Raw genomic sequence first — 126,387 nt, forward strand, 5'->3', positions numbered from 1 at the left:
TGACAAAAAATCTTAATCTGTATTTTAGCTACACCCCACCATTGTTGAAGAGAAATGTATTCATTTTTCCTCAAACTAAAAACATTCCAAAAGAAAGCAAAGGATTCTTTAAAATTTGCATCATCTAAAAGTACAGTATTAAAATGCCAGTACGAACTCTGTGGCTTTACATTACATCTCCTCACTGTACACTCTACTGTAGAGTGATCAGAAAAAACAACTGGGGAAATGGAACAGCTGGTAAATGCAGAACTCTGATAACTAAACCCATAAGAACGATCTAACCTCGCCAGGGAGTGCATTATCCCTTGAATGAGCCCATGTGTATTGCCTCTGTCTGCTGTAAAGATTCCTCCAAATATCACACAAATCATGGGCCTCCAGCATCTCACACAATCGCTTACGTGAAGCAGCATGCGGTTCCTGTCCATACTGTCTGCAGTGCAGTTCAAATCCCCCCTAATACTAAAAAAACAAAAACATCATTTTCAAAACACGCCGACACTTAAAAGCCTTCCCTTTATAACCTCTTCCACAGTGTAAGAGTAGGGATTAAAATTACGTGTTAAAAGAACAGCAACCCCACCGCTAAGAGAGGAACCATGGCTCAAAAAAGCCACCCCTCCCCATTCTCTCCCCCAATCAGCTGCATTACCAGCGTCACTGTGAGTTTCTTTAAAAAATAACATCAACTTTCAGTTTCAATAACTCATACAGCTCTGTTCTCTTAACACAGTCTTTCACCCCATTAATATTCACAGTGGCAATTCTAACCTCAGCCATCAAGAAAGGAAATAAAACAAAACTCAACACAGACATCATTATAACCCCCAGGAAAGAGAAACATTCAGGCATTGTCTTCAATGTGTGCTCTATTAAGTTTGGTCAGTAATTTCTTCAGTCTAAATATCTCTAACGCAGTGAAAGCCCCCTCCCTCCTACAATGTTTAACATCATGAATAAACTGTGTGCTGTCTGGAAAGTGCTCTTCAACTCAGACACCTTTCTCTCCCTTAGTGACCCTCAGAAACTTTCTAATGTCATCTACTGAGTAAAGCACAGACATAGTTTCCTCCTGTGAACACACAGACCAGCCCGAATCAGACAGAGAGCCATCACTCTCGGACTCCACCTCATTCACTGCACTGACGTCAGTTTTGACCTGTTTAACCCCTTTCCTTAACACCTTTTTTTTCTTTTGTTAGGAACTTTAGAAACGATGTCTTCCTCCATTTCTACCTCCACGCTCGCTTCCATTACTACATCAGCTGTAATCTGTCCCCCATTTTACCAGAAAGCCCCTGCTCCGCACCATCAGCCTCTACCTCAGCGGCTTCTCCCTCGTTCTGAATCACCGAGACATTCTCGCGGCCAGCCGGCGCAGCCCCGGCAGACACCTCCAAGACAGGCTCGGCCGCAGCCTGCTCCTCCACCACAGGCCCCGTCACTCCTGGCTCGACCACGTCAGGATCCGGCCGTGCCACACTCCCGGTCTCATTAGTTTTAACAGTAGGCCCCTCAGGGCATGCACGGACAAGGTGCCCAAACTTACAGCACCTGAAACATTCATATTATTGTCAGAAGACACAAACACAGAGTACTCAAACCCCTCCACCCTAAGCTTCAAAACCAGGTCCAGCTCAAGCTTGCCCTCCCTGAGAACCATGTAAACCATCCTCCTGAATGACACCAAGTGCTTCATTAAAGGAGATTTACAGCCAGGAGGGATCTTTTTTTATAGGGGAGACAAGTTTTCCAAAACGGGATAGCTCCTGGGCCACTCACAAACTCACCCAGTCATTCACCCGGTCACTCACACATTCACCGGGTCACTCACACAGTCACTCACTCACCCAGTCACTCTCACACTCACACAGTCACTCACACTCTCACCCAGTCACTCACACTCTCACCCAGTCACTCACACACTCACCCAGTCACTCACAAACTCACCCAGTCATTCAAAAACTTACACAGTCACACAGTTACTCACACACTCACTCAGTCACTCACAAACTCACCCAGTCACTCACCCGGTCACTCACACATTCACCGGGTCACTCACACAGTCACTCACTCACCCAGTCACTCTCACAGTCACTCACACACTCACCCAGTCACTCACACACTCACCCAGTCACTCACTCACTCACACACTCACCCAGTCACTCATTCACTCACTCACCCAGTCACTCACTCACTCACCCAGTCACTCACTCACTCACCCAGTCATTCACACACTCACCCAGTCACTCACCCAGTCACTCACTCACCCAGTCACTCACACACTCACCCAGTCACTCACTCACTCACTCACCCAGTCACTCACACACTCACCCAGTCACTCACTCACTCACCCAGTCACTCACACAGTCACTCACACACTCACCCAGTCACTCACACACCCAGTCACTCACACACTCACCCAGTCACTCATACACTCACCCAGTCACTCACTCACTCACTCACCCAGTCACTCACCCAGTCACTCACACACTCACCCAGTCACTCACTCACTCACTCACCCAGTCACTCACTCACTCACTCACCCAGTCACTCACTCACTCACCCAGTCACTCACCCAGTCACTCACACACTCACCCAGTCACTCACTCACTCACTCACCCAGTCACTCACACACTCACCCAGTCACTCACTCACTCACCCAGTCACTCACACACTCACCCAGTCACTCACACACTCACCCACTGCGGACAGTTCCACACATTCACCCACTTACTCTCTCTCTCTCTCTCTCTCTCTCTCTCTCATACACACACACTCTTTCTTTCTCTCTCTCTCTCTCTCTCTCACACACACACAGTGTTGTAACTTGATATGTGAAAGGACTAAATTCACATTCTCATGTCTGATCTTGTTCTTTCCCTTGATATTATCAGTAAGTGCTCTCACACTTTAAAAATTAGATAAATACTCCCTCTCACACTCACTATCTCTGTGTTATAAATGATTATTGTTACTAATGACTAATGACTGTTAGCGAATGTGTTTACAACCTAATTAATAACCATGTAATAAACAAACCTGTAAACAATTTATATGCCTTTATAAGAGGAGTCTTATTTTAAAGTGGTGCAAAAAGTGTGTTGTAGCATTGCAGTTACCAGTGAGCTGGGAATGAACTTCTTGAAGTCTATCAGTGACATAAAAACTTAAAAACACATTTATAAAGCTTTATTATTACTTCAAATTGTCAATACTTCCACCGTTGCTTTCCTCTTCAATAAAACATTCAGCCTCTGGTAGTAATCATAATCATACACAGGATAAAATGTAAAATATCCTGTGTCAATCCATTAGAGCTTCACACAGGGCCCACCACACGCTCTTCCTACCTGCAGTCACCAAAATTCCAGTTGAATCCTACACTTCAACACTAGTTTCTCAGTACAATGTCATGGGAGAACAGAATAGATTCATATTCAGTCATATTTCAGCACACACCCCTGAAGGGGCATTCAAACCCCGTCTAGCCAGGTTAGCTTCAGCGTCTGTCTGTGGGCTTGGGACTGCAAAATCATTGGTTCAATTCCTATGAATGGAAAGTAAGTTGGGGGCTGTGGGAGTGAAGGAACAGTGCTGTCCTCCTGCCTCAATCCATAGTTGAAGTAAATATATATATAAAGAAGAACCTATTTCCAGACTCCATGGACATTTAGTTCCATCTGAATCAGACCTGAGTTTCTAAGAGGAGTTATAAGTTCCCCTCATTTTTCCCCTCTAAGACTGAGCTCTGGGGTGATGGGGTCCATGGAAATAACCTCTCTGTTATACTGTTATTAGGATAAATCTGTTCTTCAAAATAAAGTGGTGATAGACAAAGTGTGATCAGACACATCAACACACAGGGTCCCAGATGACCTTCATTAAATGTAATCATGAATAGATCTGCACAGTTTCCATTCATACATTCGTTGTCTGTAAGTGCTTCTCCAGTTCAGGGTCACAGTGGGAGCCTGCCCAAAATCACTGGGCACAAGGCAGGAACACACTGGAGGGAGCACCAGTCCTTCACAAGGCATCACACACACTCACACCTTCACTCTCACACATACATCCATGCATCTATGGACACTATTTCAGCAGAAATTAGAGCACCTGGCGTAAACCCACACAGGCACAGAGAGAACACACCACGCTCCTGACAGAGAGAGGCCAGAGGCCCTCTAGGACCCTGCAGCTGTGTGAGAGTGACACTAGTGTAAGATTTTGAAGTAGAACATCTGACCTGAGATCAGGAAGAAGGTGAAGATGAGGAGGGTCTTCATCCTGAACTTAGCTCCAGCTTCACTGATGTTCACCCAAACTACAGTCCACTGTCTTTAAGATTGTGTGAGTGTTGTTCTCCTCAGTTCAACCTCTCTTTGAAATGTTTTGTCGTCTCTATGTCCTCTGCTCTCTCTGAGCCTCCTTCCTCTGAAATATATCAGAGTTGATCAAAATGAACAGTTCCTTTTAGTTTCACTGACCACACACCAGCTTCATCACAGAGGATGTGAAGCCATCTCCCTTTGTGGTGTAGCTCTACTGCCACAGGACCATATTAAGCAGTGCATTGAAACCCCAGAGATGTACACATCACAAATGTGGCCCTGTCCTGATTGGTGTAGAGGTGTGATATCTGAATCTGATTGGTTGGTGTTGGAGTTTACATTGTAGCTGATTGGACAGATCCTCTTGTTGGGTCTGAAGTATGAGCAACAAACAAAAAGAAAATTGATCTGATAATGTAGACAAACCTTCCACAATCTACAGTTCATACAACTACGTGCCTTATACATTTCCAACATGGACATATTCTGTATCAGACTGGATGATGTCTGATCTATAGATCAGAGCTCAGACTCTCAGAAAATCATGAAAAGAAAATATTAATTTGGGCATTGTGCATTAACTGTGATAAACATTGTTTAAGTAATGAATCTCTCTACTGTACACACTGTAATCTGATTTGTATTAAATTTCCCTTTTTATTTTGTACAATTCTTTCTTTAACTTCATCACCCCTCTTCACTTACACTTTCCTTTGTTCCTGATGGGCGTCTGATAGAAGCTGAGCATAGATGATACTGGAGAACTGCTATGCTGAAACGACTGTTGCTGAAATGTTCAATAAACGGTTTTATATGATATTCACAGAAAAGTATATATATGACGTGTTTTGCAATATGTACAGTTTGTGTCTCATTGCTGAAGTCCTGACTGAAAATGCCATGTTAACTGTCTTCAGTGTGGTAGGATACCTGGTTAGATTTTCATAGGAAAACTATATTGTTTTACAGGTAACATCTGTAGATTTACCTGTCAAGAAAAGTCATGAATTACATTGTTACAATAGTATTCATTCATTCATTCATTCATTATCTGTAACCATCCATCCATTCCATCCATTATCTGTAACCGCTTATCCAATTCAGGGTCGCGGTGAGTCCAGAGCCTACCTGGAATCATTGGGCGCAAGGCGGGAATACACCCTGGAGGGGGCTGTTACAATAGTATGATTAAGGGTTTCACATTATTTAGCTGTACATTTTTACCACAGTAGCATATCATTAATTTGACAGCAACCAATTCTTATTTTAGGTGAAAATTTTACAGTGTGGAGCAGGACTAGGACAGCATTCTGCCACTGAATGAGCTCCTCTGCCTGACGATGGAACTGTGCAGAGGATAGTCAGCATTGTCCATGATGGTCAGCAGTTTACTGAGGACCCTTCTCTCTGTCGCTGATGTAAGAGACTCCAGCTCTGTTTCCAGAATAGAAGCAGCTTTCCTCACCAGTCTGTCGAGTCACCTGGCATTCCTCTTCTTAATGCTGCTTCCCCAACATACTACTGCACAGAAGATAACACAGGCTACCACAGACTGGTAGAACATCTGCAGGAGTTTCTGGTAGATTCTGAAGGACCTGAGTCTCCTCAGGAAGTGAAGCCTGCTCTGTCCCTTCCTGTAGAGGAAGTCAGTATTCACTGACAAGTCCAACTTTTCATTCAAATGTACTCTGAGATATTTGAAGGTCCTGACCACCTCCACATCAAGTCTCAGTTTGATGCATAAGCGCATTCATTCGTCTCAGCTTGCATCATAAAGCAAAAAATCGACAGAGCGACGACTCTTATCTTTGTGTCTTTGTGGAAAATTTGTAAGTTTATTTTGTTTTCGTTGCTCCTCTCCTGCGCCTGCTCCTGGGGGTTCTAGGTTTCCGCACCCCGGGAGTTGCGCGTCTAGGAGTGGGCATCTGTCACGCCCTGGCCTTGTCTTGTCTGTTGTTTCCACCATGTGCTTACATAGCACATGGCTCTTTGTTGTTGTCGTGTCTCTGCCCTAGTCCCACCTTTGTTCCTCCTCCTCGTTAGTGTCTCATTTGTAATCCTGTCCTCTCGTTATCTGTCCCAGGTGTTCCTTGTCTGTGGTGTGCATTTAATTTCCCTTGTCTCTGTGTGTGTTTATTGGACATTCCATGTTTGCGTGTCTGTTTTTCGATTTGATTCACATCCCTGTGTAACTGTCTGGTTTGTCGGTTTCTTCCATGTGCTTTGTGAGCTTGTTTGGTTTGTCTATTTGCATTACTCTGTTTAGTTCTAGTTTAGTTTGTTTAGCTCCCTCTGTCTGTTTAGCTCTCACTGTCCAGTTCCCTGTTTGTCCAGTTCTCTCTCTTTCTGTCCATGTCTCTCTGTCATTTTTTCAAAGTCTCTCTCTGTCTAGGTCTTTCTTTATCTAAGCTTCCTGTCATGTTGTCCTAGTTTGTCTATCTGTTTTGTAATCTGTTGTTTAAATAAAAAGTCTGTGTTATTGCATTTGCGTCCGCCCCACAGTCCTGACATTATGTAATATTAAAGTAGTCATTGTTTCTACTGTAAAATGTATGCAATCAGCTTCCTGATATGACACACCTGTGAGGTGGATGGATTATCTCAGAAAAGGAGAAGTGCTCACCAACACAGATTTAGACAAATATGTGAACAATATTCGAGGGAAAAAAGGCCTGTTGTGAACATAGAGAAAGTCTAAAATCTTTAAGGTGAGCTCATGAAAAATGGGAGCAAAACAAAAGTGCTGTGTTTATATGTTTGTTCAGTATATTTGGTGTCCCTGTGTGACTGTTTGTGTTTGGGTCTTTAGAACTTGTTACAGCGTGCTGGACCCACAGCTGGACTTTCAAGTTCTGATTGATGTGGCCACACATCTGGGGAACATAAAATACAGAGTGTGGGAAAGGATCATAGTAATAGATAAGGCCAAAATGACCAAAAATTGTAAAAAAAAAATTGTTTGTTTTAAACCAATTATAAAATGTTTATTAAACTGTAGTCTGAAGGACTGGCACCCCCGCCAAGGTGTGTTCCCGCCTTGCGCCCAGTGATTCGGGTAGGCTCCAGACCCACCGCGATCCTGAATTGGCTAAAGCTTACAGAGAATGAATGAATGAAACTGTAGTCTTATTTTAAAGTGGTATCATTTTATTTAGTTATATTTTTTATATGATTCAAATGTGAAGATACAAGCTTTTACCAATAGGAATGAAAATCAGGGCTACACAGTAAAATGTTATTACAATTTTATTACAAATAAATGTAATTTAAATAATAATACATTTTATTACAATCGTATGATGTGGATAATTCTTTCTCTTTTTATAATACAATCTGGAATATGTAGTGTTTATTTCTGGAAGAAACAATCCACACTGGGCTTTGGGAGTCTGCAATAGACCAGTTAAAAACATAAGTCACTTTCACAGTTTAAATTTGTACCATTCATTATATATACCTCCAGCCCCGCTCCGGGTGACTGTGAGGAGTTGGTGTGTTCTCCCCGTGTCCGGGTGGGTTTCCTCCGGGTGCTCCGGTTTCCTCCCATGTTCCAAACACACATCGGTAGGTGGATTGGCGACTCAAAAGTGTCCATAGGTGTGTGTGTGTGTGTGTGTGAGAGTGAATGTGTGAGTGTGTGTTGCCCTGTGAAGGACTGGCTCCCCCTCCAGGGTGTGTTCCCGCCTTGTGCGCAATGATTCCAGGTAGACTCCAGACTTAATTCAATCCTGAATCCTGAATGAATGTAAATAATATAATGACAGAATTACAACCTAGTGTCATTATTGAGGAACATTGCTGACAATAACCAATGATCAGGGATATTAATCAAGAATGTTTGTCACGCCCTCGTCTTGTCACCTCTGTTTTTCCGGCCATGTGCTGAGAGAGAGCACATGGCTATGTTTGTTTATGTTCGAGTCTCCGCCTTTGTTCCGCCTCCTCGTCCGTGTCATATCTTAACCCGTCCTCCTTGTTATCTGTCCAGGTGTGTCTCGTTTGTGTCAGTATTTAAGCCCTCTTGTTTCACGTCCTGTTTGTCGTTCATTTCACATTTCACTTCACTTCGTATGGTATTGTTGCCCCGTCATGTCGTGTTTATACTATGTTCCGAGTCCTGTCGTGTTGTCTCTTTCCCTCTCCTATTCCAGTCGTTTTGTTTTCTAAGTCATGTTGTTTTGTTTCCTTTCTAACCATAGTCTAGTCTTTGTTATTTCCCAGTTAAGTCGTTTCGTTTTGCTTCCTGTTCTTGTTGTGTGGTCTTTGTTTTGTTATAATAAACCCTCCGTGTTTTAGCAAGTGCGTCCGCCTCCTTCAGTCCGCCAAGTGATCCGTGACAATGTTGTGCAGAAGATAAGAGTCATTATAGGATTATTAAATGTCCTTCCTTCATCCACATCCACATCCACATCCATATCTCTTTGAATATATTTCCAATTAATTAAATTTGTTAATAAGCTCACACACACCTTTTTAAAACAGTAAAAGGAGAATCACTTTATTGGCCACTGTGCTTGCACACGGAGGATGCATATTTAGTTATTTTTTTAAGAAAACAATGACTTTTGTAATTCTAAATGATTTGTGCTGATTTTAATTAGAATTTTAATATTTATTACATGGAATGCGCAGTTTGTTCTGAGTGATGGCCTCATGTGACACAATAAAAAAGACTTGACCAAATAATGTAATATGAATTGTCTGTGTTCTATTTTTCTTGAAACAAGTGAGAAGAGTAATAAAATAAAAATGTATTAAACAAACAAATCATAACAAAAAAAAATCATATGTGCAATCACAATGCAAACATATAATTGATTTATTTATTCCATTACAGTAAAACATTTGCAACAATATATTTTACATAAATTAATATTTAATCGATTTCTTATTGAATCAATAACTAAACATGTGAAACAGAACCATCATATCATGACATCTAAATAGTTAATGCACAGCTGAAAACATCAGTACTACTTGATTTGTGCTTTGCCTGAGCAGGTAAATAAACCCACAGGTGTGTGTGTGTGTGTGAGTGACTGGATGAGTGTGAAATTGTCCACAGGTAAGAATGAATTGGTGAGTGTATGAAACAGTCCACAGGTGTGTGTATGAGTGTCTGGATGAGTGTGTGAAACAGGTATAAAGAAGATAAAGAATATTACTGCTCAGGAAGAGGAAAAGAAGGAGAAGAATCTGAGGATAGCAGAGAAGACAAGTAAACTGAATTTGGAGAATGCATACGTTCAATCCAGAGTCTGCAATATAACTGATAACTTCAACATGAGTGATGCTTCCTTTCTACAGGTAAGGGGTTTAAGGCACAGGTGAGTTCAAAAGCCTTTGCTTATCGATTAAGGAATCTACTGCTTTTGTATTCTGTGTGTTGTCAGAATTTAAAGAAAGCAAAGCAGAGGTAAATTTTAAAATGTCAAAATTTGTTTGCACTGGTTGCTGCAGCTTTTTGCTCATCAAACCCAAGCACACTTCTTTCCAGTTGGTCTTTGTCTAAACACCTGATCAGCTGAGCTCTTTCTGTGTTGCAATGAAGACCTGCAGCTGCACTGTCCCTTTGTGGATAAAGCTGGACACCTGTGCATTAGAAAAGTAATAACTCACTGCAGTATGTTTCAGGGTGAGATTGACTGGTTTGGTGAGCTGTGTGATGTTGGTTCTCAGCAGTGTGACAGAAACCACAGGGGACATCATGGTTTTGTTTGTTGCTTTATCGGTGTTAAAGAGTGTGGAGTCTTGCATGGTTGTGAATTTGAGAGAAACAGCTGCTGATAATAAACAAATACAGAATAATTGAAAGCTTAGACATAGCTGTTCAAGGACTCCCAGGCTCCTATTTGATGAGATTCTTGTGAATGATATTCTGTAGCTCCTCCTTTGGTTCTGATCTCAGGTGGTCTAGACACTGCTCCACACACTCACTCTCCCCTCCGACTGCTCAGCTTTGTTCTTGCTCTCTCTCTGTGGTCAAAGCATGTTTATGTGGAATGACTGATATCCTACAGTTTTTATAGTGTCCAACAGTTCATGAGTGGTCTAGTTGATTTGGTACAAGACCTTGTATGGTCCATGCCAATTCACCAGCAAGCTTGTTTCTGTCATGGGCAAAATGACTATCACCTGTTTTAAGCATTCTTTTCTTTTCATACCAGATATTTGGAAGATTTTTCTGTGCGTGCTCATCATCTTCTTTGACATCTTTATGATGTGCACGAGGACAATGAGCCTCTAAACTGTGTTTTCTCCATCACAGGTTTCTTTGAATATTTCAAAAAGTCCCCGGATCTCCTGTCCATAGCAGCTGGAATGGTGAGAATATGGCCATCTTTTAAGGCACTTTGTTGTATGCAAATCTATCTTAGCCAGTCCCAGTCTGACCCCATTTAGCAAACCCTAATAATTAAAGAACTTAGTAAGCTCTTGAAATATACCATAGTAAAAACCTTAAAAGCCATCCCGGGCGCCTCATCAACCATTAAGTGACAGCAGCTTAAAAATCTAAAATTCAACCATTCAACCAAACCCTTGCAATGATTTAAAACATCCATGAAATTCTTTTATCAACATCCCAGAAACCAGTTAACAACCACATATTAGTATCCACCTATCAATGATTTTACTACAGTTTTGTATGTTATAATTTTCTTCAAATATAAACTACATTTAACTCCATGAAATCCAAAATTTTCAAGAAATATAACCACTGCCTTCTGCTGACAAGTTTTATTTGGCCAGCGATGACATTTTCTGTCCATCATTTGTCATAATGTGGCAGTCACAAGCTCCAGACTACAGTTTCATGATCAGCTGCCTCTTATTTCTTGTCAGCTGCAGGCACATCCAAACCTAGACTAGACTCAGGTGAGACAGCATGGGTCAGCTCATGTTTTTTCCAGAAGCCACAGTAAATCATTCATTGCTGTAGTGATATGGTTAACACTTACCCTAGGACTATAAAATGGCAGGTAAATCACTATGACACCATTTACCTCTGCCAGGATAGGAAATTATGGTGAGGATTAGATGCTTGAAAGTGTTTTAAAATTTGATTTAAATCATAGAAAAATGTGGTCTAATTCAAAACCGTTTTTTTTATTCAAAAGATTTCAGCAGTTAAAACAGTTTATGAATTATAATGATTAAAAATTGCACCCAGTGATTCCAGGTAGGCTCTGGACCCAACGCGACCCTGAATGGGATAAGCGGTCACAGACAATGAAACATTATGAATTTACTCTGATATAAAAATAGTAAGATTCTCAATAATCCAATTACACTGAAATAAACAAATGGTTAAACCTGAATATGCTCAATAAATCTATAACTGTGATGTTGTGGTATCAGGGTCTTCAGTTTTTGGAGTACGGGTTGCACAGAGAGTTCGCCACCACTTCACATACAATAGCCTCACCTGGAAGTAGAAGAAAACAGAGAGGCATCAGAGTGAGAATGAGAAAAAATATTGATAATTTTAAAATTGATCATGAAGGAAAAATTTGATCTTTTGTGACCTCAGGTGTATTAGGGACACAACTATAGTCTTTTGCTAGGTTCTATAACGTAAATGGGATATGAATATAATATTGATAAATGTAACATTACATAATGTTGGAGGCTTTTAGGAAGTGTTTAAATGAATTCATTTCATTCCTTCGCTATAATGTTTGTGACTGTTGGATGAATTATTACTCTACATTCCTCATTCATCATCCTAACACACAGATGGTAACAGGGTAATGCTGGTGTTTGTTGGGAAATGGTGGGTCAGTGGGATTGACCCTAAGGTGGAGCAGATAAAGACAGACCTCTTGGTTCAAAACACAGTGGATGAGGAAGATGAATGTTCCCTGATGGGAGTTGAGGAGCAGGAAGATCATCTCCAACATCTTACTGCCGTCCGTGAAGAGACCCAGGACCCAGGGGCAGCCGAAGATGATGAACTGGAGCATGGTTTTCAGCAACACACTTTTACACAGTTGCTGGTCACGCTCAGTGGGTCTGGTTTTCAGACTTTCACTCGTCACTTTTTTCAGAGTTGAGGTCATGATGATCAAGATGCTCAGGAAGAGAAGTGTGTTGGCCTGACAAGGAGAAAAATATCACAAACACATTTCAAACAAAGGGCTATGAGACCCTTGTGAATCAATGGAAAGATGGTAGTGCAAGTGACCAAAGAAACCATTTTCTCCTTTTCTCTTTTATAAACTACCAACCAGTGTATTACCTTAGTTTAATGTGCTTGTTACATAGGGGAGGATTGTTATCACTTCATCTTTTAACTACTATATAAGGGGCAAGGTGAAAACAAAAGGTAGGTGTAAAACTAAGAAATGGGATTAACCCTAAAGTTCTCACCCCAGCACTTATTATTCTGGGATAGCTATCTGTCTAGTCGAGTTTTCCTTTTCACACGTTGGACAATGAAATAAGGAGAAGAATAACAATGCTGAGTGTCCCCTGCAAAAAAGACTTAAAGCACTAAATCACTTTGTCACTCATGTCACTCATCTTCCTCTAGCCACACCCAGTAACTGTCTCCAGGTGTTCCCTGTCTGTGTTCATGATTTTATACACCTCTACTTTTTGTCATTTGAATTTTTGTTATGCACTTGCCATTGTGATCTGTGTACTTGCTTCTTTCATGAAAATGATTCAGAAAGTCAGTTTTGATTTGACACATATGCCTTTACACATGGCTGATTCATTATAGACCCCTGCTCTCAAAAACCAAAAGAGAATCTTAAAATGTTTAGATATGATTTACTTACAGTGAGAATGACACAAACAGGCCCCAGGAAACTCCACACAAAGCCTTCATCTGTCTTAAGCCAGCACCTACAATGAAAAGAAAAAAAAAAACACATTCACAGATGTGATACCCATTTTATTTCAGTCATTTTGATGAAGTCTTTCTCAGAATTAACCCGAATTTGAACCCGAATCCCGCATTTTGCGGGGTAGAAACACACCTTATATAATCAGCTTTGTAAGTCTTGAATGTCTGAATGCTTCTGTGAGCTCTGTATACCGTTAGAAAGCGCAGATCCTACCGTTTCTAAAAATAGCGCTCTCATCGCGGTGCTGTGAAGCCTCTGGGAGTAATCCAGTGTGAAAAACCACCTAAAAATCAAGGCGCTCCTTCAAAATTTTGGTCTTATGTCCTTGTCATGAAAGACTAATGATAGGCGCTAAAATCAGAAAAAAAACCGCTGAAAAAGGGACAAGAAAGACGCTGTTTACTTTCAGTTTCGTTTTGACTCACATAACGTCAACCCACGCTGTCTCTGGGCAGAAAAATATGAGTCATCAGCAAAAACATATTTCTATTATTGATTTATAGTTTTTCAAGGTTTTTTTTTAGGTTTCACATCAAATAACACTGCATTAGATCAACAAATATAAACTAAAAAGCTTAAATAATTATTTATTGTGTGTTTTCTAAATAAACAAGTATTATTTCATCATTTTTTAAAAAGATTATAATAATAATAATAACTGTAAACATTATCAGCATCTGAGAAAACTGCCAAAGTACCAAAATGTTTTTATTTGTTGGGATATTGTCCATATTTGCCCTGAACTAAATTCCTGAAAGTCTGGGCCTGCTGTGACTGTCAGAACTTTATCAGTCATACATCCCAGAGCTTAGAATATCAAGAAAAATATGTCCGTCTGATGCTAAAAATTTATTTTGTCACAGTAATATGACATGTAATAAATTAGCATCAAAAATGCTTATGTTTTCAACTAAAATACACCTCACTAACAATCTGTGTGAAGATATCCACTGTGGGAATATTATTTCAAGGCTGTACATTGAGAAATATGAAAAAAAAAAGCAGGCGCTAGGTAAAATTTTTGGTCAAAACATGACAAATTTATAGAAAAATTGATTTATCGGTCAGCATGAAAACCTCAAGTGATTATATATTTGAGTAGCTAAGGTTCTTTAGAAAATAAAACAACATAGCCATATTCAATATGTCACATAATTACTGTTTAAATGCAACTGAAAGAGGCACTGACAAATAAACGGAATAGCAAAATAGCTATATATATAGGGTCCATCGAGTTAAACTCCATTAACTGAGCTTCATCCCTGATAGAAGAGAACCCTACCCAGTCCACACTTACTGTTCACTGCCGTATCCTTTAGGAACCAGTCCAGCAGACACACCCACCACAATCAGAGGAATAATGTATCCAATCAGAACCAGGTATTTCCAGTTAAGCCCCTCCTTCTTTGATCTTAACTTAGCGAGGTTCTTCACAAGAAGGAAGAGCAGCACAGCTTCAATGAACATCCACACAAAAGCAGAGAGGAAGAGGAAGTGTAGAACACCTGCCAGCACTGCACACAACACCTGGAGAGAGAGAGAGAGGAGAGAGACATGCAGCAGAAAAGAGTTAGTGGCAAGAACCTAACAGAGCACCTAAGCAGGTAATTTAAAGTAAGTCTAATGGAACAGCTGGTGACAGTCGATGTCGGCCCAGCAGCCTGTGGTACGACCTGATATGATGTCATCGTACAAAAATGACAGGCAATATTCAAAATACAAATTTTTGTCTGGCGTGAGAACTTGAGGAAAGACATTAACCGAGTTTTTCTTTGGAGATCACCCTCCTCCAAAATTTACATAGTGCAGTTTCTGCAGTGCTGAAACCAGAGAAGAAATAAGTGAGACTCTATTCTCGCTATTACAGGTCAGTGGAGTCGCGGGGGGTCCAGAGCCTACCTGGAATCATCGGGCGCAAGGCGGGAATACACCCTGGAGGGGACGCCAGTCCTTCACAGAGCAACACAGACACACACACATTCACTCACACACTCACACCTACGGACACTTTCGAGTCGCCAATCCACCTGCAACGTGTGTTTTTGGACTGTGGGAGGAAACCCACGCGGACACGGGGAGAACACACCAACTCCTCACAGACAGTCACCCGGAGCGGGAATCGAACCCACAACCTCCAGGCCCCTGGAGCTGTGTGACTGCGACACTACCTGCTGCGCCACCATGCCGCCCTCTTTCACTCTATTTTCATGTTATTTAAATATGTAAATATATATGTAATATATAAATTTTTGTCTGGCGTGAGAACTTGAGGAAAGACATTAACCGAGTTTTTCTTTGGAAATCACCCTCCTTCAAAATTTGCATAGTGCAGTTTCTGCAGTGCTGAACGCAGAGTAGAAATAAGTGAGACTCTATTCTGGCTATTACAGGTCAGTGGAGCATCACCATCATTTTGAAACTATAATTTTAAAGTAAAAAATATTACATAATGTTCCTTTAAATGTAGGGGTCGACCTCTGCACTTTTAGGCCTGATACTGATAATTACTGACTATTAATAATAAAGCACAGTGAAATTGGGGCCAATATTTATTTACTATGAGCTTGATATACTGCCTGGTAAATTTAGAAGAATGCAGGTCTTAGAGCTTACAGTAAATGAACATAATGTTTATGGCTGGTTGCTGGTAAGTGAGGATTAGCAACAGTGAGGTTTGTTCTTAGCCTTCAGCCTCTCTTTGTGTTGCTGTATACAGAGTGTCTCCAAAAAGGCAGGTCTTGTGGGGTGTTCTTTGTCTACAGTGGTTAGTATCTATCAAAAGTATGACAGCTTACTTCATATGGCACTGTGTACCATTCCTTCCCTCCAGCAGCCCAAACATTTTTGGAAAGCTGCCCCTGCCCCTAAAAGGTAATTTCACTCACCTGCAGAGGTTTTATGTAACGCAGGAATATCTGTGTGAGCAGAAAGAGGAGGTGAGCCAGCAGCAGGGTTAAACACAGGTTGATCAGAGCGGTGTTGGTCAGTCTTGGGCTCCGTTGATAATTAACAAAGGTCACCAGGGATAAGGTTAGGAACACCATCCCCACTGATACAGCTAGGATCCCAATCACCATCATCACGGTATTGTTCTGAAGAAACAACACTCAGGAAACTGTTATAACAGACGAGAACCTCCTCATGTGGATTACTGCTGGTGGTGAAGATTGTTTTTTACAAATTAACTGAAGGAATCTTTATCTGAGAATGTGTGTGTGTGTGTCTGTGTTGCCCTGTGAAGGACTGGCGCCCCCTCCAGGGTGTATTCCTGCCTTGCGCCCAATGATTCCAGGTAGGCTCTGGACCCACTGCGACCCTGAACTCGATAAGCAGTTACAGATAATGAATGAATGAATCTTTATCTGAGAGATTTTTAATGGTGAGTATTATTACTACTACTACTAATAATAATAATAATAATAATAATGATGATGATGATGATGATAAATCATTTATTTTATAGCCCTAACTCTCCTCGTCAGAGCTTAAGGCTGATTTACATGAAAATTAAAGCACAGGAGCTAATTAACTGCTAAAACTTCATAACTTAAGATATTCTGTAAATGTCATATTTGTAAAATAAAAATAAATAAATAATAATAAAAAACAACAAAAAACAGTGTACAATCCAAAACACAACTAATACAGTGTGCTTTAAAAGTAAAAAGGTGATTGTTATAAAACGCATAAGTCACTTTCAGATAAATACAGAACTCTTGTCTAATATATTGCACTTAACCAACAAATAGATCATATTTTTAAATACAAAATAAAGCATGGTATACATATATTTATTTGTATGCCGTGTTGGTACACGTGTTCATCCTCGTTTGCAAACATTGGTACAGCTTTATTCGCCACAAGCTTGTGTCAAGATTTACAACCAAACCAAACTTATTAACAAATATGGGTTCATTTCACCTGATGGAGAATATAAAGTGTGGTCAGTATTCAGCGAGATCTGAGGTTTAACTGTAGACTGATGTGGGTTCACTATTTGGCAAAGAGCAGGTCACTGTTACCCTTCCCTTCTGTGTGTTATAACTGATTACTAATGACATGTGACTTTTTCAATAGAACTGTATACATTTGTTCACATTATTTAGTTGTCATACGTTTATCTTGCACTATTGTCTACTCTGCCTTGTACATCCAGTATCCCACCTCCAAATCAGGTTATTGTCTCCAGTCAGTGTCCCATTGTCTCATGTATGTCTATCAGTGAGCTGTTGGTATCGTATGTCCTGCACTTGTCTTCTGTTTATTTATATACTTAGCTTAGTTGAATTTAGTCTATTTTTTGTTAAATGTTACTGCATCTTGGAGAGGAAAGTAATGTAATTTCCATCCTTTGTATGTCCTGTACATATGCAGAATTGACAATAAAACTCTCTTGATCTTGACATTTAATGTATTTACAACCTAACGAACCACATTAATAATTAGATTTTAAATCATGAATAAACATATATAAGTGTAGTCTTATTCAGATGTGACACCTTTTTCTGCTCATGTATTCACTCAAGCCCAAACCAATCTCAGATGTTTTAGATTTGACTAATTCACTATGTCTCTGAGGAAAATTCCTGATGAAATGTTGGGTTCTGTGGTAATATCACTTTGGTCCCAGAAGGGTTGATGTATCAGAACTAGTCAGCTGAATTGTAGCAGGTAGAGTGAGATTTATTTTGGCCCTCAGCTGAAGGATTGTGTTTTAAAATATTGTGAATATCTTATCCACAAAAATACAGGGAAACATAACCAAACCCTCTTCCTGGCTCCTGTGGGTCCTGTTACAATTATTGATGAGCCATTCAAGCATGTGCTGGTTGACTGAGTAAATGCAGCTGTGTTCACCCTGACAGCAAGGAGATGGAGGACCAATGTTGACCCACTGAGGGCAAAGTTGGAGGTCCACTAGTGTTTTGTACAGTGTTTTCTGGGCGGACCGCTGGTGATTAAACAGAATTTTAGACAAAATGCCTTTTGTTATTCTTTATAAATAAGATTAGTAAATAATTTTGATCCAGGTCAGTGTTAAACTTTTTATCATAATCATTTCATATCAGGCTTATTCTCAATATTACATCTCTCAATGTTGTTGGTAATATTTGTATTAGTTTATTTTCCAGAATAAAAGTCTCTGTGAATGTAAAATCTGTTTGAGCAGATTAATAATGAGTTATATCATGTACAGGACAGTAATCTGAGTGGTCCGATGATGGTCTACAGTCAGTGGTGTGCCAGCCTTTTTATGCCAGTGGACTGATATATGCTCCCTGTCTGGGAATATTTATATTATTTTTATTTATTATTATTCCATCCATCCATCCATTATCTGTAACCGCTTATCCAATTTAGGGTCGCGGGGGGTCCAGAGCCTACCTGGAATCATCAGGCGCAAGGCGGGAATACACCCTGGAGGGGACGCCAGTCCTTCACAGGGCAACACAGACACACACACACTCACACCTATGGACACTTTCGAGTCGCCAATCCACCTGCAACTTGTGTTTTTTTTTGGACTGTGGGAGGAAACCGGAGCACCCGGAGGAAACCCACGCGGACACGGGGAGAACACACCAACTCCTCACAGACAGTCACCCAGAGCGGGAATCGAACCCACAACCTCCAGGTTCCTGGAGCTGTGTGACTGCGACACTACCTGCTGCATCACCATGCCGCCCCATTTATTATTATTATTACCGCATTGGCTTAGAAGAGGCATTTGCACGTACTGACTGACTCCTAATGTTGAAAGGAGTAGAGTAGGAGCTGTTAATTCGGCCGTATTTCACAGCGAGAAATTAAGATGGCGCCAGTACACCGTCTGCTGTTAGTTCAGTCTTATTTCACATTGCTGTTCGTGAACTAAATTTGGAACCATTCGGCGGAGAGCAGAGGTCCTCTTTTCCCTGCACAAGTCTTCTTCTTGAGACCTAAAATGTGTGTGTTCCAGTGGTCAGTGTTGAGAGCTGAACTGGGACACACTCGCGGTGTTTCAGCGCTCCTCCGTGTTTTACTGGAGCCACGAACTGAAATGTGGTGGACGTTGTTGAGGTATTATTTATCCGTCTCTTCTTTATGTTTGACACGAGCGAGATTACAGTCAGAATTCTGAGAATATTCTCTGATTAATGCGCTGCACTGTAATGGAGCAGACACAGTGTAACTGTAAAATGCAGTGTGTTGCTGAAGTCGTGCTATTGTGTAGATTTCAGGAATAAACACTCAGTTCTCTTCCACATCAGGACCACAGTGTGATTAGTGTTTAACCCTGAATCGGTGCACGAACCCATGGCATGTAGTTTCACATGATACAATTAATGATCACGAAAATGCTGGATCCAGAGCGAGTGGATCTGTGACGTGCCCTCGAGGCTCCATCGGGTTACGGCTCGGACTCGTACAATAGACTACAGCCGTATGCATCGCAGTCAGGGGCTGCACTGACGGGGTCATGTCGTGTGGATGCGTTTAATAAATAACTGTTACTTCACTGACTGCTTCTTTCACAACTCACTCATGTCTGTCTGTCTACACATTATAATCAATAATAACCCAAAGAGTGTTTCTCTACATATTCTGATTATATTCTCGGAATTATACAGATCTTTTTACTCAATTATTCAGAGATTTTTTCTCTGAATTCTGACTTTAATCTCGGAATCTTTATTTTTTTCAACGCCGTGGCCCTAAAACTCCGTCGTAGTTTGGAGAATGTTTCTGTGACACAGCCTTTTGTTTTCTAAAATATATTTAACAAACAGAAAGTGTTCTCCACACACCACTTAAATAACACATGAAAACATGCCATGTATCAGAACTCTGGAGAGGGGCAGTGTAGTCTAAGTCCCTGATTGGTGCAGGAACTCTCACTCCAGTCCTCCTGACTCCCCGGAGCATCCTGGGAGATAGACTCCGTGTTACACTCAGAGACAGAGTGAGAGGGTGGCGTGACATTCTCAAAGATTAAACACATTTTTGATAAAAGCTGTTTTGTAGTTTTAATCCAGCATTTGATTCCTACTCAGTCTCTTAATTATGGAGAAAGATTAGTTTTTGATTCATTTAGTTGCTGCCTCTCTGTCTTTGTCTCTCTGTGTTTCACCAGTGTAGAGTGCACCTTTACATTTCTAAACATTAACCCAACATCTGTACAGACAGAACATGCTCCACCTGCTGTACTTTTTGGGAGCTTAGGCTGGTGATGCAGGGTAGCTCTAAGGTTCTTATAATTTAATGCTCAGAAGTCAACACTGGTGACATTTACCTTCAGTGTGTGTTGAGGCACACTTCAGCTTCCTGTAAAGTATGTTATTATCTTTATCTTAAATATATTCCTGTACGTACAACTACAGTTGCTCTTACTTCAACATCTGGACGTGGTCTTGTCTGCATGATGAGAGTGAAGGTGGACAGGTGAACACAGGAGCACACACTGTGACTGATGTTGGACTGGAGCAGGTCACAGCCATCTTTAGTCCATTTAGTGTTGCTCCAGGACACACAGGAGGGTTTACTCTCAGAGACAACTTCCTACACAGAAGAGAACAGTCATGAGTTTGAGACTCTTATACCATGCAGTGTTACTACAGATGTTTCAGAATTCTTGTAGCAGCTGTAAGTCGAGGAATCAGTGTCCAATTGTGTTTGTGGATCACACGGACCAAGCTGATCTTGAGAGACGGGAGGAGAACTGAGAGAAACCTGGGGTGGGGTTCAGTAAGACAGGCACCAAAAGAACTCCAGAGTACAATGACATCAGCCACTCAGAGGCTTATTGGAGATGCTGAATTTCTGAATATTGTTATGTTATTCTTGGTAAGACCAATGTCTGAGGAGCTGAATGTTGTGGTCAGGGAGGAGAGCAGAATGCTTCACCAATTCTAATCCATGACCTGGTTTTAGAGAGAGTATGTGTAGCAGGTCAATGTGGAACCAGTGATGTGGGTTATTCTGCACTGTGGAGGCTGTAGAGGGAAATGTTCTCACTGAGCTGAGCCTGTATTGGTTTATCTCATGAGATCTGTCTCATTTATGGTGACATCAGATATGCAAATAATACAAAGCTGGGCTAGAGGCATAGGCTTTAATTTAAAATTGCAGGTAGAAGCAGCTGTGGAGTCTTTGTGGATAATGGAGGTATTTAGTAAAGGTCTGTGCTGAATCAGTCCCATCAAATATCCAGGACCTGCTGCATAAGGACGACAGGAGCCACAGATGGGAAGTGAACAAAGCATGTGAGGAGAAACATGGTGTGTAGGGTGATGGGGATGGTAAGCTTTTGGCAACCAGTGCAGAGTAATACATGTAACACCAGGCTGAGGACAGGATGGAAACATAGGGCTTAAAAATCCAAGACAAGAGACAGAAACACCTGAGAGTGATTAGAAACATGACAAATTACTGCTCTCAGGTGAAATGGGGAGGAGGTAGAAACCAAAACAAAACAAAAGCACATGGACAAAGCATTTGCTAATTCTATGAAAACAAGAGCATTAAAAAAGAATGAGTACAAACAGAAACAGTCACTGAGGACACAGGAAAAATAATTCCATCATTGTCTGTAACCCTTATCCAGTTCAGGGTCGCTGTGGGTCCGGAGCTTAGCCAGAATCATTGGGTGCAAGGCATGAACACACCCTGCCAGTCCTTCACAGGGCAACAATCCACCTACCAACGTCTGTTTTTGGACTGTGGGAGGAAACCGGAGCACCCAGAGGAAACCCACGCGGACACAGGGAGAACCACACTCCTCACAGACAGTCACCCGGAGCGGGACTCGAACCCACAACCTCCAGGTCCCTGGAGCTGTGTGACTGTGACACTACCTGCTGCATCACCATGCCACCCCTGGACAGATCCGTCTATGGAAATCACTTTTAATCATGACTGATTAGTTAATTACAGAGACATAAAGCACAGCCTGTTAAAAGTCTGGGTACACTTATCATTTGTCTAATTCAACAAACCTGTTCTCTGTTATACTTTTAGTTACAAGAATATTTAAATTTAAATAATAAATAATTAAATAAATAACATGCAAATGTGTGTGAGGGTGTGTGTGTGTACCCTGTGTAGCTGCGAGAAGTGTAGCTGTGTGTGTGTGTGTGTGTGTATTACCCAGTGTAGGTGTGAGTAGTGTAGCTGTGTGTGTGTGTGTGTGTGTGTGTTTATGTGTGTGTATTACCTGGTGTAGCTGTGTGTGTGTGTATGTGTGTAAGTGTATTACTCGGTGTAGCTGTGTGTGTGTGTGTGTGTGAGAGAGAGATAGAGTGTGTGTGAGGGTGTGTGTGTTTACCTGCTTGTGTTTGAAGGTGAGGGTAATGGGCTCAGACAAGTGTTCTGTCTTTTTGTTGCTGACACAGACTGTCACCACTGGAGAGTTGAGGTAGTACTCAGCGGTTCTGCTCTCAGTGTTCGGTTCCTCCACAACTGAGGTGTTGGTGGAGTTCAGAGCTTTATAACTGACCAAACCCACGTAGGCAAAACCTGAGGAGAGCGTCCGGACAAAGGGATTAACTCTGTTTCTGTTCTTTGCATTTGTCCTACAGTGAATTAAAAAGAACGTGTGTGTGTGTGTGTGTGTTTTACCTGGATACTGTTCCCCCACTATAGTTTTCCAGCTGATGTTCAGATGGACATCATCGGTGCCCAGAGTCACACTGCCAGTGGGCGGAGTCACATTCTTTTTCACCACAAGCCACGCCTCTGTGTAACAATCACATGACAACTAGGTGTTACATGCTTCACAGACAACAGAAAACCCCACCCCACCAAATCAGAAGCAGCAGAGCAAAGATGTGTGTGTGTGTGTGTGTGTGTGTGTGTGTGTGTGTGAGTGTGAGTGTGTGTGTACCTGAGATGTTGTTTTCCACTCTGGTAACAGACTCGTTGAGCTGGGGTCCGATGAGATGGAGGGTGTCCTCCATTGCTCCGAGGAACACACTCAGCGTGGAGCTGTCATTGATATTTCCACTGGACACAACCTCACCACTGACCTTCATCAGGTCCTGAATCACACCACACACAGTGGTCCACTAAGTTACGATTCTGTCCTGCAAATTTCTGTGATTTCCTGGTTTATCACAACTACTTCAGCTCAGACAGCAGCAGGTAATGGGATGGTGAGTTTGATCGTGTGTGTTCATGAACATGAGGAACACAAAACACATAGGTATTCTATAAAAATGGCCTTCGTCTGTAGTAAATAATGAGACTCATTACCTGCAGTAAAGACTCTCCTGAGAGCTGTGGAGAAGTGTGATTTCTCAGAGACTCACAACTCGACATAAACAGACTCAACACTTTACCCACTCCAGACTGAGAGAGAGAGAGATCACATTTTTGAGTGAAACGGGTTTGAATATATTGACTTTTCTAAGAGTAATTAAAGACAGGTGATGACTTACCAGCATGTGTATGGTGTTGGCTTCATCACATTTCAGCTCTACATGAACACACACACAAATTTTCTTTATTAGGTATACATACGCTTTTGAGCATTTTGTTTATGTGGACCATGCTCATGAAGTCTGAAATCAGGAAGCAAGCTCAGACGTGATTGTAGAGCAGGAGTAGATGAAGTGTTTGATGGGTAGAGATTAAAAATCAAACAGAAAGGAGAAAGAAGTGGGAGAGAGAACAGTGAGTGCAGAGTCGAGACACAGGAGAATGTGATATCATTGTAGTGCAGGATGTCTGTGCATCAGTGGTGGAGATGAGAAATGAAGAGTATGTTTCTCTTGTAGCAGGACTAGTGAAAGGGCTGCTGTGGTCCTGGAGCACATTCTGGAGGCCTGTTCAGCTAGAGATGGCGTAAAGGAGAGTCAAAGGTTCAATCTGCACATCTGTCACAGCAGGAGGACTGCAGCCAGAAAGAAGAGAAGCTGAAAAGTGGTGGATGTGCACAGATCTGGTGGTACAGGAAAAATGAGTTGAAGAACTTGGAGCAGCCAGAGTGGCAGGGGAAGCAGGGAGGACAAGGATCAAAGCACAAGGAAGAGGATTGGCGGACCCAAGGCCAAAAGAGGAAGCTTACTATCTGAAGCAACCAGGTCAAGGATCTTTCTGTAATATTCTCTGTGCTCCAGAGTCTTCTGCCACTTCTCTTACCCGTGCATTTGCTCTGGTTGTTTCCGTAGTTAGTGTATCCAGTTTCACATTTACAGCTGTAGCTGCCTTGTGAGTTCATACAGGATCCATATTTTCCACAGATTAGTTCCTTACTGTCACACGCATCAGTGTCTGAGAGAGAGAGAGAGAGAAACAGAGAACACAAAGTAAATACAATAACACTGTGTTTAAATAATGTAGAAAACAAAAACCATAATCAGAGGGATAATATTTTTGATGGATCTTTAGGAGAATGACTCTAAGCCTGGTTTTGTGAAGGTGAAACATTTCAGAACCTGGTCTAAATTTATCCCAGTTTTCTGAGACAGACCCCAACTTACGGACACTATAAAGACTGAGCTGGAACACAGAGGGTTAATGAAGGTGTGTGGATGTGTCATGGACAAACTCGTTCTCACCTCTGTCCTGTCTTCACAATGGGGGGTTGGGGGGAGGGGAGGCTTATAAACTGATATAAGCCGAGGGGGGGCTTTATATATAAAACAAGTTAAATCTTGTTACAGTATCTCACCACAGTCTCACAGTGAGAACTATTAGAGACATTTATTTATATAGAATATAAGATGATTTAACTTCACAGGACATCACTCCTGCAGTGTGTTAGTGTTAAACTCCAGCCATACAGCCCCTCACCGATGCACACACACTGATTAACACACACACACACACACACTGATTAAAATGCAAAATTCTTCTGTATTCCAACATCTTTCTGTAGTAGAACTGCAATGAGAAACTTTCACTGAATAAAACCAATTAAAACAAATAGAAGTGTATCCGTGAGCTGCAGTCACAGTGTCTGGTTTCAGAGCACAGTCCTAAAGTAAACAGAGAGGAAACAATGATCTCATACACAGTTCCTCTCCCTGCACTGGAGAGAGTCTCACAGCACTCAGAATCACAGGGGCCCACTGCCTCTTTGTGTCAGGGGCGTAAAGGATCCCACAGTGTAGTAAAACAGTTAGCCATATTAGCATTTTCATCATAGGATCTAATGGAAAACTGTTAGCGTCAGACTCTAATGTGTTTCTCTGCTCTTCTGTTTGAATCTGAGTGAGTTATTCATACTCAGATCATCATCTTATTGTGATCTTATTTCACTCCTGTGTTGTTGTGGTGTGTAAGAGATGACAGACACAAGCGCTGTATTCCTCTGTCTCAGTCTTTTCCCTGTTACAGCTGCAAGCCATGGATAGAAGCAAGCTGAATAGTGTTACTGTATTTGACAACAATCTCACAATGTGAAATATTAGAGACATGAATGTAATTTAAATTGATTAAATTCCACAGCTATCACAGTGTGTGCATTTTAAACTCCAGTCCTACAGCCCCTCACCGGTGCAGGGGGCACTCTGGTTGCCTTGGTTCTGGTAGCCCTGGGGGCAAATGCAGGTGTAACTCCCAGGTGTGTTTTTGCATGAACCAAAGGAACCACAGACAGAGGAATTCCTCAAACACTCATTAATATCTGAAATGGACAAACACACACACACACACACTGTTTAAATGGCAAAAATCTCCTCTAGTCCAAAGCCATGAAGCGATATTCTATTGAACATTTGTTGTGTGTATCATTAAACACTCAGTGTGTTGCTAGTTTGAGTTTTGTTTGTTTCTGAATGAAGTGTGAATGTCTAAGATATTTTTACAAAATGTAAAACAAATAAAAACATATTCCAGTATTTCCACAGACATAACAATAACGTCTGATAACATTAAAATAACCCCAATGATAAATTACTACTATAACAATAAAAATATCAATTCAGTATTCAATAGTATTTCAATATTACAATAAAATAAATAATGAAATAAATAAATCATCATCACTGTAACCGTCAGAATGCAGCTTATATCTGCACTGTGTTAAAAATGTGTTGAAGTGACATTATGACAAACTTGAACCTGTATTACATCATGAATCTGGTCTAACTGATGGAGTAGTGCCCCCTCCAGGGTGTGTGCTCCTGCCTCACGTTCAGTGATTCCATGTAGGACCCACTGCGGTCCTGAACTGGTTAAATAGATTCAGATAATGGGGTCATTCGTTTGTTCTGGCCTTTTTCAGCTCAAAAAAACAACAACGAGAACCGCTTCCTCATGGGGCTACTTTTCTTCATCTGAATCAGATTCCTGTGAAATTCTGCAATCTCTCGGTTCTACAGTGTTTCTGTCTGAAGAGAAAACAAATAGCTCCAGAATGGACCGTTTAAAAGAGTTGTAAAATGTTTTTAAAAATCTCTAAAATGCTTTTCATTTTTAATTCATTGTTGGACAGTGATGTGGAAGTCTCTTTCTAAGAAGTTAAATGGTATTCTTACCTGAACAGGTATTGTTTTCTTCTTTCTGGAAACCAGGTAAACACACACACTTATATGATCCCACAGTGTTTACACACTTGCTGTTGGAGACGTTGGAACAAGCCTCACCTCTCAAACACTCGTTTAAATCTGAAAGGTGGAAGAGAGGAATCAGGGAGAGAGGAAGCCTTAGACATTTACAGTGTCAGGAGAACACTGTTCTTCTTCTTCTGTCTGACCCTCACTGTGTTCATTTTACACCATTCATGACTGAAGAAGTACACAGCTCTTTCATTTAAAACTGTCCCAAAGAAATCATCATCATCATCATCATTATTCCATATACAGAGTATTGGACTGGAGGAGGTCTCTACTGATGGTGGAGAGGAAATTAAATGCTGGGTTTGTTCTGTAGAAATGAGGACGTCTGGTTCCATTCACCACCACAGTAACTTCTGAAACACACTGACTTACAGGAGGACTTTAAAAACAACGGTGGGATTCCTCTTTAAGTGTGTCCTTGTGTGTATCACCATTACACGCGCCAGTCCCTGATGTAAAGTTGGTCGTGGTTCTGGACTCATATCCCTCCTCACAGGTGCAATAGTAGCTGCCGAATGTGTTGTGACAGATCGAATATTTCTCACACAGACCTTTATCCTCACACTCATCCTCATCTGAGAGAGAGAGAGAGAAAAAAACAGAGAGAGAGAGACAGAGAGAGAAAGGAAGAGAGAGAGAGACGCGAGAAAGAGAGAAAGGGAGAGAGAGAACGAGACAGTGAGAAAGAGAGAGTGAGAGAGAGACAGTGAGAGAGAGAGAGAGAGAGAGAGAGAGAGAAAGGGAGAGAGAGAGAGAGACGCGAGAAAGAGAGTGAGAGAGAGAGAGATTGAAGAGATGAGCATGGATACACGCTCTGGAATAGCTGCCCATGAGCTTAATTTGATTACCAAGCTTAGGTCGGAGGTCTATAAAGCCCCCAGCATTGGGCAGTGGAGCAGTGGAACTGTGTTCTCAGGAGTGACACAGCACCACCCCATGGATGTGGAATGATCTGGGGCTCCATCTCTCCAGAAAAAGTATTTCCTCTTTTCCACAGCTCAGTGCTGGGGGCTTTATAACATTACAGTGAGGAGGGAGAGACTCACCTTCACAATTTGTTCCATTTTTTATGAACCCAGGGGAACAAGCCTGTACAGAGACCTCAAACTGGACCAGACCTGAAAGAATACAGAGAGAATATGTTACCTTTGGAAATGAGCAGGTGTGGATCTGTCTTTTCAGTTACATTAAAGGTTTCTACTCATTTTGCAATGAAGGTAGTGAGTAAGAGTGAGTGAGGAAATCTGGTCTTTGTCTTTATACTGCCTGACACACTCACACCTGCGGACAGTTCCACACATTCACCCATTTACTCTCTCTCTGTCTCTCTCACACTCTCTCTCTCTCTCTCTCTCTCTCTCTCTCTCTCTCTCTCACTCTCTCAATTCAATTCAATTCAATTCAAATGTGCTTTATTTGCATGACAAATATTGACACTTGTTTTGCCAAAGCTATGTTCAATGTCAGTGGAACACAAAAGACATTTAAACATTTAAAGTAAATACACTGTAAATGTAACAGGTAAGAACCAGATACTAATAACAACAGACACATTAATACACACAGTAATAACAGTACTGAATAAACAGATGTGTGGGGTCGGGGCGGGGGGTCACTCACTGTCCCTCAGAGCATTGCAGGCGTGGACGTACTGCGCTGCCAGGGTGCAGCACTCTTTATTCTCCCCGAGAAGGAGGGGCAGCTTCTCAGAGTCGGGGAGGTGTGTAAAGGCTGGGATTCTGAGGGAGATTTTGGTGAAGAACTCTGCTCTGATCTGGTGGTATTTCGTGCACTCAGTGAGGAAGTGCAGCTCTGTCTCGGGTCTGTTCAGAGGGCAGTGCTGACACACTCTCCGCTCTCTGGGCAGCCAGGTCTTCCTGTGTCTGCCCGTCTCTATGGCCAGGCCGTGGGCACTGAGTCTGTATTTGGTGAGGGTGGATCTCAGTTTGGCGTCAGTCAGCGTGGTCAGGTAATCTGCCACTCTGTACTGACGGGTCAGGGCCGAATAACACTGCAGTTTACTCCGGGATCTGCACTGAGTCTCCCAGTAGTGGATGTAGTTCTGCTGTAGATGCGTTTTAATTTGGTTTGTTCTGATTGGTTTAGGTGTGTACTGGTCCTGAGCGTGTGGGGTGTTAGTGTGTTTTAGGGGTGTGTTAGTGTAGAACTGTAGCTCAGGACCAGTTGAGTGAGGGGACTGTGGTGGTCGTTGACCTCTTGGTGCTGCAGAGCTTTGTAAAGGAACGAGTGGGGGTCGCTGTGCTGTAAATGTGTCCAGAATTTGATCGCCCTCTCTTGTATTTTTAGAATCAATGGATATTGGCCTAATTCTGCCCTGCATGCGTTGTTCGTGGTGCTCCTGTGCACCTTTAGAATACTTTTACAGAACTCTGCATGCAGGGTCTCAATCGGGTGTTTGTCCCATTTGTTAAAGTCTTGGTTTATGAGCGGACCCCACACTTCACTGCCATAAAGGGCGATGGGTTCAATTACAGAATCAAATATTTTAAGCCAAATTCTAATTGGAATTTCTACAGGAATGTGTTGTTTTATGGCGTAGAAAGCTCTGCATGCTTTTCCTCTCAGTTCATTCACCGCCAAGTTAAAACTTCCAGATGAAGTGAGATTTCCTAAATAATTATAATTATTGGAGTGTTGGATCATGTGTGTACCCAGACTAAACATGTGTGTGTTTCCCTGAGATCTGGATCTCTTCTGAAATATCACCGTGTTTGTCTTTTTAAGGTTGACTGTCAGGGCCCAGTTCTGACAGTACTGCTCCAGTAAGTCCAGGTTCTGCTGTAGACCCTGCTCTGTGGGGTACAGCAGAACCAGGTCGTCTGCGTAGAGCAGGAGTTTAATCTCTGAGTTGTGCAGAGTGAGACCGGGCGCTGCAGAACGCTCCAGAATCGTGGCCAATTCGTTTATATAAATGTTAAATAGAGTTAGGCTTAAGCAGCAGCCCTGTCTCACTCCGCGTTCCTGAGAGAAGGAGTTTGTTTGTTTGTGGCCAATTTTTATACCGCATTTGTTTGATGTATACATTGATTTAATCAGATCATAGGCTTTACCCCCTACACCACTTTGTAAAAGTTTATAAAATAATCCTTGGTGCCAAATGGAATCAAATGCCTTTTTAAAGTCAATGAAACATACGAATATTTTGGATTTATTTTGAACAACGTATTTATCAATCAGGGTGTGTAGGGTGTAAATGTGATCAGATGTGCGGTGATTTGGTAAAAATCCAATCTGACCCTTACTCAGGACACTGTGCTTCATAAGGAAGTGTAATAATCTAGAGTTTAAAACACTACACAGTAACTTCCCCAGATTACTGTTCACACAGATGCCTCGGTAGTTATTGGGGTCGAATTTGTCTCCAGATTTAAAGATGGGTGTTATCAGTCCACGGCTCCAGATCTCAGGGAAGTGACCTACACTCAGAACCAGATTAAACAGCTTCAGAATCGCCAGCTGGAGTTTAGGACTTGAATTTTTAATCATTTCGTTCAGGACTCCGTCAGCTCCGCTGGCTTTCTTTAGTTTTAGTTTGTTAAATTTGTCTTTGAGTTCCTGCTCAGTAATGGAGAAGTCTAAAGGGTTTTGATTATCTTTAATTACCAATTCGAGTACTTTGAGTGTCCTGTTGATATGGTTTTGTTGTGGATTTGAGACTGTCTCTGTGTTTTTGAACAATGTTTGGAAGTGTTTGGTCCAGATTTCACCGTCGTTTATTGCCAATTCTTCACGGTGCTTTTTGTTGAGGTTGTTCCACTTTTCCCAGAACTGGTTTGTTTTGACTGACTCCTCGATTAGTGTCAGTTGTTTGTGAGTGTACTGTGCCTTTTTGGTTCTGAGTGTACGTTTATATAGTTTTAGTGTCTCACAGTAAAGAAGGCGTATGTTGGTGTTGCTTGGATCACGGTGTTTCTGATTTGATAATTTTCTTAGTTATTTTCGTATATTTTGGCATTCCTGGTCAAACCAGTTGTCTTCCTTTTTGAGTTTAGTGTTTAATGTTTTCCTAGTTTTCAGTTGAGCTTTTTCTGATGATTTTTTAAAGATTGTATTTAGATTATTTACAGCCAGATTGACGCCTTCGTTACTGTGAGTGTAGGTGGCGTCCAGAAAGTTGTCTAAAAGTGTTTGAATTTCCTGGTGCCCGATTGCTTTCTGGAACTCTTGGGTGCTGTTTGGGGCCCATATGTAATGTCTCCAGATGGTGTACAGCTCACTGGGCCGTGTGTGTGCAGTGCTGTTAGTCTCTGTCCGTTTAATGAACACAGTGATTTGGCTGTGGTCAGACAGAGGGTTTAGTGGTTTGACGGTGAACGCACTGAGAGAGAAAGGGTCTAAATCTCAACCAAGAGGTGAACAAAACGTGTATCGTCCTAAAGAGTCCCCTCGTGTCCTACCGTTCACAATATACAGACCCAGGCTCTGACAGAGCTGCAGGAGGGCTTTTCCGTTTTTGTTTATAATGAGGTCGTGATTGTTTCTGTGGGGATAAAGGACATTGTTGTTAGTAAAGGGCATTTTCTTTGTAATGAAGTGGTCGTTGTGTGTGTGTATGAGGTCAGGTTGTGTCCCTGTTCTCGCGTTCAGGTCCCCACAGAGGAGCACATTTCCCTGGGCCTGGAAACGGCACGTCTCTTTCTCTAACTCAGAAAACACGTCTTCTGAGTTGTAGGGGGACTCTGTGGGGGGGATGTAAATGGCACAGAGGAAAATGTCCCTCTGTGATTTTAAGCCAAATGGAATTGTTCCCTGTTTTTAGAATGTCTATATACTGATGAAGACTAGATTTGTACCAGATTATTATTCCCCCTGAGCATCTACCCTGCCGTACTGTGCTCAGCTTCTGGGGCTGTATTATGACTTCTCTGTAGTCTTTGGGGCAGTGAGTGGCCACCTCCGCCTTGGACCACGTCTCCTGGGGGATGATGATGTCCAGGTTTTTTATACAGTTCTGGAAATCACAATTTAAACTTTTTAGGCCAAAGGCAGAAGACTTCAGGCCTTGGATATTCCACATGCAGATGGAAAGTGATGACATTTTTTTGTTTTGTTTTTTCTGTTTTTCTATTAAAGTGAGATAGACTAAGAAAATAGATAACATTAATTTGTACATTTATATATAGCATAATATAGAATGTTTACAAGTTTTCAACTGTTATATATATAACTCAATTACAAACAATATCTAATTTCAATAGAATGTATTTATTTATTTATTTATTTTTTAATCTGAAGTGCATCTTTATATGAGTCTGTTGCAGATGTACTGCAGTAATTGTCTGATCTCACCCATGTCTGTAGTGCAGTGGGCTCCTCTGAGAGCATCGGCGTAGCTGCGCTGCTGCTGTGGGCTGCGGTTCTGTGGCAGTGGGGTTTCTGTAGCTCTTCTGTCCGATTGGGTCTGGGGAGCTGGTGGAACCTCTGGGTGGTGCCGCTTTGCTCTGGGTGGTGGAGGCTGAGGTGCAGGTCTGACAGGTGGGGTGTGCTGAGGTGACTGAGGCAGGTTGCGGTGGTATAGCTGGTGTCCTGGCCGTGGTCTTCGGGGGAGTGTGTGTGTCGGCGGGCTCCTGGTGGGTGTGTAAAAGCTCTGTGTTGCTGGGTGCTCTCCTCCTCTGTACGTGGGGTTATGAGCTGTGTTCATGTGTCGACCCAGTGCCACGTCCTTCAGCTTTTTAGCAAACGTTTTGATAGTTTGTCTATTTACGTGCACGTGATCATGTAGGTGGTGGGGGGTGATGCTGGGGTGGTGGGCCAGGTGCACGTTGGGGATCAGGGCACATCCTCTAGAGATCTCTGCGTTGACTCTCTGGATGGTGGCTGGATGAAAGTCCTTGCGGGGCAGGAGTGTGGAGATCACGATCTTAGCTTTGGGAAAAGCCTCTGCTGCTCTCTGTGCTACTCCACAGACCAGTCCACTGACTTTCTCCTGCTCGGCTCGCAGGTCGTTGGTACCCGTGTGGATGACGATACAGGACGGGTTGCAGAGGATGTGGTTAGAGAGGATTCTATGAGCATCCCTCGTTCTTGGACACCATATTTTTGATGTGCTCCTGTCTGGGAAGAGTTTCTCTTCTTTTAAGAACTTTCCATTTGAGTCTATAAGGATAGCAACATCAGCGTCTCTGTCTCTGTGTGGCCCACCTGATCTGCTGGGCTTGGGGTCTTGGGGTGGGGTAGAAGGAGTTTTCTCTGGCAGGAGGGTTTTGGCCTGAGTGTGGGGGGCTGTGGCAGTGTCTGAGACTGTCTCAGTGTGGTTTTTCTGTGTGGGGGGCGGTGTCTGGGTGTTGGTTGGCTTTGTGGGGCTGGGGGCAGTCCCTGTGATGTTAGGGGTAGGTTGTATGTGTTCGGTCTGGGTAGCATTTGTGGGGGGTGACTGGGACTGCAGCTGGGCTGTGAGGGATTGTATGACAGTGTCTCGCTGGTGTAGTTCCTGCCTGAGCCCTGATAATTCTTTTTTCAGCTCCTGTTGGAGAACCTCTAACTCCCTCTTAGCACTGTCCTTATACTCTGCTAGCTCTTTCCTCAGAGCATCTCTGTCGTCCAGCAGACTGTGTATGTCTCTCCTCAGCTCCTGCACTGTAACCTTCAGCTGGTGGTGGCCCTGGCTGAGCTGGTCTCTGAGGGCTCTGGAGTCTAAACTGGAGGAGCTGTGGGTTTGTATTTGCTCCTTCAGTCCTATCAGCTCTACCTCTAACAGAGAGACACTGTCTCTGAGCTGAGTTACGGTGGTGTGGAGGTGTGGGTTTAGGAAAGACTCAGTGCTGGCTGTGGGGGCTGTTTGGTCACGTGTTTATAGTGTTGACAGATAGCTGTGTGCCACACGTCTGTGTGTTGGGTGTGGAACAGCAGGTTGGTGGTAATGGTTTTCCCTTTAATTAAGCTACAGTCTTTAAATAAGATTTCTGGGTTTTCTCTTTGTGTTTTTAGCTTGTGCTGCTGTTTGCTGCTCTCAGAGAGTGTGTCTGTGGGGAAGTGGAACTGCAGGGCTGGGTTGTGGTCTCGGGGCGGGGCTTGGGTTGGGGCTGGGGGCGGGGCTTCTGCCGCTGCTCCAGCCATTCTCGCACAATGTATCGTTTTTTGAAAAATGCCAGAAGCCTAACTGTCGGTCGGGGGAAGGGCTGCACTGCCCTTTACAGTGAAATATTGGTTTTGTTTATAATTTCTCTTGTTTAAATCAGTTAAAGTGCAGTAATAAAACTGGTCCACGGTATTTAACTACGACAGGTTCTTCTTACCCTTGATGTGGAGGAGGGAATGGAGCTGTCTGCTGTTTTAGTGAACCCAGTCCCTATGTCTTTCCTGTTTGGATCCCAGATTTCTTTTAGTAATTTTCCTGAAATGTCCCTGTAGCTGTTTTCTTTCTTATGTTTTCCAGCAGGTTTGATTTTCCTCTTCTTATCACTTCTTTTCTTTCTTCTGTTTCGGATGTTGTCCTCTGTTTTGCTGTGGTCTGGTAGATTAGCTATGATCTGCTATATATAAGATCTTTTATTGCTTTCTTGCCAAATTTAAATGATCAAATAATGACCAATGTATGTTTATTGTTAAAGTATGAATTGATTTCTAAGTATTTTCTAGGTTCTATCTCATTTTAAAATAGGAAAATAGAAGAAAAATCAGGAGCTCATCTGATGCATGACTTCTCTCTCTCTCACTCTCTCTCTCTTTATCTCTCTCTCTCACTCTCTCTCTCTCTCTCTCTCTCACACACACACACACACACTTGTGAACAGTTTCACACACTCACCCTGTCACACACACACACACACACACACTCACTGTTGTAATTTAACATGTGAAAGGACTAAATTCACATTCTCAGGTCTAAGCTTGTTCTTTCCCTTGATATTATCAGTAAGTGCTCTCACACTTTAAAAATTGGATAAAAAAAACTCACTCTCACACTATATCTGTTACAAATGATTATTGCCTTTTTGCAAATGTGTTTACAACCTAATTAATACCCATGTAATAAACAAACCTGTAAACAATTTATAAGCCTTTATAAGAGGAGTCTTATTTTAAAGTGGTGCAAAAAATGTGTTGTAGCATTGCAGTTACCAGTGAGCTGGGAACGAACTTGTTGAAGTCTATCAATGACATACAATAACACCTTAAAACACATTTATAAAGCTTTATTATTACCTCAAATTGTCAATACTTCCACCATTGCTTTCCTCTTCAATAAAACATTCAGCCTCTGGTAGTAATCATAATCATACACAGGATAAAATGTCAAATATCCTGTGTCAATCCATTAGAACTTCACACAGGGCCCACCACACGCTCTTCCTACCTGCAGCCACCAAAATTCCCATTGAATCCTACACCTCAACACTGAAGGTTGCTGTGGCCGTTTATGATCCGACCAGTAACCAGCTATCATTAACAACTACGGTTACTCACTGAGCCCATCACATGAGTACCCAAACCACCCACTGTATCACTAGCTCTTCACAGGGGTCATCAAGTTGGCACCTCCTCTCATTGGTGTTTTGATGAATTAAGCTCACAACACCTCCAGAAGACTCAACAGTGAAGTCTGGCTTCCCAGACCAACCCCACTCCCCCCTCCAAGCCAGCTTTACAGTCCTACCTTACCCTTTACCATCAACAACTGTAAATCCACACTGGCCTCCCTGGTGACTAAGGCTGTTCCTAGCCCCACTGGCACTGTTAATGCATGCTCAGTGTCACCAGTTCCATGTGAACATTACATGCTACATCACCAACAATCACAATAGCATCTCTACAGCGCATTTCCCCAAGTAGTCTGTGTTCTTCTTATCCACAACCACTGACTAGACCTTTCAGCTGTTTCTGATAACTCCTTCACAGCTGCCCTTAGTTTCCGGCCACTAATGCCAAACTGCTCAAGCAGGGATGTGGCCAATTTGGCTACAAATCCCCTAACACCTATCTCCACTTGTCTTACACGTGCCTGCCACCTGCATTCTCTCACCTCAGCCACTAAGTCAGCACACTTCAACTTCTTCCTTTTGCTTCAGCTACTGCATTCTCAAATGGAACCGTTAACTCTATGAAATAAACTCAATTTAATTTCAGAGAAGAGCACCATGTCTGACCTCAGTGTAGTTAACGCAGTTCCCTCTGAGACCTGCAGTTTTTTTTACCTACGTCCACCAGCAATTTCCAATCTCGTGCTTCACCCATCTACCAATATTTGTAGCCTGCGCACATTCTCGAAAACATTCCCCCTCATGCACAAACCTAACTATTTTATTACTACAGCCACTCGTCAATGAATTAACCTCTAGCTGCTTGCTGTCCAACAAATATGCTAAAAACCCTGATTATGTCTCCATGAATACCGACCCTGTGACAAATTAACCTTACATGTACATTTTTACTTTAAAATTACAACTTCGGTATCATTATGATGTTCCACTGAGCTGTAACAGAGAAAATAGAGCCTCTGTCAGTGCTACTCCAGGCTCAGCACTGCAGAAACTGCACATGTAACCTTTGGAATAGGGTAGGAATCCTCCCCCTCCTCCTTGATTTCAGGAAAGTGTTATAAAGTGAATTACACTTTCAAACTCTAGGGGTAGTCTTACGAAATAAACCAAATACCTATGTGGTGTTCCTTTAAATCAAGAAACTGAATATTAGCAGTAGTTTACTGTGTACATTTAGTCACTGTTATTCTGCTTAATGAAATACCACAAAATGTTTTGGAACAACCCCACTCCCAATTTACCTCAAGTACCTCACCAACATTCATGCCCCCTGATGTGACCTGTTGGTTTATACTAGGCTCTGATTGGTCTCTTTTGACCAGTGATGATATCTCTTTGCACCCAACATGCTGTCGTATTGTTAAAGACTTTGAGTTTCAGGTGAGTACAGAATATTTTCATATCCAACTAATTTCAGAACACATACCCCTGAAGGGGCATCCAAACCCAGTCTAGCCAGGCCAACTTCAGGGTCTGCCTACAGGCTTGGGACTGCAAATTCACTGGTTCAATTCCCATGACCGGCAAGAAGATTGAGGGTTGTGGGAGTGAAGGTACAGTGCTGTCCTCCTACCTCAGTCCATGGCTGAAGTAAAGGTCCTGTATATAAAGAACTTGGACATTCAGTTCCATCTGAATCAGGCCTGAGTTTCTAAAAGGTGAGTTAAAAGTACCAGGTAATAACCACTGATTTTCCCCTCTATGACTTAGCTCATTAAATGTACACACGAATACATCTGCATGTTTTCAATTCATTTATTCATGGTCTTTAAACGCTTATCTAGTTAAGGGTCGCAGTGGGTCCAGTGCTTAACAGGAATCAGTGGGCACAAGGAGTGGACACACCCTAGAGGGGGTACCAGTCTATCACAGGGCAACACACCTATGAACTATGAATTATGTCTAATCCAGCTACCACCATGTGTTTCTGGACTTTGGAAGGAAATTGGAGCACCTGGAAGAAACCCACTCAGGCACAGAGAGAACACACCACACTCCTCACAGAGAGAGACGTGAGGCAGGGCTTAAACACACGACCCTGCAGCTGTGTGAGAGTGACACTAGTGTAAGATTTTTAATCTGAAGTAGAACAACTGACCTGAGATCAGGAAGAAGGTGAAGATGAGGAGGGTCTTCATCCTGAACTGAGCTCCAGCTTCACTGTTGTTCACCCAAACTCCAGTCCATTGTCTTTAAGATTGTGTGAGTGTTGTTCTCCTCAGTTCTACTTCTCTTTTGAAATGTCTCTTCCTCTCTGTGTCTTTTTCTCCTCTGCTCTACTTTCTTTCTCTGAACTATCAGAGTTGATCAAAATAAAGATTGAGTATCAATGACCATACACCAATTTTAACACAGAGGATGTGAGGTAATTTCCCTTTGTGGTGTAGCTCTACTGCCACAGGACCATAGTAAGCACTACATTGAAACTCCAGAGATGAATACATCACAAATGTGGCCCTGTGCTGATATGGAGGTATAGAGGTGTAATTGGTGTAGAGATTAAAATCATCATCTCTTTGAGCAACATGTAACATCGGGTTTCTGATGACCAATGTAAGACTTCCAGGAGAGTCCTATAGAGAAGGACTGCATGAACCATTGTGCTCTGTGTGTATAATGAATAAAAACATGATTTATTCTGCCACTAAAGGTGGTAAATACAAGGTCACTTAGGCACTTTCATCCTGGACAGCCAATCACATCAAAGCAACTGGGCCTGCCACTCAAATAGAGTGTTTGCCATCTACATACACTTAGTCACAATGATTACAGACCCCACTCCTTTTCTATTATGGACAGAGAGGTTCAGGTTTTCTCTGTCTCAACACAAACAAGAAATATATGTGTTTATTTGGCTCTGTTACCCAAAGCCTTGTGGTAATTGATTTATTTAGTGATTAATAATTCTAACGGGTGTGGCACGGTGGCGCAGCAGGTAGGTGTCGCAGTCACACTGCTCCAGAAACTTGGAGGTTTTGGGTTCAATTCCCACTCCATGTGACTGTCTGTGAGGAGTGTGGTGTGTTCTCCCCGTGTCTGCTTGGGTTTTCTCCGGGTGCTCCAGTTTCGGTTTCCTCCCACAGTCCAATCCATTTTGGTAGGGGGATTGGCGACTCAAAAAGTGTCCGTGGGTGAGTGATTGTGTGTGTGTGTGTGTGTGTGTGTATTGCCTTATGAAGGACTGGCGCCCCCTCCTGGGTATATTACCGCCTTGCGCCCAATGATTCCAGGTAGGCTCTGGACCCACCGTGACCCTGAACTGGATAAGCGCTTACAGATAATGAATGAATTCTAACAGAAATAATGCAATGCTAATGTTTGTCTGTTTATATCATGGATGTTTGTCTGTTTATAGATGTGCAAAACATTGTGCTTGGTTTTGTGTTTAATGTAGGGCCATACTGACTCAGCCTGCTTATCTAAAAACTACAAGGCACCCAGTCTGCAAGTATTTTGACACACACAAGGAATTAGTTTCTGGACGTTGGTGTCTCTCTAGTACTCCAGGAAACGTACAATGTACATTATGTAAAGTGTGGCCCATGCCCTATGTTAGCTGGGGCCACAAGGGGGACCTCTGAGGGTATTGGGCTGGAGTTCTGGGCGTCGTCTGCTGGTGAGACTTGAAGTCGCACCCCCTTCCCCTTTTAAAGATATTGAGGCAATATATAAATGGACAATTTTTATTTGTAGAACAGATATCCAGTTTAAATCCACCACACCAACAGTGCTGAAGTTCTCCTAAACCACTTCAGAGGACGAGAGAGGAGGAATTTCATTCAGCAATAACTGAAGATGACACAAGAAACTGGTCTGAAGGTTTTTGCTTTACTAGATCCTTATCTGGAGGAAACAGAGATGATGTCAGAGAGCATTTCCCTGGAAAAACACAAAACTACTGTCTCTTTGGCAAAAATGAAACTCAGAGAGAAAAAGCAATGTGACTCATAGACACTACACCTATAGGTGTGGCTTAATTCTGTAATAAAACAGGAAATGTTACACATCTCTAAACCAGACCAGAACCAGAATATTCTTTTGTGCTGTAGTGTTTGCTGTATGCATCAGAAAGCGTGTTCATAACTACTTACAGGGCTAAAGATTAGTTTCATTTTGTGAAACTGAAAGCTGTAAAAGATTTTCCAGATGAAACATTCTTCTGACTTGGTGTGGATCCAGTTCAGTAGAAATGGCTTCATTTCACCTCAAGTGTTCCATCTGCCTAGAAATCTTCAAGGAACCAGTCATTCTTTGCTGCAGTCATAGTTTCTGTAAGGATTGTCTGGACAGAAGCTGGAGCAAGAAAGTAGTGAAGAAGTGTCCACTGTGTAGAAAAATATGCAGGACTTCTTTCATTAAAAATCTGTCTCTGAATGACGCCTGTGAATATTTTGTGGCAGAGAAGAGACGCCGGATTTCAGCAGAAAGCCCAGGTGTGGTGTGTCTGGAGCACGCTGAGAAACAGCAGCTGTTCTGTGAGGACGACCAAAAGCTGGTGTGTATGCTGTGTGTGACGCTTGATCATCGAGATCACAGCTTTTGCTCCATTGAAAAAGCCGCCAGTGACCACAAGGTAAATATGATTTTTTTATACATTACTTTCTGGAACTCTAAAGCTCTGTGTCAAAACATTCCACTTTCTCAGCTCCAGTTACAACATAGCAACACTTGTACACTGCACACACTCCGTTGCATTGTGTACTCCTGTACAGTCAGTGGAGGTGATCAAGTGTAGAGTATAATGCATGTAGGAACACACACACATACATGTTTAAATACAAACACACACACACACACATATATATATAAAGATAAGATCAGATAAGATAACCCTTTATTAGTCTCAGTGGAGTGGAGTGGAGAAATTCAGTATTTACTTAGTTTCCAAAAGTTTCACCCATCTAAATAATTGAATTCACGAATTCCAATCACTTCCATGTTCACAGGTTTATAAAACCTTAGGCGTGCAGAGAGTGAAAGAATGGGTGACTCTCAGGAGCTCAGTGAATTACAGCGTGGTACTGTGATAGGTTGCTACCTGTGCAACATGTCCAGTCATGAAACTCCCTCACTACTAAATATTTCACAGTCAACTGTCAGTGGTTTTATAACAAAACGACAACAACTCAGCCACAAAGTGCTAGGCCACATAAAATTACAGACAGAGTGGGGTCAGCGGATGCTAAGGGGCATAGTGCACAGAGGTCACCAACTGCAGAGTCAATAGCTACACAGCTCCAAATTGCATGTGGCCTTCAGATTCACTCTAGAACAGTGCATAGTGAGCTTCATGGAATGGGTTTCCATGGCCGAGCAGCTGCATCCAAGCCTTACTTCATCAAGCACAATGTGAAGCATCAGATGCAGTGGTGTAAAGCACACAGCTACTGGAATATAGCACTAGAATGACTAAATTTTATCTTTTATTTTGTTTTTTTTTTTGTTTGTTTTGTTTTGTTTCATTGATTGTCCAGTTTAAAATAAAAAAAAATATTGACTAAAAGCCCAAATGTCTAATTCATAAGTGTTTACCCTAAAAAGGTATTGCTATATTGAACCAAGACCAAGATAAAAGCCAAATATTGCAAGTTTTATTTATTTATTTACTTACTTTTTAAAACAAATAAACTATAGTCAAAAAGAAATTAATCTAGACATAGACTGATTAATCTCTCTCATTCTCGTATACTGTATAAGATGTTGCAGATGATGGAATCCTTAACATCTTTACTTTCAGGGGAAGCTTCAAGGGCCGCTGCAGGAACTGAAGAGCAAATTGGAAAACCTAACATCCAAAATACCTTCTATTGATTTAACTAAACAAAAGCTCCAGGTACTACTGTATTTTATCAACTTTTACATAAATTAATTTCACAATAAATTCCAATAGCTAATGACTCACAAGTATTTACTCTCAGTCTAAGGCTAAGGAAACAGAGAGACGAATAAAAAAGGAGTTTGAGAAGCTTCACCAGTTTCTCAGAGAGAAAGAACAGACCAGGATCAGTGCCCTGAGAGAAGAAGAGAAGGAGAAAATAAAGAGGAGAGATGAAGAGATTAAAGTTATCAGAGATTTGTGTTCTGATCTCTCTGAACGAATCCAAAAGATTGAGAAGGACTTTAAATCTAATGATGGTCTTTTTTTACATGTAAGCAATTTGCCTTTGCTCTACCATGATCATAAAAGTTATAATTGGTGAAAGAGAAGGACTGCCACTCTGACTGATACATTTATTTTTTGTTGTTTTTCAGAACATCAGAGATATAGAGATGAGGTAAATTAATTGTTATAATGAGTTCTTTCACTGTGAATTTAAGTGAGGCCTACCATATTAAAGTAGCTTAATTTATTTTAGACTTCACATACAGATAACAGGATTTGTGTTAAAAGAAATACAACATAGGCAATGCACACAAGAGTTCATTACATCTGCAAGTTACCATCCCCCAACTTTTTTTCCAGAGAGGGAACCCAAATCCCAGTATTTTACATAATGAAAAGTTACATTTAAAATGAAATTGTCCTCTCTCCTAGTTTTTATTTATTTCAATTCAACTTAATCAACTTAATACCATTTCCCCCAAAAAAATATGTTCTCGTAAATGTATGATTGTCTTTAAAACATCTTGGTGGTTCTTGGAGGTTTTGGTTTGATAAAGGGTGGAACAAGATCTGGAGGTTGTGGGTTCTAGTCCTACTCCAGGTGACTGTTTCTGAGGAGTGTGGTGTGTTCTCTCCGTGTCTGCATAGGTTTCCTCCGGGTGCTCCGTTTTTGTCCCATGTGCCAAAAACACACGTTGGTAGGTGGATTGGAGACTCAAAACTGTCTGAGGTGTGAGTTTGTCAGTGAGTGTGTGTCTCCCTATGAAGGACTGGAGCCCCCTCCAGGGTGTGTTCCCACCTTGCATCCACCTTGCACCCTGAACTGAATAAGGGTTACAGACAATGAATGAATGAATTGTATTCTGTGTGCCATTTGTTTCAATGTCTTTAGAGCTCAGTACACAGCACAGGATCCACAGGTGGATTCAGCATCTGTCATTGATGAAGCCAAACATCTGGGGAACCTGAGATTCAGAGTGTGGGAAACAATGAAGGACATCTGTCATTACTGTGAGTGGATGTCCATAATAATACGTACTCCTTATATAGTGTATATAGTATACACTCATTTTACAAAGTGCTATGAGAACTATGAGTTAAGTTTACATATGGGTTTCTAACTTATGTAAAAAAAAAAAATATATATATATATATATATATATATATATATATATATATATATATATATATATATATATATAGTGTAAAATGCAGTAACAGCAAGAATTTGTGATTTATTAGTACTTTGAAGATTTATTTTACTCCAATTGAAAAAATTCCAATGCTTTCACTGAACAACTTGGTTGTATTTTGTAAATATAAACACATTATGAATGTTATGCCTGCAACACACTCCAAACACGCTGTTTAAATATTTGGGATCTGAGGACACAAGTTTTTTACATTTTGCAAGTGGAAATTTTACCCACTGAGGCTTGATACAGGACTTCAGTTGTTCAAACATCTGTGGTCACCATTTCCTGATTCTCCTTTTCATGATGCACCATAGGAGAGATCTGGATGGCAGGAAGGCCTTCTCATATGTGCAAGTCACTCATGCCATGAATACTGATGCAATCCCCCATACCATGAGAGATTCTTTTGCACATATTATTGATAACAGTCTGGATGATTCCTTTCATTGTTAGCACAGAAACTAAGAACTTAGAGTCCAACCATTTCCTCACATAATTGATGTGTGGCGTCCTCCTTTTGCAGTAGAGTTCATGTGATGTTTCTTGATGTATCAGTGAAAACAATGGAAATCTCTTCTTTGAGATTTTTCAGTTTTAAAAATGTTTAATTTAATTTTATATTATATCCCAACTTTTCTGAAAGTGGTGTTTGTAATACTGCCCATTTACTAAAAGCATTTTTTATTCTCTCTCTCTTTTTTTTTATTTAAAAAGATCCAGTAATTTTGGATCCTGCCACCACAAACCATAAGGCTAAACTGTCTGAGGATTTAAGTAGCATTTCACTTGATACTGCAATGGCTGGTCCAAACTCCCCAGAGAAGTTTATGTTTTTTATACTGGGCTCTGAAGGACTTACCTCAGGAAGACACAGCTGGGAAGTAGAAGTTGGAAACAATCCTCATTGGGGTTTTGGAGTCACTAAAGAATCAGCGATTAGAACCAGGGATTATTTGAATGAATCATTATTAATATGCCAGCTCAAAGGTAAAACCTCATGGGCTTCAACAGCTCCCAAGTTTACAAAAGTCCGTGTGGATCTGGACATGGAGCAAGGCCGTGTGAATTTCACTGATCCAGACACTAACACCATATTACAAACACACACACATGAATTTACTGAGAAAATATTCCCTTGTTTTTTTACACTTAGCCAGGTCCCACTGAGGATTCTACCAGCCAAGGTTTCAGTCTCTGTTTAGATGACTTTATTAATCCTGTGGAAAACTGCATTTCTGCAGAAACAGCAACTAGGTTTTTGTGATTATCAGATACAGTTAAAATATTAAATTGAATAAAGCACCTAGCCAAATATATGGCTTGGATTGCACATTGTCATATAATGTGGCAAAAAAAGCCAGTTAGCCACATTAGCATTTTCCTCACAGGAAACTCAACTGTTAGCACGTCAAACTCTAATGTGGTTCTATGTTCTTCTGTCTGAATCTGAGTGAGTTATTCACACATAGATCATACACAAGCTTCAGTAATCATCTTATTTCACTCCAGTGGTTTAGTGTGTAAGTGACTACAGACACTAGCCACATATTCCTCAGTCGTTTTCTTGTTACAGGCAGTGGTGGACAAAGTACATAAATAATGTATTTGAATGTATTAAAGTACAGATACCCAAGGTACACGTTTAATGTCCTATAATCATTTTTGTAACAAGACTCTTGATTAATCGACTCATTTTAGGTAAAAATCCTAAGTCACTCTTGGTTCACCATTATTTCAATACAATGTCATTAATTATTTAGTCACTGATATCTATTCAAAGTATCAAAGCAATAAACACTGAAGCAAACTCTGTCCAATAGGTGAACCCGACTGCGGTGATTATGCCGTTTTGGTTTTTGGTTTACTGGCAACTTAGTTACAAGTTTAAGTTTAATAATAATAAAAATCACTTAAGCATTGTAGGCATTTATTCATAAACACACTGGCCAAAACATGGAAAGACTTTGTATTATTTGACAAAAAAAAGATGCGTAATGATGTCAGGGCTGCTGCGGCACGTTTGGATTTTCCTCCGTCCTTTTGGCACACACACTCTTGCTGGCACTCAGCGCTGCTGCACTGATGCTGACTCTATTTAACAAAGTATGTGCTGTAACCTGACTGGTGTGAACTTTCCTTTTGAAAGTTACAATGTTTATATGCACCACATGAGACAAAAGTAATGAAAGATTTCTCATAATGTAATGGAGTAAAAAGTGAGATATTTGAATCTGAAATTAAAATAAAACTTTTTGAATAAGAAAATAAAAAAAATCACCCAAAATAATATAACCCAAAATACTGGAGGATAATGTTTTATCACGACTGTCACCCTTAATTATTTCTCTGGTTTGGATTAAAGTTTAAAAATTTGTTCTTTTTCTTGTCTGAAAGTGTTAGTGATTACCGATAGACATTTCCGTGCCCCCCTGAAGCCAAGACCGAAACCCAAGAAACTCACCCTCCGTAGGGCACAGTCGATCATAAAAAGATGGTTTGTGCTGTCACATATTACATTGTATGTTGACAGTAATTTTTAGTGAGCTACAAGTTTCAAATTTCCTTGTCGAATTACTGTCTTATTGTTAGTTTTGTTATGTGTTTATGTATTTAGTATGGAGGCCCCTGGAGCTGTGTGACTGCGACACTACCTGCTGCGCCACCATGCCGCTGTTTACAAACATGACACTGATAAATGGGTCAGAGATCCATACTTATATTTATTAAATGTATATGTAAATGTGGACTAACACTAAATTAATTTAAATATGACAGTTTTTTGAGTTGTGTGTTTGAGTTATGAGTTTATCCCCAATATGGCTGCTACTCTTTACTGTGACCAATTACCAATACTCTTTACTGTAAGTTACCAATAGATGGTGCTGTTTGACCAGAATCTTGAACAGAGACTAAGGGTCAGGCATTAGCCTTGCCTTGCAGTAGTGGAAATCACTGTATGGGCTTAGGAACCACTGTCCAAAATCACTGTCTGTGAAGAAGAGATCCTAACTGCATCTACAATTGTAAAGTATAAATTTTCATGCAAACCCCAAGCCATATGTAAATAGGATCCACAACAAAGTTTGTGGTCTGACAAATAAAATAAATGAAATTATTTTTGGAAATCATTGATGATTCTCCAGTTTTCCTTGCAGATACATTAACCTGGCAATGCATTTCCATGTAAGTGCTATTTTTATGAAATTAAATTATCCTGGATTAATAACATTTCAACCACAAAACAGTAGAACACAAACTCAGAGCAAGTTGCAACAAACCAAGTGTCTGCCTCTACCAAATATAGATACAAATACACTGATGTCTCAAATATCCAACAAATAGTTATACTAGCATTATTTCAGGCATTACAGGCTTGACCAAAACTAAAATAATGAGTCAATCCCACAGAATCCCAACAAGATCCAAAAACATCATTTATCATATTGAAGTCACCTTGAGTATGGCACACTCTATTTCTGTCCAAAATGCCCACAGAACCCAAACATCCACCTTCAACTCAGTCATAGAACAGCACTGTCCCCTCCCTCAGCTGACCATTGCTCTGGGACTGCAGAGAGAGAGGGGCAGGCCATGGAGATTATATTGATGAAAAGTTATGACAATAAAAACACATAATTATTTTTTTGAGTGGCATTGTTAAATCTTCTTTTCCATGAAGATACTGCTTTGTTTGATTTATTTGAAATCTCAGATGTGTCCTGACATCAATTGGATCTTTCCAAAAGCTGTAAAGTTAACAGTTCTTTCCCCATAAATTCTGATCTGATTGACACAACAAGAACATGGGTGTGTCTGATAGCTCAGGGTTATTTTCAGTAAGTTTCTGTTAACAGACGCTATTCCTGAAAGAAAAATGAATTGACATTCAGATAGTTTTAGTTTCGGTTTATTATGGATACACAAACCTGGCCACTGATTTCAGGTGTTTCAGCCATGCCCATTGTGAACAGGTATAAAATAAAGCCCATAGCCATGTAACCTGTAATAGACCATCACTGGCTGTAGAACTGGGCAGAACTGAAGAGATTGTACACTTTATTAATTGTCTGATTTACCTGTTTTCAGCTAAGAGAATACTTTTAGAAAACACAGTTTAATTATTACATACGAATGGACAACACCGTAATGGCTTCATCTCTGGCTTCACCAGAAAAAGACTTAAAGTGTGCTGGTTGCAATGAAAAGATCTGTAAAGAAAATGTAGTCTTTACCTGCTCTCATGGTTTGTGCAGTGTTTGTCTGGAAAAACGCTGGTTGCGTGGAGTGAGAAAATGTCCAAAGAAATCTTGCAAGAAACGATCACCTTCTGAAAGTCCGATCATAAACCAAGCACTGAAGATGGCCTGCAGATCTTTCCTACAGAAAAAGAATGGCAGAGATTCAACCCAGTCTCAGGATTTCCTTTGTCCACAACATCAGGAGATATTGCAGTTCTTCTGTACTGATGATCAGAAGGTGGTGTGTGTGGAGTGTTTGTCTCAGGAACATCAGATGCACAGTTTTTGTTCTATCAAAAAAGCTGTCAGTGATAGGAAGGTAAAGTAACAATTCTTATTGTTCTAAAGTAACCAGCTTCTTTAATTTAGTGACTACAATTTGATTAATTTATTTAAATGGTTCAGTTGATGTGCTGTGCACTTTGCTTTCCCTGAGAAAATCATTTATATTTGTTTCTGATATAAATATGACGCTATAGTCAATGGTACAAATATTTGAATCTGGAATCTTTGATTATTTGAAATATATTTGTATGGCATTTGATAAACTTGAAATTTTGAGGTGGTGTAATATCCAGATTTGAAAAATTCACATTTAAAGTATCAGATTATAAAAAATTCAAATATAATCAGATTTTTAAAATCTGAATATTTCTCCAACTAAAAGGTTCAAGTTTATCAAATGCCATATGAATATAATTCAAATATAAAATATAACTCAAATATTCAGAATTCAGATTCAGATACTTATGTTATTGATATAGCTTCATATATAAAACAGTATAACAGAAGCACCTTAAAAATGAATATGCACCAATAATAAATATTTGAGAGAGCACAGAAAGGGCGAATGTAAATACACTTGCGGTATGGCATTTGGACAGCACACAGCCTTCCTCTTGACACACAGCGAGTTTCATTCTCTTTATCATAGCATTACCTATCATTCTCTTATTTTCATCTTTTATTTCCTCCCTCCCTCTCCATTCACCCACTGTCTCATGTTTCTGTATCTCTCTGTTCTCACTTTTGGCTACTCACACTCTTGATCTAGTAAATCATTCAGGGTAAATCAGCAGAAACACTCAAAAATGTTTCATTCATTCATTGTCTTTAATCCTTTTCCAGTTCAGGATCGTCACAGGGCGACACACACTCACACATTCACTCACACACTCACACCAGTCGCCAACCCACCTACCAACGTGTGTTTTTGGAGCATGGGGGGAAACCGAAGCACCCGGAGGAAACCAACACGGACATGGGGAGAACACACCAACATACAGTCACCCGAAGCGGGACTCGGACCCACAACCTCCAGGTTCCTGGAGCTGTGTGACAGCGACACCGTGCTGCCTGCACTAAACAATGTGTTAAGCAATATTTACTAGACACAAACAAACTCTCTCTTGTTTATTTACCTGAAACCCTTTTTTTTAATGATTATTTACATTAATTAGATTATATTTAAACACAATGTAAGCACTGCTGTTTACACTGTTCACACATGTTCATCTAATGTAAGCTCTCACTGTCCATTTAAGGGTCTTCCAGTTCCCCTTCTCTACTGTCAGTTCTCTAAATTACCTCTTCTCCGAGCCTTGATTTTTCTCTTCTGTCTCCTTTACACTGTATCTCCTTTCCTTAACGGGGACATCTATGAACATAGGGAAATCTTCTCTTAGGTTTGTTTATGTTAAAAAGCTCCATGTCAAGGTGAAATGGTGTGTTTGAGGAGAAAAACTACTGCTGTTTGTATGTGTCTGATGTGTAAATATTCTAAGTTTTTATTCACTGTTTTAATCACCACAGAAACACATTTGTAACACTTTCGGTAATGCAGTTAGCCGTCTCCTGAGATTTTAAGTGATTCAAATATATAATTCAAAACTAAAAATATAACTAAAAATATAATTCAAAACTATAACTAGAATATTGACGATAATTCATCAATATTATCTACCTGTGGAGCAGGAATAAAGCAATATCCTCATCTTGGTTCATGCTTTTGGATGATTGGAGTCTCTCTGTTGTCTAAATATACTCAGATGTCAGATGAGCAGAGAGAGAGAGAGAGAGAGAGAGAGAGAGAGGGATGAAGAAAGCCTAGCATACCGGACAGAGACAGTTTGTTTTTTGCTCATTAACAAAAAAATTAAAAATCTGGAACTCTGGGGCTCCGTAAACACATAAGACTTGTTTCCATCGCAAACCAACTGGAGAGCAGTGAGAAAATATATGATTTTCATAAAACGTGTTTTGATTGCAATCAGAATTGATTACAATCGTGATTGTAATACACTTTCCACCCCCAACATCACCTAGCACAGCCCATGCTCAAATCTGAGAGAAAAAAATCTGGCATAGACAGTGATATCTATAGAAACTCACCTGCCAAACAGGACAGCTCAATTATCCACTGACATGCTGAACAGAGAATTAATGGTGACAGCAGGCACTCATGGACAGCACACAGGGCTCTTGGAGATAGCAGCATTGATGGCAGGGAGTTAGCCAGTGAGGCTAAGCGTGAGCAGGTGTAGCAAGAATAGTGATTAGAGCTGAGATGTTGGTCAAAGTTAGAAGAAGGAAAGTTCTCACTTAGGAAAGATAAGAAAAGTCAGAGGAGATGAAATCAGGGTACTTAATCAAGTTACCAACATAATATGTGAAGGGTGTCAGTGCAAGACTCTGGGCAATATATGAAAAATTCAGGTCTTGTACACTGAAGTGGTGAGCACTGCGTTGGGCTTGGGTATAAAGAAAAAAATATGTTAATCTGAAATTAGTAATGTACACACAATATAAGGCAGAATGAAATAAAATATTTTGGGATGCAATGCTTGGCCAAATATAAAATGTGAATGCTGATATCCACTGTTTTACTGTGTGCTGTGATTTAATAAGAATGTGCTTTTCAGGAAAGGATCCAGGCTCGGTTGGAGGACCTAAAAACTAAACAAGGAAAGTCAGAGTTCCACAAAGTAAAAGACCAAATTGAGGTATGTGTACGGACTTGACACAACCAGCTTTTCCAAAGAAATTTACCCAGTTTTCAGATTTTTCTGGAAAATTGTTCTATAAAAACCAAACAAAATATATGTTTTTGCCCAGTCTCAGGTCCAGCAGATAGAGAGGCAGATAAAATCAGAGTTTCAGGAGCTTAAACAGTTCCTGGAAGAAGAGGAAATGTCCAGGATCACTGCACTGAAGGAGGAGGAGAATAATAAGAGCTGGAGTGTAACAAAAAAGATTGGTGAACTACACAAAGGAAAATTCCTCGCTGCTGAAATCAGCAGACTCAAAAAAATGGTGAAGGGCGATGGTGTAACATTTCTACAGGTAAGTGGTTGTTCTTTGATACAGCTCTCTTCAGACAAACCCAGTCAGAATGTAAGAAGCCTAATTTTTTGATCTTATCTAATGTTTTTTTTTTTTATCTTTTCTCAGAAATACAAGGATGATGAGAAGAGGTAAAATCCTATTTATTTTAACCCATAAAATACATAAATTCTACAGAACACTGGATAATCTGATTTTTTTGCCATCTGCTCTCCATTGTTAAAATTATATGAACACTCCTTTTATTTACTGAGTTTGGGAGTTTCTGAGTCACAATCAGATCAAATCAAATCAAATGTTTGTGTGTAGCACTTTTTACAACTTATGTGTCACAAAGAAATGCAATAATGACAGAAGTTTTAACATGAAATGTAAAAAAACCCAAGTGAGAGAGGCCATTGGCGACAGTGGCACAGAGGAACTCCCTCAGAGCTGAGGAAGAAACCTTGGGAGGAAACAAGACCCACCCTCCTCTGGTCAATCTACCTCCAAATTATTGACAAAATTAAAATGACCCTATACATCACATAGGTCTGCTGTTCTGCTCATGTGTACTGATACAGTCATAGCACATATAATGTAAGCAATAAATACACAAAGCAGATGTCATATGAAAGCTAAAAGCATCTTCACTCTACACAAGTTTTTTTTTCTTCTGTTGAGCTGCCAATTGTGAGTTTTCTTCAAACACACCACCTGCCAAAAATGATTGACTACGAATTTTTGTAGTTTCCTACAAAACCAACTTCAACCAATATATTGATATAAGTGTTATATCAAATAAAAAGTTAAATACTCCGGATTAAGGACATATGATTGTAATTTAAACAAAGTTTTATGTAGTTAAGTGCACAGAGGCATTCTAGCCTTTTTCTAATGTTTATAAAATTGCAGAATGTGAAACTGAGCACTTTTTCTTCTGGTGAAGGGTGACTCCTTGAGACAGAAATCTGACTTCAATACAAGATTCAATACTGTGCCTGAATGGTGTTTTTCAGGGGCCAATAAACAAGATGTTTGTGTATTCAGCAATACATTTTAAGCCCTTTTTTTTAATAAACATTACATGTAATAAAACAAATTTTGCTAAACTGAAGGGCACTTCTACAAATAAATAGATAAATAAATAAATCAACCTTTGATAATAGTAGAGGGCAGCTGTGGTCTAATGGTTAGAGTGCTTGGTGCACAACACACATCACTTCTGTAACATGTATGAGTCTATGACCATTTATAACTGCTCTATATGGTTAGTCTTTATCTTCTTAATTAGAAAAACTGTTTTCAATTCTGTGAGAAATGTCATGGTTTTAATGAGTAAATCATTCTTTCATATTAAAATAGTGGTGTTGAATGTTTCAGTGCTCAGAACACATTGCAAAATTTTACACTGGATTCAGGAGCTCTGATTGATGCTGCCAAACACCTGGGGAACCTGAGATACAATGTGTGGGAGAAGCTGAAGGACATATGTCCTCATTGTGAGTATTTTTTGTAATATTATTTAATTGTAAATTCATTACTGCTCTATGTTTCATATATAGTATAATTCTATACAATAAAAACACTCTTTTAAAGTTCCAGTGATTTTGGACCCAAACTCTGCAAACAAAACCCTCTCCTTGTCTGAAGACCTGGTTAAAGTTACACATGGCCAGCTGCAGGACTTGCCGGATAACCCAGAGAGGTTTTCTGTTCAACCCTTTGTCCTGGGATCTGAAGGGTTTGACTCAGGAATCCACAGCTGGGAGGTGGAGGTTGGAAACAGCACTGACTGGATCGTAGGGGTAACAAAGGAGTCTGTAAAGAGAATGGAAACAGAAATAAGTCCTGAAAATGGAATATGGGCGATTGGATTTAGCAACAATCAATATTCGTTTAATAATTTGAACCCTCACATCAGGTACCACAAGATCAAAGTTCAGCTCGATTTCTCCGCAGATCGAGTACAGTTTCTGAACCCTGACACCAATGAGCAGTTACATTCATTTAATATAATTTCCAGTGAAAAGATTTATCCAGTATTTCAAGCATGTAATGGTAGTTCTTTGAAAATACTTCCAGTCAGTAGCCAAAAGTTTGACTGAAGAAGGGAATCTCACTAGGCATAGGGTGGTCCTTTTCAGCTTTGGTTTCCCTCAGTGATTCATCTTCATCTTTTTGTGTCTTTTTTTCTTGTGTTTATCAGTCTTAGTTTCTTGTGTTACATATAAGTCCTGGACTTAGAACGCAACAGTGGTTACTTGAGACAGCCTTTTATTGTAGAGAACCTTGATTGGGGAGTGTCGTTACTGACACTGTTGGAAAAATCTGCTATATGGTGGCACAGCTTGAGAGCAGTCAAACAAGCTTGTGTATAATTGGGAAAAATAGTCTGAATTCCAAACAAGTGAAGGCAAATATGATTAGCTTAAACAAAAGATTATGAGGTTTTAAGAAAAAAAAATTAACTCAATTAAGAGAGGGACCATTTGACATACATACAATGAGGGATGTTAGTGAATAGTTTATCTTTCTCCTTTCTTTTGCTCTTTTTTGTTGTAGTTTAGTTTTGCGCAATGTGGGAACACACACTGGAGGGCATGGCAGTCATTCACAGGACGACACACACTCACACATTCATTCACTCACACCTACGGAAACTTTTGAGTCTCCAATCCACCTACCAACGTGTGTTTTTACGCAACGTGAAACCCAGAGCACCCGGAGGAAACCCACGCGGACACAGGGAGAACACACCATAGAATAATAGAATACTGCTTATGGTAATGAGTTATTTACTTTGTTAAATATTGTTTCATTCTAAGTCCTTTATTTAAACTGAATGAAGCCAGTTCACTTAATCACTACCATATTTTCATTATGTAAGTAGGTTTTAGGTCATTTTTTCAGTACAATACCTTATCATTCTATATATATATATATATATATATATATATATATATATATATATATATATGTGTGTGTGTGTGTTCTGACGTTTGCATGGGCTTCAGTAAAATAGTTGTAATTGCATGCATAAAGGTAATATTTATACAATTTTTGAATGTTATACACAGGAATATTGAATATGAACATACCAATAAATATGATAAATGCAACCTCATAAGTGTTTTCTTTTTCACACACACACACGTAAAGTGATGGAGAGTAAAGAAATAAATGTAAAAGTGTTATGTATTTAGAATATACAACAAATAATCATTTTGATACTGTTACAATGTAAACACATTGTATTCAGAATAAAGGACGTTGGGGGAAATTAAAGGATTACATGAAGAGATTCATTCATTTATTCATTCATTCACACATTGACACACACACTCACTTGCGGACACTTTTGAGTCACCCATCCACCTACCAACGTGTCTTCTTGGAGCGTGGGAGGAAACCCATGCAGACACGCGGAGAACACACCAAACACCTCACAGAGAGTCCCCTGGAGCAGGTCTCGAACTCACAACCTCCAGATCCCTAGAGCTGTCACAGAGACACTACCTGCTGCACCACAGTGCTGCGCTGACTAATATATTTATGAAATGTATTAATTCTCAAATTAAGCTACAGTGGGGCGGCACAGTGGTGCAGCAGGTAGTGTCGCAGTCACACAGCTCCAGGGACCTGGAGGTTATGGGTTTGATTCCTGCTCTGGGCGACTGTCTGTGAGGAGTTTGGTGTGTTCTCCCCGTGTCTGCATGGGTTTCCTCCGGGTGCTCCGGTTTCCTCCCACAGTCCAAAAACACACATTGTTAGGTGGATTGACGACTCAAAAAAAAGGGTCCGTAGGTGTGAGTGTGTGTCTGTGTTGCCCTGTGAAGGACTGGCGCCCCCTCCAGGGTGTATTCCCGCCTTGCGCCCAATGATTCCAGGTAGGCTCTGGACCCTGAACTGGATAAGCGGTTATAGATAATGAATGAATGAATGAATGAATAAACTACAGTGAACATGAATATCTTAAGCCCTTGAAATAAAACAGTTGCCTGTTACCTCAAGGTTATGGAGCTGGCTCAACACAGCCAGGAGAGAAATACTTTTACTGTCTTGTTTAAACAGTATTTCACGTTTAAGCAGAAAAAAAAACCCAAAAAATAAAAATAAGGAGAGTGAACTTTGTGCAGGGCAACCTCTGCTTTTTATTTATTTATTTTATATATTTATTTTAATTGCTTAAGTTTTTTGTCAGGAAGGGCGTCCCGTGTTAAAACTGCCAGATCGATGGTTAATCCACTGTGGCGACCCCTGATGAGAGGGAGCAGCCGAAAGAAGAAGAATAGGAGAAGTTTTTATTAATTGGGTTTCTTTACATCTGAATAAACTGATTTATTTAACTGACCCGTGCTAAAATAAAGACCCTGATGCTTAAAAATTTAAAAGTAAGCTCATGTAAACACACTCTGTTTAGCATGGTTCTTAAACACTGGTTGTAAAAATGTGATGGTTTAGTTGTTTCATGTCATTTTTAATGACAAAAAAGGAAATAAGGCAAGAACATGCTCCATTTGCGTGTGTTTCTGGGGCTGTGTTTAGCGCAACACCATGTGCTATGATCAGAGCCTTGGCTCAGCATTGGTTAGTTCACAAGCTCAGCAGGACACCTCTGAACTCAATATTTACACAGTATTATATCTCAAAGAGAGAAAGGAGCACAGCTGGATTTGTCTTTTTCACCTGAGTGTGTGTCTTTGGGGTGGGGAGACATTTTGTGGTGTTAGTGTGTTTATAATACTCCACAGAGTTTTGCACAGCCACATTAAACTTCATGCGCTTTAACCTGTTACACTGAGTAAATAAGTAATTGTAATCCTTAAAATCAACAAAACATTCTTGGTCTTTTTTCTTTGGTGGTAGATTGTCTAGTGTTTATTTTTAAATGAAATGAACAAGAAAAACCCTGATGCTGGTGTTGTATTTTATGAACAAAACTTAGTGCTCCTTATTCATTTCTGCATTTATTTCTTTCCCTGCTCCATATTCTCTGTACAACACACTCACAGATTTAAAACCACATGTAAACAAAGACATTGATATTAATGTATCCAGACCTTCCAATGACAAGGGGGTGTATTTTGTGCTTTTCCTGTTTTTGAAATGCCAGAAACACCTCTGTGACAGTGGCTTTATGGCTAATGTCAGTCAGGCTAAACTAGGCTTGGATTGTTTTCCTTTTCTTTGTTTAAGCACAAAATGTACTTAAGTAAACTCAGTGCTAAGTGTTTTTAGTTGTGACAGTAAATTCTGTACAATAACAGAATATTTTATGTTTGTCTAATAAGTTTCACTCTTAAACATATTTTATTTGTGAAAATAGGGAATACTATAATAACTGAACATGTTTTCATTTAAAGTACTTACTTCTTTGCAGAGCACTTGTTGTGAAAATTAGGAACATTCTGGTACATTCAGCTAGTTGCTGCAGAATTTTCTTCTTAATAAACATGGCGTGATTGCCACGTTCACGTGGTTTTAAAATGTTGAAGTATCCAAAGTATTCAGAATGCGTTAGTTACACTGAGTGATCTAATGAAATAATGGTGACAAATGCTGAGGATACAAATGGAGGACATATTAGGAACACCTGTGAACCCAATCATGTGATGCTCAGGGCTCATAGGTGCAGGGCATCGCTAGAAGACAAGACAGGGAAAAAACACATGACAGACCAAACCCTTGATATGTGGACAATTAACCACAACTGCCTAACCCAAACCTTTAGCCTAACTCTAACCATAACTCAAATCTTAACCATTACACTAAGACAAAACATATTCAGAGAATACTGAGAAGAACGACCTGAAACTTCTATTAGCTGGCTGTGGATTATCGGGCCCTCGGGCAGCACTGCATTACAAACTGACAGGTTTCAACACTTCCCAAAACCACCGTCTGTGAACACAGATTGTTTGTTATTATTTTGCCACTCTAAGGACCAGTATGTCTAGGCTCATTAAGGAGGTTGGGGTGGGGGTCAGCATGAACCAGAAACAAGTGACTGGCTTTACTTGTAAAACAAAAAGTAATAATAAAAAAAATAAACAAAAAATATAAAACACAAGGTATGGCTTCAATTCAAGATTAAATGCTGGAGTTGTCAAAAAAGTTGTCAAATTCTATTACTATTCTTTATATTCTGTGATTCTTTGTCTAATTAATATTATGTATACACTACGTTTAGTTTGATATGTATTATAGATTTATTTTTTGGATTTATTCTTTTACTTTCAAGTTTAAATAGATATGGTCTGAAGGTTAGTTTAGTTGTTTATGGTTTAGATTTTAATTTAGAATGATTTGAGTTCAGTTTTATTTATTTAGTTTAATTATTTAAATTAAATTAAATTATATTAAATGATTTATTAATATATAAATAAGTAAATAACAGAAATATACAGACTCTAGAAAAAAAAATCCATACCCAGAGGAGACAGAGATTACACAAGCAAGCATTTCCTTGAAACAACATTACTAAGTTCTCTTTCAGTGAAAGTGAAACTTAAAGAGAAAGAATCATATGATTTACCAGAACAGAACCATGATATTTTAAATCAGCTAATGTTGCAATTTTGCTGGAAGGTCAAGCGAGGCTAAATGTCCCAAATTAATAATTGTTTCAAACAGGAGCATAAACACTAATCCTACAACAGATGAATTACTATTTGTTAAATTGATTGCTGAAATTTATTTTTTAATTTATTTATTTAGTTTTATTTTTACTTTTTCAGAGGAAACACCCCAGACTGTGTGGATTCAGTTCAGGAGAAATGGCTTCATCTCACTCTTCACTGGAGAACCTCAGGTGCTTAGAATTCTTTAAGGATCCAGTGGTTCTCCCTTGTAGTCACAGCTTCTGTAGGGTTTGTCTTGGAGCCAGAAAGAACCAAAAGAGTGTCCACTCTGCAGAGGTGCATTGAAGTCTACTCTCATTAACAATCTGGTTCTGAAAGACGCCTGTGAATATTTTGTGGATGAGAAGAGGCACCAGATTTTAGCAGAAAGCCCAGTTGTGGTGACTGCAACACTACCTGCTGTGCCACTGTGCCGCCCTAATTTATATCCAATATTAACAAAATATATTTTACTATGACCTCACTCGATCGTTACTATTGTTAAAAAATAAATAATTAAAATGATTAAAATGGTTAGTTTTCTACTTTCTTTTTTTGTAGATTTATTTTGCCCTGAGTGGAAAAAAAATAATCATTGTAATCATGTATTTAACAGAGGGAGAGAGAGAGAGAGAGAGAGAGAGAGAGAGAGAGAGAGAGAAGCACATGACAGAGGAAAAATGAGAATAAAAACTTTATAGAATATTCAGTTTGCATTGTTATGAACAATCCCACTATAAGCATAAATTAGGAAAAGATTCAGAATTTGAGAACTTGAGAAATCTAAATCACTGTAGAGCAAAGACAGACACTGCAGCTAAATAAGTGTGACCTTCAAGCCTCCAGACAGCATTGCATTAGAAACTGTCATGCTTCATACAATTATCTGCTGCGGCATCAAGGAATGCAACCTGAAGCCAACGAGCCACACATCAACTCTATATAAAAATGTTGCAATTTTATTGTACAGAAACTGCACAAACGACCTCCAGATACTTTTAATAAATATATCTCTTTGACTTGAATCTTTACACATATTACAGTATCCTTATCCTTGTCCTTATCCTTAGGGCCATTGCAAGAAATGAAGACCAAGCTGAAAAATTTGACTTCAAAAAAGAGTTTGGTTGATTTTGTCTAAACACAAGCTCCAGATAATCTGTTAATTTACCACTTAATCCACTTCACAGTAAAATTATAACTGCGATTGAACCACAATCCTCTACTCTCTCTCAGTCTTAGGCTAAGGAGACAGAGAGACTGATACAAAAAGAGTTTGAGAAACTTCATAGCTTTCTCATAAAGGAGGAAGAGGACAGTATCAGTGCCCACTGGGAAGAAGAGGAGGAGAAAATAAAACAGAGACATGAAGAGATTAAAGAAATTGAAAATTCATGTTCTGACCTCTCTGAACAAATCTGAAAGATTGAGGAGGATTCTAGTATTTTTTTACGTGTAAAAGCATTTTGAGTTTGCTCTGCTATATCCACACGTTAATAAAATAGGTTTCCTGAAAGAGAAGTGACATAACCCTGAAAATTCATTTCAGAACTTCAAAGACACAATGGACAGGTAAATTTAACTTCAATAAAATTTCCTTTTAATAGTGCATTTGAGTGTGTTTTCACATGTAATAAGTTAAATATATACATTTGTATAACACCTGTTTCTGTAAAAGTTTGTTGTGTTCATTCTTTTGAAGATGTATTCAACTAAAAAAAAAGCACTAATGAACTTTCCATGTTTTCACTAATTGATTGTACTTTTTTGTATATGCAAACAAATATAGAATGTTAAGCCTTCAACACACACAAATAAATTAGGAAATAAGTGTGTTTCCCATTGTATTATGTTTCCTTTGCTTTACCGATAATATTTAAGCATTTAGGAACAGACGAGGCTAATTGCTGCAGTTTTTGAGAAGGACATTTTGCCATTTTCTCTCCACACAAAACTTTCACTGCTCAAAATTCTATAGTCACAGTTTTCTGATCCTCTTCTTCCTCATGACCAGAGCGGTCAGATTTGGACCACAGAACAATCGAGCACTTTTGTTGTAATGTGTGTCAATTTTGTGTTGAGAAATATTTTTTTAACTGTCTGAGAGTTCTCTTATGAAGTTTGTCCCAAAGTACCGCTGCCCTGAATTAAATAAGCGGTTACAGAAAATGAATGAATGAAATTTTGTCCCAAAGTTTTCATGCCCACTCTTTGCTGCAAACACAGAATTGGAGGCTCCATTTATATCTTTTATATTCTCTTGCTTAATTTGAATGCATCAGAATCATGGAAACCAAATGTCCTCAGTGACAATTAATTAAATATTCAAAAATACATAACTACAAAACTTAAATAATTCAAAAATAAATGAACAAATAACAGATTCTGATTATAATTGTGTGATTGGTGTCTAATTAACACTTTCAGACTGACCTTATTTCAAAATGTTTATTACACACAAGAAATTAATCTGAGTCCACACAGAGATATTAATATTAGTCATAGGAATATATATTTATAAGGACAAAAGAACATAGACCAAAAAAATAAATAGATATCCAATATGATCGGATATATGATACAGCATAATATAAACTGCATATAGTTATATTTTAACATAGTAAAGTGTGAAATGTTACAACATGAAAAATATATATTTCAGGGATTTGTGCTTCCAGGCTTCAGTGTAAGCAAAGAGTGTTTTAATATTGAATCAACATAACAATTTGCCGAAAACAGTCTTAATCCTAATTCAGCACAAAGCACTTTAATGCAGAACATTCGGTTTTAATGTATGCAGATATGGAACACATTTTAATAATAATATTTTACTTTGAGGTGAATCAGTTGAACTTAAATATATATGGTGTCCCTGTGTGGCTGTTTGTGTTTGGGTCTTTAGAACTTGTTACAGGGTGCTGGATCCACAGCTGGTAATGGTTAGAGACCGGGCTTGGTACCGGAAGGTTGCTGGTTCGATCCCCAGGACCATCAGGAACATCCACGGCTCAAGTGCCCTTGAGCAAGGCATTGAACCTCCAAACGCTCCCCAGGTGCCCGCCACTATGGGTGTGTGTTCACAACCCCTAGTGCACTAGTGCCAGAGAGGGGTTAAATGCGGAAGACACATTTCGCTGTACGTTGTACAATGACAAATAATTGCACATCATTGTTATTATCAATATTAATACATACCATACCAGCTGAAAACATCAATACTAATTAATCTGTGCTTTGCCTGAGCAGGGAATCAAACCCAGTCAATCCACAGGTTTGTTTGTGAGTGAATGAGTGATTGGCTGAGTGTGTGAAACAGGTATAAAGGAGCTTTTCACAATCAAACATCCTGCCATCATTCTCTTTAACTTTCTTTTCCTCTAAAACATTGGCATTAAGTCAGTGCTGCATGTTTATTCTTCACTTCCTCCCAATAGATTTTTATCCTTTTACACACATGACACAATGGGTGCACCACGTACCTAAGGGATATTACCACACACCCCGATGACGGTTCTGTTTCTGTTTTGTTACTTTCAGACAGATCTGGTTTCGATTGCTTGACGCAAGATGAGTCATGTACCTAGTCATAGGATTCTATTTAAATAATGTTATAATTATGAAATGGAAATATCCAGGAACAGCATCTCAGCCACAAAGTACAAAAACAGACACAAAAACAAAATGAATATGGCTGAATATTGAAGTATTTAATCTGTAAATATCAACAATTCATGGGACTGGGATCATCATGGCATAATGTGACATTGTGGAAAGTTATAATTTGACAGCCCAACTTTAACTTAAATTCTCCAAAAGCAGGTCCAAAAGCATCATGTTGAACTTATCTTGAGTGTGCCAGCCTTTATTTTTATCTAATGTGACCACAGGACCAGGAGGACATTCCTGTAGTGTTTAGTTCAGCATTTCTTGAATGTACTTACTTTATGAATAATAAGTGGGGACAGTTGCCCAACCTGTCTATTAAAAAGAATACTCTGTTGCATTCTACTGAAGAAACTAGTGGAATATATTAAAGTCCTCAATGTTTACTGTAATCAAAGACCCAGTGGCCCTTCTGCTGTTAAGAGTGAAACATATTAGACAAAATAAAATATTCAGGGTTTGTTTTTTTTTGTACTGAATCTACTGTTACTACTACTACACCCACTGTTAGCACTGAGTGTATTTAGGTGTGTTTACACTGCAATTAATCCACTTAAAATAAAAGCAGCACCAGAGAAATAAGACCAGATTTTTTCTTTACACAGTTCTTTAAATTATAAAAGGTGGGTTTATTCAAATAGCTTCCAGAGCACAAAAGAAATGAGTTAGAATGTAAAGTTAAGGTGGAACTTTAGATTGTTACAAGCTCTTTTTAGGTTAGAAAAAGGCTCAGAAATTCTACAACATTTAAAATGGGAGCAATAAATGCTTGAATATAGTTACATCACACTTTTAGGTGGATTGGAAAGCCAAAGTTACACTACTACACAATTTATGGTGGAACTGAGTGGCAAGTTAGAAACTCTGACTAGAGTGCAGTTATTTCTTTATGAAATGTCTTGATTGTTATTAAAAATACAAAAAAAAAAAAAAATTACTAAACCATCACACTGGTACAACCACTGTCTAATAACCACTTTTTTTTTTAAATCAAACAGCTTACTTAACAGGTACCATTTATGAGCAGGCTGAAACTGAAAGTGTTACTCTATTTGCATTTGTTTTGTAATCTAAACACAGAAAGCACAAGGTAGATTTACATGTTTTGCAAGTTTCGGTTTTGCCTCTAAGCGATTTCAGACACAGATATAGATACATACTTCCAAATGCATATAGTCACACAGATTTAATCATCACAGTCGACTGGATCACAAAACAATGGCATCAGCTCCGTCTTCACTGGAAACCGATCTAACATGTACAATTTGCTGTGACCTCTATGAAGAACCTTTGATCCTTCTTTGCACTCACAGTTTCTGTAGGGCTTGTCTGGAAAGAAGCTGGAAAGAACGTGGTGCAAAAGAATGTCCTCTGTGTAGGAAACGATCTTCTCTGGACAATCCACCCATCGACAGAGCACTGCAAGCTGCTGATCCCATACAATGTCTATATAAATTATTGAATGTTAAACATACCCTTATTTTCATAGTTGGCATAATGTACATATAGTATTATATGTGTATAGAACATTTCTAATATTATAATATTTTATCATATTTCTACTAGAATTACCTTATTAAGGAAAGACAAAGCGCCAAGTTGTCAACTGAATGTTCAGTTTTCTTGTCAATAGACTGTTTTAGTAAATCTAATAACATTCATTCAATTCAGTCACTGTCTAAGATGAAAAATAATCCAGTACAAGTTAGAATTTATGGGGGAAAACTGGTACATATGCAAATTATTAATGATCACTCAACATCTACTGGGGCAGCCATGGCCTTAAGGTTAGATCAGCGAGCCTGGGAAGGGAAGATCACAGCTTCAGTTCCCAGGACCAGCAGGAAAAATTCATCCACAACTGAAGTGCCCTTGAGAAAGGCAACCCCTAAACCACTGCTCTGGTTGTGTGTGTGTGTTCATTGTCCCAAGTGTGTGTGAAAAATCACTCACTAGAGTGTTTGTGTATTTACTGCACGAATGGGTTAAACGCAGATATTGAATTTCCCTAAGGGGATTAATAAAGTGTCTCAACGGGGCTTGTCTGTGCTGCCTATGTTACATACAGTATTATGAAAACATTTCTGATTAGAAATATTGTACTGTGTGCAACTTAAAATAAATTATTTTTCCAGAACGAGTTTCAGGCTAAGCTGACTGGTCTAAAGCATAAACAAACAAGGAACACCATCGCAAAGTCAGAGCTCCTTAAAATGTTTGCCCAAGTCAAGGTATATGTACAAAATATGCTTTGTCATATCTAGACTTAAATTTAATTGTTAAATTATTGTATAGCACTATTATTAGAAAACTAAATCAGTTTCCTTTCCCGTCTTCTAGTCTCAGACCCTCAAGACAAAGAGTCAGATACAGGAGGAGTTTATGAAGCTTCATCAGTTCCTCAGAGAAGAGGAGTCCAGGATCACCGCTTTGGAGGAGGAAAAGAAGGAGAAGAATCTGAGAATAGTAGAGAAGACAAGGAAACTGAACTTAGAGAAGGCCTACCTTCAATCCAGAGTCTGCAGTATAACTGATTACTTGAGCATGAGTGATGCTTCCTTTCTACAGGTAAGGTTTTTATTCACAGGTGAGCTCAAAAGCCTTTGCTTATTGATTACAGTCTAATGCTTTTGTCTTCTGTGTGTTGTCAGAATTTGAATAAAGCACAGCAGAGGTAAATTTTAAATGTTCATGTTTAATATTTCTTCACTGATTGTGACGTGTTGCATGAACTGTTCTGTGTCAAGTATTTAGTCTTGGATTGCTCTCTTAGCAATAATTCAGATTTAATTTAATTGTGTGTGTGTGTGTGTGTGTGTGTGTGTGTGTGTGTGTGTGTGCATGGTTCAGTGCTCAGGACACTGAACCGAACCCAGAACTGGATTCAGGAGCCCTGATTGAGGTGGCTAAACATATGGGGAACCTGAAATACAAAGTGTGGGAGAAAATGAAAGACATCTGTCCTTACTGTGAGTATTTGGTTATAATTCTTCAATTCTAATTTGATTTCTGTTCCATATGTTTATGTTTACATATATAAACCATGCTTTTAAAGTTCCAGTGATTTTGGACCCAAACTCTGCAAACAAAACCCTCTCCTTGTCTGAAGACCTGGTTAAAGTTACACCTGGCCAGCTGCAGGACCTGCCGGATAACCCAGAGAGGTTTTCTGTTCAGTCCTTTGTCCTGGGATCTGAAGGGTTTGACTCAGGAATCCACAGCTGGGAGGTGGAAGCAGGAAACAGCAGTGACTGGATCTTAGGGGTAGCAAAGAAGTCCGTCAAGAGAAAGAAACCAATGGCAATAACTTCTGAGGATGGAATATGGGCATTTAATAAGCCATTTAGCCAGGTGTTTTTCTTTGGGGGCTCTTCCAGCAGATGTCAGAGAATCAGGATACAGCTCGACTGCTTTGCAGGGCAAATTAGCTTTTATAACTGTGTTACAAATCAGTTATTACATGTTTTAAATGGCATTTCCAGAGAGAAGGTTTACCCCTTCTTTAAAGTATTAAACTATGGTTCTTTGAAGATTCTGCCAGCTAAAGTCTCAGTTACGCACTCAGATTTAGAGGCTTGTAAACAACTGAAATTGACAAATTTCACTTTTGCACCTTTCCCTGCTGTACGAGATTCAGCACAGCAGAGTGTCTTTGGATTTACAACTGTATAAAGGAACTTTAAGGAGTTAAACATTATAACGGATTTTAACAATATACATTTAATTATCTTTCCTCAGTTTCTTTGTTCTTTTTTTGATGTTATTCTAAGAGTTGAGAATACTTCTATATCTGTGCATTTCTGTTTCTTTCTTAGTGGCCACATACTTCACCAGATAAAGATCATTCTCTTTTGTAGCATAACTTAATTAATTAAGCCTTTGTAACTTTCCAGTTTGTGATTGTCGCAATATCATCATCTTTCTGAACCTGTGTTAAACAAATGGTAATGTCACTGGGGAAACAAAAAAAAAAAGTACAGAAATATATAATCTGCTTCATCCCACACCAGAATACAATCTACCAGCCAAAGTTTACATGATTAGCAGGGCTCTTTTTATTTAGAAAATATGATCGGAGGATATCTGAACAATTGACAAATGGTTAACTCCTATTATTTCAGAATTTTCTCTTGTCTCTGATGTTCTTAGTGGTTCTTTTTTAGTGATTCTTCCAATTGTTTGAAGGGAATTTTTAAGATAGGTCAATGTAAAATATATATATTTTTATTCAGGTTGATGCAAGGCAGTGATGCAAGTCAAGGTAACAAAAAAAGACCATTTGCAAAACTTTATCCATCAACATTTAAAATAAACTTATTCTTAACTTTGACAAAAGAATACTAAGAATACTCCTTATGGTAAAAAGTAACTTAACTTGTTTTATTTAACTCCTATTTTTGACTGAACTGATGTCTAATTTATGCTAATCACCACTGTTTTTAGTTTATAATCGTTTAAGTAGTTTTTACAATTGTTTAAAGCATAATCCCTTATGACTCTGTTTCCAAATAACACACAACACACAAACACACATACAGAGAAACTCACACAGTTGTGTCTTCAGTATTTCAGAGAACCTTACACAGACATCTATTAACTTCATGGAGTCTTTCCCATAAATACGACTAGCAAACTCCAAATTGTACCCTAAACCTACCCTGAATTCTTTCTTTAAACCTAACCCTAAAATTAACCCTATACACTGCTGCTATAAAACTACAGCGCACACAATTTGGAACACAGAGCTGATTCAACAGACCTATTTGCTATGGCTCTCCTGTCGGTGTGTTGAGCTGAAGGAACAGAACCAGCATTTTGTGTACTCTCCCAAATGTGTTGAAGTCAGTGATATTGCATCTTCAAAAGCAACAGGATGCAAAATTGCAGTGGAAAGTCAGGCAAAAAAAGATTATTCATAAGTTATTCATAAAACCCCACAATCTTCAGTGCTGTTTATTTTTGGAAGCTAAAAATAAGCACATATGGACATCAATAATTGGTATTTAATAACCTTGCAAAAAACACACTGTTTATATATCTGTCTAATATTAAATGAACAGACATCGGCACAATTTATAATGATTTTAATTTTGAGTTCAGTAGGACGCACTGTGTAAGGCACCACAACACACTCTGTGTCAGACATTAAAGTTTTGTTAAGATTATCTCTCAAATTACAGTTAAACATGATTTAAAGTTTAAATTTATCCACAGTTTCACTTTAATCGTTTACATTTCATTAAAATAAAGGACTGAACAATTCAGAGACAGTAAATGTCAGTGGTCAGCTTCCTCATCGGTCAGTTCACACATAGTTATAAGGCACATTGGTCAAATAGACAGTAAACAAAGTCTTAATCATGAGTCAAGGTGTCGCTTGGTAAAATTTGTGGTTGATTCAATAAATACATTCATTTCGGGATGAGAATCAAAACATTAAATATGCTTGAGAATTTGATTTCTGGGCTGATTCGGAAATGATCAGCTGAATGTAATTTGAAAGTAAAGTGACTTAAACACCACAAATAAAACAATCCCCCCCCCCCCCCCAAAAAAAAAAGCCTATTCACAACAACAAGTTTTATAAAGCAGCTCATTTCATAAACGTTCACAGTGGTCAGCATTACATTTCAACACAAGGATCATCGTAGACTCCAAGTTTGGACATTGTAATTATGTCTAAAAAATAACACTTTAAAGTGTTTAAATTGGAAATGTTTTAAAACCTACTTTTAAAAGTCAAAGGTTCTTTCTTTTAGGGTTCTTGGTTTGAATGTACAGGTCTATAGAGAAAGTTCTTTAAGTGCTGTTGGAACCTCTCATTATATAGAGGGGAGTCTACAAACTTTGGGGCATATTGCACGTATCAAGGTTTGAGTGGCTTACTTATGAGTGGTATTCTATATATATATATAGATATATATAACTTTTTTTTTTTTTAAGTTCCGCACATGGGGGTGGCCATGTTAAAAATTGCAACCTGGTGAGTGTCAGTTTTTCACTTGTTTCATAAAAAACGTTAATAAATTAATGTAGGACATGCATGTGTGGACACGTTTGCACTGTTAGCACCAAAAGTCAAAATTTCAAACACTAACCTCTGGTTAATTCATATCACTAGTATTCAACGACGGCTATAAGATTAGCTTCAAAAATAGCTAGCCGCTAAAACTCCCATGTATTTATGTACAGCTTTATTTCTGACCACAGTGGGACTAAAGTACAGAAGATTATTACAGTTGTTACCAAGTGTACACAGCTCTAAATAAATCTCCACCCATGGTCTGTTTACATTAACATTTACAGCATTCAGCAGATGTGTGGCAACGTACATTTTTAAATCATGTTACTGAGGTAGGCTAATGTAATGTTAGGAGTCATTCACAAGGACCCTTATTGGTGTGGTGTAGTGTTGTGTGGTGTGGTTACCTGGGCAGGGAACTGAACCCCACCTGCATGGAAGGCACTGTGCTTACCAACACTCATAAATGCATCCTACCCTCTAGGATTTTGTTATACAGTTCCTTAGTCAGAGCCTCGTAACGCCCTGCTCGGCTGTTCAAAAAGTAGATCCGGTCGGTAGAGTGACGCAGGTCATATCCCTCCCTCTGTAGACGGGTCTTCTGAATTTTAAACGTACCTGAGGAGTGTCAGAAAAGTGGGTAAAAATGTTAGATACAACAGTCCATGTTATATACAACATTTTCTGAAAAGAATAAAAAGAAGCTTCAAAAACATGAAAAGAACTGATCATCACATCTTCTAGGTAAAAGATGATAATCATAAAGTAGAAGGAAAATGAAGAATAACTCCATCCATTTCTCTATATTTCTGCACAGTTCAGCATTGGAGATGCAAACCTGAGGTAAAGTCATGATAGAGATTACTGATGACAGTAAAACAGTGTAAAATATAAAAACAATATGTTTTGCTCAAGGAATACTATAAAAAAAAAACTGCACTTATTCACTACACCCCCGGCCCTCCTTTCTCTCACCAGTTGTGTCCACTTCAGGACAGAGGCGTAGAAAGACTGGACGGGCGTATGAGGGGAGACACTTCTGCACATCCTTCAGAAATGAGTCACAGTTGAAACTATCACCACTGTGGGCTATAGCTGCCATCCCTGCTTTTCCTTCCACACCTGGAAAAAAAGATAAAGAGGAGGGAGGGAGAGAGAGAGAGAGAGAGAGAGAGAGAGAGAGAGAGAGAGAGAGAGAGAGAGAGAGAGAGAGAGAGAGAATAACGTGTAAGAACCAAACAATAAGGCTTATAAATCTTATAGCAGTCTATATATCGGTCCCAAAATCTACAGAGCTCCCTGAGCAGGCACTGACTCCATAGGCAGCTGTCGGCAGCGTTCTAACAGATGTCTGTCCTCATGAAGCAGACTACTGAAACACTGTAGTTTGAGAGGGATTAGGTCACAGCTTGTTCCCGCTCACTGCACGCACCCGGTGTTTACCTACCTCAGCTGTTAACGTCGCCTCAGAATTTCAGCACAATGCATTCTAGTCTTCCTGTATTGGTCATGATTTCAATTATTTCTGCTCTGGGAGAAGAGTGAAATACACAGATTGTGCTTGCTTTGCATCATGGGATTGTCTTTGCAGCTGGTGTACAGATCAATGCTGCCTTAAAATTCCACCAGATTAAGGTATCTCAGTACGTAGCATATTTGAAGTTGCTAAAAGCTGGGACAACTTAGGTATTGAGAGTGCGACCACTACGACATAAAAGCTCACTAGGGTTTGGTATAGGCCCTATATGTGTATGTTGTGGAACAGAGATTCACATTTTAAATATAGTCGCAATATTTTTTTTGATTTTGTTACTGTATCTTTAAAGCTGAATAAGCAGTGTGTGTTCTGATTGGCTACGAGTATTGTGGCTCATTCAAGCATTCAAAAAATATGTCCATAGGGACTGTATGAACGAAGGAGGGAGCAGCAAAAAAAAAGACTCAAATGATTCAATAAATGTAAGCAATTTTGGGGGAAATTAACACAGGTCAAAGCAGCCTTCATGCTGCTGTACACTGTATGTCTTCATATAAATATATCAGACCAATCATTATTCATTAATAAACTAGTTTAGTTCTAAAAACAGTTTATTTAAACCCCGTCAGTCCAAAAAAAGAAAAAAGATCTGGTAAAACTCTTGTTGTCATGAAGGTAACTGAACAGACCTGGGACAGAGACCCCGTACACAGCTACGTCCGTCTGGTTGAGTAAAGAGCTCAGAACTCCCTCCACCTCTGTGGTAGAGATGTTTTCCCCTCTCCAGCGGTACGTATCTCCACTGCGGTCTCTGAAATACATGTACCCCAGTTCATCCATCACCATCAGATCCCCTGAGACAGAGGAGAACACACATGGAGGAGAAATTAAAGAACTGGACAGAGCACAGCCCGATGTAAACACATTCTCCAGTACTGAAATAACTCCCCGAGTACTGAATAATGGCTAGAACAACAAAAACCAAAGGATGCAGCATGAAATTAACTGAACTGAACTAAACTGAATAGCAGTGAATGGATGTGAATCGGTGTGAATTGGAAGTAAATGAGAATATAATGAAATGAAATGATATTAATGGAAGTAAATTAAATTAAGGGAATGAAATGGAAATTTATGAAATTTAATTGAAGCAAATGAAAATGAATGAAAGAAAGTACATGAAGTTTAATGGAAGTGTATGGATATGACTGTGTGGATGGAAGTGTTGGGAATGAAGTGGAAATGCATGGAAGTGAAATGATATGAATGGAATTAAATGACAGAAAGTGAATTTCTCTTTCCAGAAATCAATACTCTACAGATGGTTACATTCTTCTTTAAAGCAATTTTTGTGTCTTAATGAAAAAATAAATTAGAATACACTGAGCACTGTGTCCATCTGAGGAAACATCCATTGTCACTGAAAGCGAAAGTGAAACTGAAAGTATCTGCACGTGCACCTGAGAGGTAGGCGGAGTCTCCCTTCCTGAACACGTTGTGTACAATTTTCTTATTGGTCGCTTCTTGATTTGCATATCCATCAAACCTCCGCAGAGGATCCTGCTGATTTATCCGTCCAACCAGAACACCGGGCTCACCTGCAGCACGCACACACACACACACACAATATTAAACATTGCTGACGTTGTATTATTTGCTCTGGACCACAAACACAGAACCAAAGGGTCCCAAAGATATGACTGAAACTCCTTCACTCCAAGAACACAGTGTGTGTGTGTGTGTGTGTGTGTGTGTGTGTGTGTGTGTGTGTGTGTGTGTGTGTTTGTGTTCCTCACCAGGTCCACACGGCACACACAGCCCCCTCTCGTCCCTGATGAGCTCCATGCTCTCCTCCTCCACCTTCAGCAGTCTGATGGGGTAAACGCTAGGGAGGATCATACTGTTAAAGCCGCACGCCCCCATCTGGACAAACAAAATAAAGCACAACTTAATAATCCTCCTTAAAAACAGACTTTCATCTCAACACAACTCTTATGTTACAAAGAGGTTAGGGTCCACTTCTAAGTATATATATTTATATAAAATAGAAAAATTTTAATCTCAATAAAATCTGTAAAAGTGATCCGAGCCATATATATATATATATCAGTGGCGATTGCTCTAAGACTGCAAGGGAAGCTCAGCTTCCCCTAAAATGTCAAAAAATAAGTGATCAAATATATACTGTTGTGTGTACATGTCATTGAATAAATATGCACTACAACGCACTCAACTTTTGTTCAGAATCAGCTTCTTATCACTGGTAAAGACAGTGCTTTAAACACAGAGTTCAATGGAGAAGCAGCCAAGTGCAGGGAAACGAGAAGAGTGATTGGATAAAGGCTGGGCTTTGTCCCGCCCATCGGACGCTCAGCGTCTCTGGGGGTCTATGGGGCAGTGGGCTGGCCTCGCTGGCCCGGACGCTCAGCTTCTGCATGATGATTGGATGATCTGTCTGAGGCTGAATCCCTTTTTGATTGACAGCGAAATGAGCGAATCAGCGACCCTTTGGTGTAGAGATCCGAGGGAGCATTACATTTTCATTCTGTTCTGAGTTGAACCGGAGATTTTCTTAATCCTTTTAGCGGCATTTTCTTTGTTAAAAACGACTAGCGACAAATCAAGCTTCTATTTCTGGTGGGTTTTTTGTAGCTGCTTGTGTTTGGAGACTGACTTCTATCACTCTTTCTGACTTCTATCGCAGTTTCTGTCCAGCGGGTGCTGCTGAGCCCCTCCACCGTCACAAAGCACTCACAGGCGGACACACTTCACATGGGCCAAGGCCGTTTAAGCAGCCTAGCTCTGCTGGCCATTGAGAGGACACTAGTCAAGTCCCTGGAAAAGACGCCTTGTTGGTACGACAGGGTCATTTTCTTAAAAAGGAACGGGGGGTAGAATTTACGTATAAATAAACCGACGGATGCTGGTCTTTCAAGGAGGGGAAGCTCAATTTCGGCCTACATCATAAAATATGATTTTATGAAATGTGACATGTTTAGCCTTGTGTAGTGTTGATAAGGCGGGTGCCCAGCTCGTTTTCTGTATCTTAGCAGTTCAGGTCACACTGGGCATTTAACTCCAACAGCCTTCACAGCCTTTCAAATCCTGCTGAATTAGTCATTCTTCACACTAAGGGGCAGCTACATTAGCTGTGTGAGGCCACTATAAACACAGGTAAATGTTAACTGGCAACTGGAACAAGTTTGATTAAACTATTAGCACGGTTATTAGCGCACAGTCCACCAAAACATTTCTCCTTATCCTAATCCTAACAGTTTCTGGCATAATGTTAATATTAACCAGTAGAGGGCGTCCTGTGCTGTATATTTTACTGAGTAGAGAGGACTGTCTGAGCTGTGTAGGCTACATATGAATGATTTTATTTTATTTATTTTTTTTTTTTGCCTTTGCAATGTACCCCCGTAACCACAATGATTTTCACAACAGCTAAACGTTACTTGGTTGGACGTGTTTCAAAGACAAAGTTGTTGAGATAAGTGTAAGGAAAGGCAACTTCCAGTAAATAAGGTTTATATAAATTTGCACTAAAGTAACAGTGCTGAATATCAGAAACTCACCTCACCGTAATGGGTTAAATTCTCTGAAAACATTTTCATATTCACGTACAAAGATCTGTATTTATTATTTTCTCCTCTAGATCGAACCAGCTTGTTAAATAAACGCAAAATATATTTAAAATTTAAGCTATTGTTTATGAAAGTTATTAATAAATACCTCTAAAAGAGTAACATTTTGTTAAAGAATATTCATTCATTCACGGTTGACTAAATATAAGGCGAAATATTTTAGCAATAAAATGTAATGAAATTAGACTCAATTTTTTTTTTACTTTTCATTGAGTAAAACTACATAAAACCCAATAATTAATAATTAAAAACTAAATCACAATCAGCTGCCAAATTAACAATGGAGACAACATGCATTTGTTTATTATTTAAAGGCTAAGCACTAGCTATATGAAAGTGTCAAACAAATAAATACAGTGGAATATGAGTTCCTAACTTGTGTTTATTGATAGTGAGAAAAAATGTTATTTCTTACTAATTGAAGGAATAAGGTTTAAAAGACTGTTGGTCCCCCACCCAACGGTCTCCGGAAACTCTAAAAAATCTAAGGTGTCTTGAATGTGACGTAGACGGTGGACAACTCTAGAAGTTGCACTTAATTTAATGCAAAATGGCGAAAAGGTGTGTTGTTTTGGCTGCAATAATTCAATGTACAGTGGGACATCGGTGCACAAATGGCCCAAAGATCCCAAAATATCCAGAAAATGGACTAAATTTGTCAACTTTAAACGGGCACTTTGGAAAGGACCCTCCGCTCACTCCGTTATCTGTAGCTCATTTCACTGGCGATTTTCCAACAATATGGGCATGTAAAAAAAACCAACGAAAGGTGTTCAAGAGCCTCTGTAACATCCAGATACTGTCATAACAGTCGGCGTGGTTCAGCTGTTGTCCACCAGTGACGTCACACGGTTGCGTTCAGGAATTTCCGTAGCGAGCTCGGGTTTTTCCGTCAATTTAATAAAATTGTCAGTTTTAAAGCAAATTAAGCATGTTATTTTCATTTTAATTCATACTTATATATGTCAGTAACTAAAGTAATGTGAAATATTCATGGGGGTCCATTAAGTGGTGCTTGGCCTTTAAAGTAACATATTAAGTAACATATTAGTCTCTTAGCCTTCAATACACATACTGACACACACACACACACACACACACACACACACACACACACACACACACACACACACACACACACACACACACACACCTTTCCATCCAGGTTAGCGATGCTGCAGTTACACTCGGTGGCTCCATAAAATTCTCCAATTTGTTTAATTTTGAAGCGCTTGGCGAACGATTCCCAGACGTTGGGGCGGAGTCCATTTCCAATGGCAACACGAACCCGGTGACTCGTCTCCGAGCAACGCTCCGGCTGAGACAAAAGGTAACGGCAAATCTCACCTATATACTGTACCACCTACACACACACACGCACACACACACACACACACACACACACATACATTAATATTCACATAAATACACACCCACAAAAAGTGAAATGATCTATTATTTTAAACCAACTGATGACATATAAGTAACATAACTAATGCCACTTCTAATGTAAAAATATTACTATTAGATATTTAATAACTAAATTTATTAAGTAATGTCCAATTTAGGGCACAAGTTTTGAAAGCAGGTAAGTTGATTATAATTTTGTCTGAATTAATTAAAAACAGTGAAACCTGATGTAGCAGTAGGGTTGTGTGTTATATGCACTGTGGTATATAAAAATCATCTCAAATTTATGACGTGTCTGTTTCGTCAGTACATTGCCGAATGAGCTCATTCATGTGCATTTAAGAGAGCTACAGGGAGGGGGCGCTGTGGGAGCTCACTGACTGGTGATGTCACATTCTGAAAACAGGTGGGGAAAAAACACAAGCCCAGTAGCCCACCACAGTTATGACTTTAGCACAGGGTTTAGGTAAAAGTAGCTCAGCAGTCGGTCAGAATCAACTACACTGTACTGAATAGCAGTTGAACTGAGCGGTTTTCAAACTGACAATTTAACATTTATTGAATGATTGTTGTAAAAGTAAGCCACACCCCCACGATATAATGAGAAGGTATGATGGCAGGAAAAATTGATACCACTCATGCCCATTAGGAAGTATATCGTAAAAAAACGTGGGTAAATCTTGGGGCACAGCTCCATTACTGCTATGATTTGCAAAGGTTGTGTTCACCTTCTTTCACTTCTACAAATAAACAAAGAATGTACAGACACAGAAGAAAAAACAGACGACCGTCTCCGCTCACCGTGCAGTTGTACTGGATGCAGTCGTCCCAGAAGCGGCTGGCAGAGAACTTCCTCCGGATCACCACGGTCAGACCATGGATCACACACTGACCCACACCCATGATGTTGCCTAGGAAACCAGGACAAATCATCAGGTGTGTGGCTTTGATCTTGTCATTTTTGTCATGGGCTCTTAATGATACCTTGAGATTAATCTACACAAATATAAACACACACTCACCTGCTGAGTGGTACAGAGGTAGACAGGTGTAAATTATGTCATCAGGCCGCAGTTTAAAGGAGTAGTACCCAAATGCTGCGATACGGTAGAACCTGAACACACACACACACACAAACACACATCTGACATATTATTTCATGGGTCTCTACACTGTTGCATTTGGCATATAACTTTGGTATTCCATATAAAATTGGTTTATTTAACATTTGTTAAATTTAAAAGTAATAAAGAAGCAGAAGGTGTCGTTGACCTGCTGTGAACTACGATGGCAGCTTTGGGTAAACCAGTGGTGCCTGAGGTGTAGATATAGAACAACCTATCTACAGAGGGAACAAACACACACACACACAAGCACATATTTCAATATACACACAAATACACACATGGTCACAAAAAAAAGTGAACCCTCCATAGTTGTTGCTATGTCCACAGATTTTCAGATAAAACTAACACTGTGTGTAATACACACTAATACTAAACTGTATAAGTGTGAGTTCCAGAGGAGTACACAAAACATTAACATACAACAGTATTTCTTACTAACAGGAAGTGGGAAACTATTGCTATGAAAACAAACACCATACTAAGCTACAGCTTCTACACTGTCTGCCATTTTTTGAAACGCAGATGTCACCATCCATACTCTGTAGTGCAAAGTGTAAGTCATAAAATAACAGATTCTGCACTAAATTGTGTATTGTATGTTGGAAATAAAACCATTTATATAAGCGTCATATCCCTGGGCACTGTTTGAGTGTATTAGTTTTATACTCTGTGAAGTGCACTAAGTAGGGAGTAGGGCACTAATTGGGATAAATTTTCCAGACGTGAGAAGCTCCTCCCTCCCAGTTTCCCATTGGACTTTGAGACAGCTGTGTCCATCATTACCATACTCAAACATCCACTTGTTTTAAGGATGCACTGTGGAGTTATTAGTGTACTTTTAATCAAATTATTAGTGTTAAGTTCCCAATTTGGACGCAGCAAACTTTCTACCTCATCATCACCGCTTTCATCCCTCTCGTCACTGTAAACTTCTCTTTCTGTCCCTCAGGCTTCTGCTCTCTTCCTTCTAATTTCTCTCCTTTCTTTCCCCTGAGAGCTACATTTGCACTCCATTATTCTCTCTCTCTCTCTCTCTCTATATATATATATATATATATATTTCTCTTGGGTACTGTATCACCTCATTTTTTTCTTTTCTCTTGTATTCATTTGCTTTTCTTTATGGTGAAATGTGAGAAGATCATTTAGAGCATTTGAGGAAAGATGTTTTATGGGTCATTCCTCTCATAAAACAAACCTCATCCACAACAAACAAAGAAAGTGAGAGGAAACATGTTCTTTGGTCACGGTCCGGACGTTCCCCCCTCATTCCCACCCCCCAGTTTCTGTTTCACTCTCTACAGCCTGCATTTGTATTCTACTCGTCCAGCCAAGTGTTTTCATCCCCCTCTCCCTCTCTTTCTCTCATTCACTACCACCCTGCTCTTGGTTGGAATGTAACCTTTTCCCCAATTTCACCCACAGAACACAAGAGGACCCCACCCCTCCCTCCCTCTCTCTCTCTCTCTCTCTCTTGCTCTCCCTCCTATTCACTTTCACTCTCTTTTTTCTGTCTCCATTCTTCCCATGTTTCCCTCTCTCATTTCAGTCTTCTACATCTTCCTCCTCTTCTTTCACTCTCACCTCTATTCTTTGCCCATCTCCATTCTTACTTTCTTTTAGATTTTTCATTCATTCTCATCTTTCTGTCTCTCTCTCTCTCTCTCTCTGTTTGTCTCTGTCCAGCTGTGTTTTCACCGACTGTAACTGGTACTGACGCCCTGAAGAAGAATGGTTGTTTATTTAGTCAGAAATTTCCCTGCTGTTTATTACCCCATATAAGAGTAGAGAGAGAGAAAGAGAGAGAGAGAGAGAGAGAGAGAGAGAGAGAAACTGGGTGGATGATTTTATTTTTGTTGCAACACCTGAAATATTTCTATAGACATGTGGAGACAGTGACTAATTCCAGACTTTACACACACACACATGCGCACACACACAAATTAAGCCTTCTCTCCAGCTGTTCTTCACAAAGTGTGAACATGTCACAGTGAGTGGTTCCAACTTCTTTCATTACACTAACGTCACACAGACTTATTTATGTTTATATGTAGTTGGAGATCTCAGAGACGTGACAGGTTTTATCACAGATCACACACTATTTACAGTCTACTGGCGTTCGTCAGGGGTGGGATGGAGCGCAGGGGGCAGGGTGGGGTGGGTAGTGTTGAGTAATCTCAACATGCAGAAATCCTGTGATAATATGTTTTTTTTAAAACAAGGGTCCATGACTGAGCCCTGTCCCAAATGGAGCCTGCAGTCCTCAGAGTCTACAATTCAGGGATGTCAACAACACACAGAACTCCAGGAGGAAGTCCTGAAGAGAGCTTGGTCCATATGCATATGTTTGGTTCAGATGTCTTGGGGCAGCAGGCTCTACGGGGGACAGACCTAAAGGTGCTGAGCGTCTGTAGTTAACTGCTGCACTCACCGTTGAAGCCCTTTTTGTGAGTGACAGGTGGAGGGGTCTGAGGTGTGCTCGCCAGCATCAGGTCCAGGTCCTGGACACAGAGGTCTGAGGATGAGTGTCCAGCAGGTAACGGACCTGTCCAAAACATCTTCATACGACCAGCCAGAGAACTTCTAACCTCCATCACCGCTAGAGAGAGAGAGAGAGAGAGAGAGAGAGAGAGAGAGAGAGAGATTGAATAGTGATGATCTAGAGCCCTGATTATGGGTAACTCTGGCATAACCACAGATCAAATCGAAGACTGGAATAACATTTATGGCACTTCCGCTGCATGGTCCCTACTTGACTCTACTTGTCTTTTCTGCTCCTCTATCAGGTCCTGTTCTCTTGTGGTTCAAAGCGAGCCGAGTAGGGACTAAACCATGGCATGTAAACCTTGCAGAATGCTGATTGTCGAGAGAGTTGTCACTCTACGCCACACTGTGCAGACGTCCAGCACCAACTCTCCATCTGTAAAATCTCCAGCTGCAGCAGAGGTCACATTTGTTTTTATCTGACTCATGACAGCAGCTCGTAAATTTACGCCGTGGTCTTTTGAAGAGGTTCAAACGCTCCTTGGATCGGTGGCTGAAGAAAGAATCCAGCGAGAGCTGGTCGCTGCAACAAGGAAGGAACAAACTCTACTGATCTGTCTGAACTGATGACGGAGCTGTGTTCAGTCTCAAACAACAACAACACGCCAATACACCATGAGTAAACACCGCTTAACGTTACCACCACCATGGTTTCCAATGCCCGCTGTTTCTGTTAGAGATGGGGTTTTGAGACGACACCAGACAACAACTTCAAACCAGGACCAAAAAGCAAGTAGAGCCGAGTCGTGTAGGAACCATGGAGTGGAAATGTGCCAGATCTAGAAACTGCTAGACTCTAGATGTGTTTCTCCAGGTCCAGCACATCTGGACCATTCAATCAAGCTGGTCCATAATGTATAGCTCCTGGTGAACATCTGGAAACATCTAGTGAACCACAAAACCAGTCACTACTTGCTTTAAGAACTATTTTCTCATTGACAAGGATGTTTACACATTCTCCAAACAAAGTTCAGCCAAGATCAGCTCACCTGACCCACTCTGGGATGGTGACCACAAAAATGCTGTGAGGGTTTGGTGGAAATCGGCCACATAAACATCAGTAAGGTCAAGTGCTGATGTTGGATGATTGGTTCTGGATCAAAAACACCACTTCAACTCGTCATGTGTTGAGTAGAGCTCCATCACGCCAGAGACCACAGTTCCACTGATCCACAACCCAATGCTGGAAGGACTTCATACCCCTCTATGCCATACTTTACCCCATGCTTATGTGCAGCTGCTCCAGTGTGTGTCTGTGTACACTCAATTTATAGCATGTCCACAAATTTGGGCCGTGCCCCCCCGCCCCCCCCCCCAGCACTACTCACCGCCCAGTAGCTCAGTCCCGAAGACGATACCCTGAGCCCCGGAGACGTCCAAGCAGTGGAGGAGTGACTCTCGGCGGAGGTTAAAGTTAATGAGGGCTGCCTCTATGCCCACCTTGGCCAGTCCCAGCCACAGGGCCACCATGAGGGGCCGCCCCTCCATAAACACGGCCACCACATCCCCGGACCTCCAGCCCTGCTCGAGAGCCCAGCGGCCCACCGCGTTCGAGCGCTTGTCCAGCTCTGAGAAGCTCCATACCGTCCCGGACCCCTCCTCCACCAGCGCTGGTTTGTCTGGGTGCAGCGCCACCCGTCGGGCGAAGATTGAGGGAATGGTGTCCCCGTGGCGGAGGTAATGACGAACAATCCTCTTCACACGTAGCAGCACGTAGAGGCCACTGGGGAAGAAAGGGGTTAATTATGAGAAAGTGTGTGTTACAGTAAGTATATCCATAGAATTCATGCTTTATACCCCTCTAGTCAACAACTGGCATTAGGTATTGTGGGCAGCTGCTCCAGTGTATGTGTGTGTGTGTGTGTGTGTGTGAGAGAGAGAGAGGTGTAGTCTGACCTGAGGTCTCTTCTGATGGTGCGAACCGCTGTGTAAACAAAACGCCAGCCTCCAGCTCCAAGGTAAAGTCCAAAACCAGCAGCAACACTCCAGCACCATGAGACCCCCAAACACCTCCCTACACATACAGACCCCCCCAGCACCAACACACCTCCACTCACCACCCCACCCATACTACGAGAAGGGACATGAGAAGAGAGGAGAAGAGAAGAGATGGAAGTAATAAGAAGAGAAGCAAAGTTAGTGATAAGAGAAGGGAAGAGAAGAGAAAAGAATTGGAGAGATGAGAGAAGACATTAGAAAAGAAGATAAAGGAAAATAAATAATGAGAAAAAGAGGGGAGGAAAACAGAAGAGTAAACTCATGGTGAAAATCACAGTGATTAAACACAGCTCACCGTAATGAAAACAGTGTTATTATTAATATTGTTATTAACTGAAGAATAACTTTATCTAACCGTTATGTTGAAGTGTGTGTTAAAGTCGAGTCTCACCCTGTCGCTGAGTGCAGCCTCTGTCCAGGAGCAGAGACAGAATCACACACTCCCCCACGTTTCCCTCAGCAACACGCGGCTCTGATTGGTCCAGACTACGCCCCGCCCATTCTCCCAATCCAAGCCCCGCCACTGATTAATAAAAGCACTGTTGTTTTAAGCAGTCTCTCTCTCTCTTTCTCTCTCTCTCTCTCTCTCTCTCTCTCTGTTTTTCTTACTTTCTTTGCACATTTTCATTCAGCTCTCAGTTCTCTCTCTCTCTCTCTCTATTCTATTTTTATCTTTCTGCACTGTTCTCCGTCATTCTCGCAATTTTGTAGTGGTGTAGCTGCTCTGTCACTTTTTAATTTGGCTCTGTCCTTTCTCTTACTCTGTCGTTATTTGCTCTCTCTCTCTCTCTCTCTCTCTCTCTCTCTCTTTCTCTCTCTCTCTCTCTCTCTCTCTCTCTCTCTCAACATGTTTGGACGGGCCTAAAAATTTCAGCAATATATAGTCACTCTTCACCATACAAAACAGCAAACAGGAATAACAGCACACACACACACAGAGTATAAGGACTCAACACTAAACAAGGACACACTGTCTCTGATGACTCTTTAGAGCAGTTCCTTAATGATAGAATCATTCATTCATTCACTCAAGCACACCCAGCCTCTCAGTCAGTGAGTAAATGAGTGAGTGAGTTTGAGGGTTAATGTCAGGAAGTAGTTTTGTGTGGTTTGGGTTAAGGCTGATATTTCACACTAGGCATCAAACACACTATATTGCAAAAACGGGTATAATATGTGCTGTAGGGTGGAGGTACAAACCCTAGCTGTGGAATTCTGGATTGTATTGAAGACGGTTTAACAGTTTGACTGGAAGACAGTAGAACAGTGAATTCCAATAATCAATACGAGAAAAAATCAAAGCATTCACCGATATTTTAACATCACTGTCACTAAACATGGGACGTAAGCGTGCAATATTCAGCAGATGATAAAAGCGTAGTTTTAGTGACTAGTGTAACATGAGAGTCAAGGGTGAGTCTCGAATCTAGGAGGCAGCCAAGGTTCTTAACGGAATGGGCCTGGCTTAACATCAACACCATCAATACTTACAGAGAAATTTGATGCTCAAGAAAGTGATGTCTTCGTTCCAAATAATAAAACTCTGGTCCTGTCTGCATTTAGTTAGAGGAAGTGGTTCTGCAACTAGATATTTAACTCCATAATGCATGTACTCAAAGCCTGGGCAGAGGCCGCGAGGGAAGAAGTGCTGAGGTACAGTGGAACAGTGCATCGCAGTGGAATTTTAAACCATGTTTGTGGATAATCTGACTAAGAGGAGAAATACCAATAATAAAAAGCAAAGGACCAAGGACTGATCCCTGAGGAATATCACAATCTACCAGGGCCAAATAAGATTTATGAGAACCAATAGTAACATACTGATGTCTCTCAGTGAGGTATGAATGAAAGCACAGAAGGGCAAGGCCAGAAATACCAATAGTCTTGATATAAGTAGGTTGTGACTGACTGTATCAATAGCTGATGTTAAATCAAAGAGAACCAGGATATTAAGGAATCCGGCATCTAAAGACAGCAGCCGGTCATTCAAAACTTTAACCAGAGCAGACTCTGTACTGTGTAAAATGTGAAAACCAGACTGAAAGTGTTCATATAGGTTATTTGAGGATAGAAAATCATGCAGCTGAGTGGCTACAACGCTTTCCATGATTTTGGAGAGAAAGGGTAGATTAGAAATACAGAGGGTCCAACCCAGGTTTCTTCAGTGGTAACAGCAACTGTTTTAAGTGAGAGTGGAACATTACCTACTGAAAAGCACAGATTTATCAAATGAGTTATAAATGGAGAGATATCAGAGGCAGCAAAATTTAGAATAGCTGTAGGAGCTGGGTCTAGGTGTGAAGTGCAGGAAGTTGATTTAAATATGACCTCAGTAACCGTGTAAGAATCTATGGGGGCAAATACAGAGATACATTTGTCTGATGAGACAGCCTCAGGAAAGGAAGAACAGTGTAGATAGATTTTATTGATTTTGTCCTGAAAATAATCCATAAATGGGCAGAGGAGCTCAGAATGGGTAGAGAAGGAGGTAAGAGAAGTTTGATTATAGTGCACTGGCCGGCACAGTCCTGACCTCAACCCAATAGAAGTTATTTCTCTCATATTTACCATGCCATATCTCTAAAGGTGTGGAAAGATAAAACAAACAAAAAGCCACAATAACAAGTGAGTTTGTTCATAGTTTAATTTAAGCTGGAAAAGTAATCAGTACCTAGTTAGGGTCCAACCCCAAGAGTGCAACGTCAAGAAAACTAGCATTTTCACTGTAAAAAAATTCAACAACGATAAAAAATCAAGTACAAAAAATACTTGGAGAAACAAAATAAATCCCCTCAAAAATGCATTAAATATGCATTTAGGTTTTACAAAATAAAACATAAAACAACAGTTTGTAAGTGGAAAAACACAATTGTCATTCATTAAAATATGCAACAATAAAAAGCAAAGTGCATTAATAACAATATAACAATCATAATTTAAATATATTTTGACTAATATATATATATATATATATATATATATATATATATAAAACATACATTAAAATATCATATTTATTAGTGACTGAATGAAAATTGTGCTATTGTGAATTTTCACTCCCTTTGAAAATTTGCAGCACTGACTGCTTACATCACTTAGCAAACCATTAAAAGAGGTATTAAACTGATGAGCAATATAGCATTAAAAAAATATAGAACATTCTTAACAGCATAGAAAGTAGAAAGAAATGTGCTGGAGTCATTATTCATAGATTTAGAAATTCAAAAATCCATAAAGATTCTTCAGCAGTATATATATGTATACACGGAAGATTTGCTCACATTGATAATGAAGGGAAAATATGTACTCCTCATTTAAAAATAAATAAACTTATGATTTATTTTTTGTTTTGTTTTAACAGAAGCACTATAATGCTTGTCTCTCGTTATATACGCATCTATGCCTCATGTTGTTTTTTAATTGTTTGTGTGTTCTGGTAACACAATCTTATTTTACTTTTATTACAAGATAATGAACAATGTAATTACAGCAAATTGTTATATAATGTGTGATTACATGGTTCATAATACACAACACTGTGTATTGATATATTAATATAGCATATTGCAATGCTATTTCTGTGTGATATTCTGGTAGGTAATTATACAAACGTAACTACACTGTGGTATTTCTGAAGTGCCCACATTCCATATGTGAGAATATTTCTGAGCTTCCAGATTCCACTGGGATTAGTTTAAAATACTGTAATTCATATAAAAACTGCAACCTTTAGCAAACTACAAAAAAAAAAAAAGAGATAAATCAACTTTACAGTGGATTTATTACAGGTGATGTGTCATGTATGTATGCATTTGCCTTGTTGCGACCCCCTTTACATATCTACTTGCCCCGATTATTCCCCACCTCCAAATTTGAGAAGCACTGTGGTACATACATACACAAATGGTGCTATGCAGTGTAGTGGGTATTGTCTTTTTATTCAAACCCACACAGTTACTCATCAACAATGGTAAGTAAATTGTTCCTAAATAGAAAAGTAAATATAAAAGTTACCATTGTATTTTTCTTCACTCAAGATGTACCTTCCACATCGGTTTACTTCAGTTTAATAATAATTACTGCAGTAAAGATTAATAACTCATTGTTGCAGCTCAGAATGAACTGACAGCACCAAAGCTTGCCCCCAATAATCAAAACTGACAAACACACAGTAAGAAATATAGAGGAAAAATATTAAAGTTAAGGCTGTTTTTGTCATCCACCAAAACATTGGATAAGGAGAATTATAAACATGTTTCTTGTAGAGGATATAGGGTTCTTTCTGCACATACCCTCTCTGATTGGCTGAGCCTAAGCTGAGTGTTGACGAAATGACATGGTGGAGTTTCATTAATAATAATAAAAATGACAATAATAATAATTTTCATAGACTCTTCACATGTTATATGTCTTATAAGAAGTGGACTTTACACTCACCATAGGGAAGGACATCTTCTGGTAAGATATATGTAAATTAGCTTTGTTCTGATTGGCTGTACTCTTTTGTGGCTCTTTGAAAAAACAGTCCAGGCTGAAACACAGCATGTGCAGAGCTAAACTGCTGAGAGTAGGTGGATATATATGTTAACATGTTTGTTTTTGTGACATCACAAAGATGATGATTTGGAAACAGGCTGAACTTAAATGACTCTACGCATTAGGAGAAACACTCTAAAAACAATAAACAGTGGACGAATGAAGCGAGGGGACGTTTCCTTCCCATTCATCCCCACTGGCCAAAAGGAAGCCATGCCACAGCACTTTTCACAATTTGCACTAACAGCAGCTGTAAATAGCTAAAGAGCCATTAGCAGAGTCCTCGCTTTGCAGGAAAAACAAACACACAGCTGGGAAAGTTCAGCACTAGTGGAGGTCCTCAACTTTGTGGTGATTTTTGTTTCTTCATATCTGAGACTCTCCAGTGCTTGGAGCACTCCTCAGAGGCCTCTGCAAAATGTTAAAATCCAAAGTCAGAAATTTGCTATTTATAAAAATGACCAGCACAATGTATAAGAGACCCCCCCCACACACACACACACCTGGCTGTTGCTGGATTGGTTGGTGCTGAATTCTGAGTATCTCTTCTTTGGTGGTCTGCAGACACCTCCGCACAGTTTGCTGTATTCCTCTCTCACCTGTCGGAGGCGACAGAGAACACTTTCAAATAAAAGATTTTGCCAAAAGACAAATACACACATTGACCACTCTTACCATAAATAAAGTGGATTAACAAACACGGGTTTGCTGTTTGAAGATTGTTCTGTAAATGGAGTCACAAAGTTTATGTACATAATAAAACCTGAGACCCAGTACAGTACCAGGAAAATTAGCCACACAAGACTTAGTACCCCATTAAACCCAGTACAATACCCGGGGAGTTACCCCAACAGGGCCCAGTACAATATCCCGAAACATACCCCAATGAGACCAGTACATGGCAAGTTATATCATTGAACACAGAGAAAATACCCAGACAACAACCCACTCAAGGTCGGTACAGCTCCTGGGATATTACACCCTGGAGACTCAGTACATTACCCAGGAAATTACCCCCCATTTAAATAGTAGAATCTCTGGGAAATCCTCAGTGCCCAGGGAGCGTTTGGGGGTTCAGTGCCTTGCTCAAGGGCACTTCAGCCATGGATGATCCTGATGGTCACGGGGACTGAATCGGCAACTTTCTGGTACCAAGCCCAGTCTCTAACCATTAGGCCAAGGCTGCCCATTAGGTTTCTTTCCGTATGAGACCAAGGAAAAAAACCTGGGAAACTGCTTGCACATTACCAAGATCAGTTCCAGGGAATTGTCTACACAAGATCCAGAGCAATGCCTGGGAATCTGGTTGGAATACTCAGGAAGTTTCTTTCCTAAGACCTGACACAAAACACAAAACTGCCTTCACGAGACTCTAGAGAAGATCTGTCTCCAGAGTGGTGTGATTAGACTAAGAAAGGACAGATCAGGCTTTTCCAGGTCTGTTTGAAGGAGTTCATTATGATGGAGTTCCATTTAAGAGCTCCATGTGAGACCATCTATGAGAGAGAGAGAGAGAGAGAGAGTCTCACCGATTTTCTCATTAAACAGTGCATGATGAAGATCAGCGCCCCCTGGAGGCTGTTGAGCAGTGTGAAGATATACAATATCACCACATTTCCCTGAAACATGAAACAGCCAAACACCCACATCCCGCCCAACACACACAGCTGAGCTACTGCTGTCACCAAGAAGCCCCTACAGAGCAAGAGAGAGACAGAAAGAAATTATGAATTTCTGAATATTACACAGATCCGGCTTTATGTTAGTTCAAAGAAACACACATAAACACACACTTGAGTTTCTTTAGCTTGGACAGGTCTGGGTTGAGGGAGGAGAACTTTGCTGCCAGTTTCCACACAGTGATGATGAAGAAGAAGCTGTTCAGGACGACGATGAGGCAGACAGGGGCGAAGAAACTCCAGATGAAGCCATTTTCAAGAGAAAGCCAGCAGCTACACATCCACACACACACACACACACACAGAGAGAGACACAAACACACAATTGGGTATTACAAAGAATGACAAAACTGTTACACACAAAATATCAACTAAAACCTACAGTTATTGAAAAGCATCGCAAAAAAATAAACATACTGGGATTTTTATTAATAATCTACCACTACCACAACCCCCCAGTGAGTAGACACCCCTTAAAATGTGTGTGTTTCTGCTATTGTAGGATTCACACACACACACCATGATCACACTCTTCACTTCAGAGGAAATGTGTAATCAGAGGTGTCCAAACCATCAGCTCATACTCAGGTCATTCAGTTTCAAATCAGATAACATAAATAAAAGTGATTTCTTCACACACACACACACACACACACACACACTCACTGGCGCGTCGTTCCATATCCTGAAGGGTTTGCCATGGCAGAGATGATGACGATGATCAGAGGAATGCCGTATCCCACAGCACACATGTACAGGAGCCGGATAGTGGTGTGGAAAACCAGGACCACCATTAGATAGAGCTGGACTCCTTCCAACAGCATCCAGCAAAATGCAGACAGGAAAAAGAAGTGTAACAGACCAGCTACGAACGAACACCCGATCTGACAGAGAGACAGAGAGAGAGAGAGAGAGAGAGAGAGAGAGAGAGAGAGTTTAAATACAGTTTATAAAATAATGTTTTTCTTCTTTCTCACGGGAGACATGGGATAAATCAATGAGCAGCAGACTGAATAAAACCTACAGCAAAATAAAAATACTGGAATCACTGTTGGATTTCTGGAAGGTTCCGATTAAAAAAACTGAATATTACAGTATCATTAATTACTAATTCTGTCTAATAATATAGAACACTTCACAAATTATAACCAAACAACAGTAAATAACAATCTTTAAAGCTAACTGTCCAGGCCATTGTTCCTCTGGGGGCTGTAAGCCCTTAAGGATCTACAAGAGGGTGCTAAGGGAGCCACAGAAAATCTCAGACGTTATAAACGCTTCAGGCAGTTCAGCGTGTTTTTACTTCTGGAAGCCCACCTCGTTCTTGGTGCTGGAAATGAAGAAGAGGAAGAGGAAGTTGGCGATGAAGAGGCACACACACAGCTGCAGGTGGATGGTGGTGCGAGTGCTTTTAATGGCGCGGCACAAACTGAACGTCAAGATACACAAAAACAAACACAGTAGGGAGAGAGACAGGCCAATACGGGTGATCAACACGAGCTCAAAGTTGTCCTACAGAGAGAGAGAGAGAGAGAGAGAGAGAAAGAGAGAGAGAGAGAAATCTATTATTACATTCATATATTTTTTGAAAATGTCCATGTCATTAGGAAGTGCTAAAATTGCTCAGAAACTGTACTTTCCCTACTTATGTGCACCCAGATTTGTGTAGACTTTAGAAGCAGTTAGCATTCAAATCCAGCTTTACCTCGATGGGGTAGAGTGCCATGAGCACAGCGAAGCTGCTCAGGTGATTCCAGGAGCACATGGCATGTGTGGCGTTAAACACAGCCCCCACACACCCATTTCTTGACCACGTCCCTCCGTCCTCAGGTGCCCAGAACACACAGCTGTAGTTTCGCTGTTCAGACACCGCCCCCTCCTGGAGAACCTGAAGAACGCAATGAAAACTTAGAATACAATGAACTCCAGAGAACTCTAGGCACTAAGAGGTCTACTAATTCTGAGAAAACAAGAGCACTGATGGATCAATGAGTAACTAACTAACAAAAGCAATCCCAAAATGGACACCCTCATTCAAGAAAACTGTATCGTTCTCACTATTAAAACTTCAGTTAATCGTGGTTGATTATTTTCAGTGGTGTATTTGTAGAAATTAATGAATAAAGCATAAATACACAGGCTATCAAAAGTTTGGGTACACTGACATTTTGTTCAATTCCACAAACCAGTTGATAATTTGAACAATAATTTGTATAATTTGTAATCTGATATTTAACTACACAGGAACATTTCAAACTGAATATAGTTGAAATAAGTGCAAGACCACAAATTGGAATCAAAATCAGGACAGGCCGAGGTGTGTGTGTATGTGTTTGTGTTTACCTGCTGGTGTTTGAAGGTGAGTGTGATGGGCTCAGGCAGGAGTTCTGTCTTTTTGTTGCTGACACAGACTGTCACCACTGGAGAGTTGAGGTAGTACTCAACGGTTCTGCTCCCAGCGTTCGGTTCCTCCACGACTGAGGTGTTGGTGGAGTTCAGAGCTTTATGACTGACCAAACCCACGTAGGCAAAACCTGAGGAGAGCGTCGGGACAAAGGCATTAACTCCTGTTTTTTTCTGCTCTGTATTCATACAGTGTGCATCTGTTTGTAGGCAGAGGTGTGTAGAGTCACTTTAACTGATTTGTTTAAGTAATTAATACTTAAACATGTACTGGGTTTACTAAATATCTTTTAAACACTTTTCCATTTCAATCAAATAAAACCTATGCAGTGGCCTTACAATGAATTAAAAACAAACCTCTGTATATTTGTGTGTGTGTCTGTGTGTGTGTGTGTGTGTGTGGGTGGGTGTGTGTTTTACCTGGATACTGTTCCCCCACTACAGTTTTCCAGCTGATGTTCAGATGGACATCATTGGTGTTTAAAGTCACACGGCCAGTGGGTGGAGTCACATTCTTTTTCACCTCAAGACATGTCTCTGTGTGGAAGAAATGCCATGACAACAAACAAAAAATCAGCCCCATGCTCCACCCACTAACATGTCCTTTCATAGCAACAGTTGCTAGGTTGGACAAGCACCAAATGAGAAACAGCAGGACACAGCTCAGCTTGATTTGTGTTTGTGTATGTGTGTGTGTGTGTGTGTGTGTGTGTGTGTGTGTGTGTGTGAGTGTGTGTGTACCTGAGATGCTGTTTTCCACTCTGGTGACAGACTCGTTGAGCTGGGGTCCGATGAGATGTAGGGTGTCCTCCATTGCTCCAAGGAACACACTCAGCGTGGAGCTGTCATTGATATTTCCACTGGACACGACCTCACCACTGACCTTCATCAGGTCCTGAATCACACCACACACAGGGACAAAGCTGTGGGAGATCTGTGTGTGTGTGTGTCTGTGTATGTCATACGCTGCATTTTCCGTAGAACATCATTTAAAGCATGGAATCTCTTTTCAGAATGACTGGAATCTGGTTTTCTGTTAAAATTCTGGAAGTATTGTTTGAGAGTGTGACATCCTGAAAAAGTATGGATATCCTGCACAAATGTGTGTAAAATATGGAAGTGTTTGCTAGCTGTGAAATAACTCAGCACATATGGATTAACCCCCCAAATTTCTGTGATTTCCTGCTTGAACATGACTACATCAGCTCAGACACAGTGATAGGGGTCAGATGTGGCCAGGAGCAATGAGAACACATAATAATCCAGAACTGAACGACTGCACTAGTGGACTGTACTCATGAGCTTGTCTCTTCTGTTTATTTTTTATATTTAGGTCACTGTACTTGAAATGGCCTTCATCTGCAATAAATAATGAGGCTCGTTACCTGCAGTAAAGACTCTCCTGAGAGCTGTGGAGCAGTGTGATTTCTCAGAGACTCACAACTCGACACAAACAGACTCAACAGTTTACCCACTCCAGCCTGAGAGAGAGAGAGAGAGAGAGAGAGAGAGAGAGAGAGAGAGGGAGGGAAAGAGAAATAGTGCATCTTTCAGCAAAATGTGTTTGAATATTTTAATTATTTTCAATTTTGAAGTAAAGACAGAAGTGTGAACAGCTGGTTATTTACCTGTGTGGGCGTGGTATTAACTGTATCACACTTTAGTTCTGTGTAGATACACAAACACACACAATCATCAGATGAAATGTATTATGTATACCCATGAAATACATTCACACTGTCCCAGAAACTACTTGTTTGTTGGTGTAATCATTTTGTGACCCAAAGTCTTTCTGTAATATTCTCTGTACTCCAGAGTCTCTCTGTAATATTCTCTGTCCTCCAGAGTCTCTCTGTAATATTCTCTGTCCTCCAGAGTCTCTCTGTAATATTTTCTGTGCTCTAGAGACTCTCTGTAATATTCTCTGCGCTCCATAGGCTTTCTGTAATATTCCCTGCACCCCAGAGTCTCTCTGTAATATTCTCTGTGCTCCATAGGCTTTCTGTAATATTCCCTGCACTCCAGAGTCTCTCTGTAATGTTCTCAGCGCTCCAGAGTCTTTCTGTAATATTCTCTGCACTCCATAATCTTTCTGTAATATTCTCTGCGCTCCAGTCTCTCTGTAATATTCTCTGCGCTCCATAGTCTTTCTGTAATATTCTCTGCGCTCCATAGGCTTTCTGTAATATTCCCTGCACCCCAGAGTCTCTCTGTAATATTCTCTGTGCTCCATAGGCTTTCTGTAATATTCCCTGCACCCCAGAGTCTCTCTGTAATATTCTCTGTGCTCCATAGGCTTTCTGTAATATTCCCTGCACTCCAGAGTCTCTCTGTAATATCCTCTGTGCTCCAGAGTCTCTCTGTAATATTCTCTGTGCTCCAGAGTCTCTCTGTAATATTCTCTGTGCTCCAGAGACTCGCTGTAATATTCTCAGCGCTCCAGAGTCTTTCTGTAATATTCTCTGCACTCCATAATCTTTCTGTAATATTCTCTGCGCTCCATAGTCTTTCTGTAATATTCTCTGCGCTCCAGAGTCTTTCTGTAATATTCTCTGCGCTCCAGAGTCTCTCTGTAATATTCTCTGCGCTTCATAGTCTTTCTGTAATATTCTCTGCACTCCAGAGTCTTTCTGTAATAATCTCTGTGCTCTAGAGTCTCTCTGTAATATTCTCTGTGCTCCAGAGTCTTTCTGTAATAATCTCTGTGCTCTAGAGACTCTCTGTAATATTCTCTGTGCTCCAGAGTCTTCTGCCACTTCTCTTACCTGTGCATTTACTCTGGTTGTTTCCGTAGTTAGTGTATCCAGTTTCACATTTACAGCTGTAGCTGCCTGGTGAGTTCATACAGGATCCATATTCTCCACAGATTAGTTCCTTACTATCACACTCATCAGTGTCTGAGAGAGAGAGAGAGAGAGAGAGAGAGAGAGAGAGAGAGAGAGAGAGAGAGAAACAACATAAAAAAATGGCACAACATTAACAAAAAAGGAGATTGATTGTTTTTATTTATTTTTATTTATTTTTTTTGAAGAGTGACAATATCCCAGGTTTGTGAAGTATAATATTTCTAAGTGGAACTTGCCCTAAATTGATCCCAGTTTTCTGAGACAAACCTTGACAATGAAAAATCATTTACACTAAAAAAGACCTTGATCACAGAGTGTATGAGGGTTAATGGGTTAATGAGGGAGTTGTAAATTAGTTAACATGGAGAAATCAGCATGAGTAAGAAGCAAACTAATGCACTGCAACAAAATAACAGATTCCTCAGTGAAATCATCTTAAATCAAGTCAATAAACTTAATATTTTTAATTATAAGTTTAATATGACTTGGTGTATTTCACTTTCTTTCAGTGATTTTATCCAAGGGAAATTTCTCAAGTCACTGGGAGCTCATTGTTCCAAGCATGTCCTCAGTCACTGAAATGAGACACTTTCACTGGATAAACTTAATTAAAACTAGCAAGTTAAATCTTGTATATCCAGTATCTCACCACAGTCTCACAGTGAGAAATATTAGAAACATAAATATATATAGAATATAAGATGATTTAACTTCACAGGGCATCACTCCTGCAGTGTGTTAGTGTTAAACTCCAGCCCTACAGGCCCTCACCGATGCAGGGGGAACTCTTGTCGCCCTGCTTATAGAAGCCCTGGGGGCAAGTGCAGGTGTAACTCCCAGGTGTGTTATTGCATGAACCAAAGGAACCACAGATAGAGGAATTCCTCAAACACTCATTAAAATCTGTAATGGACACACACACACACACACACACTGATTAAAATGCAAAATTATTCTGTATTCCAACATCTTTCTATAGCAGAACTGCACTGAGAAACGTTCACTGAATAAAATCAATTAAAACCAGTAGAAGTGTATCCGTGAGCTGCAGTCACATTATTTATTTAAAATTTTTTTGGTGTGGGCACTATATTTGGGAACGAGTGTCTGGTTTCAGAGCACAGTCCTAAAGTAAACAGATAGGAAACACATTTATCTCATACACAGCTCCTCTCCCTGCGGAGGAGAGAGTCTTACAGCACTCAGAATCACAGGGGCTTTGTGTCAGGGGCGTAAAGGATCCCACGGTGTAGTATAACAGTTAGCCATATTAGCATTTTCATCATAGGATCTAATGGAAAACTGTTAGCGTCAGACTCTAATGTGTCTCTCTGCTCTTCTGTCTGAATCTGAGTGAGTTATTCACACTCAGATCATCGTCTTATTGTGATCTTATTTTACTCCTGTGTTGTTGTGGCGTGTAAGAGACGACAGACACAAGCCCTGTATTCCTCTGTCTCAGTCTTTTCCCTGTTACAGCTGCAAGCCATGGATAGAAGCAAGCTGAATAGTGTTACAGTATTTGACAACAATCTCACAATGTGAAATATTAGAGACATGATTTTAATTTAAATTGATTAAATTCCACAGCTATCACAGTGTGTGCATTTTAAACTCCAGTCCTACAGGCCCTCACCGATGCAGGGGGCACTCTGGTTGCCTTGGTTCTGGTAGCCCTGGGGGCAAATGCAGGTGTAACTCCCAGGTGTGTTATTGCATGAACCAATGGAACCACAGACAGAGGAATTCCTCAAACACTCATTAATATCTGAAATGGACACACACAAACACACACACAATGTTATTCTGTGTGCAAATAATTTGATTTGAATAAATTGATTAAATTCTGTGCAAATTCTATCTGTATTATTGTCACCACAAAACGATATTCTATTAAATATTGTGGTCTGTGTCATTAAACACTTAATGTGTTGCTAGTTTGAGCTTTGTCTTTTTTGCATGGGAGTGTGAACGTTTAATACTAATAATTAATTAAATTTACTTCAGACATGATTATGATTAAGTTCGCCACCATTCCAGAACAACAGCAACCAGTATCCCACTCGACAAAGCATAGGTACCGATTCAGTACCCACAACAGTACATTGTGTACTCAAACTGTAAACATATTTGGGTTCTTGAAAGTGCTATATGAATGTGATGTCTTATAATTAATTATATTATTACTGTTATTTTTATACATAAAACAAAAAAAAAAAAAATCCAGAATGATTCATTAAAAACATATTCCCTTACACATAGTAACAATTTGAAAATAACCAAAATAATAACTTATTATTTTAATAAATAAAATTATCAATAAGCATTTCAATATTAATAAATAAGTTAATTAATTAATTGAGTCTGCATCACTGTAACAGTCCAAAAGAAGTTTGTAGTTACACTTTTTTTAAAAAACGAGTTTAACGAGAGATAATTTAAATCATAACTCTAAATGGTTTAACTTTGAAGGACTGGTGACCCCTCCAGGGCGTGTTCCTGCCTCAAGCCCAGTGATTCCGGGTAGGCTCCGGACCCACCGCCACCCTGAACCTGATAAGGTTTACAGACAATGAATGAATAAATGACCGCCCGGTCTAAACCTCATGGAGTGAGGAGAATCTCAGGTCATGTATCATTTCCAGCAGTTTGTAGACACTCACTCACACAGTGTTTCTTCAGAAATGAGAGGAATTAATAAAGTGAAGAAAGCTGAGTGTTACACAGTGCAGAGTGATGTTGGAACATAGCTATGATTTGATGGATCATTAATGACATTAATTAACATTAATGAGTGAAAGAATGGAGGAGTCTGTGTTAGTGCAGCTCAGTTTTAGCAGAAAGAGAACCTCCTTCCTCTTTTCTATGGAGCCATTCATCTGCTCTGGCCTTTTTTCAGATGGAAAAACAAACAACAAGAACAAATGGAACTTCCTCCTGGAGCTAATTTTATACGTCTGAATGTTCTCATCAGATTCCTGTGAAATTCTGCAGTTTCTTGGTTCTACACTGTTTCTGTCTGAAGAGAAAACAACTAGCTCCAGAATGGACCGTTTAAAAGAGTTGTAAAATGTTTTTAAAAATCTCTAAAATGCTTTTCATTTTTAATTAATTGTTGAACAGTGATGTGGAAGTCTCTTTCTAAGAAGTTAAATGGTATTCTTACCTGAACAGGTATTGTTTTCTTCTTTCTGGAAACCAGGTAAACACACACACTTATATGATCCCAGAGTGTTTACACACTTGCTGTTGGAGACGTTGGAACAAGCCTCACCTCTCAAACACTCGTTTAAATCTGAAAGGTGGAAGAGAGGAATCAGGGAGAGAGGAAGCCTTAGACATTTACAGTGTCAGGAGAAGCAGGTCGTGTGTTCTTCATTACAGATGATTCAACATGTGATTAGAGAAATTAAAGAAGAATTCCATTGTGTTTCCAATATTTCTGTAGAATTCATTTGTAGATGCTCCACTGTGGAGAAATGTACAGAGTCAGAATAGTTCAGTGTTGGTGAATGGAAACGTCATCTAAAAGCTCCTCAAAGAAGTGTATAATGATTTTGCCTGACCATCATTTTGGGCTGTTCGTTTTAAACCCATGACTGAAGAAGTACATCACATTAATTAGTTATAGATGTAATTAGCTAACAAGTTTAACTACGCCACAAAAATCATATTCATCATCATCATCGTTATTCCTTATGCAGAGTATTGGACTGGAGGAGGTCTCTACTGATGGTGGAGAGGAAATTAAATGCTGGGTTTGTGCTGTAGAAATGAGGACGTCTGGTTCCATTCACCACCACAGTAACTTCTGAAACACATTGACTTACAGGAGAACTTTAGAAACAACGGTGGGATTCCTCTGTAAGTGTGTCCTTGTGTGTCTCACCTTTACACTGGCCAGTCCCTGATGTAAAGTTGGTCGTGGTTCTGGACTCATATCCCTCCTCACAGGTGCAGTAGTAGCTGCCGAATGTGTTGTGACAGATCGAATAATTTCCACACAGACCTTTATCCTCACACTCATCCTCATCTGAGAGAGAGAGAGAGAGAGAGAGAGAGAGAGAGAGAGAGAGAGAGAGAGAGAGAGAGAGCGCGAGAGGGAAAGAGAAACAGAGAGAGAGAAAGACAGAGATAGAGACAGAGAGAGAGACATAAAGAGAGAGAGAGCATGAGAGAGAGAGAGAGAGAGAGACATAAACAGAGAGAGAGAGAGAGAGAGAGACCACACACACACACATTAATAACCCCCTAAACACACATCACCAACACACACACACTAACAACCCACACACTACTGATCCCCCACCTCAAACACTATAAATACGAATGTAAACACTTACTGGTGATTATACACTTAATGAATATCTTATTTTGTTTATTAAATAATATTTGATCCTTTTTTTTCTCAAACTGATTGATTGATTGTCTGATTGTCATTATTATTATTATTGTTATTGATTTCATCTATTCATTTTTATATTTTTATAGTAATTAATGATGATTTGCTTAAATAATCGGTCAATTAAATATTTGTTTTTTTCCAAATATATAAACATTGTATGTTCAATTTAATTTTGTTTATGTGCTTTGGCAACATTGTTACTAAAACAGCCATGCCAATAAAGCCAAGCTGAATTGAATTGAATTTAATTGAGAGAGAAAGAGAGAGAGAGAGAGAGAGAGAGAGAGAGAGAGAGAGAGAGAGAGAGAGAGAGACAGAGCCTATGCCAAGATGATTTTAGTTGGCGTATTAAGCCCCCAGTACTGGGCTGTGGAGCAGTGGAACTGTGTTCTCAGGAGCAATGGAGTACCAGCCCATACATTCAGGAAAATCTGGGGCTCCATCCCTCCAGAAGAGTTGTTTCTGCTGCTCCACAGTTCAGTGCTGGGGGCTTTATGAACTTATAAAGAGGAATGAGAGATGTGTTACCTGTACAGTTGGTTCCACTTTTTATGAACCCAGGAGGACAAGACTGTACAGAGAGTCCAAACTGGACCAGACCTGACATAATACAGAGAAAAAGAAACATTATCGCAGGACATTAGAGGTATGTTCAGACACAGATCTGTCTGTTCAGGTCACAGTGACACTCTCAGACCACAGCACTGCTCTTTTGTAGTGATGCTTTCATCTGTAGAGTTTATAAATAGCAAGGTTCAGAACTGAATAAAGTCGTTGTGTATTTGGAACAGAAGCAAAGCCAAATCAATAACGTTTATAAGTGATACCTGTTTGACCCTGAGAAACATTTCATAATAAGTTCCCTCTCCTGCATTTCACTCTGTGGTAACAAGCCATTTCATTCATTTATTCACCTTCTGTAAACACTCCTTCCTGTTCAGGGTCACAGTAGGTCCAGAGCCTGCTCGGAATTGTTGGGCACCAGGCAAAAACACACTTTGTACAGAGCACCAGCTCATCACAGGGCATCACACACTCACACACACCTTTGGGCAGATTCACACACTCACCCAGTCACTCACACACTCACCCAGACACTCACCCAGACAATACTCAGACAAACACTAACTGTGGCACCCTGAGGAAACCCACACAGACACTGCAAGGACACACCACACTTCCCGAGGGTTGGGATGGTCCTCCCACTCCTCATCACACAGGCACAGTGATAGCCAGCATGGGCTTCTGTGAGCTGATGTAACAGATCTGGGCAGCTGACAGGGGGGTCCTAGTTATCAGAAATGTCAACAAATGACTAAATTAAATCACTGATATAATACCAGTCATATATGAGCTAATAGAATTAAAATAAATCTCTCATTTCATTAAAGTCATTTTTGGGAAGGCAACGTTCTTGAAAAATATCACATTATAACTTCATATTTTTGGTAAATATAAATTGGTCACCTATATTATTTTCCACCTCTTTGTTTATTTATAACTTTAACAGATTGCATGCCTGAGCAGTACATTTAAATACAAATAAAATCCAACGGCACTCTGACAAACATTTCTGAAGAAAAAAAACAAACCCAAAACACGGTACAGAACTCTTCATTAATTTCCTTCAAATGTTCTGTGCCATCGCAACATTACTTTAATTAGATTTATGCCTTGACAAATTTCCCTTAAGGAACTGAATCCTGTTTCGTGCCATTGTTTTTACGGAGGTGTTTCGTCTCGTTCATCATTTGCCTCCTGAGGTAAACCCCTGCCCTTACAGAGGCCGCCCAGCAGGGGGCAGACACAAATAAACTGTGGGAAATTTCTTTAGACGGTCTGCTGGGGTTGTGTGTAACTGAGGAATTTGTCAAAATGAATTAAAGCCTGATTCTTTAGGATAGACAGATAAATACTGAGTTTGACTATCGCAGGAGAATCTAGAACAACCGGTCGACCACAAAACCACAACGTTTACTGACTACAGTCAGGACTCCTGCTACTGTGTCTTCAGACTTTAGCCAAACTGGCTATGAAGCTGTCAAACCCTGCACCAAGCTGTCCAGAATCTTCTTTAAGGGTAATTATTTCTGTTAGACATCTACTGTCCACCACAAACACTGTGTAACTCTGCTGTCTCCTGTCTGACTGGGTCTGAATTCTTCAGAGAACAGAAGAGTAAGGCCTATCACTTTCTAAGAAACTGGGACAGGAGGCTAATCCTGGCTCCTGCTGTTCCTCTGGACAAGTTACCGCCTCTACACTGTGGTTTCCTCTCTATCACCTTTCAGGTTCAGAACCGAGCCACAGTGAGTTTCCAACAGAGGATCATGGAGACAGCTCAGCTGTTCCCTCTCAGCAGAACCAGTCAGATAGGACCTGGATAAACCTTCACACTGGAGGACTGTTATTCCTTCATTCACTAACTAACCACATTAGCCTCGGCTCCTGGGCAGATAGGGCAATTATTTTTGGCCGTAGCAATTCATACACTCACTGGCCACTTTACTTGAAACCCCCACGTTGAACTTCCATGCCCTGGCCACATTATTGGAAACACCTAAACTATAATTCCACACCTGGTCACTTTATTGGAAACCCCTACATTTTAGTTCCACACTTTGGCCACTTTCTACAATTATATTAATGTGGTGCTAACCCAAAACCAAACTGTGGATCAACTTTACCCTGTTTTCCACTACTTCACACTTCACACTAAAACCCGTTTATGTAAACCACACACACATGCACAAACAAGTATACTCGCTCAGATACACACACACATACATGCAAACGCACACAGACACTTCTTAAGACAGTGGCGCCAAAATGAGGATCGAAAGCAAACCACAGCAGGTTTCCTTCCTTCACATGCTGCTCCACGTTTAGCACTTCTCATTTTAGCCTGCAGCACAACAAGCTCCTGCACACACACACAAACACATACACATACATTCATACTTACACAATGCTTCAAGTAAGGAAGGAAAATAATACCCACTTTATTAGAAAAAAGTTCTTCCATTCACTGGCCACTTTATCAGAAACACCCCCCTTCTACTGACACTCACTGGCCACTTTATCAGAAACACCCCCCTTCTACTGACACTCACTGGCCACTTTATCAGAAACACCCCCCCTCTACTGACACTCACTGGCCACTTTATCAGAAACACCCCCCCTCTACTGACACTCACTGGCCACTTTATCAGAAACACCCCCCCTCTACTGACACTCACTGGCCACTTTATCAGAAACACCCCCCCCTCTACTGACACTCACTGGCCACTTTATCAGAAACACCCCCCCTCTACTGACACTCACTGGCCACTTTATCAGAAACACCCCCCCCTCTACTGACACTCACTGGCCACTTTATCAGAAACACCCCCCCCTCTACTGACACTCACTGGCCACTTTATCAGAAACACCCCCCCTCTACTGACACTCACTGGCCACTTTATCAGAAACACCCCCCCCTTCTACTGACACTCACTGGCCACTTTATCAGAAACACCCCCCCTCTACTGACACTCACTGGCCACTTTATCAGAAACACCCCCCCCCTTCTACTGACACTCACTGGCCACTTTATCAGAAACACCCCCCCCTTCTACTGACACTCACTGGCCACTTTATCAGAAACACCCCACCCTCTACTGATACTCACTGGCCACTTTATCAGAAACACCCCCCCCTCTACTGACACTCACTGGCCACTTTATCAGAAACACCCCCCCTCTACTGACACTCACTGGCCACTTTATCAGAAACACCCCCCCCTTCTACTGACACTCACTGGCCACTTTATCAGAAACACCCCCCCCCTTCTACTGACACTCACTGGCCACTTTATCAGAAACACCCCCCCTCTACTGACACTCACTGGCCACTTTATCAGAAACACCCCCCCTCTACTGACACTCACTGGCCACTTTATCAGAAACACCCCCCCCTTCTACTGACACTCACTGGCCACTTTATCAGAAACACCCCCCCTCTACTGACACTCACTGGCCACTTTATCAGAAACACCCCCCCCCTTCTACTGACACTCACTGGCCACTTTATCAGAAACACCCCCCCCTTCTACTGACACTCACTGGCCACTTTATCAGAAACACCCCACCCTCTACTGATACTCACTGGCCACTTTATCAGAAACACCCCCCCCTCTACTGACACTCACTGGCCACTTTATCAGAAACACCCCCCCTCTACTGACACTCACTGGCCACTTTATCAGAAACACCCCCCCCTTCTACTGACACTCACTGGCCACTTTATCAGAAACACCCCCCCCCTTCTACTGACACTCACTGGCCACTTTATCAGAAACACCCCCCCTCTACTGACACTCACTGGCCACTTTATCAGAAACACCCCCCCTCTACTGACACTCACTGGCCACTTTATCAGAAACACCCCCTTCTACTGACACTCACTGGCCACTTTATCAGAAACACCCCACCCTCTACTGATACTCACTGGCCACTTTATCAGAAACACCCCCCCCTCTACTGACACTCACTGGCCACTTTATCAGAAACACCCCCCCCTCTACTGACACTCACTGGCCACTTTATCAGAAACACCCCCCCCTCTACTGACACTCACTGGCCACTTTATCAGAAACACCCCCCCCCTTCTACTGACACTCACTGGCCACTTTATCAGAAACACCCCCCCCCTCTACTGACACTCACTGGCCACTTTATCAGAAACACCCCCCCCCTCTACTGACACTCACTGGCCACTTTATCAGAAACACCCCCTTCTATTGACACTTACTGGCCACTTTATCAGAAACACCCCCCTCTACTGACACTCACTGGCCACTTTATCAGAAACACCCCCCCCTCTACTGACACTCACTGGCCACTTTATCAGAAACACCCCCCCCCTCTACTGACACTCACTGGCCACTTTATCAGAAACACCCCCTTCTATTGACACTCACTGGCCATTTTATCAGAAACACCCCCCTCTACTGACACTCACTGGCCACTTTATCAGAAACACCCCGCTTCTACTGACACACACTGGCCACTTTATCAGAAACCCCCCCCCCTCTACTGTCACTCACTGGCCACTTTATCAGAAACACGCCCCTTCTACTGACACTCACTGGACACTTTATCAGAAACACCCCGCTTCTACTGACACACACTGGCCACTTTATCAGAAACACCCCCCCCCCCTCTACTGTCACTCACTGGCCACTTTATCAGAAACACGCCCCTTCTACTGACACTCACTGGCCACTTTATCAGAAACACGCCCCTTCTACTGACACTCACTGGCCACTTTATCAGAAACACCCCCTTCTTCTGACACCCACTGGCCACTTTATCAGAAACACCCACCCAACCCCACCCCATCTACTGACACTCACTGGCCACTTTATTAGAAACACCCCCCTTCTACTGACACACACTAGCCACTTTATCAGAAACACCCTCCTTTTACTGACACACGCTGGCCACTTTATCAGAAACACCCCCCCTTATACTGACACTCACTGGCCACTTTATCAGAAACACAGATTGTAACAGCAGTGATAAATAAAAAGCCCCTGTGTCTGAGCTACATGGTTTAACCAGGGCACTATCTCATATAAGTGTGTATTCAGACTTGTTGTGGTCAGACCACAATCTAAACCAGACATGTTCTAACTGATCTGTGTGTGTCTTTTTTTTTTTTCATTCTTTCCAGTCACCACTTGATTCCAGCAGTGGTTTATATTTACTGTGTTGGTGAAAGGAGTTAAACTTATGAGGCCGATTTATTTATATATATATATATATATATATATATATATATATATATATGTATATGTATGTATGTATGTATGTATGTATGTATGTCCACATATGACATACATACACACATATGATGTCTTCTCCTATGAAGCCCATGGTTATATCAGCAACACAAACCCTGACCTCATTCTGCGCATGCGACAACAACCTGGCAATGTAGGCAGAGTGGTTTTTGTATTGAGCAAGAAAATGGGCAGTGAATTCCACTCACAAAACTGCAGCATTAAGTCTCCTCAGTTCCCAGACCATTACACAGTGTCACTAAGATAAGGTGATGTAACACAGCAGGACTCGCCCCTCTGTCACAACTTTTTTAAAGTGTGTTGCAAGTGTGAATTTCTATGTAGGTCTATATTTACAAAATACAGCCAAGATGATCAGTGACGGCAATGGAAATCTTTTATTTGTGCTTTTGTCATTAAAGGCAGCTTTGACAGAATTAACAAATACCAGGCTCTTGTTAAAATGCAGTGTACCCCACATCGCAACCTCTCTCGCAGTGGAGTGTATGATATTTTGACCCTTCCATTGTAGTCTGTGTCCACTGAATGGACTCATGTCCTAATTTGGCCTCTTTGTGGCGTAACCATGTCCTCATGGAAATGCCTCTGCAGTCTTTTTCTATCCTTCCTCTTCCTTTCTTCTCCACTATTCTTACCCACACAGGTGTGACCGGAAGGGTTCCCACACGTGTGTCTATTCCTGGGTGGTGTGCTTGTGTTTGACTCCACAGTCATTCACTTCTGGAGGTGTGTGTGTGCGTTTATTCACAGAAGAGATTTTGGTTTTTGACTGGTTTCAGCACCAGACTTCTTTTAGATCTCTGTCTTCAGAAAAAAAACACATGCCCAACAGGAGGAGAGCTGAGGGACTTTCCTATTGGTTACAATCCTGAGATTGAGTTACGAGAAAATATCTTTGAAATTGCCCACTGGACTTACACTTAAATAAACAGAATTCCCGTACTAATGCATGATTCCCAAAGGGAGGCAGAGGAAGGGACTCCTGGCCAACTTTCAATCAGGCAGTTCTTTCATTAGAAAGTGATTTAAATTAAGGCCAAGACTATAATCCATAGCCCTTCCCAAACCTCTCAAACTCTAACCTCCCCCTGTATACCTTTCTAATACATCAGCATTTGTACAACCATTCCTTTTGTGGATTTCAGCATTTTCTGAGCTCAAAAAGTCTGTGTAATCCCCTGAATAAACCCACAATCATAAAGGTGATTCATATTCTGTTTAATGAAACGGCTCTGGCTACATCCATCGACCAGTTTGTGTTGTGGAAGTTGTGAAATTTTGTGTGAATCTCCCCCCAAAAAGCGGTCTGTGCACAAACTCCAGTGATGCCACAGCAAAGAATAAAAAAGAAAGCAACACAGTTCTCTGTAACTTCGACCAGTCAAACTGTCTTAGTTTATCTGCATGGGGATTTTTTTTCTTGCTTTAAGAATTATTAATAAAAATAAGCAAAATAATCTGCACCTGGAACAAATCAAACAACTGAGTACGTTTCACTGGATCGTGACTTTATTTCATGTAAGTGAACAGAAGGTATTTCAGACATTATTATAAGAATGTTGATGGTCTGTATTTGAGGCAGAGGAGAAGGATACCATAGACACTTCAATTTTGGCCAGTATGTCGCTGTAAACAAAGCCTCCTTCAAAGATTCAGTAACAACAGTTTAGCGTTACGAAATGTGCTCTGGCAAGTGACTGTCCTAAGGTTAAGCGAGAGAGTGTGTGTGTGTGTTAGTGTGCTGGGGGGATGATTGTGGTTGTGGTGTGTTACAGGAAACAGTTTGTGGGAACTTCTCTTCCTTTTAGGGTTTACAAGCTGGTCCTCACACTGCTAAACATTGTTTTTATGTGAATATGTGTTTCAGGTTTTGGTTAGAGTTAAAGTTACAGGGAAGTTAGGGTAGGGCTAGCATTACTGTTAATGTTAGGCTAAAAGTACATATGAAAACAGTAAATGTCTGTAAAATTAAAGGAATTACTTACAATATATTCCCAAAAAATGGGTGTCTGTGATGGTATGTGTGTGAGAGAGTTTGTTTCCCAAGCCTGTGTGGTGGCTAAAGTAATCTTGTGCAACAGTGATATCACAGAACAGAAAAAAAAAAAACTTTCCGTGGTCTGATTAGACTTTCTAAGTACAGATCTTATATTTCAATCTCGCAGTTCTTACAAAGAAAACTCATTCTGAAACCCTTGGTGAGGTTAGACAGGAGAAAAAATAAAAACATTATAATGCAGAACAGATTTATACCCTTCTAGCCCCCACACTCCACTGAACATGGAGGGCTTATCTGTGGCTGACCTGTAGAGTTCCTTTCCATTGGGCTGTGCTTTCCTCTGGAGGTTATATAACCCATGGTAATGGGTGAAGCTCTTAAGAGGTGTGTAGAAACTTCTCAGTGTACCATCTGACTCTTTGCTCTAAATCTGGATTTCATCTCCATGTCTGAACATTGCTCATACGGACTCTCCACATCAGCCATTCCCCCACGGTCTCTTTCCATCTGAATGTCTTTAGCTCCTTTTAGGGTTCAGAACCGATCCACAGCGAGATGCCACTGCAGAACTCCAAGCCAAATACCAATAGATGATCCTGGAGAAACCTCAAGAATTGCCTCTCAACTGAACCGATCAGATAAGACCTAGACGTACATTCGGGCTGGCGTTATTTTTTGCTCCTTTGGTTTTTTAGTGTGTTTTCAGCGATTTTCATTACTTTGTAGAGAATGGTATGCTCTGTTAACTGAAGGTCATCATGTTCAGTGCCAAGTGTCAGCTACCCAGATAGCAAATTATATCTGGCCCAAATGTAACACATCTGCAGTTCTCTTACGGCCCTCATTTGGTCTTTAATTGAATGACAGCGTTGACTGAGGGTGAGTCTGGCTACCTCAACTCAGTCATAGCTCAACCGTATATGGGATAGATGTTGACACATGGCCCTCATCCGGCCCACGCAACAGTTACCAATGCTGTAAGAGCCAAAGGTGAGACCAGTTTGGCCCAAATACAGCTGCTATCTGGGCAGAGAGGTATGAAGCCATACAGAACAGGGCTGTTTAGCAGTGGACCAATGGAGCTACATCGAAAACCTATGGGATGATTTGTGATCCACAGCTAATCATCCAAAATAATTTTTTTCGGCTTTATCTAAAGCCTTCCCAGAAGAGTAGGTTGTTAGGTATGTGGATGTACCCAGTAAGATAGGGGAGGTTAGGAGGGGGTTCTCTGTGAGCATGTTGGCATGGAATCTAGAACCCCTGTACTGCTAAGGAGAGGCAATCATGGCACAGTAAGATGGGTTGAGGTAGTGCAGGGATACAAAGTTTTCATCACAGGGAACTGTTTCGCCCCAAACATTCACCCAATACTTATATAGCTACATTTATATGGTTATTTACTTTAGTGGAAGCAAGAGAGGCCATATTTCTTCCTGATCTCATGGATTTCTGGCCAAAGAACATGTTCTGAAGAAGACGTTGAGTGTTTCACAATGCATGCATTGCACAATTTAAGGGTTCTTGTTAGACGCAAGTGTATTTTGAGCACCAACAGCACATCAGTTCAACAAAAACTTTGAGAAAGTTCAACTGATAACAACAACCACAGTGAACTTTGCTCAGAGGTTCCACCATGACCTCAGGGAAAGTATAGAGGATGTGTGAGGCTGAAAGTGAGAAAAGACAAGATGCTGCTAAGTGTTTCCGTACAATGGCAGGCAAAAAGAAGCTGACTAGAAACTGGGTAAGAACAAAGTGTAGACAGTGGACTTTTAGGTCACTTTCCACCACAGAACACGTATCCTCTGCATCCTCTGTGTTCCCTATCATCAAACAGGAGCAACACAAACATCCTACTTGTTTCGTTTGGAGGATCAGAGATTTTTCTATGTTTGTTTATTTCTTTATTATGGGTTTCCAAAGCACAGACTAAATATATTTCAGCAGACTAAATATAGCATACAAGCCAAATCTGTGGTCGTTCTGTGTTTGGTTGTTCTCGCAAAGGCTTGCCACAGCTGATCACCTTTGAATTTGACTGAATGTCTGTACAGTTAAAAACTGTAAAATGAAACAAACCTCAGGTTTCACCCAGTACTCACCAAGAATGCATAAACACAACCCCAGTGAGACACAGGAAGGACACAACAAGCCCTACACAGACACTGACAAGCTTGAACCCAGGTCACCATGGCTCCATAGCTGTGTGGTAGTGACGTCAGTTGTCGCACCACATCACAGCATAGTGGCCAATGCTTGAGTATATGTGCCCACTGTAACTGACATGGGTGAAATGCAGCCTCATGCAGTATGTCCTGTTAGTCACTGAGCTCTCCCTTCAGTGCTTTATGGCTCCCTGTGCATCAGAAATGTTGAGAAAGTGAGTAGCTTTGCTGACTTGTGCCAAACCGTGCTTTGAAATCCCCCCAGAAAAGGGAAGATACATAAGGAAGAGAACTTGCAGGTGACTGGAAGACTTTGTCAGGATTATTCATTTTGCAAAGAGAACTAGATGTACACTGTGTCCTGACTGTTTTCGAACACAAACATAACTGCGCTCGTGACACCTCCCCTTGTTCTGAGGTGTCCGAGTGACTCTGAACATAAATATATACTCCACGTCTCTTTTTGCTTCTTCTTGTGTATATCACATATGTAAAAATATTAACATTACCAAACTGACCTCCCTCAGATGTGTTCCAATTTGAGGTTAAGTGGCAAAACTTATAAATACAGCTTCATATTACACTCCACAGGTTTGTTATTGATTTACATTTCAATGCTTTTATTTTTTTTTTTACTTGCTGGAGTTAATATACCATTGTAAATATACAAACAGCTTTTTACAGATGTTAAAACTGTGTGCTAAAATTAGCAAAAATTGCCCCTAAAGGGAACATCTACAATTGTGGGGAACTGTAGTTCTATGTGGCATGTTGACTTTAAGCAGCTCAGCGTCTTTTAAGGTGGAACGGTTTGTTTGAGGAGAAAAACTACTGTACGTGACTGAAGTTTAGCTTGTCTAAGTTTTAATTCCACATTTGAATTGCCACAGAAACTGGTTTGTACCTAAACCTCAAGTTGTTTAGTTTTTGTTTTAGCCCTTTCAGTCTCCCGAATTTAGTGTGTTCCTATTTAAAAAATAATCTGAAACAGCAAAAAATAAGTCAGTATTACCCACCTATGGAGCAGGAATAAAAAATATCCTCATCTCTTTTCATGCTTTTCAATGTTTGGAGGCCCTATGCCATTTTTCTGCCATGAGAATTAACCTAGCATGTCTGAACAAACCATTTTATTTTGTAACCGTTTAATGACACCAGGGTCATTAAACAATGACAAATGGTGAGGAAAAATCTGAATTTAATAAAGTTTTTAACATTTTTATTTATTTATTATTATTATTATTTTAATCATGAACAATACCTTTCAAATGTGTTCCTGGGTATGGCACAAAATTAATTTTCAATTTGAAATGTATCCAAACCAAGTTCCTGTGTCCAAAGATAGTGTTCAGACTTTACATACCATTACATTAATGAAACTTGCTTTAAAAAGAATAAGCGCACAAGCCACATCCGGGATAAAATTGAAAGGTTTACCACAAGCCCCTCACACATCTGCTGTAAAATCTGTTTTAAACTCCGTCCTTGAACTTGAACCTTCCCCATCTCTCTCTCTAGCCTTACTCTAACATTACCCTAAGGGTATTATGCTCAGTCCAAGGTGTGTGCGAGAGGGGTATCCACCCCGTCAGCTTTGAGCTGGGGATGAGTGGGAATGGGGTTTGAGATCCAGAAGTAGTCACCCAACAGCATCATCTAACCTCACATATGTTTATGTGGAACAACACCAAATCCTCACAGCAATGTTCCAGCATCTAGTCAGGAGCTCTAAAATAACATTCACACACACTTCATTTCAACATTTAACTACAGGTGCTTGTAGATTTAGCAATACTGTGGTTTTCACAGGTACATTTCTACAGCATGCGCACACACACACACACACACACACACACACACACACACACACACACACACACACTATATTCAAATACAATACTAAGTATGAAAGCAAAGTTCTATCCCCTGGTTTCATTCTCAGTAAGTAATTAGTTTCTGTAGGTACTTTTGTGTCTAAGATCCTTGAAACATATACATACACACACGCACACACACACACACATATATATATATATATATATATATACATATATATATATATATATATATATATATATATCACTTTCTCTCTCAGAAACAGTCACAAATACATAATTTTAAAGTCTGAATTACATATTTGTCTTAGTAAGGAGAGTCACACACAAACCATACACACCACTTACACACTCTCAAACTGTCACACACTGAGCAAGATATAGATTTATAGTTCAAGTGTGTTTATTCAGTGAAGCTTATCTCAAGCCTCAGCATGTGTGGTGTTAGTCAGACATTAAATGTAAAAGGGTGTGTGTGTGTGTTTTCACTGAGTTTGTGGTTGATTATAGAGATATCTGGTAGAAGTCTATTGCTGTATTAAATATTTAGTAGTTTGAAGTCTCCATTAATTAACTCCAGGGTAGGCTCACCCTGATCGGCAGGAAGAGTGTCTATGGAATGAACGAATGAATGAATGAATAACAATCATGTAATGCTAGTCGCTACCGACTGCCAGATGTTAAAAAGACATTTTATAATATGCCTTCACTATCAGCGGAGCCTCTAAGGTGACATGCTGCATAAATAAATTTAAAAAAAATGCATGGCCACGCCCTATTAACTTGTGGGAATGAGATTCAAATAGGGGCCATGGCTTTGTATCACATGGGAATGAGATGTTTAAACATGGACTGCAGCCTAATAAGCGTGAACATCTGTAATGTTAACATCAGGGTTTCAAAACAAAATAGGCTTTCATCCAAAAATGACGGAGCCCCTACTGTGACTGAAACCTTATGGATGACTAAATATATTACGTAAATATATTTTTATCATGAAAAAGGCCTAATTAATCGAAGGTAGAATCAACTTCTGCATTTCTACATTTATTTCTGTATTAAATACAAAACAACAGTGAATTATCTGTTTTTGAACCTTGACGTAATATACATCTTCCCACATGAGTGTAACATTGCACATGTTCACACACACTAAGCTGTGGTCAGGGCTTAACTATCATAGTCCTACACTTTACAAAGTCATGGGCAGATGTTATTTTTACTCATTATCTTAAACGACTTGAACTTTATGGAAGTAATTTAGTATCACACTCATTCTGGATCTGATCAGGGTCCCTCACAGGGCATGAAGGGTTATCATTGTGGAAAGGCTATCCACAAAATGGAGATTTTTCTGTCAGGACTCCTGATATATCTAGGCTGTTACAGTCCCATGCGCTACAACAGTAGTAGGTTTAGTGGGGTGTGATGGTGTCTCTGCTGTATTGAAGAAGCCCCTTGTCCTCATACAGTCAATACACAATCATCTCTCTTTCTCACACACACACACACACACACACACACACACACACACATACATGTCCATGCTGTCAGTATGTAATGACATATGAGTCACAGGCTGCAGTCTTTTTAAAGAAAGTCTCCATTCAATTACATTATAAAACAGGTTACTCATCCCCCACCCACACAACCCCCACTCACATACACACATCCCCTAAACCTTACTCTAACTCAAACACTTACTTTAACCCTAACCCTAACTCATGCCCTCATCTCACAGTTAAATGTATTACCCACAGGAAACAGAAGTCCCCACTCTGTGATTTTGTTGAGTGGTGTTGGTCTCCACAAATTGACATATCTACACACACACACACACACACCCCATTCACCGAAAAACAGTTCAGTCACTCACCCAGGAACACAAGGGTCCACTTTGGCTCCATTTTAAGTCCAGAAAGTTTGTTCCTCCTTTTGCTTCAGGTCGTAGTTCCAGTCAGAATCATTCATTCCAGTTAGAGCCTGTAAATCCCCCTCCTTTCCTTTCTCTTCAACTCTGACCCACTCTGCTGAAGGATCTTTCAGCTCTCTTTCTCTTTCTGAGTTCTTTCAGATTCCTTCTTTTTGTTTTGCTCCTCTCTTCTCTTTGCACCTCCCCCTGTCCTTTCCAACTCTTAGCTGTGTTTAAAAGCAGATGCTGATCTTTTTGTCTCTCTCTCTCTCTCTCTCTCTCTCTCACTTTCTTTGTTATCCGCCTGTGAGACTATCCACTGAGCACTCTGCTCTTTCCCTTCAGTTTAAGATTGACCTCCCTCTTAGATGCCTTTCCCTTCATTTGTGGGCGTGCTACTGGGCTGGGCGAGAGAGAGGCACAGAGAAAGAGAGGGAGGGAGGGAGGGAGGGAGGGAATGGGGAGGGGGTGCTAGCAGCTGCTGTTCTCATGTCTCTGCCAGCAAGAAACCAAGCACTGAGCAACTTTCAACTCAGCAAATAACAGTCATTAGCCCCTTCGCTCACAGATATTCACAGCAAATAATGAAGCAGCTCAGAAAATTCATTTTTATGTTAAAACATTCTTCATAAATTAATAAATGCTTCATTTTGGAGAAACTGAGTCTAGGATTATTGACCAAGTTGGTGAATTGATTCAGACATCGTCCTCTTAAAAAAAATAAAAATAAAAAAATCTTCATAGAAATGTATTGTTTGAGATTAGGAATAATATATGTAATTTCTGAGGCTGAATTCAGCCTGTTTCTTCATTCTAAATGATAATGAGTTGCTCACTGTTCACCCTGACCCACGCATCAGTGAGGAGCGAGGAGCAGAAGCTCTGGTTTGTAGCCGTTTTTGCTCTGTTCTCTTTCTTCTGCGTTCTGTTTTTTTTTTTTTTTTCCCCCTCCATTTTACTCAATACTCTTATTTCTCCATGCTAGTTGTGTCTGTTTTGCTGCATTTAACCTCATTTTTGTGCTCTCACATAAATGAGGATCCAACGCTGTGATTGGACAGACATATGCATTCACTCTACACAGATGCAGCACAAACGTAGAACCACTCATTTTGTTCCATGTTTCTGATGTAGGCAGCCTGCTGATTTCTCTGTTTGAGAAGTAAAAATGTTTGAAAAGCACATGCGAAGGGAGGATTAAACCTTCTCTCCCAAGTCCTGGAACACAACTTACGCCAACACAGAGCAGAAATGGCCCTGAGAGTAAGGCTCTGTAATTGTGGACATTGCCCTGTGCGCCCACATCATGCAAACATACTGTTCCCATGTACACGTGTCTCGACTCTTTTTGATTTCTGAGAGAACGCTATCAACCCACAAAATCTGAAACACCAACCATAAGTGTTCCCTTGGAGCATTGGTTCCCTAAGACAAGCAAACTCAGCTCTTAAGCCACCTCTGGAGAGCTGGTTGTGTCTCTGGACTGTGTTTGGGTCTCTCAGTGTGCAAGGTGCTCCCCTGCTTAAGGGCAAGGCCAACCTGTTCATACAAGTTGGAGTTTCCCCTTGCCAGGCTTACGTGTTTCAGGAGTTCTCCAAAGTCATCCCCCACTGGTGAGCATGAAGTGGTAAATGACGATGGATGAATGAACGCACTGCTGTAGTTTGATTATCACTGAGAACAGAGCCACTTATTATCAGCTTCATGAAGTGGAGCTGATAGAACACAGTGTGTTTAGAAAGTAATGAATACAGATATTTGCTCAACTCTGCGTGTTCAGTGTGTCTGTGTGGGCTACTGCAACACATTTGGATGATGTCACTCATCCTGTTGCTCTCAGATAATGTCACAGTAATGTCATAGTGCTGCTGTGTCTTAGACACACTTGTTTCTGTGCACTGTGGGGACATTAGAGATTTTATGAAAACCTCTGACATACACACACACACACACTCTTTTCACTCTCATTGTGAGTCAGTCGGTAAATAATTAACTTCCTTATCATAGAGTATATTCAGTTGTAGACACCACGGCTAATTTCAGTAACCGCACTGGTGCAGAAGACTGCAGTGATGTGTGATCTTTTTATTTTCTGTTAGTCACAGTATTGTATATGAAAAAATTAGACAAATCATTATGGCATTTTATGCTGCCAATATATATTTGGCCTGCCACGTTCTTTAGACTTTTTGAGGGCCAAGTGCAAGGGTGTAGGTTTGCTGTTGACGTTGGTGGGGACCTATGAATTTAACCCTTTCTGGACCTCTAGGTTAAAGAGATGTTGACAGATTGGTGTTTATTTGATTTTTTATTTTTATTTTATTATTATTATTTTCTTTGTACTTCTAGATGATATTTGATGTCGGTGTCCATGTTCAGCAGGATAATTCGCCCTGTCATGCTGCAAAAACGTGTTTGGGAATCAATCGATGAATGTTTCAAAGGGATTTTATAGCCCTTGCTTCCAAATTCTCCAGATTTTAATCAGACAGAGTTTCTGTGGGATGTGCCTGAAATAAAAAAATTCAATCCACAGTGGGTACATTGGGTATAGACCGTGTGATGTTTACAAACCAGTAATGAAATTGAAAATACATTGTACAGGGATTTTTTTCATTTGTGATGTAATTTGTCACATTACAAAATGCTTGCAGTTCCCAAAATCTGCTGCCCACACACTGGGCACATGACCATCAGCAGTGGAGTAAGTAATAATGCAAGTGAAGAATTTCTTTTCTTTTCTTTTTTTTTTTTTTTCAATGTGAATTTCCTTCAGAACTTCTTGTGACATCACATGACCTGGCGGTTGGCCGACCCCCACCTCAAAACAAACAAACACACAGAAAAGTAGAGGGGGATTCTCTGAAACCAGCTGGGATTGTGGGAAATGTTCTGATGCTGACTGATAAGGCACAGCTGTGAGGTAAAGACCACTGTGGCCTAAACGTGTATAAATCCTCCCAATGTTGGGCTGTGGAGCAATGGAACTGTGTTCTCTGGATCCAGAACTTATCAGCCAACATGGGAACCTGTTAATGTTAAGCTTTCCCATAAGAGTAGACGCTATTACTTTTCAGAGGTGTGAGATGACTATTAACCTTGGTGTAACTTTAAATATGAAATGGTGGTTTACAATAAATTAAACCAAATAAACAACAGCCCAAAGTGTGCTTGTTGCAAGACCAGAAATAGCTAGTGGCAAAGCTGTGGCTGTCATCAGTCTGACGGTCATATGACCATCTGAATGAGTGAGTTATAAGCAGCGTGACTGAGGCTAACAATTCTAACCATGGTTAAAAGTGCTTACCACTGCTTGTGTCTAATAGCACTAATCTCGGCGTTTACTTTGCTAAGTGTGTGTCTGAGTGCTAACACTTCACATCATGCTAACAGAACAGTTGCTGTCTCACTGATGACATCGGTGTGTTTATGAGAAACTGTCACCATGGGAACAGTGTCTCCAAACACAGTGGCTTTTAGTGATAAGCTGATGGTGGTAAAGGGACTGGGTGTGTATGTGTGCGAATGCTTTATCAGTGTGTGTTTTAAGAGGTGCTGTACAAACCTTACATACATTTAAATATACTTATGTATCAGCCAGAATATTAAAACCCATCTCCTTACTTGTACTTTAGACACTTTGTATTTTTCTACAATTCCACAGTGGAGGGCACCTTTGCTAGCTCTGCTTCACTATGTTGTTCAAAGTTCCGGACCCTGACAGATCCCCCCATATAGCATGTATTGTGTATTTGTGTGTGTGTGTGTGTGTTTGTATGGGCTATGCATGTGCGAATGTTCTCTCACTTCTGCGAACATGTACTTACCACTTCCTATGAAAATGGTCAGTAGATTCATGAGTGTTGCTATGGAAACTTTGCAAAATGATGCAAACCCACAAGTGTGATTCTTTATTTACTGTGTGGTTTTAATATTCACCCCTTTCAAAACCATAGTGTTTAGCAGTGAGAGTTTGGTGGAGATAATTTGGTCCACAGTAAAATTCATACCGGTTTTAACCCTTTAGTCCCAAACATAGCGAAGACGGCTATGAAGCTAATATATATAACAAAATATAGGCGCTAATACCTTGCTAATTAGCCTACCATTCAGTGATTTCAAAGCAAATTCAGGCATAAAACAGCACTTGAGTCTAAAATCCCCATACCCCGATGCTAAGAGCTGGCTGATGGATTATTGCCCTCCGTATTGAGCTGTGGGTCAATTGTTCTGTTTTGGAGTCCTTGAGCTTGATACAATACCTTTGGGATGAGTTAGAGTGGTGTTTCGGATCCAGAACTAACCACCCATTATCAGATACCTGACCTTGCTAATTCTCATGTAGCAAAATGTAATCAAAACTTCACAGCAATGTTACAATGTAGTGCAATGCATTCCAGAAGAGCAGAGGCTGTTATTGCAACAAACGTCCTGATAATGACCTTAATTTCAGAAGGAAAGCTGGACACAGTTATCAAAAACATTTGGGCATGTAGTGAATCTGAGAGTTTCAGGGTCAGCAGGGCTGCTCTAAGAGAAATGTGGGTTTTGATGGAGTCTAATTGAGTTAAGTGTGCAACAGAATGTGGTTTTTGTTTCCATTTAAGGCTTGGGTCGTTGGACCAATCAGACCACAGCATTATTCTCATCTTTACTTAAGTGCTTTTTTGTAAAATAACAGCTTTTATATTGGGCCCTGTTTACCAGAAAATAGACAGACAGAGTGAAGCCCTGTTTTAAATTTCCTTTAAGTAGAGGTACAAATACACACATGGAAAAACACACACACACCTTGTGATTTGTAGTTTCTAAAAGCAGCAGCAGGGATCATATTTTTCTTACAAAGTGAATTTTCTATGCAGTTTAGCCACTTCTGACACCAATGAAAGAGAGAGAGAGAGCACACAAGTGTGCGAAGTGGGAGCGAATGAGTGCGGGAGAGCCTTTAGGCTGCAATATGTGCTGATTTTGGCCTCAAAAACCTGAAGTGAAAAAAGAGATGAGGGAAAGAATAGAAGAGGAAGCTGTGTTGACATTTCAGCATCAGAACTGGTTACTCTTCACAGAACCAGATCTGCACTGTGTTCAAAAGTTTGTAGACAGCTCTTGAGTGAATGAGTGAATTCAGCTTTTTAAAGAATCAAACCAGGTGGAGGCAGTGTCTATAACCTCTATTGAACCGCTTAAAATGAAATGAGGCCCTCTGGAGCAGATGCTGGCTCCAGAGGAGGTAGTAATGTTGGATGATTGGTGTGCTCTAATGTCACTGTCTTCAGTGGTTAAAAATAAATATATGTCTATAAATATGTTTATAATGTACATCACCCATTAGTATGTAACGGTTACATAATCAAGTGTTTATAGTAACTGTAGGTTCGCTAAGGAAGTGATGTCCTTCGCTAGAGAACTTGAGTCATTCAGTGCCCTTGCTGCATGACAATGAAATCAGTGGTAACATTTTACAGGGTAAGTACAGAGAAAGTTCCTCTTAAGTAAGGTGTAAGAAAATGTAAGTACAGAGTTAGCAAAGGGTACAATACTAGAAATATGTGGTTATTACTGGTATCTTACAAATCATTTAATAATTTCCTCATTAGTCATCTATGTACATATAATGCCTCAATGCATATAGGTTAATCAGTGCAAAATATCTCTGAAGTATGCGATGATGATTATTGTGGTAAATCGCCCTGAACTTAATGAGTACAAAGCACCCTGGAACTCTGCTAGTGCCTGTAATTAAAGTAGCAAACCATGTCCTTCTCAGTTTGTGTACTGTAAATAAATTTAAAGGATATATATCTTATTTATAAATGACAGTAATAGTCACTTGCATAAACTGTCATACTTTTAAATTTTGTAATCTGTAAGTATGCTTAGAAGTACAGTGGATTCGGGACGTAGTTATGTGCCTCATTTGTAATGTTTCTGTAAGATACCCAGTAATAACCACATATTTCTAGTATCATACCCTTTGCTTACACTGTACTTATTTTATCTTATGGCTTACTTAACAGGTACTTACTCTGTACTTACCCAGTACTTAGCTGTAATTTAAAGTGTTATCAAATCAGCTTCAGTTCAGAAATGCTGTTATTGTGATGCTAGTTATCCTGAAAGCATTTGAGGCCGGATTATAAATCAGGGAAAATAATTGTATTGTTCTGTAAGAGTATATTGCTGTCAACAGGGAACGGTATTTACCTCCTCACACAGCACCTGGCCTTGAGGACAATAACTCTCTGCTTTAAAAACAATGCTTGTGCTGTGTTGAACCTGACACCACAGTAAACCATCAAACACAGCAGCAGAAAAAGGCTGCAAAACCCCTGTACAACCTCAGAAATGTTATACAACACAATATAAGCCTAGACACCCATTATAGACTTCTATAGACTTTAAAGGCGATGTTCAAGGTTTGAATCCAATACACTTTTAATAAACTTTAGAAAATGTTACCTAACCATTGCACTCCAGTGTTTTGTATGCAGCCCTGGCTCAGTAAATGGGAAATAATGTCCAAAATAATTTAGGAACACTCTCAGCTGAGAAATGGCGTCCAGAGGCATTTGGACAGTGGAGAAAGACAATGTTGAAAAGCAAGAGGATGTTGCACTATTCAGGATTTATTTTTGCTGTAATTGGAACAGATTCTAAATTCAGGAAAGCACTAACTGCATGAAAGTAAACACCGAGCAAAGTGCTACAAAAAGTTACAATTAATTTTTTATTCACTGTTTGAATTCCCACAGAAACTGAAATTACACTTCAGCCACCAACAAGATACTGTCACTTGTTTCACACACAAACACTGTTCCACCTAAAAGATGCAGAGATTATGAATGAACTCAAATGGCAGGGTGTGTGTGTATGGGGGGGGGGGTGTTTGCTGTAAGTACATTTACATTTACATTTATGCATTTGGCAGACGCTTTTTATCCAAAGCGACTTACAAAAGAGGATCTAACATTCAAACTACAGCACAATTTATACAAAATACCTTACATTGAGTGCAATATGCTTGGATAGTGCTTGGAAGCTCGTTCCACCAGCGTGGTACCAGAGATGAGAATAGCCTCGACTGACCTGTACGGGGGGTTGGCCGTGTTCGTTGGCGCTCCTTTTGGGAACGGAGAGGGCGGGCGCTAACATATGGTTTTAAGAGTCGATTGAGGTAGATGGGAGCAGAGCCAGTGAATACTCTGAAGGTCATCATTAGTGATTTAAATTTGATGTGAGCAGCTAAGGGTAGCCAATGCAGCTTAACTAATAGGGGCGTGACATGTGCTCTTTTAGGCTGGTTGAAAACCAGGCGTACTGCAGCATTCTGGATCATCTGTAGCGGTCTAACAGCACAGCCGGAAGACCTGTCAGGAGGGCATTGCAATAGTCTAGACGGGAGATTACTAACGTCTGAACAAGGAGCTGTTTTGCATGTTGAGTTGGGTGTGGCCTAATCTTCCTTATGTTGAATAGGGAGAAGCGGCACGATCGAGCTACAGCGGTAACGTGATCTGTGAAGGTCAGCTGGTCATCAACCATGACACCCAGGTTTCTTACAACCTTGGTGGGAGCCACTGATAGGGACTCTAGCTTGATGCTGATGTTGTGGAGAATAGCTTGCTTGGCTGGGAGGACCAGCAGTTCAGTTTTGGATAAATTCAATTGGAGGTGATGTTCCTTCATCCATGTAGATATGTCAGAGAGACAGTCAGAGATTCGAGTTTTCACTGAAGTGTCACCTGGAGGAAAGGATAAATAGAGCTGTGTGTCATGTAGTAGTCAAGTAGTACTCCAGAATCATCTGTGTTGCATTTAATAACATTTAAAGCATCAGCATCACTGTATAACATATAATAATGTGCAACTGAAACCCTAACCACTCTTATATACACCCTCAAAACCCTCCTTCAACTCTGTATAACTTTACAACAGCCCTGTACCCTGTATTCAGCTTTAACAGGCCTCTGAACACCAACCCCCTAGAACCACATACACTCCAGTGCTTCCCTAAACTACATTCATATCCCTCATTTCTTACTCCCAGACCGCAGGAGGAGCTGAAAGATCAGAATAATGGTGCTTTTCCACTGCATAAAACCTACACGACTCGCCTTGGAACAGCTCTTTTGCTTTTCCAGTCCCTGGAACTGTGCAGGCTTTTAGTCCCAACTGTGCCAAGTGGGCACTAAATGGTGAGGAGTGTTGATTGGCTAGAGTCATGTCAATCAACAGGAAATACAGAGCTCATTCAAATCCAACACAAATTCTAAATCTCTTAAATTACAGCAGATTTCACATTTATTTTTATTGGACTCACAACGGCAGCTTGTAACTTTACCTCGAGGTGTTTTGAAGAGGTTTATATGCTCCTTTGGTCAGAGGCTGATGAAAATTTGCAGTGAAAGCTGAACTAATCTGTGAGAACTGAGTGTGTAGCCGTGTTCAGTCCAAAAAACAAAAACAACACACGATGAGTAAACAGTGCCTAACTTTTCTGCTGCCGTTGTTGTGGTTTTTGAAAATCCAGCGATTCCTGTTAGAGACGAGGTTTTGCAACATCACCAGGTGCATTTTGTGGGGGAGCCCTGCCAGGGGGAAAAGCAAGCCGAGTCGTGTAGAGTCGAATCGATTAGAGCCGGACCCATGTGGTAGAAATGCAATATAAATGTATCAGGCCTTTCTTGCCTCGAATAGTGTCCCAAACATTTTTTTTCTGAGAGTCACACATGCTGGGGAAGACAAGGGTCCTTTCATTTCCGCTCCTCTGACCTTCTTGACTGTCAGCCCTTTACCCCAAGGGCTGGGGTGTCCCCTGCTGAGGAACAGGAGGAGGGGGAGGAGAGGACTGTGGAGGTCTGCTTTAGCAGACCATGGAGGTACGAGCTCAAAGGGCCACCATATTTTCGTTTTCTGGGCCCTCTGCAAATAAGGGGAAGAGTAGGAGTTGTTTGTTCAGGGTGTGAGGTGCGAAGGCTTGGTTCCCTTTTGATTATACTTTGGATCATGGGAGAGCTGAAAGGTCCAGATCTGAAGGATTTAGGGTTCTCACAATGTTAAGAGGTCATAAGAGCTCAGTGGTGTGCGCTGGGCCTAGTCTTGTAATGCCTTGGAAGTCTGCGCTAATGTTTTAAACTCGGTTCATTGGCCCCTGGTGGTCAGTGGAGAGAGGCCAGCCCTGGTGTTATATTCTCCTGACACTCAGTTGTGGTGAGAGCTGGCTGGAAAGGCGGCTGTGTTTTACTGAAGCTGAAGATGAGCCACATCCCTCTGACGCAGGAGAGCAAGGCACCACCCTGGTCCAAATGGGAGGAAATGGAGGAGCCATTTGATGCGCTCTAAGAAATTGAAAATGGGTAAAAAAAAAAAAAAAAAAAGTAGGTAAACAAATTTAAACAGTGACTTTCTGAGTGACAGCCCCACCCTTCAGCTCCTTGCATCACGGGTGTGCTGTTTCCAGACCAGACCAGTAAAATTATAGGGTCTGAATGGTGTTCCCAGCCCAGAACCGCCTCTGCTGAGGTAGAGAACCGTTTGAGGTTCTGGCACCAGCGCCAGCTCCAGCACACGCCAGTGGAAAAAGGCCCCAGATAGAAAGCTTCATTGCCAAGGCAGTGTGTGTGAATAGCGGGGATCAGAGAGAGTGGAAACTCTGCTGTTTGTTATTCTCTCTCTTAATTCTCTTTTGGCGGCTGTTGTTCCATTCGTCTCGTCCTGGACCAGTCCCGCAGGATCCCAGCAGGTCTCCAGTGTTCTGGTCCATTGTAAATCATGAATGCAGACTGACTGACAGTGTGAGAGGCTGGGTGAACTTTGTGTGCGTGAGAGTGACCGGACAAGTGTGAGGGTGACTGTGAGAGTGACCGGGCAAACGTGAGAGTGACCGGACAAGTGTGAGGGTGACTGTGAGAGTGACCGGGCAAACGTGAGAGTGACCGGACAAGTGTGAGGGTGACTGTGAGAGTGACTGGCCAAGCGTGAGAGGGTGACTGAGAGTGACCGGGCAAATGTGAGGGTGACCGGACAAGTGTGAGGGTGACTGTGAGAGTGACCGGGCAAGTGTGAGGGTGACTGGACAAGTGTGAGAGTGACCGGGCAAGCGTGAGGGTGACTGTGAGAGTGACCGGGCGAACGTGAGGGTGACTGTGAGAGTGACCGGACAAGTGTGAGGGTGACTGTGAGAGTGACCGGGCAAGTGTGAGGGTGACTGTAAGAGTGACCGGGCGAACGTGAGGGTGACCGAACAAGTGTGAGGGTGACTGTGAGAGTGACCGGGCAAGTGTGAGGGTGACTGTGAGAGTGACCGGGCGAATGTGAGGGTGACTGGACAAGCGTGAGAGTGACCGGGCATGCGTGAGAGTGACCGGGCGAACGTGAGGGTGACCGGACAAGTGTAAGGGTGACTCTGAGAGTGACCGGGCGAATGTGAGGGTGACTGGGGGAACCTGAGGGTCACTGGGCAAGCGTGTGGGTGACGGGGTGAGCGTGCGAGTGACTGGACAAGTGTGAGGGTGACTGTGAGAGTGACCGGGCGAACGTGAGGGTGACCGGACAAGGGTGAGGGTGACCGTGCAAACGTATGAGTGACCAGGCAAGCCTGTGAGTGACTGGGTGAATGTGATGCTGTGCCTGTGGCCGTTTTTGGTTTTATTTGAGCAGCTCTTTGTTTTAATCCTGGACTCAGGCAGTTCATACTTTTCTTAGAACATCAACCAACTACAACCACTTTCCTTTAATAACGCCTCATTCTCCCAGCTCTAATGTGTTTATATTTCTATGAATAAATCTCTGTGTAATTCTAACAACACGTTTCTGTTTTTATTAAAGCCTTACAAGGCCTTTTAGGAACTGGCCTCTCTTTGGGACTGCTGTTCTTCTCTGTCCCGTCCTGAAGGAACCTGTTTATGACGTTTGGCAAATGCTCTTATACATTGATCATCTAAAGCCTTTCTCTATCCATTCTCTCAGCTCCACTGACCACACAGGAGCATGGTGTAGTTCTAAACTCATAGTGTGTAGTTCATCTGCTGCTCTGCATTTAAGATGTGTTGGTGGATCATTCTCAGCGCTGACGTGGTGGTGGTGTGTTAGTGTGTGTTGTGCTGGTGCAAGTGGATCAGACACAGCAGTGTTGCTGGACTTTTTAAACCCTGTGTCCACTCACTGTCCACTCTGTGAGACACTCCTCCCTCGTTGGTCCACCTTGTAGATGTAAAGTCAGAGACAGTAGCTCATCTGTTGCTGCACAGTGTGTGTCAGTCGCCCTCTAGTCCTTCATCAGTGACACAGGGCGCTGTCAGCTGGATGTTTTTGGTTCTCAGTACAGACACTGAGGAGTATAAAATCTCCAGCAGCACTGCTGTGTCTGGTCCACTCGCACCATCACAACACACACTAACACACCACCACCATGTCAGTGTCACTGAAGCACTGAGAATGATCCACCACATCACACCTGCTCTGTGGGGGTCCTGAGCGCTGAAGAACAGGGGCAAATGGGGATAAGAAACTATGCAGAACAACAGATGAACTGCAGTCTAATTGTAGGACCACAACATGTTCCTGTACGGTCAGTGGAGCTGAGAGCGTGGATAATGAGTGTAGAAACAAGGTTTTGTAATGTTTTGGCTGATACCTTAGCAGCTAATGGCTTTTATTATCCTTCATTGAAATAGATAGTGTTTTTGTTGGATGCTGGTCGTCTCAGGTCTGATTCTAACTACTTAGACGTGGTGACCTCATTATTTCAGCTCTGTTCTCTTTGGATTTCTGCGCCCAGTAAAAAAAACATTAAAGCTATTTCTGAGTGAGTGCTGACCACAGCAGCGGAGATCTTACTCAGGGCAGTCAACCCTCACTGGTAAATGCCACAGATGAAATATGAAAATGTCCACATTCCTCTGAGCGTGATTAGTGAGGTCAGTCTCTCATTTCTCAAACAGAACGGAGATATAATGAGTTTCCTGCTCAGAATAAAAACAGACAGAGGATAAGAGAAGGAAATCAATCAAAATGACATCACAGATCTGTCCGACCAACCGGAAATTCTCTCCTCTGAGAGACAGAGAGAGAGAGAGAGAGATCCTCTCTCTATCCTTTTTTCTTCTTTCTTTTCTTCTCTTCTGCTTCTCTTGTTTTCTCATTTTCCTTTCTTCTCTTCTCCTGCTTTCTTCTCTCATTCCGTGATTGATGAAAAACTACATATCCCATAATTCCATGTTGAATAGCAGGATGTCTGTAGAATCCATTAGTATTTAGCCGTCATTGTCATGTAGTGATGAACATCCGTGTTTCCAGTAAGTGCTCTCTCTCTCTCTCTCGCTCTCTCTCACGCTCTCTCCCTCTCTCTCCGGTTCGGCTCATGTCTTCCATCACAGAGTAGAGAATGAAGATTGGGGAAAGGGGGCAAGATTATTTTGTCAGTTTGGGATCTGTGGAGTATCACAAAGCTGCTGAAGTGTTGGTCCAATGTAACAGTAATTTTCACAAGTTCCAGAAAAATAAACTCTGGTGGCTAAAAGAAATCTCTCTTAGTGAAAATAATTTTCAGTCGAAATGTTGCAATGTATTTAACAACCTCACAGACCGTCCCCTCAGCCACTGTCACCGTATTTAATGTCATCACAATTTTTTGGCTCAGAGTTCCGCCCCCTAGAGGAGGTATTTTCCACATAAAGGGGGCATAAATACGCCTTAAGGGCCTCAAGGTGTATCCCCTCAGTTGCATAAGGCCAAAGGTCACTGCTGTTGCTATAGAGCCCACTATAAACCCCTTCAGATGTCATAGTTCTAGCTGTAAAGAGAACACACTTTAAATCACAATCAGAAATACTTTGATCCCAGAGGGAAATTGCCGTTATTACAGATGCAAGAATATTCCGTTTAAAAGAATAAACACTCTAATAATAAAACAAAAAGAGAAATTTGCAATATGTACACATTTAAATTCTTAAACAATACAGTAAAGTGGCTGTGATAATAAATATGGAATATACTTCATACAGCAGTTCTAATTATTGCATACATAATTAATTAATTAAAAATGAATGACATTATTATTGTAATTGTACATAAGGACTGTATAATGTAGTATTGAGTATTGCACGGATGAGCCATAGTGTCACACACTGAGGGAGAAGTTATAGAGTTTGATGGCCACAGGTAGAAATGACGTCCCATGGCGCTCTGTAGTGCATTTCGGTGGAATGAGTGTTGTACTAAATGTGCTCCTGTGTTTCATCATTGTGTCATAGAGTGGGTAGAGGCCATTGCCCAGAACGGCCTGCAGCTTAGATAGCCTCCTCCTCTCCAACCCTGCCACCAGCGAGTCCAGCTCCACACCCACAACATCACCTGGATCATTATGGATTTGTTGAGTCTGTTTGTGTCTGCCACCCTCAGCCTGCTGTCCCAGCATGCAACAGCATATAAGATAGCACTCGCCACCACAGACTCATAGAAGATCCTGAGTGTAGTCTGGCAGATGTTGAAGGACCTCAGGCACCTCCGAAAATAGAGACGACTTTGGCCCTTCCTATAGAGGGCATCAGTGTCCTTAGCCCAGTCGAGTTTATTGTCAATAACAGAGTTAAATGACCCAGCGCTGTTATAGTCTTTAGCAGTGCTCTGGGTACCTCTCTTGGCCAATCAGATCACTCGGTCTGAACTGTTGTTAATACATACATGACATATGCCGGCTTTTCTTCCCTAGAGCTATTCACAGCTCGTGATACCGATATAGAGCAATACAGAGCTAGGAGCCTGGCCCATGGATTTTATTACTGTAATGTGCCTTTCCTGACTGAGCTGGGAGGTGAACACCAGTCTTTTATGTAGAGGACAGTAGTTTTATCGACTTCGTTATTCCAGATTTGAATTAATGTGGATTGTTACTGCAAACCAAAATAAATAACATGTCAATTTGTTTTAAAAACACTCAGCAAATACAGAATCCCAACACTGCTGATAAACCGGGCGGTGTAAACAGATTCTGAGTCACAGGGAAAGAGGTCAGGGTCGTGTTATTATTATGGGAGCCTTAATTCCCCAGAGAATATCAGCTGAGCGCACTGTGGGTCAGGGTTTGCTACTGTTGACTTTAACGGTGACTTTACTTTGAAAACTCTAACAGCTTCCTCTTCCTCTTCTGCACAGGATTCATGCGCTGGTGGAACCTTGCTGTTGGGGATTTGATGGCAGCTGAGTGAGGTCAGGTGCTGGTCGATTAGCTCTGCATCAGAAACACAACTCCAACTCATCTCAGAAGTGTTGAACAGAGCTCTCTCGCTCCAGAGAGCACCGTTTCACTGCTCCACCTGATCCTGTGGGGGCTTATACATCTCCAGACTGTGTTTGGACTGGGACATAGTGAAATTAGACTCGTGCAGCTGCTCCAGATTCTCCTTTATTTCAGGCTTTTTAGTTGTTATATTTGACCTACTCCACACTCTGTGTCCACAAAGAATGGACAGTAGTAGCCACAAAGACAGACACACACTCACACACATGGCAGACAGGCGTGCAGTAAATATCTGTGTGTGTGTGTGTGTGTGTGTGTTTACAGAAAAGCTCAGCAATGGCATTCTGGCTGACGTTCTCCTTACGCAAACAATTCTGCTGCTCCTGTGTGTTTGTGAGTGTGTGTAAAAGGAGTGAAACACACACACACAGAATGTGACGCACACATGTAAAATGTTTGTCAACTTGAGGGGCTTGAAGTAAATGCTTGTAAGTAAAACATTTTTCAATGCCCACTGACTTTTCCCATGACCAGCTGTATATATCTGTGTGTGTGTGTGTGTGAGAGAGAGAGAGAGAGAGAGACAGAGACAAAGAGACTGAGAGAAACAGAAATACAAAATGTTTAATTTTACATAATGCAAACTTCTCTTTTTTTAATAATTGTTTTTCGTAACCCCCCGCCTTCCCCCTTCATGTGTGTGTGTATGTATGTGTGTGCGTGCGTGTGCGTGTGCGTGTGGTTTTTTTCTCTAAACTGAACAGGGTGAAACAGGGCAAACAAAGTATGCTGCAAAGTGCCCCTGTGTGGTCAGTGAGTGAGGAGGTGATGCAGCTGTTGTGTCTGATACTGCTTTCACTATAACACACAGGAATTTAGAGATCAGACGACTGCAGCTCCAGCGGGTGAGCTGATGACATCACAAACCTGGGGGAAAACATCTGTGGTTTTAGCCTTTATTTACAAAGCTGCTCTATCAGTGCCCTCAGGATTACACGGATTAGGCTTTAAAACTGAACAACACTGAAACCTGACTGAGAACAAACACACACACACACACACACACACACAGGTTTACATTAGTCCACGTGTAAGTGGCTCCTAAGGCTCAGACGGAGGAGTGCTGGAACATGCAAGAATACAGTGTTTAGACTACACTACAGTGTGTGTGTGTGTGTTTGTTTCCGTGTGTGAATGTCCAGTCGTTGTATGTTTTTCTTTCAGAATACCAGTTTTATTTGTGTTATTTTGGAGAAAGAAATGCCTGAAATCCCCTTAAAAGCCCCCCGGGATGTTTCTGGGTGAAAGTCGCGCCGCTCTGGGGTGTTGTGTCTCTGTGAGGGGAAACCGTTCGATCTGATATGAGAACAAGGCCATTCTCAAGCAGACAAGCATTAACCCTTTACTAGCCACGGTGGGTGAAAAGCGGAAGCATATAAAATATTTCGTGAATAAAGCTCGGGATTCTGAAGGTAGGGTCGATGTGTGCGTTTACAATATTAGACATTTTATATTTTTATTTATTCATTCATTCATTATTTGTAACCGCTTATCCAATTCAGGGTCGCGGTGGGTCTAGAGCCCACCTGGAATCAATAACCCTGGAGGGGGCGCCAGTCCTTCACAGGGCAACACAGACACACACACACTCCTACGGACACTTTTGAGTCGCCAATCCACCTACCAACCTGTGTTTTTGGACTGTGGGAGGAAACCGGAGCACCCGGAGGAAACCCACGCGGGGAGAACACACCAACTCCTCACAGACAGTCACCCGGAGCGGGAATCGAACCCACAACCTCCAGGCCCCTGGAGCTGTGTGACTGCGACACTACCTGCTGCGCCACCGTGCCACCAAGCTGGGAATATAATGCTAACTCTATTACAGTAGCTCCACACACTTGGAGAAGACTAACTGTATGATAGCAGCTCAACACGCTTGGAGGACAATGCTAACTATAAATTCTGTTTTGTCCACTAAGGATAACATCTACTAGTAACAGTAAGTGATGAATACCTTCAATTCCAGTGGCAACCAAGGAATAGAGAAACACCACCTAGTACCTCTGGTATGAGTCAGACTGGTGTTTTTGTACCTGACCACTCAAATTTAAATAGCTGATTGCCATCAAACCCTCACAGTAATGTTTTATCATTTAGTCTAGATCTTTTCTAGATTAGAGACTGAAAGGGGGAGAAACTGAGCAGAGACTGGTGAATGTTGTGAGGAGAGATTTAGAGCACTGCAGGGCTTTCCGGTGTTTATCAGGCCACGGCTCTCTATAGGAAAGCGTTGTGGTGTTTCTGTGGTAAGCGAATGGCTTTTATCTTTGTTATTTCATTTGTCCCCTCTGCTGCAGGGGACTAATATGTTTTTCCAGGTGGAGGCAATGACTTTAAACTCCACCTTTCACTTCCTCCAGGAAAAAAAGGCTTTCGGTTTCTTTCAGTCCATTGATCATTTCCTGCTGGGAAAGGACTACTGGGAAATGCATATGTACAAGGTCCAATGTAATTATTTCCACAAATACACAGAATATTATAAATGTCCATTTTGTACTTTCACCTGTCTGAAAGCTAAAAAAGTGTAATTTTCAGTTAGTTTTTAATTTAATTAAATGAATAATTTAATAAACAGCGTTGTTTATTATAGTAATAATGGTCGGAAACTATTAAAATGCTTTACATTTTAAATAGATTAAAAAAAGTAAAATTCTGACTAAAATCACACCCCTGCTATTGTTACAATTTCTACATCCTGATTTGTAGTCATTTTACAATCAACGCTTCTTCTTTACAAACTGCTGCTAATGTAAAACTGATCAGCTTATCATACTGTAGGAGAATACAAACTGCCAAGATCTGTCACATCAGCTAGCTAACACTGTGAACAGTGAAATGAGTGGGGGAGGAGTGGCCATCCCACCCAACCAGAGTGAGGCCTATTGTACGCTAATGCCTCACAAATACGTGTGTGTGCATGTATGTATGTGTGTGTGTGTGTGTGTGTTGGGGGGGGGGGGGGGGTATACACATGTCTGATTCCTAGGTTAAGATTTGCCCGCCAGTCAAAATAATAATAATAAAATAAATAAAAATACCAGGACAAGATTTTTTCTGTCTTCAGAAACTAAGCCTTGATAAAGAGAATGGAAAACACAAACTGCACATCAGCAGCTGCTCTGCATTCTGTAACTGCTCACTTTTGCAGTTCAGATGGAGATGGCGGAGGAGGAGGGGGAGGTGTTAATATAAGTTTCATTGTTTAGTCTCAAGACTGAAGCTCTTCTCTGTGGCATTTCTGATAAAATGAGTGTAAATAAGTGCAGTTACTCTCAGAGATGTTTATATTTCTGTGTCATTTTCTCTTCCTGACCCACACCACCTGTGTGTGTGTGTGTGTGTGTGTGTGTGTGTGTGTGTGGACTATGAGTGGTAGAGACAAGCTTAAGAGACCACACTGCCTTAAAGAATGCCTAGGGTAAATGTTTATGTTGTTAGAAGATAAAACGTATGCACTGTACTAAGAGTGAAGGGACAGATTGGGCGAGAAAGAGAGAGGAGGAGGAATGGGAGGGAGAGAAAAAGCAGGAGAGAAAGATTTTGGGATATATACATAAGCTCTAACAGGTTTCAGTGTAAACATTTGGTCTCTCTCTCTCTCTCTCTGAGAAGTGAGGGGGTGTTACAGATTGCTCGTTGACAGATGTTTCCTGTCACAAAGTTTTCTCTGAGAGACACTTTCAAAGTGGAAGCCAGCAATAGTGAAGCCATCTCTGTCTCTCTGTCTCTGTGTTGTTACCATGGCGACAGGCTAAAATGTTACTGAACTGCCTCATCTGGATGAAGATGCAGGTTCATGACCTCATTAAGTAACCAAACAATATATATTACTTAAGCTGACTAATACAAAAACACATGAG

At 40.7% G+C, this 126,387-nt stretch overlaps 6 protein-coding genes across 8 annotated transcripts; 3 read left to right on the top strand and 3 right to left on the bottom strand.

Moving 5' to 3' along the window:
- Positions 1–11,439: 11,439 nt before the first annotated feature.
- Positions 11,440–16,266, bottom strand: LOC136677275 (adhesion G protein-coupled receptor E3-like). The gene is made up of 5 exons (XM_066654770.1): positions 16,072–16,266; positions 14,484–14,713; positions 13,118–13,184; positions 12,155–12,430; positions 11,440–11,760 (listed from the first exon to the last, which is right to left on the bottom strand). The coding sequence occupies exons 1-5, from the start codon at positions 16,264–16,266 to the stop codon at positions 11,668–11,670; spliced, it is 861 nt and encodes a 286-aa protein (XP_066510867.1). The 3' UTR covers positions 11,440–11,667.
- A 20,478-nt stretch (positions 16,267–36,744) lies between these two features.
- LOC136677285 (E3 ubiquitin-protein ligase TRIM35-like) lies at positions 36,745–45,569 on the top strand. Its single transcript, XM_066654782.1, has 8 exons — positions 36,745–36,781; positions 38,785–38,844; positions 39,629–39,801; positions 40,966–41,061; positions 41,147–41,377; positions 41,481–41,503; positions 42,224–42,342; positions 45,142–45,569. The coding sequence occupies exons 1-8, from the start codon at positions 36,745–36,747 to the stop codon at positions 45,252–45,254; spliced, it is 852 nt and encodes a 283-aa protein (XP_066510879.1). The 3' UTR covers positions 45,255–45,569.
- Positions 45,570–46,673: 1,104 nt separating this feature from the next.
- On the top strand, positions 46,674–52,981 carry LOC136677295 (nuclear factor 7, ovary-like). The gene is made up of 6 exons (XM_066654794.1): positions 46,674–47,084; positions 49,687–49,767; positions 49,880–50,107; positions 50,216–50,238; positions 51,470–51,588; positions 51,686–52,981. The coding sequence occupies exons 1-6, from the start codon at positions 46,674–46,676 to the stop codon at positions 52,192–52,194; spliced, it is 1,371 nt and encodes a 456-aa protein (XP_066510891.1). The 3' UTR covers positions 52,195–52,981.
- An 8,609-nt stretch (positions 52,982–61,590) lies between these two features.
- On the top strand, positions 61,591–64,210 carry LOC136677300 (zinc-binding protein A33-like). Its single transcript, XM_066654807.1, has 6 exons — positions 61,591–61,836; positions 62,713–62,940; positions 63,024–63,046; positions 63,223–63,341; positions 63,428–63,949; positions 64,188–64,210. The coding sequence occupies exons 1-6, from the start codon at positions 61,591–61,593 to the stop codon at positions 64,208–64,210; spliced, it is 1,161 nt and encodes a 386-aa protein (XP_066510904.1).
- Positions 64,211–65,457: 1,247 nt separating this feature from the next.
- LOC136686587 (long-chain fatty acid transport protein 1-like) lies at positions 65,458–78,668 on the bottom strand. Its single transcript, XM_066660479.1, has 12 exons — positions 78,496–78,668; positions 77,928–78,322; positions 76,487–76,654; positions 74,201–74,270; positions 73,951–74,042; positions 73,730–73,839; positions 72,672–72,881; positions 69,668–69,794; positions 69,332–69,469; positions 68,561–68,725; positions 67,370–67,516; positions 65,458–67,012 (listed from the first exon to the last, which is right to left on the bottom strand). Exons 1-12 carry the CDS (start codon positions 78,666–78,668, stop codon positions 66,855–66,857), a joined length of 1,953 nt encoding a protein of 650 aa, XP_066516576.1. The 3' UTR covers positions 65,458–66,854.
- Positions 78,669–81,231: 2,563 nt separating this feature from the next.
- LOC136686581 (adhesion G protein-coupled receptor E5-like) lies at positions 81,232–108,530 on the bottom strand. Of its 3 annotated transcripts, XM_066660470.1 has the most exons (19): positions 108,190–108,530; positions 94,995–95,066; positions 93,951–94,094; positions 93,228–93,356; positions 91,698–91,829; positions 90,833–90,964; positions 89,981–90,112; positions 88,844–88,881; positions 88,601–88,696; positions 87,957–88,110; positions 87,636–87,752; positions 87,156–87,346; positions 86,518–86,700; positions 86,130–86,324; positions 85,479–85,696; positions 84,927–85,085; positions 84,663–84,828; positions 83,637–83,732; positions 81,232–83,544 (listed from the first exon to the last, which is right to left on the bottom strand). In XM_066660470.1, the coding sequence occupies exons 1-19, from the start codon at positions 108,218–108,220 to the stop codon at positions 83,500–83,502; spliced, it is 2,430 nt and encodes an 809-aa protein (XP_066516567.1). In that variant the 5' UTR covers positions 108,221–108,530; the 3' UTR covers positions 81,232–83,499. The 3 variants fall into 3 exon arrangements, with proteins under 3 accessions (XP_066516567.1, XP_066516568.1, XP_066516569.1); XM_066660471.1 differs by lacking the exon at positions 90,833–90,964; XM_066660472.1 differs by lacking the exons at positions 90,833–90,964; positions 91,698–91,829.
- Positions 108,531–126,387: the final 17,857 nt, after the last annotated feature.

Source organism: Hoplias malabaricus, chromosome 2 (assembly GCF_029633855.1).
Source record: "Hoplias malabaricus isolate fHopMal1 chromosome 2, fHopMal1.hap1, whole genome shotgun sequence".
NCBI lineage: Eukaryota > Metazoa > Chordata > Actinopteri > Characiformes > Erythrinidae > Hoplias > Hoplias malabaricus.

Coding starts and splice junctions, on each gene's coding strand:
- LOC136677275 (XM_066654770.1), bottom strand. CDS start 16,266: ATGATGGTGATTGGGATCCTAGCTGTATCAGTGGGGATGGTGTTCCTA. Junction 14,714..16,071: donor GTTACATAAAACCTCTGCAG/GTGAGTGAAATT, acceptor CTCTCTCTCCAG/GTGTTGTGTGCAGTGCTGGC. Junction 13,185..14,483: donor AAAGGATACGGCAGTGAACA/GTAAGTGTGGAC, acceptor TTTTCATTGTAG/GTGCTGGCTTAAGACAGATG.
- LOC136677285 (XM_066654782.1), top strand. CDS start 36,745: ATGACCGGCAAGAAGATTGAGGGTTGTGGGAGTGAAG. Junction 36,782..38,784: donor TGAGGGTTGTGGGAGTGAAG/GTACAGTGCTGT, acceptor GCCCTATGTTAG/CTGGGGCCACAAGGGGGACC. Junction 41,378..41,480: donor ATGATGGTCTTTTTTTACAT/GTAAGCAATTTG, acceptor GTTGTTTTTCAG/AACATCAGAGATATAGAGAT.
- LOC136677295 (XM_066654794.1), top strand. CDS start 46,674: ATGGCTTCATCTCTGGCTTCACCAGAAAAAGACTTAAAGTGTGCTGGT. Junction 47,085..49,686: donor AAGCTGTCAGTGATAGGAAG/GTAAAGTAACAA, acceptor TGTGCTTTTCAG/GAAAGGATCCAGGCTCGGTT. Junction 51,589..51,685: donor GAAGGACATATGTCCTCATT/GTGAGTATTTTT, acceptor ACTCTTTTAAAG/TTCCAGTGATTTTGGACCCA.
- LOC136677300 (XM_066654807.1), top strand. CDS start 61,591: ATGGCATCAGCTCCGTCTTCACTGGAAACCGATCTAACATGTACAATT. Junction 62,941..63,023: donor GTGATGCTTCCTTTCTACAG/GTAAGGTTTTTA, acceptor GTGTGTTGTCAG/AATTTGAATAAAGCACAGCA. Junction 63,342..63,427: donor GAAAGACATCTGTCCTTACT/GTGAGTATTTGG, acceptor ATGCTTTTAAAG/TTCCAGTGATTTTGGACCCA.
- LOC136686587 (XM_066660479.1), bottom strand. CDS start 78,668: ATGGGTGGGGTGGTGAGTGGAGGTGTGTTGGTGCTGGGGGGGTCTGTA. Junction 69,470..69,667: donor GTGTGTGCCGTGTGGACCTG/GTGAGGAACACA, acceptor TGCGTGCTGCAG/GTGAGCCCGGTGTTCTGGTT. Junction 68,726..69,331: donor AGACTCCGCCTACCTCTCAG/GTGCACGTGCAG, acceptor CCTCTGTCTCAG/GGGATCTGATGGTGATGGAT.
- LOC136686581 (XM_066660470.1), bottom strand. CDS start 108,220: ATGGAGCCAAAGTGGACCCTTGTGTTCCTGG. Junction 95,067..108,189: donor GTGGACCCTTGTGTTCCTGG/GTGAGTGACTGA, acceptor GTATTATGTCAG/GTCTGGTCCAGTTTGGACTC. Junction 88,697..88,843: donor TTAATACCACGCCCACACAG/GTAAATAACCAG, acceptor TCTCTCTCTCAG/GCTGGAGTGGGTAAACTGTT.